General features: G+C 40.4%; 1 protein-coding gene across 3 annotated transcripts; it reads right to left on the reverse strand.

The window, feature by feature from the left end:
* Nucleotides 1-33052: 33052 nt before the first annotated feature.
* Nucleotides 33053-108555, reverse strand: PTN (pleiotrophin). 3 transcript variants are annotated; one of them, XM_033057931.2, is made up of 6 exons: nt 67251-67256; nt 61350-61352; nt 55571-55671; nt 53904-54077; nt 51945-52106; nt 33053-39641 (listed from the first exon to the last, which is right to left on the reverse strand). In XM_033057931.2, the coding sequence occupies exons 3-6, from the start codon at nt 55668-55670 to the stop codon at nt 39589-39591; spliced, it is 489 nt and encodes a 162-aa protein (XP_032913822.1). In that variant the 5' UTR covers nt 55671; nt 61350-61352; nt 67251-67256; the 3' UTR covers nt 33053-39588. The 3 variants fall into 3 exon arrangements, with proteins under 3 accessions (XP_032913822.1, XP_032913820.1, XP_032913821.1); XM_033057929.2 differs by lacking the exons at nt 61350-61352; nt 67251-67256 and adding an exon at nt 108273-108555; XM_033057930.2 differs by lacking the exons at nt 61350-61352; nt 67251-67256 and adding an exon at nt 107792-107873.
* Nucleotides 108556-129181: the final 20626 nt, after the last annotated feature.

Here is a 129181-nt window from a genome sequence, read left to right on the forward strand (position 1 = left end):
GTAAAAAGCGTACAGTGTGGCTGAAATAAATCACCTTCAGGGTCTCCTTGCATGGCATCTAAAATAAGTCAATTCCCCATCAACTGAGACAAGAATTTTTCTCAATGCAGAATCTAAGGATCAGTGGGTATCACTCCATCAGGATACAACAAGGATGACATTTCAGAAGCATCTCTGATTTGTTACCATCTTTCCTCACCAGTGCTGGAGCGCAGTTGTTTCAGGAAGGGATTTCCAAAGAGACAGAGGGACAGACAGCATTTAGGACACTGTGACACATCCCTCTGACTGTCCCATGCACTCTCAGTGTAATGACATGCCCTGACACCTTGTAAGAGATCACCATCGGGGAGTACAGCAATTGTACAATCAGGGAGTACAGCCAATTAGGAGAATTCATTAAATCAGAAATTTGAAGTCATTGCAGAGATTAATTCAAATCAGAAGAGTTCTAATTAAAGCTAGACTGATCTAGATGATGGTTAGCTAGATTTTTTTCTCTTTCTTACAGTTTCTTGTTTTATTTCCTCACTCCCTTAGTTAAAGTGGAATACAAATCACTGAAAAAGATGTTCGTTTAACAGACTCCTAAAAATATTATTTAGAATTTCTTGTTAATCCAAATTATTCACCTTTTTGGGGCAGAAAGTGGTGTAGGTGGGAGAGAAAAAAAGCATGTATATGTGTAGCCACTAATTTATCAATGCAGCAATTCAAAGATGGAAACACTGACTGTGAAATTTTGCTTTTATCCACAACATTGAAAATTTGAAAAACAAACAAAACAGAAATCCTGCAATCATTTCTTGAAAAAGTAAATTTTCCATTTCTCTAAGAAAGGCCATCTGAGGAGGCAAAAATAATGTAATGTGAATATGCCATGCTTTCTTTCCTAAGGAGAAATTATACCGAGGGAGACATTATATAAACCAGCATAACCATGAGTTTAGTCATAGCATTTTTCACTTTGAGATTTCAGAACATTGCCAGTATTTATTTTTCCATTGCATTTTTCCATGCACAAATAAATTCCTGACAGATATATATTCACCTTAAACAGCAACAGTTTAATTACTCTGGTCTTGAGAGACTATAAATCAACATTGACAAAGAAGTTATGCCTTCATTGCAAGCATTCCTCAAACAAAAGTACTACAAGCATTCAGGAGTTGTAGTCCAGGTAAAATTTTGAGTCATAGGAAAGAACAAAGGAATTTCATGGACCTATTTAATCTCCAACATGAAAAACCAATTTTTAGGCCATCCTGAGTGCATTTTGCAGTAACTTAAAAGCCAGAAACTTCTCTACAATCTACATAAATATTCATATATCAGCAAAGGTATTGTGGGGTTGGGGTTGCCCATTGCAGAGCCAAGAGCTGGACTCAGTGATCCTTGTAAGTCCCTTCCAACTCAGACTGATTCTATAAAAAAGGCTGTGTGCCTCTTTGCTTACAGGGCAGAGAAAATCTGGATTATGCCTCTTCTTCTCAAACTGTAGGACATGAGGGAGCAGGACCAACACTAAGGATTCTGCACTATTTCAATTTGTTGCTGCTGTCAGGAACAGAATTTGAAGCTGCTAAACACTGCACTTCCTTTCCTAGTCCTTGTTCTGCTTGCAGCCTCTCTCTAACTTCCTTCAACCATTGCTTTATCAGAGCAGTGAAACAAGCACTTACCCTGAAAAGCTGGAACAGCAGCAAAAAAGTATTCTCTCATCCTTTAAACAAGATGTATATGCTGTTGTTGTTTGTGGCTGTGACTGCCAGATGGAGCTGCTAAGGCTTCCAGCACAGTGAGCATCATGAGGTATTCATCACACAATACCACACCTAACAGACTGGGATAGCCCTTGCCTACAGATTTCTGCTTCTCTTATCCACTCCTCTAGCTTGCGTCTAAACATCTGCATGAAGAAATGAAGACCAACATTTCTATGCTTTTCCCCCAGTCATCAATAGAAATTCTTCAACAAAATGAGTGGCTGATTCTTCTGTAAGCAGTGACTCGCAGACACCTCCGTAAATAATCCCAGAGGGCCCCAGAGACAGACTAGTTTGGCCAACAGTACAATACAGATCACACAATTTTCAAGATTCATTTCTATCTGTTTGGACAAGCACGTTCTCTGTGGAAGAATGATAATTTTTAATGTCACAGTTTTCAAGAACGGAGAATCCATCACAATTCAGTAGAAATTCTTCCATGCCTAACTACATTCATAGCTTAAAATGTGCTTCACATTTTAGGAATTGTCTTTTGAAATGTCATTTGAAATCTTCAGGGAACTAGATGGCTTCAAGCTCAGAAAAAAAATCAAATATTCTTTTTGCAGAACAGAATATATTGCTTTCCTAGAATACTTTACTATTTTGGGTTTTTCAGTATTCCAATAATACAACACTCACACTGGCAGGTCTGTCTGACCTTCAGTGTGTTTGAGGTGTATTATAGAGGCCCACAGGGCTTTTGCTTTTCCCTTAGACTTCGTACCACGTGGAACTGAGAACAACATATGTATGCTGGTTAGCACTCTCCTGAAGGAACCTGGAGTGATAGGAATGTTTACCTCACAGACAGGATTCCTGTAAAAGATACTTTTTGTTTTTGCCATAAGGCACCTACACTTTTTTGACCCTACATTTGATGTCAAGATAGCATCTTGCTAAGGATGACACAAGCTCAGTGTAATTTTTCTTCACTAGAAGCTTAGACGCAGTCAAAGGAGAAGATGGTTTCAGAGAAGGCAAGATACAATTTAATTGTAAATATCTGTATGATTAATGTGAGATAAATTGGCTTATGACCTATGATTTAAAAAGAGCTGAGATTTCAGTTTCTAGTGTGGCCCTTGATCCTGCTGCATGGCACAGACACACACTTGTGGGCTCCTTATGTATATGATAAGTCAATGAAACGTGACAGCAGTTGTATCTATCCATTTCATAAGTATATTTGTATATCTTACACCACATAATCTGCACAAGTACACTAAATGCAGTCAATATCAATAATTTTGCAGGCTGAAAAATGGCAGTCAACAACTACTGCATGCACTTATCTATTTCAGATTTTTTAAAAGACAATTTTTTGTCATGTTTTATTTTCCATATTAAGGGGTTATTGCAGGTTATTTTTCTTCCAATTTAATGCTTACGTCTTTCAAAGCCCCTTTAAGGGAAGTTTTGGCATGTCAAAAAAAATGTGAAAAATGAAGTATTTTCAAAAATTTAAAATAAATAAAATATAGCTCACCTGAGGCAACACTAAGTAGCTTTAGCAAAACAATTTCACAAAACAGTCTTACCTCTCCAATGCCTCTTAATATTAAAAAATTGATCCATGACAGTGATTCCAGCCCAAGGGTATTGACAACACACTATTTCAAGCAATAGAACTAACTGATTGTTGCTGAGCTTTGGTTCAGCAAAGGATCTTGTGAGAAAGTATCTCCAGCTCAAGAGTAACTGAGTGCTGAAGATTTCTTGCCTTGGGAGCCCAGGCTACTAATGTCATGTAGGATCCAGAGCAATTCAATTAATTTTAGCAAAATGACAACTGAGGTTTCTCTAGACCTTTTCCTTCATCAGCACAAAGGCTGCAGACAAGATGCCGTCACTGTGTTGCTCTTCAAAGAAGAGAAAATATTGTTATTGCTAATGAAAAGAACTAAGAATTGTTTGGGAAACATTTGAAATAGGAACGTTTGCAAGTAGAATTCAGGGCAAATCAGACTGATTGTTTTTCTCTGCCACCTCCCACTGCCATTGACAGTTGTTAGTGACAATGAAATTATCCAGCAGATGCTGTATTGCTTTAAACCCTCAGACCTCCAATGCTATACCATGTACTTACAACATTTTAACATCACTGACATAATTTTTGTAGCTCTTCATGGCACAGTGCACATCCACATGCTCACAAGTCAGACAGAAATCCCACAGGTTTATTTGCCCACTGTTGTCCTTTACGCAGAGTGAAAATGAGCAAAGGGAAGTGGTGGCTGCAGGTGACCTCAAATAACCCCAGTTCAGTCCAAAACTTGTGCACTACAAGGATTCACCAAGGATCACGTTAAAGTCATGGTTCCAATGGAAAATACTATATATTCCTGACAATATTTCCAAGTGGACTTAATTAACATCTCAAGATGCTATCTGTGTTGAAACACAGCACTGCTCAAACCATGTCTTGTTTTCTGAACCATCCTCTTAAGCACTCCCATAGTCCTTAGGTATACTGTCAAAGCTCCTTGTACAGGTAAATATCACCAGAAGATCACCCCTAGAGAAGGAAGCTCTCCAAAGGATAAAACAGTCATGGCAGAACTCAAGACTCAAGTTTTAACTCAGTTTCTAAGAGACTGATTTTTTATTGTTCCCTTTTTTTATTTTTCTTCCCTAAATGAGTTCTTTTCATCATACCTCTTGCTAGTGTGGAACTTCCTTCTTTCCTTCCTTCCTTCCTTCCTTCCTTCCTTCCTTCCTTCCTTCCTTCCTTCCTTCCCTCCTTCCCTCCCTCCCTATCATAGCCACATTTGGTATTGATTCAGTCTGAGTGATTCTCTGATAATGTGGAACAAGGATATGACTTTGAAGGTATAAAAGGTCTATCACTATGCTCTATGGGCCACAGGTGCTAAAAGGCGCAAATGCCTGAGGCTGAGGCAGCTTACATGGAGCAAAAGACAATTCATAACAAATGATAGCCTCCTTCTAAGGATGAACACATTTAGTTTGGCTGGCTGTGAGTTTAAAAATAATTATAAATAAAAAATAAACTGACATACTGTACAGTCAAAATAGAAATTGAGTAGGGAACAAAACAGCACCATATTGCCTGCAATGCCAACACTTTCTGAATTGCCTTTAGATTACTTTTTACAAGCAAACACCTTTTTTTTTTTTTTTTCCATAGTGAAATTAGTTCTCTTTGGATGAAGTTTCTTGTCTTCCCTCACTACTTTTTGCTACTATTTCAACAGCATGGAAATACATTGCTACTATAAAGCCATCACAAAACTGGGCTGAAGAACCTGTGCCAAGAGGCTGATGAGGTATTTCCCTGTCCTGGGAGTGCTCTGCTGGAGCCAGGTATGCAGACAGGAGGAGCCAGAGCTGCTGACTGTTCTGGTGACTGGGTAGAGCTGGGACACACAGGCAGAACTGCTGACAGCAAGGGAATGTGGCTAGACCTCTGACTGGCAGAACAAGTGGACCAGCCTATGGCCTGTACAAGTTCTTGATCCAGCTCTGGTTTTAGCTGCATCATTCTCTTTTTTTTTTTCTGGTAAAGGATTTATCTTACTTTCTGTATAGACTAAATCAAAACCCAAAAGAGAGGAATGATCTTAAAGTGAACCCTCCTCTATTCCCTGAAACCAATATTTAATAAAACAAAAAAAAAGTTATGAATGCAAATCAAGCCACTGCTAAAAATCTGTATGGTTGCATGAATAGATATTATTTATATTGATTTTGCCAAAGTCTATATTAGAGCTTCTATATTGTCAAAAGCCACTTCATAAATTCCCTGTTGAACTTCCCTCTTGCCCTCAGAAGGGCTCCTTCATTAATACCAACTTCACAGTTTTCCTGCTATATTAATTTCTCCTTTTCTTTCTGTAACTATCTCGTAAAGGCTAACAGCAGCAAAACTGGGAAAGAGGATCCACATCTATAAATTGAATTTAGAAGTTGTTAGTCTCCTAGGCATGATCACTCCCTAACACAGAGTTCTTACATTTTACCTAAGCTTCAATTAACTGGACTTTCTTCTTCTGGTGCACATGGAAAATGGATTCTGACATATTTACTGCACAAGTAACTTCATCACTGAGGCTGGCTCCTCTTAGACCACACCTGTCAGTGTTAGTAGGAGTACCACAGCTGTCATTTATTGCTGGTGCAAATGAGTGATTTACTCCTTGGAGGAGTATTTTTTTCCCTACTGCTGCCTTTGGACATGGCAAGTGTTGGTATGGAATATTTCCCTAAATCTTCCAATCTCACCCTGCAAAGTTATCTTTGAAGTGGGGATTACTTTCCTGCTCCAGCTGGATAAGACACCAGAAATTAGACCAGAAATTCAGACATTTTGGGTCACCATGAAGAAGAACATACAACAAACCTCGTTAAAGCCTTAATGCCTCCTGAAATGCTGATACCTCAGAGATCAAAGACCCTACCAGGATATGGACTCATGGTTTCAAAGCAGTAGGATTTCCAGTTTGGAAACCCCCTGTTTGTCCGCAATTATTTGCTGCATGCATTCATTTTGTCCCTGCAGTGACTGAAGCCCTTCTGTATTTGCCAGACACTAACATCAACTCTAGCTCCCATTTGCTGTGGAAAGGTTGCTATCACTAATCCTACTAATAACAGCAACTTGCCAGGCCTCACCTGCTTAATGCACTTTCAAAATGCTCACAGCTACTGATTTCCTTCATTTTCTGTCAAAACTAAGGTCAAAAATAATCCCAGGAGACCCCATATTTGACCTTTTCAGAATTTTATGCTTGTCAGATTTTACTCCAGAAGATGAATTATCAATGCAAGCAGTGGGAGAGCAATAGCTTGATGTGTTCAAGGTCTCACACTGATTCAGATAAAGGGATATTTTCACGTCAGCACAAATCAGAAGCAGACAAGAGGATGATCTCATAGTGATGCTCGTGACAGACATACCAGCCCCTGTCCAAAATGAACCCATTACCATTAGCTTTACCCTGAATTCATTCTTCACTTTCCATGTGCAAGAGCAGTGAGGCACACAGTAAAGTAATGCTATCTCTATTGCCTCCCAATCCTCTACAATTAACTTTGCTTTTAAAAGACTCTTACAGGCTTTAATCCTTGCAGGGAAAGAATTGAGAATTGCAGGAAACCTATTTCCCCTCTGGGAAGGAGTGGGTCATAATTTCATTCTTTAACATTATAAATTACGGAGGGGTTTTCCTGGCTGGCTTTGAGTTTTTGTTGTTGTTTTGTTTTGTTTTAAATAACATCAATGTTATTAATTATAAAAATACCAAATACCTATTTCTATAATGAGGGAGTATTCTCAGTGGGAGATTATTCTGCTGCAGAAGAGAAATTACTTAGGAAATAACTATGCCTGGGTCAACTGACAGAAAGCAATTAGAGCTTTTCCCCAGCATGTAAGAAACAGGCAATAATATAAATTGAATCCTTGTACTTTTTGAAATAAACCAGTAAGATAATGCACAGAATACACACCTGTGATAACTTGTGTCAAATTAGTCAAATCCTGGGAAACAAAATTATAGCAAAGAAATACAGTAAAACTGAGGTAGGTACAACAATAGATTAGACAGCTAGACTGACAGCCCACTTATAAATAATGATGCAGATGTACTTACCACAGCATGTGAAAATATTTCATCTTTTGATCCCACCCTCAGATGTTACATATTCTTTCTACTCTGGGCATGTATATGCACAAGGGAATTGACACAGATATTTTATAAACAGTCTACACATGCAGTCCATATGATACAAGCATACCTGCAGTAGAAATAGAATATAATTTCCAAGAAGAGTTACATTCTGGGTCTAAAAAAAAGCTCATAGATACCCATAGGGAGAGGCTGTAGAGTGCTGAGAATCTTTTTAGAGTTCACAGACAGTCTGGAATCCATAAAGCATCTTTTCAGTGTATATTCATAGAGCTAGCCAAATAGTCAATGTAAATTGAGGCATTATTGCACCAGTTTTTTTGGAAGGCCAGTGGCACCTGCCCTGGAAAGTCAGAAGGTGAGTACATTATTTGATCCAGAAAAGGGGTCGGTCAAACCAGAATTCCTTTCCTTACCACAACCATTTTATGCCCATGCTCGACCAGAAAGAAAAAATGAGGGGAAAAAAGTAAAGGAAGTAAACACAGTATGACTCAGTTTGCTGCCACTGCAGTTTCATCTCAGCGTATCCTTTGTGGTTTGTAGCATTTGATTATGTTTCTAAGGCTTTGATGGTCATTTTTAAAGTAATAGTACACTTAAATTAAACTGTATAGTTCTACTGACTGATCTATGCTTTTTCTGTACTGTATATTTCCTGCAACGTTTTCAGGCCACAATAAAAATGCATTTTTTGTCACTAGTGGAAATAAGTGACGTTAAATATTGTCTGGAATGGGAGACCAGTGATTTTCAATTAGCATTAAATAGGAAACTGTTTAATATCAATTGTTATTAGATGGGCAAATTAGCATTAAATTAAAGCTAATAGCGTAGGCAAAGTTTTCCATTAATCAAGCCAATATTAAGAGTATTCAATCTTTTACAGTATCCACTATTCCGTTTCCTCAGCTGAAAGATGTTTCTTGATAAATTGACATTTATCCAGTTTATGCCCCTTCATCTACCAACTTCATCTGATCTCTATCATAAAAGTGGATAAGGCATTCTTGCAAATTTTGCTGTGCATTAATTCCATGGCTCCTACCAACTAATTGTCCTGGTTTTGAACTTCTTTTTTGAGCTTCACCTCACACGTAACATTAACTATTTTTTGCTGTATACCACAGGATGAAATCATCATGTTTGATGCTTCTCCAGTTTAGATGAGGGCCAGCTGCTGATACTAATGAAACAATACTGCATAGGGAAGAAACAAATGCAGAAAAATGCTTGATATTTTAAAAAAATTCTCAGAACATACTCCTCATTATAGGAGCTGGTAGCATCTAAAATGCAGGAATCATTTTTTAAAATGAGCAGTGAATGAATAAAAAAATGGTAATGTTAGGGTATTTATTTACTTTTTACCAGCTGAATAATAAATAGATGTTGAGTGGCATGGTGGGAGGGCACATGCCATGAGTTTTACTGAAACAGAAAACCTAGAAGGAATATATGTTTTGGATCATATCTGAAACCTACATGTTTGGAAAGAGATGAGAGGGTACCAGAAAAATCTGTACCTCTGAGATTCTGAAGCTCCTCTGAAAACTTGTTTGTTTGGTATGTTAGAATACAGCTTGAAATCTGAATTATTCGTAACCAAAAAAGCCATGGATTTTTTTTTAGTCACTTGGTGGGCCTAGAGTGAACAAGTCCTCTTGGAACTCTGACTCCCATCTCCTATCGTCAGAGAGATCATGCTCTTAAACTTCTTTTAGCAACTTTATCAAACTAACTTGAAAATTAGCATGGCAGTCTCACAAAAGAAGCAACTGTGTCTGGCTCCTTGAGTTAGGAAAACAGACATCTTCCCAGAAGGGCACCAGTGACATAGGTGGTGTAATAATGAAATCAAAGTATAAATATATTTACATTTTTAAAGAAACTTTTCCTTTTTCTCACCTGAAGATGAGGTGTTCCATAACCTAAAATGTATTTTTCAGTGAGTTTCTGAAAGCCTCAGCCTGAATGTTCTCACATAGGTGAGCTGGTTTACCTGCAATAAGAAGCAATTCTTGCCATCTAAGTGTATAAACATTTAGTCTTGCTGAATTGTCTCCAGAGAGAAAGCAGACCAGTATCATAGAGGAATTTTGTGCAAAACAGCTTGTCCTGTGTTTGTGAAGCAGCAGCATGTTAGAAAACTGGTGCGACAGTTTGATGGGTTTCCATGGAAACTGCTAGACTGGAATGCATGGGTGCACAAGCAGGCTTGCCAGGTGCCCCTCATTGGTTCAGAGGAAGGAAAAATTACATTTCCAGGGCAGCCATAGATTAGCTGAGCAAGTCTCTTTCCAAAGTGATGTACTTGCAAAAATAGATAAGCATCAACAGACTAAAATTTGTTTATGCTTTATACAGCAAACTGCATAATTTGATCTCCCTTTGAAAAGTGCCCAGGTTGCAGTTTCTCCCCATTGAGTGTTTTACACAAGAAGCTATGGTCTTCTGCTGCAGTGTAATTTTATGAAGAAAAAAATTAATAACAGCAGGTAGGATGAAGAAATTGAAATGGAAGAATTATTCTCTCAAAGAGAATCACACAAGCATTTTTGACACCGGTGAGATGCGTAATAGAATAAACCAAAAACAGGGTTTATTTGATAATCCTTTACATTCACTGCACTTGTCTGCTGGGCTATTTCTAAAAATCTAAATATGACTTGGCTGTCAGCTACTGCCAATCACTGTTGCTTTGATGAAATCAGTGTAATACCGAAAGCTTCTTTAAACTGGAGATATAGCAGAGTATTCTTCAATGGGCAGATATAGATAGAACCAGGGAAAAGGCTAATTGTACCTGGTGGCTCCTCTGTGTTCTCTCATTGGGAATCTGCTGGCTTTTTCATTTTCTCTCTGAGCACAACTTTTGACTAAGAAATGCAAATATCAGACTGTCAATGTCACACCAAGCAAAAATAAGGTGATAAACAGTTCAGGAGATAATGGCAAGAAGGCTTAGAGCTCCGAAAAATTATGTAGGAATATACTTTGGGATCCAACAGGTAAGAAGCCTTTCAGATACCTCTTTATAAAGATTAGCGACATCTGAATAAAATCTCACAGAAATCAATTTGCCAGTTTCAGCTGACAAGGAATTATTTTTATATACAGGGCAATTCTCAGGGGAGGAGAAAAATGGGCTGTATAGGAGACGTGTAAGAGGAATTATAGAGCTCTTGAAGGATCTGGCCTAAGTCCAAAGAACACAGTGCACACAGTAAAAACTCAGATGTTTTGCTGTTTTGCCTAGATCCATGAGTTTCTTGCACAGCTGGAAGGGAAAACATTGCCAGTACAAAAGATTCTTCTAGTACTCAGAGTTTCTGAGAAAAGCAACTTTTCAACAGACAGCCTTCAGGTATTGTGCTCTGGGAAACAGTTCTTGTGTGTCTACACACATGGAGGATGTAATTACATCCCTGGAGCTCGCTTCTCTGAAGGGAGTCTACACTCAGGGTGTTTACAAAAGGCAGCAAAGGCAACTCTGTAACTTGCTGAACGCAAAGAAACCTTACAACTACTTAGGCTTACTCCTGCAAAAGCCAGCGCTGCCTAGTAAGTCACCAAGATGGCCGTGAAGGCATCACTGAACAAAAGCTAAGGACTTTTATGAGTAGACTTCTGAGCTCTGTCATTGCCCAGAAGGGCTACCCCCACACAGATATTAGATAATGAGATCAGATTTTAGATCACTATAACCATCAATTGAAGCCTCCCCTATAATGAGCCAAACAATTTGGAACAATTTTTTTAATGGGTCAGTAAGCATATACATAAAATGGTGCTGTACCCTCCACAGCTAGAGTGAAGACTATTCAGCCACTTAGATTATTCATTACACTCAAATTCACATAACAATCATACACACAAATTCACAAACACATTACACTTAAATTCAGAGGTCTGAAGTACTACCTGTATTGGATTTACCTGTGGTTCCGATGTCTGAACCAGTGACTGTGCCCAACATAGTCACTGAAGGTCTAGGGCTTGTCCATTTGTCCACACACTGCTGTTTCAGTTATCCTGTGGCATCTTTCCTGACTCATTCATGTGCTGAACAGCACAGGGTTCCTTTGTGTCTTGTGTCATACCTGCCAGTGCAAAGGTGATACTTCAGGTACCTTAAAAGAATTTCTGCTGGTTAGATATTTATAAAAAAGCTAAATAAAACACCGATTCTCCTCTGATTAGTATGGATACTCATGCACCCAGCTCACACAAAGATCTCTCATATTCCTAGAGCAGGTTTCTACAATCTGGAGCTGAGTATCATCCTCACTTCCAGCCTCTCTTTCTAAACCATGCATAATCCTTATGGGTCTTTATCCTAGGCCACACACCAAATGGTATCTCCAGCATCAAGTATTCATGCTAAAACCAAGTAATTGTTCAAAGAAAAAATGTATTCCACACAGTAGTCTCCTAATTTTATATGTATATGGCTTTATACTAATTCAATGATACCTGTGTAAAAAGACCAGGAGCAGAGACATTAACAGCAATATTTAATGAAAGCCTCCACCCAAACTTTTTTTTTTAGTCCTTACTTGCTGTTTAAAGCACAATTTCTTTTCAGAACCCAGGGGTCTTTCATAAAGTGGGTTACCATAAAGAAGTGGGTAACTGCACCCACTTTAGATGTTGATCTCAGCCTTTCTGAAGGGTCCAGCTAGGACTCTTTCAGAGGGGCAGCTGCTGAGACCCACTACTCCTGTTGCCAATGGGCCACTTGTGTTTTGGGAGTAGAGGAGGCATGAATGAGTGTTATCACCACACAGAGGACAGCTGGCAGGTGTGCAAAGCCCCCTGTGACCCCACACATTGTCCAGTGGGCTGAAAACAGGACAATGTAATAGCTTCAGAAAAGGCACGAGTAAGTGTTCGGTAAACATGTCTGTTATAGCACATCATACTTTTCCCTTCTTTCGTTTGACTAAACCACAGCTTCAGGATAAAATTTTGTGACAAAAAGAACCTTGTAACAAATGTATTTGGTATAAAGGCTGAGTGAGCTGACTCTAGGATAATCTTGCATGTTCGAGCAATTTTTTCTTTCCGGCTTTTCTTGACACTAATTCTGTCTCTTGCTTCCTAAGATACATAAATGATATGGAAATTAAAGCATGAATGAAGATCAAACAAAAAGTCACAGTACTTGAATGCTGTAATTCTTACTTTCCTGGGTGAAGTAATTTGTATTAAATGCAAACTCAGTTACCCTAAACAAATGTCAGTGTTGAAAACTAAAGACACAATATTGAAGAACAAGATGCTGGCTAAAGGATTTGCAGGATATTTTTCAGGTAATAAGACATACACATTTTCCATATTTAGAAGACAAAGTTCAAATCAGGAAGCTGCAAGCTACAATATTTTTGAAAGGAAGCAAATACACAAGCTGCCAGCAGCAGCCCATAATTTCCCTTTTGATTACACGAATGTAATGTTCACTATAGTTCTTATCTCTCTACTAATAAAAAGTCTTTGCCATGTAGAGGATTCACTAACTTATCTGCTCTTAGCCACAAATGACATCCTGCAATCCTTTCAAACTTACCAGAAATAAGTGGTCATATAATGAGGTTTGAATATAGCAAGAGCTTGTTCTACACTTGGTATAGTATTTCTCTCTGTGGAATAAGAGTATCATAAAAGTACATGAAAATAAAAATTATGAAAACAAGCAGAGAAACATGAAACAAGTTTGGAAAAGGGCACTGAACTGGGCAGTGGGCATCTGAGTTTCAAGATATTTAAACTCACATAGCACACATTCTTACAAATGCACGTATTATCCAAATACTGCAGTCAAAGCAGAATGTCTCAATATATAGTGCCATTCCCTCAAGATTTGCACAGAGTTACTCAAAAAAGATCCTTAGAGAAGGTTTCCACAGGCCTGGAACATGCTTTGAATTTAGGTTCTACACTTTTCACTCATACTGAAACAAGATACTGTGAAAAAATAACTTTGGCCCTGTGACAGCAAAGTAATGAGTCCTATGAATAATGCATCAACCAGAGTGATAACATTCTTGGCTTTAGTGGAACAAGACAGGAATCTGGTGAAGAGCTAAAGCTAAAGCATTGGACTACTTGCAAGCTCTCTTTGCTTTTTAAAACGCTCCTCAGTTGTTTTGGGTGTATCTCACACGGAACAGCAAACACTCCCAGTGAAATACTTATCACTTCTGCAGATGTTGGGGATTTTTCCTACTGGGAAGAATTTGAGTCATAAGGTAGGAGCAGCTTGTATTTTCATGGAAGTTGCACTTGGAATGCAGATATGCTGTTTCGTGAACCAGTAACCTGAATAAGGGGCACAGATGTGCTCAATGTAAGATGTGCACTCAGTTTATCTGACCTAATTCTTCAGAGTCAGCCACAGCTGAGGTACCTCAGGAACAGAACAACCGCCACACTCGGAGCCAGCTAAGGACTTGCAAATCCTCTGATTCATGATAGAATCATGCACATACTTTTAAAGTTTAACCAAGCAACAAATAAATGCAGCGGTTTAAATCAAATTCTATACTTACATGTTGGCATGTCCTACAAGTCTTCCATAACTGAGGAAAAAGCCAGTAAGAAAAGTTGTTCTCATCAGGGACTCGTGCTCTGGTGCAGCTTTATAACACGTGTAGCATGAGTTGGGAAAATAGATTTCCCATTGTATGTGAAGACACAGCTCACTTCTCAGTAACACTTCATAACTGTAGGCTGTTCAATTAAAGCTTGACTGTAACAGGATTCCTTTAGATTGGCTCACTGCATCCCTCAAATTCATACAAGCATTGGAGTGCTGGGTGGAAAAGACCTCTGGATGCCTCTGCTCCTGTCCCACATAGGAGGCAGGGCTGCTGCCAGCACTAGATCACATCAGCTGTTGCTTTGCCTGGCTGAGTCCCAGGAACTTCCAAGGATAGTGAGTCCCTGACCACTCTGGGTAACCTGTTCCAGTGCTGCACCAGCCTCACAGGGAAGAAGTTTATCCTGATGTTCAACCTAAACTTGCCAAGCTGCAGCATGTGACTTTTCTCCCTTTTTATACCACTTGCCACTGTTGAGAAGAGTTTGTCTCAGGCAAGTTTATTTGGATTGGAACTTTGCTGCTCAGCATGTTAAGCATTCCCCCAGTTTAGTATCATCTGCAAATTTGCTAAGGGTATGTTCTGTCCCCAAAGTTGAGAAATTAATGTTAATACAAGCTACACGAATTAGTACTGATTAGATGTTGTTCTGTGGTGCTCCCATAGCTCATGTGAGAAAAATGAAACATCCCAGTCAGGATTTCTAGCTCTCAAGAAACATCCAAGTATGGAATGCCAGAGTCCCCAAAGCAGAAACATCTGCTGAAGAGTTCTTGCTTATTGCAGCACATGTACTCAGGATGAGTGCAAAATGAAGACAGAAAAAGACATGCTCAGAAAGAATTGGTGACAGCAGAACACTGAACTGGCTAATAAAATATGGCTGAGAACCAGCAGAGTGGACAGTATTTGCCATTTTCATTTCACTGAAAACAAAAGTTTGCAACATCTACAATTTTAGCCATAGGTTTCTACATACATGTGAGGAATCAGTTTTTCCCTAACAGGAGAATGCAGGTGAGTGACAGCTGATTATATCCTATTAGGGAAAATTTAGATTTCTAGGGACAAGGCTCAGTCTGCACTCAGATGAAAAAGAAAGCAAACTACCTCTTGTGCTGTGCACAGCCTAAAGTTTTCTTAGAGTAGTTTTCCTGGTTCATTCTTCTTTTCTCTAGAAAAGGTATCAAGCATGTTATTTTTGCTTATCACAGGGGATTGCATTTCATTAGATTAGAAGATATCTCCATTTTACTTGATCCTACTTTTCGCATATTTGTCCTGAGAACAAGAAAGCTTCAGCATGCAGTATCACATCATATCTTTGTTGCAGTTTGGCCATGGCAAAGGAAAGGAATATTTGAGATCTACAAGAGGGCAGTTCCTTTTGACAGAACTGAAAACTTTTGTGTTTCCAGAAACAAACTCATACAATTTTTTCTCCTGGAAGAGGGTATTAAAACTTAACAAACAGGTCTCTCAAGCCTGAATGAGAACTCGGTTTTTGGTTTTGACCAGGTTTGGATTTTTTTTAGGTAACACGTTGATCCTTGGAGAGTAAGCTTCTTCTGTGCCAAAGTCCATCAGAAGATACACTTACATGGCTTTAGTAGGAGGCTCCCATGCATCCCTTAACAACCTTGACTTGAAAATCAGCTTTCCTAACACTACATGTTAGCCTGTGACTCTGCAGGACCCCTGAGGAAGCGCTGCCTGCTCCTGTGGTGACACAGTACCAGATATTTCCCGAGGTCCACTCTGCACTTGCATGCTCAGAGCAGTGGCATAATCAGCCCTCCTTGCACTAATAAACAGTTAATCCACAGAAGTGGAAAAGCTACAGCCCTTGAGATTGTCTCTCTACTCAAAGTTTATTTCAGCTCACACATACTATTTTTATAAATCACCTGACAACAATTTGCAGGGAAGATAATTTTGTTTTATTTTTTACTTATTACTGGTTTAGTTGTTTACTGGAGACAAACTTGAAATCCTTTTTTGAAACATCTCCACTCAAGCTATGTTAAAAGGCTCGGTGATTCAGTGAGCACCTAGAGAGAGAAGAATCATGAAGTGATCACTGTAATTTAGCCTCTTATGTTAAAATTTGCCCTTCAATATAAACCCTTGACTACCCTTGAGCCCTCCACATCCTTCCCCCTACATATCAGAAATAGAACTACTAAAACATTTTACCACAAAGGGCAAACCCAGCGAGAAGTACCTCTCCTCAGGATGATGTTTGTCCTTGAAATTCTGAGCCAAGGAGAACCTGATAAATTCTCCTTTGGCACCAGGTATGCACTGATATTTACTTTCCCCATATGAGGTATCTTCACTCATTTTTCCTCCTCTCATTCCACAGGGTGGTGCTAAGCTGTGCAATCCTTCCTTGCAGTTAAGAGCATTGACTCAGATGGGAATTACACATGCAACTGAGAACTCACTATCAAAAGTAGCTGTGGCAAAGGGTTGGTTTAAATTTATTTTTGCTCTAGGCTCAGCTGGAAGAGCAGGGCACCTGAAGTACACAAGGAAGTCACTGACCTCCTCTGAGCCTCAGTAGCTGCTGTCAGAGCAGGCTTTGTGTGTTTTATTTGGCCTTTGCCATCAATTTGTACAAATTATTCCTGAGTTAAGCCTCTACAATACATTAACTCATAGATCCATTTCCTTGCAGGTGTGTGCTCAGCAGAGATTGGTCTATAAAAGCTGGCATCAGCCATTGTCAAATCAGAAATGAGAAATGTTATTAGTGACAATTGCTGTTCTTTTTTCAACTAGCTATGAATCAATGCTTTAGTCCTTGTTTATTGAGTTAGAGAATATTGACAAAATGATACCATTATAACCGAGGAATATTCTTTTCTTCTTTTTCTATTTTTATAATGACATTGCATGTACTGTTACTTTGTAACCTCACTTCCTCTGATTAAGACAACCTGCACTGAGGGGTATCTCACAGACTCAGAATTGAAGTAATGACAGCATCCTAATGCAATGGCCAGGCAGAAGAGGGAAATATCCCTTGCTCTGAGAAGCTGCAGGAAGAATTGGTTCTTCCACAATTTCAGCCCAGACACCAGCAGCTCCAGGAGCTCTGAGCTCCTGGCAAAAGAAAACCAGAGCTCAGGAGCTGGGGACAAGGCTAGGGAATGCAGAAGAAAGGGAAGATAGTGCTCACCTGGACACAAACTGGGGGAGAAGAAACTGTAGCTGGTGAAGAGCCACAACAAATTCCCCTGGTGGCTGCTCATTCAGCGACATGAAGGCTGGGTAAATATTTGCCAGAAAACTGTAAAAAATCTCTGGATCAAGATGGCTCCTCAGTGTTTTCCTGCTCCTGAGTGATCTGTTCTAACTTAGGAGAAGTTCCTACAGAACCTTCTGTTTAAGAAATAGAGCTTGACAGGTACTGAAAATAAACTTGGCTCCTATCTACCATCTAGAAAGGTACCAACTGAGAAAAAAGATAAAAGAAGATACGTTTTTCCAGCTGCACACTCAATTGTTGATGCAGATAGTGGAAGAAAGTCCCAGTATAATCATAGTGCATTTGTATCCCTGGGTATTCTGATGATTAAATGCTACTTATTACCTGCTTCCTTTGGCAAAATAAAAGGTGTCACAACCAGAGAGGCAAATAAGCTGAAATTTTGCTATTACAAAAGCAGATTGCTTTCTGCAGATCTCTCTTTTCATCATGTCTCTGCTTCCCACCTTGGTTGCATAACCCACATAACACTGTCTTTCATCCTAAATATGCCAACAGTTGTAATTGCACCCGGCAGGCAGCTGGAGAACTGCATAAGAAAGTAACAAATCTGGAATCCTTCTCCAAATCCCTTCAGCTAAGAATTGCCTAAGTTATACGAAAAGATAAAAGTAAGAAGGCACTGTCCTGATGCAATGAATGCCTGAATGACATCACCAGTGTAAAGAGGTCCAGTCCTGCTGCTGAGCACTGACTGACAAAACTTTCCAGCTACCAGGGGTTTGCATCTTGCGTTTTGCATCTTTGTAAAAAAGAGAAGGTGCATTTTCTTCACTCACACTGCAATGGGAGTTTTTAGACTCAGTAAAATACTTTTATCTTAGTAATAGAGCAGTCTCTTGTAGTGCCTGTTTACCAGGGAGATCCAGGCAGATGATGCAGAGGAGCAAGCCAACTGGAGCCATGGTATTAATAGTGGTGAAGAAAAGAACATTGTCGTGTATATCTATCTATCAATCAATACAGTTATGGACAGATGGCCTGCTTGTAGCACAGTAATCCTTCAATCCAGTTTCAGTCAGTAAAATAAGTCCTCTGCCTCAAAATAAAACACTCTAAATCATGACTCAAGGACCTCCTGTTTCTTTTCCAGGGGCAAGTCTCATTTCAAAAACAAGTTTTCACTCTTTTGGCTGTTTAAATCATCAGCTTTTCTTACAGTGAAATATGCAACAAACTATCATATATTTCTATGCCCACACTACTTTCCTGTTGAAGGCTCCCTCTGCTCCACTTTAGCTGCCTGCCCTGCCTCAGTTGCAAAGTGTCTGTGATAGCCCCTGCAGAATGCAGCAGCTTGCAGCAAAACCCTTACAGGAACAATTCCCCTGCTCCCTCCCACCATCATTCCCTCAGTGTCTGTGAAATCTCAGCAGTCAGAACTTGTCAGGCTGCACTAGAGCTTTGCATAGCTCAGTTTGAAAGAAGCCAGATGAGCTCAAAAAAAAAAAAAAAAGGGAAATTTTACCAGGTACTCTCTTTTTTGGCAAGTTGATGGCTTTTTATGCTAAAGATCAGAACGCAATGATTTTGTTTTTTAGAAAAAGGAAACAGTAATTAGAGCAAATGTATGGGGGGAGGTAATCACGTGGCAGCTGAGAGGCAGTGAATCACTGCTGGCATGTGTCATGACAGCATCTTTGGACTGTGCTAAAAGAAAAATCTCTGTGTACCCCCGAGTTGCCTGGTGATGGGTTGGGTACATTGGCCATTCTGAGACAGGGTAAAAGGCAGCTTGAATGTTTTTGGTTTGCTTTTAAATCTCATTGGCTTCCTAGCAAGTGCATTCACACTGTACACTTTTAAATATAGCCTTGGAAGGGCAAAATGTAAGGCCCACTGTGGCAGGCTTCCCTCCTAAACTGTCACAGCTCCAAGTTCCTCCATGCATTCAAATCCAATAAACCAGACCTGGAATTCCCTGCATTCCCTGCTCCATCTCTACAATGATTAATTAGAGCAGAAGCTTATGTGCTGTCCTCCCTTTTATTGTTCACACAGACTAGTATTTAGATTGTTGCTAATAGCTGTGGCTGCTGTTTCTCCAGCATCTTAGAAATCTTTGCAGCATTCAAAACCCATGTTGTCCTTTCTATACCTACTGCCAAATCCCTTTATTACTGCTTTTTTTGGCTGATACTGCACTGTAATTCAGTGACCTATTGCTAAGTGTATGCTCACACCTGCATGGACTATAACATCTCTCAGGTAACCTCTAAGACATTGTTCAAGTATCCAGAGCAGCCTTGATAGTACAAACAGAGTAAATTAATCCATGCAGTGGTGTAGCTGAAGAACTACATAATTCTTTGGCCAGGCTATAAGATATTATGATTAAAATTGTCTCAGGTATCCATATGATATTTTCAAAGTACAAAACAAATATAAACCTAGTTTACTGGGGAGCAGTACACACGCATATTCCCTCTTTCCCATGCACCTTGTTTAGAAATAAAACAAAAATTCAGTAAGATGTAAGAGATGAAAAGTTAAAAAAAAAAAATCAGAAACAAAAGATGCTAGTTCCTCAGCAAGTTGTGTCCATCTATAAAGAAAAATAAAGATTTCATGTAATGAAAAATATACAAGATTTAACTCCACACTAAAGTGGTTAATTTTCCTCTTTGCACCATTTTCCTTGTGCATTTTGGATTCATGGCTGGTGTGAGGATTATTTCAATCTCTTCATTTTGTGACTACCACTTCTTTAAATCCTCATCTGTGAGGCTGCACACAATTTCACCTCAGAAAGTTCCTCTGCTTAAAAGCACAGCCCTTGCCTGCTGCCACTCACAGCAGAGTGATGGCCCCGGGATGAAAAGCCATGGCCACACAATAGGGATCAGCCCAGCCCTGTCAAGCTGCAATACTCAGCCAGGCTGCTGCTACCAGGGCTCTGAAAGGGCTGGCTGGAGCTGGGACTAGAGGGATGTTCTGTCACCTGATAAAGCAAGTGGATGTGCAGCCTGTCCTTGTAATCTGTGATGCTGGATTTCCCATCTTTCACGGTTCAACCAATTTTTTTTGTTGCAGAGAATAGGGGGTGGAGAACAGGAGGGAAGAGCCTGGGAAAAAAAAGTTCTTTCATTCTTCTCTTTTATGGATAGTCTGGTTTAGTTTATTTCTTCTTGACTATAGGAAAGGATAAAATAGCCTGCTTTGAGACTTGTGTAAACATTATCAGTAGAAAAGGTTTTGTTTGCTCTACCCTTCATGATTGAAAGCTACAAGCTATTAAAATCAGCTGTCAGTTTTAGAAATGTTCTTGACTGTGCATCTTAAGTACAGCTGTGCCTAACAGTTGTCACTGTTCAAAAAACCAGGCACCAACAACAGCCTGGCCAAAGACTAACAGGAAGCAGCAAATAAAATACTGCTGATGTAACAGCACCCACCCTTTTTCTTCCCTCTTCTCTTCTTTGTTCCACCTGGACCTGGGCTCATTCCCATTCCCTGCCTGGTACCACTGAGTATCCCTTCCTCCTAAGAGATTCCCAGTTCCTCTCCGTACTGAGAACCTTGAGCCTCACTTTTAGTTGTCACTGTGTGCTCTTTCCCAGCAAGTGGGACCCTGACCTGCTTCATGCACAGTGTGTTTGCTTGACTGTGGATGTTGCAACCTCTGTTTCTGCCCCCATGTAAAAATTACAAGAACAGGGCATTAGATGCAGAAATAGAATTATTCCAGAATCATTCCACTGATAGAATATTTCTGAATCACCACTTTAATCCCAGAACATTTGCTATTTAACTAAAGCAAGTCTTTCTGGAGTCAGTTTGTGTAGATGTAAACCTTTCCTCTATCCTCAAACAGTTAGTGCACAAATGATTTTTTCTCAGTATCTGCTCTTTCAGTCACCCCACACTACCATGAAATAGAAAAGAAAAAGAAAATAAAATTCACCACATGAGGTAACTATGGTCAGATTATGGGCTGACTATTCCTAGGGGAAGTTGGATTAATGAAGAGACCCTGCTCCAGTTTCTTTTTTCTTTGCTGCCCTTCAGAGAAAACTTCCAAATCAGAAAGGGTTTTCTGGATGGCTTTCACTGCCTTGTTGCCAGGTTGGTAACTGATTTTACCCCCTCATTAGCTAATCCATTCCCAAATTAAATACAGACTGGATTCAACAGGCACATATACAGGAATGGGTAAAGTAGATGAGTGTAATGGAAGTGTAATTGGTTTTAATGTGTTGTAATGTCAGTAAATGCTCTGCATTAATTAGTGTCCCAGGGCAATCTGTCTGGTCTCCAACCTAACTGCTCACAGACAATGGAGCTTAGGAAGAAGTATATACAGAGAAAGCTTTTACATTATTCCCCTGGTATAAATTACAAATCGAACTAGATCGGGATGGAAAAGGGACACTGATTAAAGCATAATGCCTAGGATGATAATGGTTCCTTTTTTACATAGTCCATAAGCCCTCACTTGCTGAAGGTTTTATCAGCTCAATACAATGACTTGCAGCCCTGTTTTTCCCCCAACACACTCTCTCAATCTTGACTTGATATTCCTATAAAGATGGCAAGGGATATTACTGTGACAGATGTAAAAATGGCATTTAAGTCACCACATTACCCGACAGCAAGTACAGCAGGAAATTCCTGAGGATGGCCAAGTAGAAGAGCTCAGCCACTAGTGCTGCCAGATTAGGGAGGACCAGAAAGGATAACAGCAACCATGAAGTTGTCCCAGTTAAAAGTTGCCCCGAGCAGTGACCCTGCAAAACACTGCACTATGTGGCAGGGACCCTTTGGAAAATCAAAATAAAGGTCTGGTGCCTGCACAACAGGCACAGTCTGTCCGGCACCAAAACATCTTCTCTAGTCCACCTAGTAAGTTATCTGTTTGCAAAGGGAGGTAATCTCCAACAGCAGAGACAACTAAAAGCTGGAAATGTGTCTTAACAGCTACAACAGTAAGGGAGTATGAATTCATGGAGTTCACTTTGTCTTGAAAATTGCATGACAATGTAAAGTATGGGAATAATGAAAAACACCTCAATAATGATGTATTGAAGACAGAAATAAAGGAAGACCAAATAATTTCATTTTAAGCTAGTGATGTGTCTTTTGATCAAGTTCATTTGCATTACAGGCCAAGTGCATATTTTAAGCCATAACTGAAGAGAAGAACTTCAAATTATTACTATCCCCCTGAATTGCCTGGATTTTTTTCACTTTCCTGGAGAGCTTATCATCTCTTCAGCAATGTATGGATGCAGCAGTACAATTTTATTGTCTGCTCATGGGGTCACGGGACGTACCAACCCATCAGCAATGGCTGGTTTGCATTCAGAGTACACACCAGCACCTTATAAACGGGTTCAAACTTCAACTACACTACAGAAAAATAAAAGTAGAAAAGCACATTCCTTTAGCAGAAATACAACCTTCCCATTTATGTTTCAGAGTATGAAAAATAATTATCTGTGCAGGGGTATTCACCTGTTACTGAAATTTCCCAGCTTCAATAAAGAATTTTGTAACTGTTGAAAATGAGGGCATGATGGTTCACTTCCTCTGATTATCAGAAGAAATCGTAGTAGTTCAGTAGAAAATTAACCAAAAGTAAAAAGACATGAAGTCTCAGATAAAACTAAAAACTCTCTTTAAATGAAGTGTAAAACATCTTCCACTAACAGTAATCCAGATTATAAGTGGGTTCCCCCTGAATGCAAAGGTACCCTTTAGCTCTCTGGAAAGAACCCAAGAACCCAGCAGTGTGATTTGCTGACAAAAAAAAAAAAAAAAAAAAAAGTCAGAATAAATAGCTCATCTATGTCAATTTTTGAATCTGAAAATGTTATAATTTCTGCCAGCAAGGCAATTTTAATAGTTTCACAGGCACACTTAGAGACAGAGGTTTAGTTCATGCCATACTGCAAGGGCATAGCTGAAAAGCCACCAAGACGTCACACAACAAATCCCTTCAGGAAAATGCTTGCAATTGATATCCAGTAATGGAAGCACCCATGTAGAACAGCAAGTAGGAGCTGTCCAGGAACAACAGACTTATAGAAGAGTGGGACCAAAAGAAAAAAAAATGCTTGAGAATTATTTGCTCATTTAAAAAGTATTAGTGAAAATAGGATAAATATGACAGCTTGAAAACACTAATATAGGACTGGTACATGAAATTTCAAGGTTTGCTCGATTCTGTGACAGGGTTCCAGAGCAGGGGAAGGCAGAAAACATGAAAGGATGGCAGCAGCCCTCACCTTCACAGTGTGCAGCAGCAGGACACACCTCCAGACTCCCTGGGAATGCCTCTGAGTGCTGGTCCCTCGGGGCTCTCTGCTCTCTTTGCTCTCCTGGAGCTCTGTTCCACTGCACTCACTGACACCAGATTGCTGTGGCAGGGAGACAGAAGCAAACGTTGTTTAATAAAAGTTGCAATATGAGGCTCAATATCTTACAGTTAAACATTGGAAATATTACAAAAAACACGAGGCCAAACAAACAGGTAGGTGGTGAAGTCCAGCAAGCTCTGCATGCTGCCTTTACATGGCCGGAAAGTTCTGTGGTCTCATCCCTTTCTCTATTTTTTTGGTTATTGTCCCACAACACTTTTGGTTTATCCGCTCTCTTTTGCCTTGTTTTGCCTGTTGGGGCTGGTGCTGTAAGGCAGTTTTAGGGGTCAAGCATCAGCCCAGATTTAGGAGTTTTAAATACAGACAGTGACCCGTGGCATTAGGGGAAAGAAAAAACTCAGGGCAAGGAAGGCAACTTCTGAACTCCTAATTAATGTGTACTGCCAACTTAACAGTTACCTCTTGGAGATTTCTTAAATTAAAGACAGCAGTTTTGTACTTACCAGTCCAGAAAGTTTTGGGGTATTTTTCCTATTAATTTGTGCAACCACTATTTGAACCTGTTTAGATTCTTAACTATGATAGCAACCTGAATAGAAACAGTTCCATAACTTAAGTGTCAGTGAGTTTTTAACAGTGAACTCACAAAATGCACATATAAGCCATGTAAAAATATATTTAGATATAGGCTATATATTGAAATCTATATATGTATATTTAAAAAGTATGACTGGAATAAACATAGTGTAAAACAGTCCTCTCCAATACATTCTATACCTGGGACAGATAGAAAATGAACTCTGCAGGGCATCATTAACACAAACAGTGCACAAAGAAATAAAGCAGGATGAGAACATCAACTGTGTTTCTCTTCACTATCATGATTTACTAAAATATGAGTATTGGTCTAATACTGATATTCAACTGTGACGGACAAAAGACTCTAACAATTTAAAGTTAAAAGGGTGTGTTTATTCAGCACTGGGCAGCAGTGTGAGGTAATCCTCTAATACACACTGCAAAATTACAGGTGGTCACAAAGTCTATTTATTAACAAAAGGTTCAAACAAACACATGTTCATAATACCAGCCCCTCCCATCCCCTGCTTCCTATGGCAATTAGTTTGAATGGCTATTAAGCATGCGTAGTTGGCTTCTTGAATTAAGTCTGGGGTCGTTTTTGTGGGGAGGGGTCCTAAAAGGAGGAAGTAAGGCGAGTCTTCCTCACCCTGAACTCTCGACATTTTCTATCAATGACAATACAAATGGTTTTTGGGGCAACTTCAGTCTTTCAAAAAATGAGTTGCAATTGTTTGTGTTCTTTGGACTTACCTACTAGTTTCATCCTTTCCCATTGCAAGCACAGCTAAGCAAATATAAAATGACAGACAATCAATTATTTAAGTTTCAGATAACTATCTCAAGCCCAGTTTCTTCTAACTAAAATCCTAATTTCTTTAAGATTAGTGTTTCAATCCCACATCATTTCTTTACAGCCCACTCTTGGGGAGAAATGGAGATAAAAGCTGTCACAAATGCTGCCTGTAAACATGATGCCACTTGGAGAGTGTCCTACCCCTGGGATGCTGTAGTTGGGTAAAGAATATTAGGTCAAACCTAGGCATTTCCCACAGGACCAAGAGGGAAGATATCTATCTGAAGCAGGGTTAAGGGCTCTTCCAGACGAGTTTTTTTAAAAAAGCAGATAGAGATAACTCTCCCTTCGCTATGTTTCCTTTCAGTTGCATAGAAAAGAAGTCTAGATTTCTTTCTAATTATTTCCAACATTCAAGCAATTAAAAAAGGAGTATGGAAGGTTCTCATTAACAGAATTCATACATAGGAAGCTATGAGTTGAAAAGCCATCCCGTGACTGTTAAATACATGTTTTGGAGCCAGCCCTTCTAATGAGGTGCAGATTAGAAAGCAAGTAGCTTTAAGAGGCATAATGTGCTTTGACAGAGAGCAGAGAGCCTAAGCAGAGGTCTCTCACCAGAGAGGTGAGCTGAAGTCCCTAAGCTCTTGGCAAGATATGAGCATAGCATGTTCACATCTTGCTCGGTGTTTACAGTGATGAATTATGTTAAGCAAGAGAGTTTATTTTTGTTCCTCATTCCAAGCCAAAAGGCACCTGCAATCCATTCTCCTACCCTTTGAAATCTCTTGATGCAGAGCTGCTGACTGTTTTGAGCAGTAGTCTTCCTGATTTTGTGAGTGTTGTTTTGCAAGTCTACCTAGCAGACTATGAAAAAAACTTCTCTTCCCCTGGCAAGAAGCCAGGGTGTGCACTGCAAGCACGTAGGAAGAAAACTTATCCTGTCATCTCTCCAGGTTGCCAGACAAAACCTCCTCCAAACTATAAACAAAGCTTAAAAGTTCAGTTTACTTGTGGCTCATTTTCTTTATGCACTTCACTGTTAACCTGTTACCTTTATTATCCTGGTTTTTATTCATAATTTCTCATTTTCTCCTTTCCTCACATAGTTTAAGATGACTTTCTGGTGTAGATAGTGGCTATCCCTTTTTGTCACTAGGGCAGAATGACTGAAAATGGACAATCACATCCATGAATTTTCCAACTCTGTTCCCACAGCATGTCAAAGACTTTCTTCTGAATACAAAGTTGTGACTTGTAGGAATGTTAGGTTAGTGTTTCCTAAATTACATGCTGGTTGGCAATACAAAAAAAAAAATTAGATTCTTATATGTACAAAGTATCTCTGCATGTCTAAAGGCAGCTTCTTTTAGCTAAAAATCATTCTCACTTGACCTATCATTATCTGCCTGTGTAAAAAGTCACCCTTTCTTTTGATAAACCTCCTCTAAGTATTAAAAGCATAAGGCAAATCCAATATCCAACCCCTCTGCTCTAACTCATGGATGTGGCATTTCCAGACTCAATGGTTGGATTTGATGATATAAAAGGTCTTTTCTAACTTCAGTGATTCTGTGGTTGTCTGTGCTTAATTCTGCTTTTCTGAAGCTCTCTGGCACTGGTTGACCCTCTGGATCAATAGCACAGCCAGCCAGCTGCAGCCCCAGGCCTGTTCTCTCTGGCATTCACCCCACCCAGCTGGCACTGGCACAGAGAGCTAAATGTGTGATTTTGTCCTGGCAGAGGGTCCCACACGCCAAGCATTGGTCTGAGAGCTCCTGCCAGTGCAGCTGCTGATATGGGAGCAAGGGGAAGAGCATCAGGCTAGTGACAGCTCACCTGCCTCAGAGTGGAACTGGGGTGTGCAGAAGAGGGTCCTGTGGGTGCTGGGATAATTGTGTTTAAGTTTATGTAGCCCGTTTCGACTTTAAAAGGTGTCCGTATGAACTTTTCCCAGAGAAAAGTAAAGATACCTGTTTGAGCTCTCTCACGAGATGCTGATCGCCTTGTGGATGAAGCCTTAAATCTGTCAGCAGGAAAAGCAAGATAAGGAGTGACCCTTCAAAGCTATTCCCAAGCCATCCCCATTCTCACTCCACAGCCCCTTCCTGTGCTTGCTTGTTTGCAGGAATTACTGGCCTGCTGTTGAGAAATGCGGCTTTGCCCTGGTTCCCAGCATGGCCATGGAAAGGAGCGGGGCATCCACATCCACCAGCACATTCAGTCGGGCACAGGAGCTTCCCCTGGAACCTGCTGAGTGCCACAAAGGGCCCAGAGCTTGGCAGGGGACACAGGGTCGGCCTCCCTCCCTCCCTCAGCTGGGGTAAAGTGAACAAAAGCGGGGCCTTGGTCTTCTGTCTCAGTACTAATATCAGGACCAAGGAGGAGTCAGTGAGCTCTCCACTGTTCACCCCTCTCCCACTCTCTGGTCCCTCTCAGCTGGGCTTTGTGGGCAGTCCTAACATGTTCCAGGGCAGTTCTGCACTGGGACTTCAGATAAATTCACTCACTGCAATCCACTGTAATCGGGTCCCTGTATTCGGAGATAAGAAACTTTAGTTTTTAAATTCCTAAACACGTTTGAAGTGCTGGCCTCCAGTTTAGCATCTTGCAGCCTTATTGGAAGGGCAAACTACCAAGCAAAACTCCAGTCAGCCTCATACACCTCATTTCCCTAAGCTCCCTCAGCATTCAGCAAGGAAAGAGGCCCTTTCTGACGTCTTTCAGATTTGCTAAATTAGCCCTCTTGTCTGAATCACCTTCTGACTTGCCATGCTCCATTGACTACAGAGGGAGCTTAAAGACAGTCTTGAGACCAACCTCCGACCCCACAGTCTGGGGTGGTGGATGCACAGACAAACTGCATGAAAGCCTCTGAATCAAAGGTGTTAACTGAGAGTGTATCACTAAACTACAGCACAAAGCACATTAATGGCTGTTACAACATTGTTGTAATTGCTGCTCATAACAACAGCAAATAAAGTATATTTCTGGATTTAAGATTAGACTCTTTTTCATCACCCTTGATGAAATCTCCAGAGATCTGTAGCATAAATGCTACAAAGTAGGAAGGTGGCTGCCTTTTCCATTGCCTTTTTCTTACTATGCTGTACCAGTTTATTGCGACCCTTATGGGAAAGGCTGCAGGGCAGCCTGCACTGAAAGAAAATTGACTGGCCTTGTTTCCTCGCATGTGATCAGAAAGCAGTAGCTTATTTAGGGAGCTTTCCTGATAAGACGGCAAGTAGCACTTGTGATAACACAGACCCAGTTCAAATTCAGCTACTTACACAGCAGTCTTTGTCTGAGGGAGTGTATGTTTTCTCTCTGAGACACTCAGCTATACAGGGTGTGTGATGGACCCCTGTCAGCAAAGGAGGACAGCAGCAAAGACCAAACCTGGCACTTCATTCCCAGGTAAGGATAAATGGAGACCTGGTCTTGCCATCCCTTTTGGCACTGGGAAGTGTCCTGTTGAGTCAGTAGCACTGCATGCATAACACTCATGTAAATTGTTACAGGACTGTGATATTACATATTTTAGGATCTTTGAGCATTATATCATGAGCCACAACACATTTTTCCATGCTGAAAATACGCCAGTTCACATTTGGAATATATCCAAAAGCAAGTCCTGAATTCAACATAGATCTTTTTAGTATACCTTGTCAGATACACTAAATATATATATATATATAATGACCTATATATTTATATATGTCAGATATACTTAGCTTACCTTGCAACCAGTTCCAGCAACCACCCAGGCAAGCCTATATTTGGGACAGGATTTTTCAGTGCCCCAGTCTGTCTCCTTTCTTGTGTCTTTTTCTAATATACATACCCAATCTTTTGTTGTTTTGATCTTCATATCAGGGATTCTATTCCCGCTTTTCAAAATCACTTCTCCCCAGAATTTCTTCCCATATCTTTTAGCTCCACAGAAGTTTAAAGACTATTTACAGTAGTGATTTCATGCAATTGCAGACATCATGGACACATTTCTTCTCAGGTAATTACTTAAACCCTGAACTCTGGATCAGCACTGTGAGTCCTAAACCCAAGGAGAAAGTGGAAGAAAGGAAGAAAGCGAACAAACAAGTAAGAAATGGAAGGACAGAAAGGAGAAAATGACAACAGGGATAATATTGCCTCATGCTACTCTCTTTGGCTGCTAGCTCTGTAAATGCTTTGAGGAGAAATTGGAAGTAAGTTCACCCTTCCAGCTGGAGATTCCTGTTGCATCAAGCACATCCCCAGGTGTCGTTGGATACTGCTGGAAGCCAGGGAAGCAGTCTTGCATTTTTCTCAGGCTGCTCAAAGGAAAACATGGCAGAAAGAATTATAACTATGATTAAGCACCTGCTGGATGTGTGAGAGACGTGAGAGACACGATATTTTCATGAAAGCACGTTTACAAGGGGTGTTACTGTCCTTACACCAATGAAATTATGTCTGTCCTTAGCTCCACAAATTGGTCTATAAAAGCGGGTTTTTTTTAAATAAAGGGCTTTTTCTTCTCTTCTACATGAAGGAACTTTTTTGCTATATCATTTTCACTGCTCTCATAGCCCAAATACAACAATTGGCTGTTCCAGTGAGATTTGCTACTGGAGTGAACTGAGATCACCTTAGGCGATTGCTGACCGATGTGCAGCGCTGGGGTAAACCTGGAGTTGAAGTCTGCTGAGACTGGGACGGACCCACTGAGGCTTGTCAATGACTGGGTCTACGGTCCAAGCTAGGTTTTCCCAGCCAGAGCCATGCCAGGAGCAGACTGAGTTACACAGAGACCAGGGCTACAAGCCTGGGGCCAGAACCAGTGCTGGGAAATCAGCTGGACAAGAGCCATCTGGGAAAATTGTGGAACCCACCCCCCAACTACAGCGGGACAGGAAATCCACGGAAAATGTTGTCTGTTTCCTACCTTGTTAAGAGAGGTAATATGAGCAGTTAGCTCAGGAGCCTGTTAGCTCATTTCAGAGGGCAAACTCCTTTCTTTCTTTAGGAGAGAGAGCTCTCTTTAAAATGGCAGGCCAATGATCTAAAAGCAGGAGGCTGCGCTTTCACCATGTTGAAATGCATTGGTAAACTTAGACTGCACGGGGTTTTTTTCCAATCTGGGCATTTTCACTTTCCACCTCAGGGAGGGATTCCTCCTGCCTTTCTTGGCAAATACCTGTCTTTCAAACTAGATTTTGGTGCCCAGACATGAGGCCTGAGGGCATTGAGAGGAGGGTGAAAAAGGAATAACCATTCTTCACTTACCTAAGGTTTTGCGTTAGGTGGCACCATGTGGTCCAGCTAAACCTGGCTTGGGCTGCACGTGACCACAGATATATCTCTCCCATTTGCAAGCCCCTATTTGTATATGGTCCTGTCACTGAAATTACTGTAGCTATTATTTGGTTCATTTAGTGGGTTGATCAGGTGAGGAACTCATGGATTTTTAACTTCCTCTGGAAGACAGCCACATGGATCCAGAGCTATTGCATTCTAACTGGGTGCTTTTGAGGTTACTTCAATAATGGTACTTACTGTGAGGAAGTGACAGCAGGCGAAATTTTCTCCCAAACCATCACTTGGTTTTTTAAACCCCACCAGGTTTCAAGGAGATCAGATCCGCTCTAAATGATATCTGATCTAATGATATCATACAGCAGCTGGTGTTGCTGATAGGCCTGTTCTGTTTAGCATTCAGAGATAAGGGGGGATTGAGTTGGATAACAACTCTGATACCTACCCCAGGAAATAGGGAAACTGCCCCACAGGCCTGACCCTGCCCCACAGCCCACCTCAGAAAGGAACCACCCGGAGTGGGTGGGGGTTCTAGTGAAGGAGATAGGCCAGATGCTGGAGTACCTTTTCCCAGCTGGTGAGACACCCTCCCCCTGCCTTAAAGAGGGAGAGTCTGATGGTGCTGCAGTGGAACCCACAAACATTACATCTGTCCAGGTTCCAACTAAACTACAGGGGCACTCACAGCCAGCAGCAGTCGCCCCTGTGGAAATTAGAAAGTCTAATACAAAAACAAAGCACCTAGACAATAATGATAATAAAGGAGCGTCCTCACAACCAGCAGGGGAACCAGAGGTTGAGATCATCACTAAGTCCCTGTCATATGAAAGTCTCCGCAATCTGTGAAAAGACATTGTACGGTGGGGCCGTGAGGCTTTGACAACTTGGTTACTTCGGGTCTGGGACCTTATGGGTGCAGGTGTGCAACTGGATGGTACTGAGGCAAGGAATTTGGGACCTTTGACCCGGGACTCACGAGTAGATCAGGTATTCATAAGAGAGAGAGGCCCCCTTTCCCTTTGAGAGCGGATTTTAATGAGTGTGAGAGAGAGGTTTGTCAACAGAGAAAGAATGCAGGAGCACCACCACAGAATGCACTGGAAGACCCTTGAGGAAGGAATGCAACAGCTGAGAGAAGTGGCAGTACTGGAGGTACTCTTTGGGAGGGATGGACAGCATGACAATGACCCTGACAAGGTCAGGTGCACAGGGCAGTTGCTCTGGAATCTGGCAAACCTGGGGCCATCTCAATACACCACCTTTATTGCAACAATTAATGCTGACAACAGCCAAGAGACAGTGGGCTCTGTTGCTAACAAGCTCAGAAATTTTGAGAACATGATCAGCGGTCCAATGCAGGCTCATGTCTCTGCTGTGGTCAAGAACTTCAGCTGTAGTAGTGCACCTGATCAGCTCTGGTGTCCTTAAGTTCTCTGAGTGGCTTTTGCTGCTAGTAGACACTTACCTGCAGACATCTCACCCCACTCACCACTGGCAGTTCTCTTTCCCTCCAGACCCACCTAATGAACCACCATTCCCAAAAGTTTGGAGCACAAAGCTGTAGCAGAACTTTGGTCTCTTCTCCATTCATCTACTCCTTACATAACAAACAAAAAAAAAGAGGCCATGTAATGATAGACATCACCTCCTAAGGCCCTGTTCCAGGAAAGCAACCCAGCCAAAAAAGAATGGGTGTAAAAGCTCTGTTCCACGTTTACAGCTTAGTCAACCTCTGAGGACAGAAGTGGGAATGACGTGAGAAATCCAGAAATGTGTCTCGAGCATGATGGAGCTTAAGGAAGCTAACCTCAACTTGACACACTCCTCAAGCAGCTGACATTTACTGACAGGATCAGATCTCACATGGAAGTACAAGAACATCTTAAAACTCATTACTCCATAAGCTAAATTTGTAACTAAAAGCCAAGCAGCATATTTAAGAGGAATTAATATTTTTCTTTTGTAATTAAACAATAGTAATTAAGAGTACTCTGTCTTCTTTCCAAGGATCGCATTTAGGTTTCTGAGTCCTTTAGTGCTTTGAAGAATGTACTGTCAGTTTTCATACCTTACAATACTTCATTTTCTTCCAAACAATTTTAGAAGCCTATATCAATCTCCTCATCTTGAAAAATGTGAAGCATTTCCCTCTTTTGTCAGTGACTGATGGAATGCTTTTCATGGAGTAATTAATTAATTATGCTAAGATTTTAAGTAATAGTTGGACACAGAAAAAACCCAGAGAAATTGGAACATAACTTACTTGTTCTACTCTTGAGTCTTAATCACCGCTCACCAAACACATACCTGCACACACACACACGCACACATTAAAGTCACTGCTAAAGTAAGACAGCTGAGCATGACAGTGCTGGGAATAAGGGTTTACTACTGTTTACCTGATAGCACAATTTTTTAAAAAACCCATCTCTTCATCTGTAATCCATCATTGTGTCAACACCACACAGATTGAAATAACTCTGTACTGAAACAAGCTGCTTAAAAGAACTGAAAAGTTCCAGGAAATTGGGACAGACAGGCTTTAGTGGGCACAAAGCAAAGATATGTTTCCTGCGAGATTCACTTTCTGACAGACTTCTTTCTACAGATTAAAACTTTTTCTGAATTTACAAATCTGTTTGTGTGACAAGCAACACCTCCACCCGACAAAAATCATTGCAATAAAGAGATACCATTTTGTACTTAGAATTACTTTAAGAAACTCCAGAAACAGTTTCCACAACCAAATGAGGACACCACGTGTCTGTGTATTAGTTTATTTAATTCTTTATTGCCACTAAGAGCAAGTAAATTATGCTGATACAATTGGTAAACATATACATTAGCTAGAGCCCCCCAAAATCCCACAGAGCTAAGGGAAACATTAAGGGATGTTACAGGATTAATGCTTTCGTTCTACAATATGGATATATGGCTTTCATACAAGTTTTAAAAAATTGTAAAGGTAACACACTGCTAGCTTACAAAATCAATATACAAACTGGAAAAAAATAATGGAAAGAAACAGGAAAATAAACCCATAAGAAGATATATAGCACTGGTTTAATAGATATATACAGAATTAGAAATCCATTGAACATGATATTCAGGCTTTGTTATTTTGACTTTCATTTCTCCTTTCAATTTATCACTCAAACTACAAGAATTAATATGGTTTCTCTCTTATTTTTCCATCTTACTTTACCCATTTTCCTCACTTTTTATTGGCAGAGAAAAAGACTTTTCCTGCCTGTGTTTCTATGTTCACACTTAACTGAAGCAGTTTGTCCACTTTGAACAGAGCCCTTGTGTGTACTTGGTGTGACAAGAGAAAAGAATATCACTGTGATAGTAAGTCCTTTTGGCTATTACATTGGCATGTGTTTTGCATTTCCCTTGGACACAGTTATCCCTTAACTGAAGTGCTGGCAAGTGGGAAGAAATCTAGCTCCTCATTCTACTTGTGTCCCCTCAATCAAATAACAGCACAGGACAAAAAGTTCTTTCATTTCAACCACAGCCTGAAAATGTGGCAGCCCTGGTCGTGATTCACATTTAGAATTATGCATGCACCTTTCTAGAGTTTTGCTCTCCCATGTATGAATGAATATATAAATATGCAATATGCATGTGTGTGGATTTAGAGAGTTGCTGTGTCTGATGCTGACATCTGCATTAGGTGGATTCTAGCTCCAAGCTGCAGCCTGTCTCTGCTTCTGGCCACTTCAGCAACCACAACACACTCTAGGCTATCACAGCCACTTCCTTCAGCTGTAAAAGCCTAGATGAACTATGTAATTGCAATATGGGGAATGCAATGAATGATCTAATAAGAAAAGTTAAATAATGTCTTGTTGCCAGGTAGTTTGAACAGCAAAATAATTGAATTAAATTTGCCCTGGGTAAAACAGTCCTGCAGAGGCTACCCATTTTGCTAGCTCTCCATCACTGAATTCAGGGTTAACGGTTTTGTACAGTCTTTAACTTTCAATGACCTCTGAAATAGGAATACCTGTGAGCCTCTTTTTAGCTCAGCAATAAATCCACTCACTGGACATGTATTCAGTTTTCTTGCAGGTTTTGTTTGTTATCATGGATTTTTTAAGAATAGGATCAAATCTGTAGGTGCAGCTTTTACACACACCACTCACTCAAAGCTGAGTGGTTTAAAGGCTAGGAGATACTTACAGAGTTCCTTAGCCATTTGGGACTCCAAGACACTCAATTTTAAATGGCAAACTACAGAAAGGACTAAAGGCTTGTACAACCCCAGCAATGAGATAATACTAGTTGATACAGTTGAATTCTCATGTTTTCCCAGATTTTTGTTCAGTTCAGGGTGATGAGGCCACAAAATAGGTGGCCATTTGTAAAGAGTAGCAGAAGGGGTCATTAGGAAAATTATTGGATATCAGCATTGTTTTGTTTTGGTCCAAAAAACGAAGTTTGATGCTGCTATGAACGAGACCACCTACATCTTCTCCAAATGCGAACACCTATGGGTGGAATAGGCTCTCTTTATGCTCTACACCTGCTCAGGCAAGTCTTTCACTATACCTTAAACTCTATGCACCATTATAATTCAATGATAAAAAAAGACAGTGGTAAAGGATACAGCTTCTTGACACTACTTGTCTAATTAAGGTGATTTTCTGTTTTCTGTGGTTTTTTGCTCGAAGGCAGACACGGCTGCATCAATGTCTCTAATTTCTGAGATGATCATTTGATCATTTCTTTCCCCTGGGAAGCCATGACAAGGTCGAGTTATGAGGAAAGTTACACCAGCAATTCATCCTCCCAGCAAATTCAGTGACTCTCTTTGCTCGTTATCAGACTTACTTGTTCACTGTCATACAGTGATTAACAAGTTGCTACTGTGTCATTTAATTTCAGAAGGACACAGTTGGAGGAACTTGATGGGACTTCCTGGGGCTGTTTTAAAACAATCCAGGAAGAAGTGGAGAATATAATCTCAAGGAAAGATCAACAACATCCAGAGAAGTCTAACTGAGAAGTAGGGTGCCTTAACAGAATTGACAGAAAACCTACAAATGCTACCAAAATTATGGATAAGTGTGGGAAGGCAAGCAACATGGATAATTTGTCTCTGCAAAGGACAGAACTCAGTCTCAACTTCAGAGAAGTGCTGTCCTAGAGAATTAAAATTGATTGAATACAAGATACCTACCTCCACTGACATACAGCTTCCTCTTCTTTGTAAGATGTCAGAGACATGAAAGGCTGCTGTGTGATATCAAAATGGTGTCCACCTCACCAACACATTGCCTTAGAAAAGCGGTGAGTTTACATTGTTAATGCTGCTGCAGTACCTAGACTTGGAAAATTAGGTTGTTGTCTCATCCTCAACACTGACATTAGACTGTATGCTGTTGTCTCCTTTTGATTTTGCCTCCACTTGAACACTTTCTTTTGAGGCTGGAGTTCTCTGCAATGCTTTACATTTGATTAGTTTTCATTAAGGCACAAATAAGGGAAAGCATAAAAACAAATGTGCCAACCAGTAATTCCACCTTCCACACATAAGGAGCATGCAACAGAAATTTGTATAAAAATGCTTCTGACTTCCTCTCTCTCTGTTCTTGACCAACCCTGTAAAGCTGCCTGCTTATACATTTTATAATTGCTATTCTTTCTTTCTTCTAACATTTCTCCTTTGAAAAACAGTTCAGCCCAGAATGCCATTATGGAATTAGAATATGAAAATCAGTAAATTACAATTTAGTATCTACCTGCATGTACAACAAACATTTTCCCTTCCTGGAGCCTTGCCCAGTTTTGTTGCACTTAATAGGCTGTTAAATAGGCCAGGCTGACAAGCAATGACTCTCATTCACTATGGGAATTCCTGTCAGAAGACATGTCTAAGTCAGAAAATGTCCCAATCCTGAAATACTCTTTTAAATCAAGATACAGACAGGTCTAACTGAAAGGAGCATTGCCTCTGCTTAGAGAAAGGGAAGGGAGATATAACCAAATGTACTGAAATATATTCAAGTTTAAACTCATTGGAATCCAGAGTCTGGATACAGATTCATCCTTAGCTGATGTTAAGCAACTCACCCATCTCTTTTCCAAGAGATTTGAGTGCTCAGGAAAACATTGTCATTTGGGGGATTTTTATCACCTCCCCATACTCTGTTACAGTTGTAGCAAATGAAGATGTAAACCACTCCTCGAGTGGGACATTCATGAAACAAATCTCTGCCAGTTAAACTAGGTAAGCAACTCATCTATGCTAAGTCATTTTTCATTGTAATAGGATAGCACCAAGAGGGTAAACACGTTTTTCATCTGAGCTAGCTGCTCCCTCAGCACTGTCAGAAAAGCTTGCCCTCCCAAAGCAGGGAGGGTAGAAGATTAGAAAGCAAATAAGGAGAAGTTTCAGAATGACTGAAGTAGAAACTGATCAAGATGGGTGGGAAGAGGTTTTGTTCAGAATCTTGCCTTTTGCTTTCTTGATAATGTCACTAGCGACACAAGGGCTCCTTTTGGGTACCAGGAGCCTCCTTTCAGAGCTGACCCGACCGACCTATTCAATCTTCCTCTGTGTTCTGCCATAAATTACTTAATCACCTCCTGCATAGCTAGACATTCCACTGAATGTTTTCTTCTGCCTTATTGAAAATTTTCTTCATTTTAAGTTTATAAACTATTACTCCAATTACTGTCAACAATAAGATGCCAATATAGAAATGTTCTCCTATTTCACACCATTTGCTGAATTTTCTTCTGGTCCTAACATGATATTTTTTGTTTTGCTTCCTTGATTTCTGTAAAATATCTCCATGAAGGCCCTATGCCACCACGGGAACTTGACTGGCTTCCTTCAAAAATTATTAGGAATGTTCCTTTAACAAGCCAGATGGGCAGTTAAACAAAAGGATCATAAAGTGTCAGAGGAAACACAGGGGAATTTATTTTCTTTATACTTATGGAGGTGGAAAAAAGAAATCACATCTAAGGTTTGCTAAAGGACAATCAGAATGTTGATCTCAATATCATTCCCAATTCCTGCCAGCTCCCTATGAAACATGAACTAGATGAACCAGTGTGAGACAATGGTGCAACAGTGTTTGCACTCAAAGCTGAGCCACTTTAAGTGAACTGATGCAGCATTTAGACAGACAAACCTTTGGTGAGTGAAAAAAAGTTTCCTTCTCCCTTTGCTTTCAACCAGACCTACCAAACCATTAGTTTAAGTCTGAGGCACAAGCACAGGTAGACCTGATTAGACCATGAACAAACCAAATAGCACCCAGAATCACCTAAATATGAGCCTTTATGATTTTAGATTTGGTCATTGCACATCCACCGTGTGTGGGGGACATTTTTTACTCTACCACAGACTCAGGTATGTCTAACAACACAGTCAAAATAGCAAGGACATCAACACAGAGTGCAAAACACACCCAGGGAGTCTGGGAAATAATTGTGAAGTTAGTCCACCTTAAGCTATACGTAGCCTTGGCTAGCAGGCTTCAGGATTGTTTGGGAACAGGACTTGCCTCACCATGAGTCCAGATCAGCCTTTCCCTCCACGTGAGACAAAAGAGGGTAAGCTCTACAATTGTTACAATTTTGTTTGCATAGAAAAGGGAAGTGATGTTAGTATGAAAAAAAAGACTCTCTGCTTGCCTACAAGCTAATCCCAAGAGAGAAATGTGATTTACTCAGATGAACACAGCCTGCTGCAGCTTCACTGAAGGCAGTGGGTACCATGCAGGAGTGCAAAGGAGACTGTTCCTCTTGAGCAGCAGGCAAGCCTGCAGCCTACACAAACAGCAAATCTTGTTTCTTGCTGTTGAATTTTAACATTTAGAATTCTGAAACAATGATTCTGAACTTAATTTGGGTGCAGAAATCCCTCATGTGTTCCTTTAATAATTTTGGTCTGCTTGTTGTCAGCTTGTTAAACAATCGTTTACCTTGAGACAGACCAGCCATTTGTCAGATCTTTTTTCTGCTTTGTGACTTCTCTCAGGATTCAGAATCATTTAAATTAAGAAAACTGAACAAGCCGAAAAACAGCTGGTTGTAATTTTTTTTCCCTCTGCAGACTATATTTTCAAAAATCATAACTAATTTCATGTTGACTGAGCTTTTTCCAAGGTCTTTTTGCTTATATAAAAATGGAAGAAAGCAAAAGATACTGGTTTTATATTTCCCTTTTGTTTTACTAAAAGATAAACCAAAAATAATTTCATTCCTATTGGTTTTGGGTCCCACAAATTGCCCCTTTTTTGGTCAAAAATATGAACTACTTCTGGTGGTTTCCAAACGGATTTCTCCTTTTATTTCCCACCAGACATGCTATTTTTTAACCAGCTATAATTAAGATGAACAGGAATATTTCCACTGATACAAAAGGGAGCTGGGTCAGATAGAATCACAGCAATTTCAATTAGATCTTTTGTGAAAAGGATTTTCCCCCTTATGTCAAAATGAACAAATAAAATACAGCATTTTTCAGTTTTTATAGGTGAAATGGAGGACAATACCATCCACCAACACTGATATGCTGAAAAGTGGAAGGTTTTGTCATCATTCCACTTTGAAAAATAATTGCTAGAAAATAATGAAAAATTAGGAATCTTTTATGTGCAATTGTTGAAAGATTTTAGATTTACTGCCAACATTGAAAATATGATTAAATAAAGGAGTGTTACTGGTTTTTACCTGTAGATGGTGACATTTTGAAATGAACATTAAGTACACTGTCAAGAAAATCCCAGACTTGTAAATATTCAACAAAATGCCCCCATCCCTTCCTTAAACAAAAAAAAAAAATCATACAGTTATGCAGATGTAATTAGAAATTAAGAAACAGGCCTCAATTTTTCAGATTTAAGGTCCCAATCTTGAATATAAATGCATCCAGCCAGAGTGTTATGTTCACACAGGATACCACTGGCTTCAGCAGAGCTCCACACTGGCTCAGGTTCTGCTTGCATGGACTAACTATCAGATTGAGACCTGTAGCAAGACTTGAGGAAAAAAAAAATTTAAAAATTCTACATTGTTCAATATACAGTAGACATAATTTTCTAAATGAGTTTGGAGTTCTTAATTACAGACCTCTAAAAATTGTTGTTAGGGTTATACATTAAAAATACTAAAGTAATAAAAAAAAAATAAAAAATGTCTGTACTTGCTTTTTGTCTTCTATGGTACCATTAAGCTATAAATAATTTTAGGATAAAATGCCTAGGTATAAATGAAACTGTTAACTGATCATGTTTGCTGATGTCCCTTTCTCACACTGCCCAAGTTGATTCCTATTAATCCAGCATCTTCTCTTGCTTCTTGCCTTCCTTTTTCTTCTTCTTGGATTCTGTCAAGATATAACAAAAACAGTAAAAAATTAGTGTCCAGAAGGCACTGCAATAAATTTCTTTTAATACCCGTGGAAGTTCTCCTTTCTTTTTCTCTCCATGCACATACAAATTGTTCCCTCATTTTGAACAAAGAAAGGGAAAAGAGAAGGAAAAGAAGAGAAATAACAGGAAAGGCTGAGGCAGTAGAGAAGATGGAGTTGCATGTTCTCTTCAGAACCCTCCCTATCTGAGGGGCTGACCCTGTTTGGCATGCAAAGCATTGTCTCAGGAACTTGCTTGGAAAATAAGAAAACAGCAGGGATCTCCTGGAGAAACCGGGTCATGGCTCAGTGGAGAGCTGGAAGAAAGTGTCGCACACACTACCCACACATATACCCTTCCCCTGCTTCCTTTCTGTCTCATTGTGTGAGTCTTTGGCTTCCTCTGAATGTGTGAGTAGCTCCAGAGCATGGGGAGAAAGCTCTCATTTGTCCAGCTCCTCCACTGCCAGCCCTTCCCCCTTCCCTGGGACAGACACCTATGATATGCACTTGGGAGGCAATGGGAGCTTGGCCTGGGTCACTGGGGCACAGTGAGACCGATGGGATGAGCAAAGGACTAAGGAACACCTGCTTCTCTCATTAATTTGGGCTAAATAAGGGAATGATAGGAAGGCACAAGTGCAAATTTGTGAATTGTGCTACCACCTGCAGAAACTCTCACTGTACTCTAGGGTAGCGTGGTATTCAACAGGTAAAGGAAATTCACAGAGGGACCTTCAAAATTAAAACAAATTAAGAGGATTAGGTACTCCTGTGTCACATGTCAGCTTGTAATGGGGAAAATAACAGCTCTCACTGGGAATGTGAGTAAATCCTTATTGATACCAGCAGAAAACAGCACAACAGGCACCACAGAGGGATGGAAACAGAGCATCCTTCCTGGAGCCAGAACAGCAAGCAAGTAGACCCATGTTTGCCTTAACACAGATTTCATTAAACAAACCAATTAAAACTATCATAGAATCATAGAATATACTGAGTTAGAAGGGATCCAGAAGGATCACTGAGTCCAACTCCTGGCCCTGCAGAGGACCACCCAAAAAAATCATACCATGTTGCCTGAGAGGGCTGTCTATCCTAGCACTTCTTGAACTCTGCCAATCTTGCTGCCATGAACACCACCTCTGGTTAAATAACAAAAATCACCTTGAATAAAAGACAAGCATTTGGCCCTTAAGGTGGGACTGTTATTTGTGAGTATGATTCTTTTCCCTCTGACTAATTTACATAACAGCCACAGAATCACCAGTTGTGGAAAAAACAGCTTATTTCTATTAAAGCCAAGGCAACTACACCAGCATCTTTCAAGTATGGATAGGGCCAGGTACCTCCAGCAGAAGGCAAACTTAGGCTATCACATTTCTCAGATGGTTGTTTTTCCTCTTTCCTAGTCTCTTCTTTCAAACCAACATTTTTTCTTCACCTGTTATAATGGTTTCAAATAATCCTTTAGTCAAAACAAAATAAAATACTTGTTTAGTCGTGTAATCTCTAAAATCTCCTTCCCTTAAAACTTTGCTTAACTTTCAAAGGGATAATAATTTAAAAGAAGACCTATTTGTTTTCAGTTGAAAAATAACTGTCCCTCCTGCCTTTGCACGTGCCAGTGCTTGCGTGTGTGTCTGAATGTCTGTAGTCTGGAGCTATTCACAAACTCTGACACTATTTCTTAACCTGTCATTTGAAAAAGTAACCTTTCTTTGAATTAGTATCTAATTTGCTTTCAGCTACAGCTTCCCCTCCCCACAAATTTCCTGAATCCCCCCTCAACCTCTTTTACCCACATTCTCCACTTCCTCTAATTTTGCCTCTCTATAAGACTGACCCTCCTGGGTTCTGTATTGATTGCACTCTCCCTCACTCTTTTCATTCCCCACACAATGCACACATAAATTGGTGCATTGGCTGGGAAATCTCGAATTGGTGAACCAAAACCACTACACTAAATTGGTGTTTCTGCCCAGTTGAACTGAAACCCTGACATCCTGAAAGAAACAGTGGCATTTTATCAATCAGATCGGCACTGGAATCTGCAAAATTTATTTAGACCCAGCACAAGCAGCAAGGCACTATGCAGACTTCAACCAGATTTGCTAAGAGCAAAGGAGACATATAAATGCAGGCAGGCTGCTAACAGGACTCTGCTGAAGAGTTTGTGCAGCTCATGGTAGGAATGAGGTCAGCACCAGGAGAAGACTTTGGTCTGGAGTGATGTGAGTGCACCAGGTCCCCATCCTCACTTGACTTGAGGCAACCCACTGTTTATCCATTTGCACTTAATTCCTGTGGGTCCATATCTCTTCCTTTCCCAATTCTGCCCCTTTGTCTACCTTGTGGTAATTTACACATCATCCGAACTGCCAAACTCATCTACCTACTCTGCTTTGGGTCTCAGCAGAGTAAAACTGTCATGTACCAGATGGAATTCCTCCCTCATTAAAAGTACTCACACCACCACAGCTTTGTCTTTCAGACAGGTAATCTGGATTGATGCACAGCATACTTGCTCCATGAAATGACATGCATACATACAACTGTGGGAGTATTAAGAAATTTTTTTTTTTTTAAAGAGAAAACTGCTCAAATATTTCCCAGACCTTAGGCTGTTTTATAATTCTGACCACAGACACAAATACCCATGTGCTGACCCACAAAAATGTTGACACTTACATGCTTATGCACAAGTCTGTTCACAGCTACACTCCACCTGTTTTGGTTATGCTCAGGCTACAGATTATGGTATGCCCATGGCTAACAATGTATAAAGTCACTTTAAGATGCACTTTGCTCATGGTTTTTCCTTTCCCAACCTACTCTTTGCATTCGTTTCATTCAGGCTTTTATTGGCCTCACCTCTGTTGCCCATGGGCCAGGATTTCCTCTTTTATGACATGCTGTTGGGTCACAGCCACACTGGAAACAACACCATCCTGATCACCCTGCCAGTGCTGCCCTCCCCAGAGTGACCAGGCATGGCTGAAAGGGTCACAATGCTCAAAAGGCTGCTGAGTTGAGAGTACAATGCCAGTTATCTGCCAGCTCATCCGTCCCATACTTCAAACTTAAGCTGTAGCCATTTCCCAGTTAGGTTAGGGAAAGATCCCCCTAGTAGACAGTGTTCAACGGTCCCCTTCAGTTTCCTGTTCATACATGAAAATGACCAAAATTAAATTCAGGTTAGCACAGATGGGATGTTAAGACCTTTGGTTCAGCCAGTCCCTGCCAGGCATCTTAATGTATGTGATCATCAAATATTTATAGCAACCCACTAAGCAGAGCCCACTGAGACAGCCTTTATGATGGGGAAGCCACTCACCTGATTCCGTGTCTCACTGGCTCTGCAAAGCACCATGACCCCAGCAACACTCAGCACTGGGCCAGCGGGAAGGAGGAAAAGCTGCCCAGTGAGTGGGAACTACCCTGAGCAGAGCTCTGCCATTTGCAGGAGCTTTGGCTACAGCGGCTTCCTTCACCTCACCCACCCTATTGAGTTCAGTATTTCCACAGGCAGAGCCACAGAGCTGTGCACCAGCTGTCCTTTGCCTTCAGGGCATGTGTTTGCTGCAGACAAGTGCTACCAAAAATATAGAGAGACACTATGGTAAAACCACTTAACCAGATGAAACTCAGGTTCACACCATCCACTCCCACAGAATTTGAATCTGAATCTACTCACTGCTCTATTTGCTTTACATTTAAGTGGCCCAGTTTCGCCAGACACCAGCTGGCAGTGTCTTCATGAGCTATCTATGGTAGAATTCAGGGTCCTGAGAGGCAGGAGCAAAGCAAAAAGCAGGATGACAATCCTGGATTTCAGAAGAGCAGGTTTTGGTCAGTTCAGGGACCAGCTCAGCCAGGCTAAATGTCCTGGACCAGGGTGCATGCAAAGAGCAAATTCCAGATGCCCTGTAGTCCCTGCAGTGTGCAACAACCAAGCATCACACAGCAACTCTGCTTTCCCCTGGAACCAGTGCATTTCCAGAAAGATGATGAACAAACAGCCCTGCAGAAGCAAACTGTGTCAATGCACAGGCACTAGATTATTTAATCCTTCATCACCTGAATAAACCTACGAATTGTCACAAGACTTGGAATTATTCACAGGATTAAAAACTGGTCATGGGCTAGCACTGGACACTTTTTGTGGGCCCAAGATGACCAGTAACAAACATTCCAGTCAAGATCTTAGTGAGTAAACAAGTCAATTTGATCAGCAGAACTTTCTCTATGCAATTTGGAATTGCAGCAGTCCTCTTCAAACAGTCATCTTTATTCCAGAACCTCATGCTTACCATGCAAGCAACAAATGAAAGTAATTCAGTTCAACAGGAGGCACACACCATTTGAAGTCATTCCTAATATATAAGGCACAAAAGGGAGGTAATTACATTTTAATGAAAGCCAAGATTTTCATTTTCGTTTGTTGAAAAGAAGGTAACAATTCACTCATGGCACTGCTGAACTCCTGTGTAAAAAAAATCAAGCTGTGTCCCCAAAAGCAATATAGATCATTCAAAATAGTAAAAGCTGTGCTTTTGGTGGAAGGCTAGAGTAAAAAATTCCTCATCAGATGTTCAGGATACAATTTCCCCAGGGCCTAGCACTCAGTCTTACTAAGCTCAGAGGAAGGCATGTTTCAGCCTCTAAATTGGAGCAAATTTTCCAAAGCACTAGGTTGCTATGGTGGTAAAGGGTAATGGTGTCATGGGGTACAGGGATCTTCTGAATTTTGGGGATGAAATGCCAGTCCGTGTGGAATGGAAAAGTCTTAACTTTGGTATAATCAAGGATTTTATACCATAGCAAAAAAAAAAAAAAAAAAAAAACCTCACCTTGAAGAGTTTACATTTCTGTGTAGGAACAGAAATTGTATTATCTTGTGATTTCCATGACCGTAAAAACAAATACCTGGATTTCTGAAAATCCTTTAAACATAGTATTTCTTTTTCTTGTAGAGGAAGACAACTTTTCATCGCTATCTAAATCCTTGTCTTCCTTTTTTCCTGTACTATATACAGCACTTATGCATTCAAAATGGTGTAAGAAGGAAAAATTATATTACGATAGTAACTTTACTCCCTAATGAATTCTTCTGAAAAGCCTCTTTGAGAAACACAGTTTTACTGGATGGGGAAAAAAACAATAATCCACCAGCTGAACAGCAGCAGAGGGCACCTTTCCAATCAATCAATGACCCTGATGTAACTTTTACTTCATTGATAGATCTCAACTGATTACATCTTTATATTTTAGCCTGTGCTCCTTAGCAACATTCTCTAGTTATCTGTGTTCCTCAATTTCTTCACACCTGTGCTCACTTCTCCTCATCAGGTTTTGTTCTGCTTCTGACCTTGCTAAAGTTTTGTTTTGGATAGATCTTGATTTGTTCCCAGTTGAACACAAGACGGACTTGATTTAGACCTAAAGGCTACAGCTGCCCCATTTAAGTCAGAAAGTCATTCTGCAAAGTGTGTTAGGAATGGGGAACAGCCAGATTTATGCTTGTAACAAACACTAGCATATCTGACAAAGGAATGGAACCAAGTCACCACTCGCAGAAAATGTGTCAATAATTTTTCTTTCTCATTGGAATTGCAAGAAGAAATAAACATAACGGAGAAAGAATCCAATTTGTTCTAAAATGAGCCACAAAACTCTGAAATTATCTTAATCAGAAGTCATTTCTTAAACCTGACGTACCTGTAAGACCTTTAAACCCTCTCCTTTAACATCCTTACTTAAACTAGTCAGGAATTACAAGGAGCCTTTATTTAAGAGATAATTTGCTGAAACCAAGGATTTTCATCGGAAGTATTTCCTTTTGATGATTTTCTTCCTTCAAATATTTGGGAGAAAAAATTTCAATATTGCCTATGCACAGGCACTCAAAAGACCAGAAAGACAGTCAGTTTCTGACTTTGCTAGATGGCCTAATAGCCCAAAGGCAAAGAACATGAAAGTTTCATCTCACTTTCTTTACATTTATGTTAGCCCTTAAGATGTTAGATCTCAAGAGTAAGTATTCAGAAGATTACAATGGATAAACTTTTGAAACCAAGGCCGTTTTGCAACTGGAGCTTGCTATAGGGGTCTGGCTAACACTTTCAGTAGTTCACTTTGCTCTTCAGTTGGCATGAAACATCCCAGTGTTTTCTTTTCAAAAACACCCATAAAAGCTGCAGAACAACTAAAAATTGAAAAATATTTAGTTAAAAAAAGAATTCTTCTCTCCCTCTTCTACATGCATTGCCATCTCCCTGGAATTAGGGTTGTGTCAATCAGATTGATATTATGCTATGATCTAGCAAGGCATTCCAATTGTTTATCCAAACAATAAAATTTTTCAGAGGTACAAAAGCAATTTTAAGTGAAACTACAACACAAAGCCTCCGAGAAACACAAGGAATGAAAGCAGAAAAGCAGTCATTAAAAGACATCCAAACTTTATTAGTTATGGGCTGCGCTGGCAGCTTCTAAGCAGCTTGAGGCTGATCCACACTTTAAGCACCATTATGTTTTGTTTTCCTTATATAGCTTATTCTCATTCCCACTGAAACTGAGAAACATCATATTTCCTGTCATGGTAGCAAGGAGCCAAAAGACAGAGTCATGTCTCAGAGCCTAAAGTTTCCAGTGAGTTTTACTTCACCTTGAAACACAAGCCTTGTCCTCAGACTAGCCCTGGGCACTGGGAAACAAAACCAAGCATTTAGTGCCCAGTCTCACCCCTCTGGACCACTGTTTCTTCTCTTGGTTTTCACATTTCCCAGCACCATAAGGCATAAATTATTCATGGCAAAACTGCTTCTCACAATGTTTATGCAGCGCTTAGTACAATGGCACCCTTTTTCAGCTGGGGCCTCTGGGCACTCATGCAATACAAATAATCACGATGATAGAAACAATAATAATAGCCAGCTATGCTTTTCCTACTGGGCACACACTTCCAGTGCCCTGTCCCACATAGCTTAGATCACTGTGTCTCACTACAGGCTCCTGGTCAGTGCCAGGGGCCATTCTTCAGTAAACCTGCCTCACCCTTTAGAACAAGAGAGAAAACACCCAGTTTTGCCTTTCAGGCTTTTCTTGAACTATTACAGCTGTTCCCTAATATGAGAAAATCCCTCATTTTTATAACTAAATAGTTTGAGCATATTCTATTATTCTGCCTCCTGTAATACTAATTATTACACTAGCTGCATGCCTGCACGACTAATGAGTTACATGGAAGCTAGGGAATTCTAAAACCTACAGGGGGAGATACAGCATGACTGTGTAGCCAAAACAGAAGACACCAGCATATCTCAAACAAAAGAAAATTGCAGCCCTAACAAGTCATTTCCCCTCTCTCTGTGTCCCCTCCAGCTGCTTTGTGCTTTTGCACAAAGTTGAGGGAGGGCACTCCAGAAAAAGCAGCTTGCCAATGTTGCAAAATGAAGTGGTCCAATTTTATCAGGGCAGAACCCAGTCTGTCTGAGGAATTAATAGCTCAGGAGAGCAAGTCACTCATACACCACTGTCAGCTCCTTGCAACAACCAGCAGTCAAGCCATCTTGCCAAATCTGGTCAGTCTGTTCTGGTAGCACACTGCAAGTAACATGCTCTCCGTACAGGTAGGAATCTGCCACCAGAGTGCTCAAAAAGCACAGGTTGTTTTCTGTTACTGCCACCAAAGTAAAGACAGGGATATACCTGCTCATTAACACAAGTCCATCTCTACGATTTGACATGAAGCTTCCTAAGAAGATCCAAAGTAAAACGATGTTTAACACTGATGGGAGTCTACTGAGATTACCAACCTAAAACCAAAGACCCTGATTAAAGACTGCAGTTCAGACACTCACTTTGAAGTCAGTTGTCACATTCTGATAATCTTATTTGCATGATAAAAGGGAACAGCATCTTCTAGCTACGTGCCTGAACCTGCCATTGATACTTAGTCAATCTGGGAAATCATTTAGCCTTTCTGACTTTCAATTACTACTTTTCTTTTAATTAGACTTCCTGACTCCAAGGAGTGATGGCAGGATTAGCTAATCGCTGCCTATAAAAATATACAGATAAAAGAAACAAGGTAGAGCTGATTATTTATTCTTCACTCAACTCTGAAGTAAAACTCTTCGGATTGTATCAAATGATTAAAAATAGAGCGGAGTCTTTTCCTCCATGCAGTAGCATGCACACCATGCCAAACACAGGGAACTGTTCTGACACCTTACTATGCTCTCAAATGCTAAATCTTATCTAAATTATACAAGAGATTACACCAATTAACAACTTAGTTAGGTCTTGCCTTCATGTGAGAAATCTTTCCGAGCACTGCATGTTGGAGGATGTGATCTTTGGTTGGCACCCCAATTACTAAAGACAACAGCTGTGTGAGCAGTGTTAATGTTTGCCAACCTTAGCACGTATTTTTCCTGTGTGGCAAGGACTGAGCTGAGCCATGACAAAGTAATTCATAGATGTGATATACTGTAAATTGATTAAGAGTTGAGAAGCAAGATTTATTAAAAAGAACTAAATACAGCTAGGTGAAAAAGTTATCAGAAAGGAGCATAATTCAAATAAATGAAAGGTACATTGCAGAAAGGGCAGGCAAACTGCTTATTCTGTTTAATTTTATCTTAATCAGAAGAATAAATATCTGAAAGTACAACAGTTATGGGGAGAGAGAGAAAAAGAGTGAAAGTGATAGAAAGAGTGTAAGAAGAAATAAAGCCCATCAGGCAGCCCAGTTCAATGAAAATAAATTCCTCCTCTCTTAACAGTTAAAGCAAAATGTTTCCTGAATCCTGACAATACTCCATTCTACTGCTTTCTGGCTGGCTGGCACCTGAACAAGCATCAATCAAGTTTGGGTGGGTGTGAAGTGGGCCAGATGGAGGACGTCGGAAGCATTTTGTGCTCCTCAGCACAAGTTGCCCATTAGAGCAGCCACTCAACAGAAGTGCCTGAGTCTGTTGCATCTGTCAGGACAGTTTAGGGAGACCTTCAACATCACCAGCCTTACAGACACTGATTAGAATATGCAATTGTGTGTGCCAGAGGAGAGGTGCCTGCCTCCATTGGGATTTCGTGATAAAAATCATCCTTTCATCCTTTCCAGACTTTGTGAGAGGCTTTCTCATTACCTCATTTGTGTACTAAATACACAATAAACTGTGGTGCCTGGGACATCACTGTCACATTGCTGTCAATCTGTCTAAAGGAACAGTATTCAACAAGGAAATATGTTTTTCATCCTGTGTTATCTACACTTTAACCCAGCAGTCCAGTAGTGAGTATTCTTATTGTGGATAAATTCTTGTACAAAGAAATACTTAAGTCAGAATCTTTAAAAGACGGCAAGTCACAAAAAAGCAAAAGAATGTATATATAAAAGTGCCAATGATTGGAGAAGCTAAATAGGGGCTTTTACTGACCTCAGTTATAGTATGAAATCAAAAGGAAAACTGATGTAATGGAGAGGTTGCAAATATAATCTAACAGAATAAAAAATTTCACTTAATTGTAAAGGGGGTTAGTCAGTGAAATCACAAAAACGACACTATTTTTCAATACTGCTATTTTTCAATGCAATATTCTCAGTCAGTTTACATCTGCTTTTGGTACTCTCAGCCTCTTGCTGTCAGAGGCATGTTCATTGGTGCACTTCTGGAAGCAAAGACCACTCACAGAAAAACAGATTCCTGAACTGCTAAGCCCCTGGACTGACTGCTCTGCTGCCACAGCACCCAAATGGCAGAAACTTCCTGCCCTGCTTGGCCAGGCAATCCTAGCAGGAATGGACAGCCCTTGTTTGGCATTCACAGATCCAGCTCTATCAGTATCTATCACCGTCTTGAGGCACTGATGCAAAGTTAGGGGTGAAAATGGAGCCTATATAACTGTAGACCATATGAAGTGCTCAGGCCATAACCCAGTTCTTGTCATTTTCAAAGAAGGAAATTCATTCAGATTCTAGCTACAGATTGAATGCAGTTCAAATATTTTCTTTTATCTTAGATGTGGGTTTGGAGTTACCTCCAACCCATAATTTCCTTCACCTCAGGAAGAAAACAAATACCTTCATTCCAGTCAACTGTCAGCACTCTGATTTTTAACTCAGAAGTAAAGTTCAGTGGGGGAAAAACTTTCCACACAGTGCTAATCTGCTTGACCTAATTTCTTCCTGCAGTTGCTCCTCCTGGTGCCAGTACAGTGTCCAGTGCAGCTCCCGTGTAGATCATACCCACGGATCTGCAATATGGGCTTAGCTCCGAGCCCAGGCAGGCTGTGTGTGTGTGACTCCCATGCCTGCTGCTCCTGCTAATGCCAGCAGCAGATGAGCGAGCAGATGGTATGCAGGAAGATGTCGTGAGATTTCCAACGCAGATCAGGAGAGCAGAACTGCCCACAGTTATCATGATTAAAAATCTACGTTTGCACCTATTTCTCTTTTTGCATTCCTTCAAATCAAATAAAGTCAGGTTTCATAATTAAGTCAAACTCATAATTGGTTGCTGCAGTCAGTCCCAATCCAATTTTCAGTCTCAGCTATAACTCACTCCTAGATTCTAGAATCTAGGAGTTGACTTAAATCCAGCAATTTCTCAAGCTCTGCCTTTACAGCTATAACTTGAAAATGAGCCTGTAGCACCCAAGAGCACTGCTCTCACAAAACAATGCTCTGCTTTGTCCCCCTCTCCCCCTGTTCTGACAGCCATTGACAGAATATAGATTTATTAGACAGAGGAAGCAGGACAAGGCAGAGGCTCGAGGGACAGAGGCCTCCTGGCAGCACAATAGGAAGCCTCACTCAATAAACACCCAAAGGCTATTTAGGCATGGAAACTCAGTAAAAAAAAGAAAACAACAAAACCTCCCACCTACCAAAAAATCAAAATAGCCCAAGAAAAAGTCCTGCCCCCTCAACTGCACACATCTCAAAGCCCTTCCTGCATTCCCATCCAATCACTTCAATCTCTAAATGATGTTTATTGTTTCCAGCTCAAACAACTCAGGTGGTCTCTGAAGATCTAGTTGTAACTTTGCTGCTCCACAGTCTGTCACTGTCTGCACAGGTTCTAGACTTGTTTGATAACTCCATGGATGGTGTGCAAGGAAAATCAGTCGGATGGATGGATGGATGGATGGATGGATGGATGGATGGATGGATGGATGGATGGATGGATGGATGGACACACAAACACACAAAGTGCCTACAACTTCTCTGGTTGCTCAAGCTGAGCAGACCACCTCCAGGTACTCCTTCAACCAATGGTGCACCACAGCCCACAATTTGAAAACTGTTTGTCCCAGATGCACCTGGCACACCTAATCACATTTCCTTGCATTGTTATCCATGTATTCAGAGGCTGGAATGTGTCAAACCCTGCTGGTTTTAAGTAAACAAATGCCAGGGTAGCATAGCTTTTATAATCTACTTAAAACACATTACTTTTGTATCTCAAACAAGATCTTGGTTTTAACTCCCACTATAAATCATCCTATACACATAACACCTGCTACTCCAACAAAAGAGTGCATTAAAATGTTTTAATGATTAGAAAGAAAACAAGTTTTTCTAAGAGCCACCTGGAAAAACAAACGCAGGGCATATGTCTTTCCGTATACCAGGAATTATACTGTCAGTCTCACTTAAATAAACATATACATTCTGTACTATTCTTCCTGCTATGTTTGAGGAAAGAATAAACTGCCCCAAGGGTGCAAAATATTTTCATATTTCAGTGTGCACTGAAAAGAATATCCTTTCAATGCTACTTTTCCAGAAGGAAAGCAATCCTTTTTTCAACAAATCATTAAAGCAATCCTTTTTTCAACAAATCATTAAAGCAATCTTTTTTCCAATGAATCATTATTACCAAAAAACACCCAAATAAAGATGTCTTTATCAATGGATATTTTTTCATGTTTTTATTATTACCCCATTCCCATCAACAAGTGAGTTATGAAAAGAATCTTTACACCGGAAATCTAGTTGTGTAAGCAAACTTTTAACAGTACTGGTGGTCTAAAGTTAAAATTGGAGCTCTAATCTTCAGCTTACTTTTCAAGTGTGAGACAGCCTTGGCTATCCAGCTCAAGAATATTCCCTGCTTGAGCACTGACAGACAGGAGCAGTGCAGAGCTGAGGAAAGGCCATGAAAGTGCAACACCCTGTACAGCTGAGCTCCCACTGAAGCATACAGGGCAACACAAACCCTCTGATTCAAATGAACTATTGTGCAGCTTTCAGCAAATGGAATTTACCTTGAGGTTTGGGTTTGGTAAGCTTCCCACAGGGCTTTGAGATTGTGACAGTCTTCTGGCAGTCAGCGTTATGAAGGGCTCTCTTTAGGTTCCCAGTCCGAGTCTTCAAGGCTGTGTTCAAGTCACATTCTCCCCAGGCCTGGAACTGGTATTTGCACTCCGCTGCAGCAAGGAAAAAAAGGCAAAATTTAAAACACAATGACTGAGTGTGAAAACAAAAGTGTTGTGAGTCTAATAGGATATCACAGGCAGTTGGTGCTTACAGACAAAAAGTTGTGCAACCAACAAAAATAATCCCAAGGAAAGACTATTTGCAGTGGTAATTGTAGTCTCCTCACCTCCCCAGTGCTTTAAAATTTAATTCTCTTGCTTTTGCATGGACAGTGCATTTTTTGGCATATAAAGAGAAATACAGTCTGCTATGAATATGAACGAAAAAAAACCAAAAAAAACAGCAGTTTGAAATGTCATTTACAGTAATTTCACGATTATAAGCCCCAAGTTACAATACAGAGTGTGATAAAAGGTATCTGTTTTATCACCATCTGTTGAGGGTGGGGGCAGGGATCCTTATCTCTGTGGCAGATATTCTGTTAATGGGCCATCCATTGAAACCAGGCAGGGCATTGTTCTTTATCTTTTCACAACCCATCCTTCCTCCAGAGAGTCATTTTCTGCTAATGGCCATTGAGTCCCACTGTGGGACTGATAAAATTACTGCATCCCATTGGAAGTTGCTCCAGCCAGGGGGAAGAGCCCAACATTTCTTACCAAGATAAAAACAGAGGTTTTGGGACACTAAGGGAGCCCCTTTCTCCACTGGACTCCAGAGGAAAACTGGATTTCTCCACATCACCACTGGAGCTTGGGAGGGAAACTGCACCTTGTACAGGAGCACTGCTCCAACTGAGCCACATCTGTCACTGCAGGAGGATGCAGCCACCATTTAATGGGACTGCTACCAACACCCTGCCTGACGGGGTGTCAGGTTGTACTCTGACTTTGTCAGGGTTTGGAGTTTGTTTCTTTGTAGTACTGTATTTCTATTTTAATTTCCCTAGTAAAGAGCTGTTATTCCTAATTCCCATATTTTTGCCTGAAAACCCCTTGATTTCAAAATTATAATAATTTGGAGGGAGGAGGTTTACATTCTCCATTTCAAAGAGAAGCTCCTGCCTTTCTCAGCAGACACCTCTCCTCCAAACTAAAACAACAACTTTTCATTCTTTGTCTGTATATAAGCCGCACCTGATTATAAACCGCACTTTGGGTTCGGACCAAAATTTTAGTGAAAATGGTGCTGCTTATAATCGTGAAATTACTGTACATTCTATATAAGTTTGTTTCTCCATTTGTGTGATGCCAGACATTACCAAATAAAGCTTGAACAGAATGTATGTGTACCATAAACTTCTCAAGTGTGAAACTGCAGCCACTGATTGTGCAGGTAAGGTCACTAGGAAAAAAAGGTAGGTTTGCAAGAATAATCAGATTTGAGTTTTGGACAGACATTTTGTCTAGGACAGATCTGACAGATCTTCCTGAAATGGTATGTACAAACCTTCTGAACTGAATGATAAAAATGCAATACACTGGTTTTCACTCACTGCTGTCATTGCACACACAGGCAGCCAGCCCCCCACACTCCACACCACGCATTCTAAAGCCTGTGATAACCATTGCAGAGGTTCACAGCTGTGAACCTGCACTACTGCCCTCTGTAGGGATGAGCACCAAAGGGCAGATTTCAGGAAGGCAGCATTTATGACCAGTAGGTTACAGGGTCTCTATGCAGAGGAGGTCTGTGGAAGCTGCCTTCTGACACCTTGCGTGTTCTAGCTCTGATGAACCTGAAATACAGGTCTAATGCCTTCACCAGAACTAAGCAGAAAACACAGGCTTCCTGCTCCATACTCAAAATAAAAACCAAAGTAAATCCCTTAAGAGAGCGATGCTGACCTCCAAATTGCTTCTTCCAGTTGCAGGGAATCTTACACTTCTGGGTCTTGGTGGTTTGTTTGCACTCAGCTCCAGTGCGAGTGCCCTCCCGTGTCCCCAGACCGCAGTCACCATTGGTGGGCACGCAGACACTCCACTGCCATTCCCCACAGTCAGACTTCTTCACCTTTTTCTCTGGATGAAGACAACAAGTGGTCAGTACACAGAACCTACAGAGAAATTGGTTAAACTTAAAATCACAGCACAAGGAAGGGTGCATAAGAAAGACATTGGTAACATGACTGCCTTAAAAGCAAAAGGTCTGACATCCTCTTCACAATACTACAGAGACTGGTCAGTCCCTTTGAGTCCAAAGCAGGGTGATCATACAGAGACTGGTCAGTCCCTTTGAGTCCAAAGCAGGGTGATCATTCAAACTCAGTCCCACTGCCAGGTTTACAATTCCATCTGGATATTCTCAAGTGAATTCTCATCTTCAGAAATCTACAAACCCATAGGGATCACTGACCAAAACATGCAGGAGGGCTCTCCCTCAGAAAGGACACTCCTTTGTTTCCAGTAGCTAATGGTATGCAAATATTGTCAGTTCCAGCTGAAGCACTATACACTAAACAATGAGACATGTATGTGCTAGCATTATCAGAGGATTTGAGCACCTCCAGGAAACAACCGTGGGATGCAAACTTTTGATCTGCTATACCATGTCACATTTAATATCAGAATATGAACAAAACTTCAAAGACAAAGGAGCTACATGGAGAAGTGTACTTGAAGTGCTGTTAATTCAGGAGGGTTTGTTGCTCAGGGAAAAAAGTAAGGCTCATGATTTTATTAGATCCTTAAACCTAAGTTTTATTAAAACAGACAATAATGTTATCATACCCAAGGATTCACAAAAATAATTACTTAGGCCCCTAAAACATCACAAGTAACTATAAATATACTTATATTAATTATTTTTCTCCTAGGTCTTGCATGTTTATGCTAGCATTTTCTCACATTTCCACAAAGCCAAAACATTTCCTTTTTTTTTTACTGGTAACACTAATTCGACAGACTTGCGGTTCATATCTGGTGTATAAATTGCTTGAAAACAATAAGACCTCATGAAAACCACCAAAAAAATATGTTCCTTAAAAAATGTCAAAACTGAATTTGACAGATATGAGTTTTCCACTCGGGACCGGTTTCTCCTATAATGAGGTCTGAGTTCATCACTGGCAGAAAGCAAGTACTGGATGTCTGGCTGTCTGTGCAACAGTGCATTAGCACAATTCTTTGTCAGAGGATTTCCACATCACATGGCATCAGTGTAGCACTGTCATTTATAACACTGAACAAGTGACATAACTGCTCTTTCATCACTCCTGTTTGGCTCCCCCTAAGTCAAGCACTAAACTATTCACGGAGCACGTTTTAAGCTGCTTTGCAATAGTCACTATGTGATAAACCAAGGACTCCAGTCTCTGGGGCTGTCAAGCTGCCACTTGACAGGGAAACCCCTTTCTGTTTCCCTATTTAACACAGAACAACACGACACAGCCAAAAATCCTGACATCAAAAGGTTAACAAGTAACCTGATTTCATAACAAAACCAGAAGTATTTGACATTCTCACACACATGCAATCTATCTTGGGGATTAACTCTGGATTAGACTGGACCTTACCTGGTTTCTCTTTCTTGCCAGCCTCAGTGGTACTCACAGCTGCCAGAAGGAAAATGAGTGCCAGGAGGGCAGCTGTGAACATTCGACGTTGCTGTTGCATTCTGCAGATCAATGACAGAGACAGAAAAAAATGCTCAGTGAGACTGTAAAAAGTGGGACTTCAACTAGAGCATTTTTGGGAAGCTCTGCTTCAAAACCACAAGACACAAGCAGGTCAAACATAATTAGCTATTGCCAGGATGCGCAATTATCTCCACTCTGGAGAGAATACAGAGATTTTTTTTAACTATTTTCTAGCCTGTGTACCAAATCTACATCGCTGATGCTACTGGAGGAGTTTTGTCATGGGAAGTTCTGTAACTATTGCTTGTCTTCTAGAAACCTGCTGGAGAACCAAGGATCCTGACAGGTTGGAACTCCCCTCTTCTGACCTCTGGCTGTGTAAAAATAAACAAAACATACACTTCATTTTTCAGTTTACCAATTCATATGAATACTGTCCACCTTGCAAGGGTTGAAGTTCTTGTTAGGCTTAGTTGGTATCTGAAAAGAGCTTCTTTCACAAAAACTTATATTGGTGATATGTGATGCATTATCCTAACTGTCACTGCCACGTTGCTACATACTTCTTCCTTCCCTTCCAATTAGTGTCTCTTTATAATATAAATTAATTGTTTGAATTGTAATATAATAGAAATGTTTTAAATGCAAAGTAGGCACAGTGCTAGGACTTGTACACACTCCTGGAGGCTATCCACATCATATTAATGAACCCAAAAATCTGGATTTGGGAAGCAAATACTCAAATACTAAAAGGTATTACAGTGATTTCACGAATACAAGCCGCATTGAGTATAAGCCGCATCTCTGGGTGTTGGCAAATATTTCGTTCTTTGTCCATAGATAAGCCGCACCTGAGTATAAGCCGCTCTGTCATTCGCAGTGAGGATCCGCGTGCAACAAAGTTGCCAAATAGTAACGGAACCGCAGCAGGGCGGGGTTTAGTGGCTCAGTTAAGGCTGTGCAGGCTCAGCCCGCTAGGGGCTGCTGACGGGGCCAGGTGGCTCAGCTCGGTGGTGCCGCTCAGGGTTGGCCGCCGCCTCTGGGGTCACTCGCCCCAGCCCCGCTCCTGGCGCGGCGGCGGCGGGCGAGCGCAGAGAGCCCCCTGCTCCTGTCACGGCGGCGGAGAGCGGGGGTGGAGCCCCCCGCCTCCTCCCCAAGCTGTGGGGATGTCAGCACAGAGCCCCCTGCCTCTCCTCTGCCTGAAGTAGGGAACTCCCCTGCCTCCCTCCCTCCCCCAACGCTGCCAGTGCTGAGCCTGCCCCACCCACCGCGCAACACAGTATCCAATTTGTAACAATCGCAAAATCCTGGGTTTTACTGGCAGGCATTCGGTTCAGCACCCTGGCTGGCACTTCTGGGGTTGTAAATGTCAGAAAATTATTCACATATTAGCCGCTCCTGAATATTGGCCGCATTTCCGGTTTGAGAGCAAAATCTAAGTCAAAATGGTGTGTTTTGTATTCGTGAAATTACTGTAAATACATTTGCTTGGGATTGAAGCATTAGTCACTAACCAGTCACCAAAAGTCACTCTGAGTTCTCTCTTTTCCATTTCTATAATTTGCATTGTCTCATTTTGGCACTGTTAGTCGGAACACAGGACCTTCAATACATATGTAAAAAATCAGCAACCTCCCCCTTTTTCCTAGCCTCTCCAGTAGCAGTCAAGTACCAAGACAGTGGACTAGAGATTGCTTGGATGAAAGGAAGGTTTCTCCAATTTTTTGTTTTGCTTTCCTTTTTCCTCAAACCAGGACCCAAGGACAGTGAAACAGTGCCACTAAGATGGTCTTTAAAACCCAGCTAGACTGATATTTGCAGAGAGTTTAATGGCAGCCTGATCTCATTTGCTGAGCACAGCAACCATGGAGGAGGAATATTTCTCAACATGAACAAAGAACAAAATGTATTTGAAATTTAATTTGGCACTCCTCAGTATTCTCTGCTGGCAACCTCTTGCTCAAATGCAACATAATTATAACTGACATGGAAAACAGGAGAGGAATCCCAAACATGGGCACTTTTAAGTATCTGTCTTTAATTTCATTCTAGAAGTCAGATGAGACATCTTAATAGGTGTGTTGAAATAAAGTTCATTTGAAGACTGCAAGAGCCCTGGCATTCAAATGTCTGAAAGAGCTGTCATTAGCACCAGTTTCATTTACTTGAAAGGAGAGTATCATGTGCCATGAAGAAGAAGAAAGGACCACCATTGTTTCCAGCAAACTCAAACCAGCCCAGAGTAGAGCACATGAAGTGCCAGAGGGCTTGGGTTTGTTTTTCCCTTTCTTCTGCTACATGTTTCCACTCAGAGGCTCTCATGTTTCACAGAAAATTATTCAAATAAATAAAATTGATAAATAAATACATTGAACAAGCAATTAAAAATGGGATATGCAACCTGCCTTTTAGCTCAGTTTACTTCAAATTGCTTTTCCATAATCAAATGAGCATCTCTTTTATGAGGAAAGGTTGAGAGAATTGCATTTGTGCAGCCTGAAAAAGAGAAGGCTTGGGGTGACCTAATTGCAGCCTTCCGGTGACTGAAGGGAGCTCCTGAGAAAGATGAAGAGAGACTTTTTATAAGACCATGTAATGACAGAACAAAGAGGAATTATAGTAATTTCACTATTATAAACCGCACCTGATTATAAGCCGCACTTCCGGGTTCGGACCAAAATTTTAGTCAAAACGGTGCAGCTTATAATCGTGAAATTACTGTAATTCGATTTTAGAGTAGGGTAGATAAGATATTAAGAAAAAATTCTTTACTGTGACTGTGGTGAGACAGTGGAACAGGTTACCCAAGGATGTTGCCTCATCCCTCAGTGTCCAAGGCTAGGCTGGATGGAGTGGTGAGCAACTGGTCTAGCAAAAAAGTGTCCCTGCCCATGGCAGGGCATTGGCATTAAATGATCCTCAAGGTCTCTTCCAATACAAACCATATGTGATTCAAACACAGTTGTCATACTGAGTAAAAATCAATCTCCACACTCAGTCCCTTGTCCGCTTCCTTTCGGGGAGCTTCCCCACCACTAACACTGCACATCCCCTAACACGCCCTTTTCACTATAAATTGTCTTCTCACTTCATCTCTTTCAATCAGCTTTTCAGAATCCTCTGTTGATGGGAGACAGTTAATTGATTTCATGGAAGAACACAGAGTAGGATGTTACAGTTGTTTTAGTTGTTTCTGTCGTTGCATTGGTTGGGCCGGGGGGTGGTGGGGTCACACATATTCCAGAGGCTCCCCAGTCACTGGGAGTCATGGATAACTGTTACTAGGGAAGCTGCCTCATATTAAATTGAAAGGGATTCAAATTTAAATGACTGACCTTCTCTTCAGTAAAACAGATGGGGAAAATAGTTAGGCTTTGGAGTCTGAAACATTCCAGAAGCCCTATAAACAAAACCACACAGAGCCTTAATATAGCATGCTTTCCTAAGACTCAAGATTCTCCTACAGCCCAAACACTTGCCAAATGTCTAGTGCAAACACTGAACCTGCAGAGACACGGGTATTTCGTCCCTGCAGAGACACAGGCTGCTTCCTGAAGTGCTTTTCCTATACCTACAAGTGAAAAACCATGTTGCACAAATAGAGACCTTGCCTCACACCACACCAACACTTCAAATATAACGTAACCAGTATGACCACAGAAAACCATTTAACTGTTTTGCACACAATAAACAGACAAGGTGGATGCTCTCACAAAATTACAAACAGCCCATATGTAGTATTCACAAAATAGTAGGTATTTTTTTCAAAAGGCCAGAAATGCCATCTACCAGCAAGTATATGAGTCCAATCTTCAGTTTTTCTTGGGAATATTTTAGTTGGCTGTTAAAAGATAGATTAAGACAAAAAACTCACCAGACCAGACTTCTTTCTGCGAACAATATATTCTACTGAAAATAACTCTGTCTTTTTTGGTTTACTTTTTCAAAATTCAAAGGTGACAGTCTGTCTTTTTATTAGATTCTTTGATTTAAAGAACAGCCAGAACTGCTAATACCAATGAAATAAAAAGTGTTACACTGCATACAGAGTGGACTCCTCCAGGATATTTTGATTTTTGTAATGACCCTTATGGCTACACCAACCGCAACAGGTAAATTGTGTGCCATGAGAGGAAAGCATCTCTAAAATCCTGGATGACTGCCTTTAAACAGAGCAAGGAGGCAGCATTTAAACAAATTACGGGTATTTTCAACCATGGAAAGACAAAGATAAAAGTGAAAGAAAGAAAAGAGATTTTTGAGGATTGGGCTGCTACAGGAAACTTCAGAAGAGAGAAAAGGTAAAGAGAGAGAAAGAGTTTAGAACAGTTTAAATGGGAATTGGGACAACATGAGGAAAAGAGAGTGAGTAATCACAAAAAGGGCACCAAAGCAGGAATGAGAGAAAAGTGGTTAATGATGGTTGAACACTAAAACAGAGAGTGTTAAAAAAAGCATGAAGTGCATAATGAAGGGAGAATTGAAGATCAGTTGAGATACACCATAGCAAGTGGCTTCTTGCAGCAAGAATAAGGCATAGGAATTACTCCAGTGTTACAGTTGATTTCACAGTCAATCTGTGCTTGAGAGTAAAAAATGAAAGGAAAATTAAAAATGGCAGACAGAATGAATGACTTCATCAACCATCCATCCATGGTTTCAATTACATGTTGAGCCTCAGAAAGAGAATCAGGCAGAAATCAATCCATGGCTGCAGTTTAAGGGACCTTTTGAGCAGAGCTTGAGCCTCCCACTCTAAATCTCACACTACCTCCAACCCAATCCATTTTACAGTCCCACTCAAGTAGGCAGCCCAAGGCAGCACAGGTATTTCTACGCTGTTCCTCCTAGACCTCTGGATCTCTGTTAGTGCAAGTCAAGCTTGCCAGAGTGACTCTATCTGCACTCACACAGTTAACTCACACCCAGGCACTCCTAAATCTGAACAAGTCTTTCCCAAACACAAGCTTTCAGAACAAAGCAGGCAGTTTTGGATGAAGCTCTATTGGTGAGCACGTGTTTATTTTTCCTGGCCTCATGGAAGTTGGCATATGCAACACATCCCAGGATCACATATGCCCTTTACAGGTGGCTTTTTTTGCTGTTAATAACTTCTATGCACAAGACCTTCCCTTCATCTGTTCTTTTCAAAGCAACTGGCAAGGTCCCAGTTACAGAAGCAAGTATTTCATTATTAGTCCATATGAGTGCAACCTAGACTCTGAGCTATCAGGTCTTCTCACGTTATTGTAACAACCTGCCCAGATCCTCCAGCTGTTCCATCTCAATGTGCCAAACACTAGCTGTGTTGATGATGCTGTTAAGCTGCATGTAAAGCAATAATGAAGGTGTTGCCATTGGTAATGATGGGCCACAGGCTTTGTAGTGTGTTTGCCAGGGCTCTGCACTGAGACTTGTTGAGGTTTGCCCTTTCTGAGAATTCCTTGGCCTGTCCACAGCTTTGCCATACTTGCTTTAGCTGCAACAGCATTTTTTCTAATTGACTAACCAGCTGCGGCTGATTTGATTTACTTTTCTTTGTCACTGTATGGAGCCATACAGGTTTTATGACTCTATTATGATAATATCTTATGAAGAAGGGCAGGGCTATTATGTTAGCAAAGGCCTTGAGAAGTGGAGAGACAGGATACAGTGCAGAGGAGAACAGACATGGAAGATATGAGATGAGGCACCAGCTTGACAGAGACACAAACACTTGCTATAAACAACTGTTTCACAGTCAGATAAAGAAGCTCAGACATGGACCTGGATAAAACTGGATACAGGGGTAAGAAAGAGAAAACAGAAATAGTTTCCAATATACCTAGAATGTGTAATCTCTAGGAAGTTTGGATATAACAAAACTGCAGACCAAAAAAGAGAGAGAAAGGCATGAAAGCTTCTAGCAAACATTAAAAAAAACCCAAACCAAAACCAGGCCAGTGTAACCATCCCCACCACCCACACAATGAAATCACCGACCTGAGGGCTAAGAAGAGCTGGGGAAGGGTCAGCATAACATCAGGAAAAGTATTTGAATCTGAGTGTATGTGTAACAATTTTAACTGTGGTGGTGGTGGCATTGTTGTTAACATTATTATAACACATGCATAGATATAATCTTTTTCTGCAATAATTACATGCACACTAATATCAATCCTTGGATTAGACCATTAAGATTTAAATTATACTAGAAATAAATCTTTGGCCTAATATAACTATATTTGAAAAAAAAGGCGTAGTTCCTCTTCTGCAGTGAACAATATTTTGAGCTATGGCTCCCAGCTTCACACACTATTATTTTCATCCCATGGTCATAAATAAAAATACATTCCAGGTGCAGATTTGCAGATTTAAGAAGTTCCTTCAATCCATTATTTTTCTTCAAAACACTGCTCATTTTGAGTCCTCTTTAAGCTCCCTGTCCATATTAGAACCAACTTTTGCATTAATCCTTCATTTTTCCTGCTTGAATGAATAATTTCTCATCAAGTCCCACAACAAATACTTTAATAAATTACAGTTTGATTAGTACCAGATTAGTCACATCTACAAAATCAGTTTTTAAATAAGCTAGATCAGAACATCAGTCTCCTTTCAGTAAACACATGCTGTGTTTAATGAAACTTAATATTTAATTCCACTTCTTAAATTATTCTCTTATTCAAAATGTGCTCTACTTTGCAGTCCATCAAGGGCAGATTAATATGCCTACAGCTACCTGGATCTACTTCTTTCCCTCTTCTTAAATGTTTTTTTTTTCTAAACTCCAGTTGTACAACTGCAGGAAATAAAATTTGGTCCATGGTTTAATGGTCTTAATCAGTCTGGAATATCACATGCTATTTTTACAGTGGTCAGAGATGGAAACACAAACTTTCTCTGTGGAAGAGAAATTAAGAGCAGTTGGCTCTTGGGAGTTTTACTTCAGAAACACTTGAAGAATCTTTTGCTTCTCCAGGTCTTTATCTCATTCACCCCCTGGTGCTTGGCCCTATGTCCTACCTTATCTCCCATTCAGATCTGAGGCAAATGCTAACGTGCTTCTGGAGCCAGACCTTTATGAGCCATAATCTTCCAGCTCTAATGTGTTCCCTCTTCCTTCACACACATATACATTTCCTTTTTTGGCTTTATTTGCACTACTAGGGAAATAAAATTTAAAAGCTAGATTTGCTCTTCATTTCCCTTGCAAGATTTATGCCAGCTTAGTTTTGTGAGTCTCAGCAGTCTTCCACTTCTGGACTTTTAGGACATTACTTTATAGGATGATCACTACCATTTTTTTAAAATTTCTACAAGCTCATAATAGCACTTCAGCGGCTGTTAGATATGGATATATATATAGATAGATATAGATGATATAGATATGCAGCTTTTTTCCCTCTTTTTCCTGAGGAAACAATTTTCATTTTTTCTACTATAGTAATACAAATAAATTTGAATCAGTCCTTCATTAAAAATCTTGCACCAGTGCAACACAATTCACCAGTTTGCTTAATTTCACATAAGTCAACTTTTAAAATTTAAAATTTAGATGAATGTTCATACTCCTATAAAACAAAGCAAAACAGCCTGCTAACACTAGATACAAATGATTATTTTTAGGGATAAACTTTAAGATGAGATACAAGGTCATACTGAATTTAATTCTAACGTATTTCAACTTTTTTATACTCCTGCAGTAGGTAGTGAAGAAATCACATCAACAATGCTTAACCCCTAATATTCTTAGTGTAATTTACCTTCTAAGTTAAGTTTTGAAAGATGAACCCTTCTGTAATGAAATATATCTTTCTATTTTACCCATGCATAATAACACCAGGGCTTCTAACTAAAGTTATCCACATCTAACTTTGGGATGACACAAAGCTAGCAGATGTTTTTCCATATTCCTCCAAGGTAAGATTCGCACGTTTCAAAACTGTTTTATTCATCCCAGAATCACAGAATGTGCTGAGTTGGAACAGACTCATCAGAATCATCGATTCCACCTCCTGGCCCTGCACTGGAGACCCCAGGAACAGCACCACATGCCTGAGAGCATTGTACAAACACAGGCTTGGTGCTGGTACCACTTCCCTGGAGAACCTGTTCAGTGCTCAACCACCTTCTAGAGGAAAAACTTCTTCCTGATTACCCAGCCTAAACCTCTTCCAACCAACTTCAGGCTCTTTTGACTATTTCTGTCCCTGATCATGAGAGTGAAGAGAAGTGGTACGTGCCCCTCCGCTTCTCCTCATTGAAGACCACATCGAGATCTCCCCTCAGTTTCTTCTCCGGGTTGAACAAAACAAGTATAACAATAGCTTTTATTTATTCATCTATTGCATATTGTTCATTTCCAGCTATATTTCCAGTTGTGGTTTCTTTATTTTCTGAACCTTTTCTGGGCCTTCAAGTTCCATTACCATCTTTACAGAGTGTGTGGGGGCTAACTCCACAATTTTCATTTTCAAGTACTGCACCTCTGTCCAGCTTCTCCAATTAATTTCCCAGGCCTGTTAGGATGGATGAAAGTTTGACAAGAAAGTCTCACAGATATGTATGCATAGCAGGAAGTTCTTTGAATGTAGAATCTGAAGAAGGGACAGAAATGAAGGCAAGTTTTGATATAGAAGAAAAGAATTGCTGAGCCAGTCTTACTGGATAACTGGATAAGAAGGCAAAACTAACTATGTTAGTTAGGAGTTTTTATGCCTCAGAGCAAAGGATAAACCCACCTCAAGCAGATGTTTTTACCATGCAAAAGGATTCCACAGTCAAACAAGACTGCCGATGTTGCAAGTAGAAAAAAGATCTCCGAATTTACCACTGCAAGAAAACTGAAAAACAACTTCTAGCTTAAACTGTAACAAACTATTTGTGATTGGAAAATAGTAACACGAATATGATAATTTTAGTAGTTATGGGAGGCTATAGGTAATAGTAAAGGTATTGATTAGTTATTATGTATTAAGATGCTCAGCAAAGAAAATTATATAGTACATTGTAACCATAACTAGAGACAGCTTCAGACAAGCCTACACTTACGGCTGACGGGTGTAGACTAGGCTCTTTCACTCACGACCCATGAATTCCTGTATCTTTAAAACAGCGTTTTAAAGAGCCATCTGAAGTTCCTCATCTCTACAGCTCTTACAGCCACCCACACCTGATATTTCTCTCTATTCTCACCCAAATGTGTTTCAGGTTCCAACTTCTCTTCAACTGCTTTCCATTCTGACTATTATGGTTTGCAATCTAATTTAGTTCTTTGTCTTGTCTACCCTGCCACTGTAGTGTCATTCCTTTATACGATGCAAAATCTTTATTCATCATACTTTTCCTTTCCTGAATACAAAAAGTAGACATAGACATCACATGCATTTCTCTGTATACTTTCTCAAGGGTAAAGCTCACCAAAATCTTCTCAGAGCACAGAATCTCGAGTCTCCATCATTTTATCCCACATTCAAAGAAATGCTGTGTTCATTTAAAACTATTACTACAGCCTTAGTGGTCTAAACCCAAGACTGAGACAAGATGTAAAGAAACAAAGAACATTTAATTATAATAACTGACTATTCAGTCAAATGGGGTCTCTCTGGCTGAAAAACCACATCTTAATCTCATTTATAACAATAGCAATCTCTCAGAATGATTTTGTTAAAGAAAACCTCCTAGGATAGTGTTGAAACACTGAGTTTTACTTCTTTGAGCAAATTAATTAATGAAATTATATTTTATGCTTGAGTGGGTAAGGGTGACTGGGTTGGTCAGTGTATCAAAAACTTCCCCACATTAATTCAGACACCTGCAGCCACTGCCAAAAGAAAAACCTATGTACTCATTTTTCATGCTTCTGTGACCTTTCTGAGAGGTCCTGGTTTCCTCTTGACCCATAATAATGAAATTTTGGCAGCTCCATCACTAACACCAAACACTGGATGCCAGTACTCTAGACCTGTGTGCTAACAAGACAGTTCAAAGCCATACAGGAAACTGAAAACAAGTTCCGTGCATTTAATCCCTGGAGCAGAACCAACATCCCAAAAACAACCTCCAGGTCCCCATTTTGAAACATACAACCCATTGCAGCTGACTGGTCGTTCTACCTGGCAAAATGATAAGAGGATCAGGGATTTTCAACTAGCAGCCACTTTTCAGCTTTTCTTTTTTCCTTCCTCTGCCTTGCTTCCATTTGGGGGTAGAGAGAGGGACCACCACACATGGAAGCAGCTCCAGCAATGCTCTCCCTCTACGCAGGAGGGGAAAAACTGGCAAGCAGCAGCTGGCAGGGAAGAGGCAATCACTTCAAGGTGAGCCAGTACTGAAAGGAGTTGGGTAAGCAGCAATTTATTGTGCACTATAGTGGTAAATTTGAAAAACATAAAATTGTGTATAACTATATGTTTGTGGCTACAGATCAGCCCAGGGTGAAGTGAGAAAGCCCTAGAAGGATGAAATTATATTTGGCAAATTTTATTTTTTTAAACTAGCATTTACACTCTGCTACAGCACAGGACACCATAAGAAAAAGAGAGAATTAAACAGTTAGCTAAAAAGTAAAAAAATCATAGCATGACCCTTCTGACAAGCCCAATTCAAACACTTAATTTCAAAAACTGCAGCCCAGGGACAACCTTTTTCAACATGTAGGCAATTCTATGTTCTCTTTTCAACATGGACATTATTAAGGGCCAGAAAAATGAGCAATGAGGTCAGCAAACAATGCCAATGCCATAAAAAGTAGGGAACCAAGAGTTACACGCCTGAAGAAAATTAATAACATGCAAAAAAAAACAAACAAAGAAAAAACAAGGACCTATTAACACATCTCATCCAGCTTGGTTCAAGTAAATAAACTAATTAGCTCAGTTGTAGCTAACAGTTCCCCCAGTCTTTGATATTTGCTTAGCTGATTGCATGTTTGTTCCTCACATGAGGCTAAGGCAAATATATATATTGTGGATATTTTATGTTTCTAGTTCCCCAGACACAAATGAATAGTTCAAGTCGATAACAGATACCTCTAAGTACATAAATTCTACCTTTAAATGTTATGCATAATTTAGACTGGTGTAAGTCTCAAGAAAATGGAAAATAAATACGGATGGAACATTTCTTTCATTTTTCCAAAATGTTCCATGGGAGAACATTGGTTTCCACAGGACAATAAATCTTTGAAAGCAGTCTTATGAGTTAGAAGAAATTTATGCATGTTTTTGTAAGCTCACTACTATACAACTGCATCCCCTTCCATTAAAAAAAAATTACACAAGTTATACAGAAGATCCTATTGCTTCTCACAGGCAGACTCTACAGACAGTTCTGCAGCATAATATCCAAACTAGAAATCTGAACCTCCATTTGAACTTCTCATTAACCAACTCTCTCTCTCATATCTATGTGCAATTCCTTTATTGCAAGTTTTTAGGCAAAATTTTGCCAAACCAGACCACTATAATCTTTTATCTGATCAAAGAAGAATGAATCAGTTATAAAAGGTATAATTTTCAGGTCAAAATTTATCATTCATGCAGTATGGTTGTGAACCAGACATAATGGTAGTAAATAGTTCCTTCCTCAAAGTAAAAGTGTAGTAACTGGAAACATAGTGCTAAACAAACACAACGGGCAGCATTGATGGTTAAAAGGCCAAATAATTAAAAATCTGGAGTGAAAATGGTCAAAACTTTCAAGGGGATTAAAAATGCTATTCTTCTCTCTTTCCACAGCTGGAACATGAAATTTTTAAAAACTGATTTCATATTACAGAAAGCCTAGGGAATACATCTAATATTTCTAAACAGTAATAATTGAGAAGGAGAAAATACCCAACCAAAAACCTAGCAACAACAAAAAAACCCCATTCAGTATTATAAACCGATGTTAAGAAACCAGCTATGCCTATAAGGGATGAGAAAACATGCCGTGTTTTCAAAAAAACTATTACTTTTCTTTAATGTAAAAGGGATGGTTGCTATTTTTTCTGTTGTTCCCCAGTGAGATAATTTTCTTAGCCCTAGACTGCAAAAATTGTCTTAGAAATGGGATTTTTGAAATGAACATTGCTGTTCAAATCAGTTTCCTCTCATTCCCCAAGCTCTTATTTTGTTGCTCTCTACAACACACATTTCTTTCCTCTCTTTCGCCCTTTGTGGGTCTGAGCAAGTCTGGGCTCTGAACTGATAACTAATGCAGTTCTGCAACTGCCTCTTCTATTGACCTTCTCCAGCTGAGAGCTGGAGAAAGAAAACAAAAACCCAAACCAACTCCTATTTTCAGTTCATTCACCTATATTTCCAGATCTTAACTGAAAAAGACATTTTAAGCCACTTGTTGCTGCAATTTTTTCCCCTCCTTGCTCTTCCCACAACAATCACAGATGCTGTCTCAGTATCAACAAAATCACAGTGGGCTTTGACTTTCATTTCTCCAGGACTAAAGAATAGATATTCCTATCTCTCTCTGTTCCCTTTCAACTTTGCCCCCGCCACGATGCAAAAGATATAATTACTTGATGACAGCAGAGGGAAAACAGGCTTTTAGTAGTTATTCTTTCTACCTCTTTCACACCTCAAATTACCTGTGGTTTTGCTTTACCTAATGATCTTCTGGTTGCCTGAGACTGTAAAAACACAAATAATTTTTTCATGGTTTTTCAAAATCTCTGATAAATGACCTGATCCCAACTACTCCACTACCATGACACTCCAAGACCAGAAAAAGGCAAATGAATACCATTACAGAGAGCCTTCTGATATAAAGAATATTGCTAACACCTAATGTGTTTTCATCTACCAGAGATTAATTTGGATACCTTCTGAAAAATGTTAGAGTAAGGAGCGGTGTATTCCCACCCACTTGCTGAACAGAATGCAGAAAAGTCTCTCGTTTTCCCATCTATCAAGGAGAAAGTTTTCTTTACTCATATAAATCCATTTATTGAACCAGAGCAAGCTTATGAAGCCCCAATTTCCTGCCCATTGCAGTTGCAGCAATGTCCTATGGGTATCACAGTCAGGAAGTTAAAAAAACAAAGGAGCAATCAAGGAGTAATTTTTTGTAACTGGGTCCAGAGCCAAATATTATTATTAATACTAATTATTACTAATACTGTTAGGACACAAACTGTGTGCAGATATACTTTGATGTCACCACAGCCCCAGTGGTCACACCACCATGGTGAATGAATCATGGTGTGAGAGCTGTTTAAGCTGTGACATGATTTGCATAATGAACAGCTGTACTGTACATGCCAAACAGATGCCTCCACTGCATTTTCATTTTCATTTTATCCCTCTGCCCCAATAAAGACATTTTCAGCTCAATGGCAGTAGGCAAATCACAGCATCTGTCACTATCTTCACTCCTACATCTACAGAACAGGGATGATAGCACTCGCCTCCCTTAAAAGAGCACTGAGAAATCCATAATAAAAATGATTATGTGAAGAGGGGATAATTTATTAGCCAACATCAGCTGCAGTTTGCTCTATTTTCCTGCATCCCATGCCTGGTTCCAGGTTTTGAGCAGGGTAGCCAGACTCCCTCAAGCAGAGGAGAGCAGCAGGAACACTGAAACTCCCATTGGCTCAGCATGTTGATAAAGGAAAGCTGCCAGACTCAGCAGAACCCCCTTATCTTTGATAAGTACCTTTCCTCAGAGGTAAACAAATTTTGGCAAATATTTGAGTTTTGATTTGCCTGACATGGCTGCCAGGTTGCAGAATTTTTACTGTTGGGTTTTTTTTAACTTCAAATCAGACTCTGGGAAGTATTCCATACTCATAAAGAAAATAACCCATTTTATTTATTTTATTAATTATGACTCTGTCTCCTTTGCTGTTTTTCCCTTCAGATGACATTCCACAATATGCAGTACTGTCAGAAAACTATCTAACCTGAAAGCACAGAGCCTCTCACCAATGCCCTCTATTAACCTTTCCAAGGGACTCCATCTATAATTTTTTTTTTTTTTCAGATAAATTGTCTCTGCTTCAAGTGGCAAACATCAGGGCATTGGGATATCTATGCAAAAATGAATTAGGAAAAAATTAAATAAACTGAAAAAAAGGCTATGTGAAATGAAATCTGTGTTTCAGCCTTGTTGTGACACAGGGCTAGAATGTGTTTTTAATCCTTCTCTTTCAAAAACAGTGAGAAGAGAGCAGCAGTGTGACATGTTATCTCATCTTTGCCAGTCAGCAAATAGCATCTCCAAGGCACATATGCCCTCCAGTGTGACACCAGTCAGCAAGGAAAGCCAAGAGCCCAGACCTCCTGTTCTGCAACTGATTTATAGAAACACAGAATAGTTTAAGTTGTAAAATACCTTTAAGATCATCAACTTCAACCATCAACCTAGACTGCCAAGACCACCATTAACCCATGTCTCTCATCTTCACGTTACAGGGACGGTGACTCTATCACTTCCCTGGGCAGTCTGTTCCAGAGCTTGAAAGCGCCTTCAGTGAAGAAATATTTCATAATATTCAATCAAAACCTCTCCAGGTGCAATTATTTTAAAAATGTATGTGACAGAGAGCACTTTAGGAAAACATCCTAGACAGAAAATCTGGCTTTCAAGTATGTCCGAGAAGACAGAGATGTCCCTGTCCAGTCTCTTACCTTATTCCAATAAGTTTCATTTTTCTATACAAGATAAAAAATGTCAAATGAAACTCTATCATTTCAAATGATGGAGGATGAAGTTCTACAGCATGCAACACACCTAAGGTGAGACTTCAGTGCAGCCTTTTTGGCTTTTGGACAGTTGAGCTGTTTTGTTATTTTCCATGAAAAGATTTCCATCTTGGAAGTCAATACAGACTTGCGGTAAAATTTTGGTAGCTACAGAGTAAGGCTGCAGGCTGCATTACTATTGAAAGGACACTGCCTCAGCTACATTCCAGCCAAGCAACAGGTCAAAATACTTTCAATTCTTTAAAAGTCTGTTTTCATCTATCCAAGTAGGGTGGGAATGTGTCCTCATGACTGATTAGTCTTCTCTGTTTTCATGTTTATCTGTTAGAAAGTTGTGGAAAAATTAAGAAGGAAAAATTCTTGTCATTTAATATCCCTGCTCTAAACTGAGGGTCACCATTTCACTCTGTCCCTTCAATTATCCTTCCAAGTCTCACATTCTCCAGTCACAGATAATGCTCCCTTCTTCTTTGTCCCTTTATCCTTGTACACACATTTTTAAAGAGAATGTCCTTATCAGTTCTTCTACACCTTATGGATGCTGCAGGTTGCAAAGTTCTCTCTAGAGAGCTAATAAAGACTAATAAAACAATTCTTTTTAAACAAATAAAATAAAAGTCCTGTCTGTATACTGGAAGGTAGCATTCATCAAACCACTAGAAAGTGAGGGCTCCTAAGGGAAGTTATGTTCTTCCAAAACCAGACACATATTCTAGTCCATCTATGACACTAAGAATAATTTCTAGCATTGGGAGAGCATAAAACACCACCACAAGGAGAAAAATTGGAAGTTATTTATGCTAATAAATCTTCTTTGATGGGAAGATCATACACAACAACAATGAGAAAACTGAAATTTCATTGAGCAATGCTAATGCAAAATTTGCAATGCAAAGGTGAAACTCTTTTTAAAATGTGGGCAGGCAAATAAATACACATTTTACAATGTTCCCATTGTCTTCATTTTGCATCTCCCACAGATCTCGGTATTCAATGTGCAAGTAGGAGCCAGAAAATCCCAGGGAGACAACTGCAGATTTTGGCAGCTAACAGGGGGAGAAACAGACCCATTGTTACCCTGAGACTCCAAACAGGAGAACTAGATACTCAAAAAAGAAAGAGAAAAGCATTAAATAATGACATTTAGGACCACTATATTTGGTGGAGAGAGTTAATAGCAAGCTGAGAATAACAAAATGACCCAAGAACTGCTTTGCAGTTTACTCAATATTCACATAAATAAAAATGTAATGGGTCACATGTTGAAAGCTTTGTACAGAGTTGTCTTTCCAAACCATAATGGCTAAAGAGATATTTTAGTTAGCTTTTGGGTTGGTTTTTTTGGGTTTGGTTTTTTTTTGGTTTTTTTTGGGTTTTTTTTGGTTGCTTGGGTTTTTTTGTTTGGTTGGTGTTTTTTCACTAATGATATAGTATATCATCACAGTATTACAAAATCATCCAGGAGATAGCAGAAAGATAAGATTGCATTTAGGAAGGAAGAAGTTGGCATTTTTAACCTCCAAAGGGAGGCAATAGCCTAGAGGATGTTGGAATATTGCTGGAAGGAATGTTTCATTCAAATTGGGTTCTTATTAACATATAAATAAGGTAATTTTTAAAAGTTGCATCTATGCCACATATCCAAATGGAGTAATAACTACAAATAAAAAAAAGGAAAAAATGCAGTCTGAGAACAGCTCAGATTTTTTGATGATCTACTGATTGATTTTTTCCCAGATAATATAATTTTCACATCTTTCCAAACTAGACTGGTTTTCAGCAACCAGGCTCTTAATGAAGCTCTTTGAGCCTCTGGCACTTCGAAAAATCAGTCACACAAACTTAGTGCTAATTTGCTAGCAGAAAATAAAAGAAAGAAAAATCATTTATGGTTATGCTTACTTAAAAACAAAATTTTAAATCTTGGGATATCTCTCTTCTATAATTGATAGCTTATGTTTTGATTACTGTTTCCTGCTCCTCAAAATAGCCCTAGCTACAGCTCAGATTTTTCAGGAAGGCACCTCAATCACCCATACAGAGAACTTGTTATATAGTACAGATATTTCTGATAGCCTCCAAGACAGTTTCCTGGAAGGTGAGATTATTATGCCCTAGGGAATACTGAAGTATTTTATACCATGTGCTTAGCTCGTACAGCAGAAATGGGAAACTACCACTATAAAGTGCCTCATAGGACAATATTTATGGCATTCAGATATGCCAGTTTTGGGCTGAAAAGTAAAATCTTTCCCAGCACAACAGAGAGGTAATGTGAATCAGGACTCCTGCACTAAATATCATATTCAAAAGACTGCTAGAAAAGGGCAAGGCAGTACAATAGAGAGCAACCTCTCTTCTTCCTTATGTGAACAGCAGTTATTCCATAAACTTTTAAACTTAACCTGCAGTTATGTGTAGCTACACTGTGTAACTGCATTTCTCAGTGAATAAAATACTGTCAAGTGTTATTCAACAGAATTTTCTTGAGAATGTATCTCCCAGCAGAGTTGCAGAACAGTCCTGTTTGTCATGAGTGAAAGAAACTGCTTGTAAGCACTTCAACAATCATAAAGGCAGGATTTTTAGAAAAAAGTTTCCAATTTTTCTGCTGTCTGCACGATGCATGCAGGGATACTTGAGAGATTCAAGTAATAATACTCCACAGCCAAATCCATGTTTTTCTGACCATGTTCCTAAAGTTGAAACCCAGGTGATCTCTAGAGCCTCCTGATGAATGGAGCTCTAGGGATCACGCAGTTTACACCATTTGGGATGTACATTTTTTCCCTTCTTCATGCAAACTACCACTTCTCTTCATCCCAGTCTTCTGCACTGCTAATACGTGCAGAAATTCAGTACTGTATTTTCCCATATGAAGAACTTGGCAAGGAAAGACAGCGTGCTCTTGGCAGAAGTTTATCCTGGGATTATGCCAATAAACAATCATTTTCTGGTTGCCACAAGCATCCCATTATTTTGGTTTAGCTATTCAGTCCACTCCAGTTCAGCTCTGTTAGTGCTTCCTTAATAAACCCTTATTATCAGGGGCTTAGGCCTCAGTCGTTTGAATTCATGCTCAGCCGGGACTTGGTATTCAGAGACCCAGTCTGAATGTCCTTAAAAAAATATATAATTAAAACCCTTGCTTGGCCACAGAGCAGAGACATTGAAATTTTGCTGGCTGCAAGCTATATTTGCACTCTTAAAGACTTGAGAAAAGCTGGATATTGAGACTTGTTTTATAAACAGCACTTGGAGGCTTTAGCTCTCACTGAAATGCCGTGGCAGTCTTTTTGCCTTCACCCTTTTTTTACATCTACAGCCTGTTGTTTACTATACAGTTTAATCTCTTTTTCTCATCCATTTTTAATACCTGTCCTTGGGGCTAGAGTAGGTGGGGACAGACAGGACCGTGAAAGCACCCAAAAGCACCTTGGAGCTCCCAGTGGAGTAGGTACAGATTGGGGACAGCACCTGAGACAGCTCCTCCTCCTGGGACACGACTTGGCTGCTCCACGGGCTTGGTGCCTACTGAGGAGGTAGCTTGAGACACTCATCTGTACAGCATGGGATTTACAGCTCTGATCCAGGAACCCTCTGTCCTCCTAGAAAGCAGCAGGGAGTCTCTATCACTCAGGACACCACACACACACAGAATTTGTGAAGAGACTGGCTCCAAACTTTGAATTTTAGGTCATCTTCATTTCTGCACAGATCAATTAAGAGAAACAGTTTGCCTGGAGATTAGTTACAACTCCCAGACTGTAAGGTTTGTCACTGAAAAACTCTCTACCACCACCCTCATAAATGGTCAATCACAGTGCTTTGCTGGTCCCAGGCTGGATGTCTCTGTATGGTGCATGTCCAGGACAGGAGTAGCAGCATGAATCCCTCTGACAAAGAAGGGTGGCATTTTTCTCCAGTAAGTTTTCTTTTCACAAGTTGGATCCTCCAAGACACAATATTTAATGCAAAAAGGTGCATCACTTATGGTTCAAATTCATAAGGCATTGCACTGTGTTCCTTCTCTTCCAATATATCCTCCCTCAATATCTTACCATCCTTACCACACTAGAGTTAAGCACCAGTGAAACAAATCCTCATCCCCTCCATCCTCTCCTCTCCTTTGCTCTCTGCAATTATAATCAAACATGCAAATCATAGAAAATGGATTCTCTGCCCTGCATCCTAATAAGAGTGGCTAGTCCCCTAGAACAAACTGGCTTTCACGACGTGGAATTCACTGATGACTTGTTTTGAAGTTAGGAACAGGAAAAAAATACAAAGTGTGCTAAAAACATACACATTTTGAACATCTGGAGTGAAATCCTTCTCCATTTGGTTCTTCAAGCCTCTCTGCAGGTTACTCAAAAGAACTGTCTAACCTGGGAGGATAGGAAAAGTACACAAGGTTTCTCAAAGAGTTGTTTTACTCAAGACAGAATCCCTTGTGAACACTTTTTCTTTCTGTTCCCACAAATTTAACTGAAACTCTTTACTGCTACTGCTGACTGAAGAATTTGGAGACCAGCATGGCAAAAGCAGCTTTCCAGGGACTATAATACTACTGTGAGCTGCCATAGTGGTAATAAAGATGAGTTAGTGTGTGACTGAAAGACCAATTTCATGGGCTTCTCTCTGGGCCCAGAGACCCTTGCCAGAGCAAAGAGCTCCCAAAGGTTCTGGATTCTTCAGTTGGAGCAGAATTACACACACGAGAATCCTGAGACAACAGGAGTGCCATCCACCTCAAATGAAATCAGTGACATATAAACCTCTGAAATTGAAGCTGTCTAGAAATGCACCAGACCTTGTAAGCTTTCCACTGCTTTTTATACTCTTCATGAGGGATTAGAGAGCTGAATATATTTGTAACTCCAAATGGTACTTCCCATTGATCCTTTGTTTCTAATTTCTTCCCAGAGGTTTAATAAGCAGAAAAGTGTCACAGTATGTATGTTTTTTACAGTTTCTGTAAAAAAGTAATTCGGTTTCAATGAGTCTCTCAAAAACAGTCTAGTCTAACTACTGAGTTTTGTCATTTTTAATTTTTGTGAATTTGGAAGGAATACCGATGGAGGTAAAAAGCCTTGATAAAATTGCAATAGCTGAAGTTAATGGGCTGGTACTGAGGAGGTGTGAGGAAATGAAAGAAGAAAAGGTGAGGGATGTTAACCCTTGACAGCTTTAGTGAAAATTATGACAAGTCTTTACTGGCTTATTTCTGCACAGCTTAAACCTGCAATGTAATCAGTCCATTCTTATACTGTCAACATACCTACCTCCAATGGGAGCAATTGTTCCAGAAACACCTGAGGATTGTTTTGCAAAATCCCAACCACATGGGTTAAATGCACGATTTCTCATTAGGGAAGATAACTCAAGGGTCTTCGAGGCAGACTCATTTGCAGTATTTATATAGGTTCAATACAGCATTGCCCTCTGCTGGATTTTAAGCTGTCTACTCATGCAAAGTCGCCTCTGCCTGAGCTAGAGAGGATGATTTTTAAACAACCACTGTACTAATTACAGTATAAGGGAATATCCTGACACCAAATAAGAAATGAAATAGTGAATGAATGCTTAATCCTGAGCCTTTTTTTTCCCCCCACAGGACTAACTCTGCTTCAGACAAGGGGCAGTGTTGATTTACTCAGCCCTTCCCCAGTGCAGCAACAGTCACAGAATATTGTGCATCCCCCAGAGCCCAAATACTGAAGAGTGACTTGCACACCAATACACAACATCTAAACAAGCCAAAAGTGATTGTAGGTGAACTCTGGCTAAATTGTGGTACCTACAAGAATGGTCAGTCACACATGACTGTCACATCCAACTGGCTGTACAGCATTCCTGCTATATACAACTTCCACAACTTCTTTCTGGGCATCTCCTGATGAAAACTCAAGGGATATTTCCAGTCTTTTCATAGTTGTGAAGGATGAATGTAACAAGAATGAGGAATCCTGCTTTTGACTAGGATAATTTCTTCCTAGTAGTTGGTACAGTGCTGCATTTTGGGTTTAGTATGCAAATAATGTTGATGACACACTGATGTTCTGCTTGTTAGTAAGTAGTGTTTATACTAAGTCAAGGACTTTTCAGCTTCTCACTCCTGCCAGCCAGCAGGCTGGAGGTGCACAGGAAGTTGTGAGGGGACACAAACAGGACAGCTGATCCCAGCTGACTGAAGAGATATCCCATACCACAGAATATCATGCTCAGTACATAAAATTGGGAGACACTGACCAGGAGGACCTATCCCTGCTTTGGGACCTCTGATGGGCTGGGCATCAGTCAGTGGGTGGTGACCTATTGCTTTGTGCATCATTTGGGGTTTATTTCTTTGTTTTATTTCTCTCTTTTGTGCTGTCTCCCTTTTCATCACAGTTGTTATTGTTGTTATAAGCATTATATTCTGTTTCAGTTGTTAGACTGTTTTTATCTCAATCCATAGGTCTTACCTTCTTTCCAACTCGAGAAAAAGGTGAGCTATTGGCTGCATGGTATTTAATTGCCAGCGGGGGTTAAACCATGACAAAGAGCAAACTGGATGCAGCACTATGCTATAAAGCAAATATTTTTGTCCATTCCTGCTTTTCATCATCTGTCATTTGCTGGTTATTCCCTTTCTGATTGACTTCTTGGTATAACCAACCAAATGCACACAAATATACAGGTATATATACACCTATATATGTGAATACTTATTTGAACAGAGCTGCCTGCAACAGGTTAATTATACTCATATGACCTAAATAAAGACAAAAAATCCCATTTCTGTATTTCTTCAGCGATTATTCTTGCTGATCATGTAAAAGACACAGCAGGGCCTTTTGCATCCTGTAGCTTGATGCTGTACAAAAATGGGACCCCATCCAGAGAATCAGGACATCTGCTAATTCAGACTAATATACCAGAAGCTGAGAGTTAGCAAAATACTGTTTCATATAAAGAAATGCGAAAAAAAAGCTCTTTTCCATTTATACTAATTTCCAGAGTCTACCCTAGCACTTCTCTCAGTGTTCCTTTACTTTGTTTCTTCAAACTTTGCTTTTCCCACCATTCTTTCCCCTTTTCATTCTGCCTTCTTCTCTCCCTCCAATCTCAGTTTACCATTTTACTTATTTTCCCTCTTCCACCAAAAACACATGCAGTATATTCTCTTTGGAATACCTAGTCTGCAAAAGTAGCTTCTTCTATCCCCAGTTTTCTTAGGATTCCAACTCTTACGTCACTAGTGGCTGTGGGAGAAACCCACATGGGTTTCTTCATGGGTGGTATTGTTAATAGCGATAACAACAACAATAAAAACCTCCTTTTCTAAAGACACTTTCTTGCTTCGTTGCTTTATGAGAATATCTGTACTCTAAACAGCCCCCTTTAGCCTGCTTCTCCCTGCAAGGTATTCAGAGCTCTCTGTGGGAGGCTTCTTCCTAAAAATAAATGCCCTTATTTGTTTCTCTTATCTTACAGCTAATTAAATATTGCCACCATAACATTTCACCTTTTCATTGTGCTGGATTTCCAAAGTATCAGACTGCACTTTGCCCTTTTCCTGTTTCTTTTTTTCTCCCTGTACTGGCAAGCCAAGAGCAATGGCTGGGGTTTAACTAAAAAATGTTCAACCCCAGCCACATGAAAACAAAAAACAAAGCCTATATTGTTTGATCTCTAGAAAGAAGTTAGCACCACAGGTCAAGGTTTGATAATCTAGTGATTTCAGCTTACAAACTGTGCAAAGTAGAAAACTTAACACTAATTAAAGGTCTGCAGTATTACATATGAAGGTATTCTGACATGAAATTGCTAAGAATGTACTGAAGGAGTGGCAGATGGAAGAACTATATACATAGCAAAAAAGAAAGATAAGGTTCATTATCTAGAAATCAGTTCTTAAATACAAAATCTACCTAGATGCCCAAACAGACTTTTATGGACCAGGAAGACATTAAAGAACACAATTCACAGCATCAGGCTAATTTTGGGGGTTTTTTTCATTATCTCTCCTTGTTCAAATGAGCAGGCAAAATAATCCAATAATGGTTTACAGTCACCTTGAAACAATGACTGGACAACATGCTAAACCATAAAATCATTCTTGTAATGATGGGAGACACCTAAACATGCAACAATTCCAAAACAGTACCAGTTATCAACTGTTTTGGAACTGTCAGTGGTCACTACAGCCAGTGATGCAGAAGATCACTCCAGTTTCAGACTGAGGGAATAAATCACAATGCAAATATTTCAGCAAAGTGATCCAAGGTGCAAGGCAATGTATATGAAATTCTCAATGTGTCACACTCAGGTTCATTCCCTACTTTACATTCTAAAGCACAACCATTCAAATGAAAAGAAAAAACAAACAAACAAATAATGAAAATCCTAACACATTGCTGCCTAAAATAGAAGTTACAAAGACAAACTTTACTTAAGACTGTTCTTGATCTTTGGGCACACTGTACTTCATAATTAATTGCATTTTTGATTAATTGATTAAATTCACTTCTTTTTTCCCCACAACAGTAGCTATTCATGTTTTATGCTGGAAAACGCTTGGTGATGACAATATATCAAAATGCAAAAAATCTCCATGTGACCGCTTCCCTGTCCTGAACAACCATGGGTGAAAAAAGATTTTTGCCTGGCTTTAGATGGCCACAGATAGAATAGTGGCAGTATATCCCTGATACTTTTCATAGCAATATCAGAAAATCAATTTAGGGAAACTATCAAATGGCTAATATTTTCTCTCTCAGCGCGTGGGTGTCCCAAAAGGTCTTAGCACATTCCAGAGCAATATGCAGAGTCCCTGGAGGACAGGACTGGAGTGGGAAGACTCTGGCAACATGTAGCCTCCTTTTTAGTTAAATGTTGCCAATAGGGAAAGGGGGAAAAAATAGTGTGTTCTCTTTATAATTATACCATATAATTGCATTTGGAAATTATAGCCAACAAGAAGGTAGAAAAAGTCCAGTGGAGTTTTCAAAATATCTTGCCTAAAAGAAACAGTGTATTTAAGCTTTCCTGAGACTGACTTTTAGTCCCTATCAGAGAAAATCTCTGAGGGTTGAACAACTGCAATAAGGCATGAGTGAAGTAGCACAGTCCAAGCAGAAACAGAAAGACTTACATTCAATTCCGACTTCGTGGCACCGTGACTCTTGATAAAATTTGGAGAATGAAAGAGCAATGCTGACAGAAGAGCAAGGAACAACCTTCCACTGTCAAAACTTTCTGAAAATTATGCTATTTGTTATTGTTCATCACATGCCAAGAGAAAGCACAGCCAAAAACTGATTTACAAACAAAGCCTGAAGTACTGAAAAATTTCATGCATTCATCCTCCCTTCTCACCTCAGTTTCTACAAAAATAAAAATAATAATGATCATTTTTAAAAAAAAATCAAGCCAAAAAAAACCCAAAATGACACAGAACACTGAAAGAGGAAAAGTTGAGGAAAGATGGTGAAGCATTACCCTGTCTTAAATTCATTAATATTTACATCTTCATGTGTGACAGAAAGGAGGAAGAACAGCTTAGGATCCAAGGATCATAACACTGGCTTTCTTGTGTATGGATTCAGGGAGGGAAGAGGGAACGTTCCTGCAAGTAATTAGCCTTAACTGCTAATCACATCAGCCAAAAGTGATAAGAAAATTAGTCTGATGCTCTTCCTAGATTCCCAGAGCAGCACTGCTCGTTGCTGTGGTGCTCTGATGCAGAGCAACCTGGAATACATCCTCACTACCACACAGCCCAGGACTGGCCATAACCACAGTCTGCCCTTAAAGCAGATGAAATAAAGGCAGTGCTGCTTCTACCACTGCCCTGCTCTACTCCTAGGAATATGTTTCCTTATGGATCAGGGCAGACAGCCAGCTTCTGATTCACTTCATTGATCTGCCCTCCTACTACAACAGCACAAACTAAAGAAGAGCAGAAATAATTTGCCTGATCTTTTCAGAGTCAACATTTGCCCAGTTTGCAGTTTTCCAGAGAAAAAGAAAAGTTGTGATTCAGTCACAATGAATGCAGTGAGAAGTGGCCAAGGACTTGGATTTACATTTGACTGTATCCCTTGTCTACTAATTCTTCTAAATATATATTTAAAAAGCAAATATACTGTATCCCTGCATTTTCACATGACTTGTTACCTGAGGTCTTATTCATTCCTGAAGGTAGAGAGTAAAGTCCTAGCACAGATACTGCATATACACCTTATGAAAAACACTTTCCAAAAGCTGACAGAGATGGCACAACAGCTATAGGTTAGATACACTGAGCACAAACATCAGTCCCAACTCTATCACTCAAGGAAAAGGCTCTGAACCCTTTCAGGGTAGAGGACTGTGTCACAGATGGCAAAGGCTTACAACAGATGGAACAAGAAAGGACTTGGAAGAAAATGACAATCAGGAATGGGATGGGCCAGGAGATACAGGGACAAGCAGGCTGTGAATTGAGGAGGAAGGCTGATACAGAAAATCTCTGAATATGAAGCTCAGCCCAGCCAGCAGGGATGAGGACACTAGAATTAAGGTAGCAGCCCGCATGAGAGCACGTGACAGCAGGTAACTAGTTTGCGTGCCCTGAAACTCAGCAAAAATATTGGTGAAAAAATAAATCCTTCTGAAGATTGTCTTCTCAAGCCAAGCTGATGACAGCTTAATTATGCTGAAACCTAGTAAGGGTTAGACTTTTAAAAAGCACCCTGTAAGATTTCAAAGGATGGAAATATAAAATTTAATAACTGCTACTACTAAACCTTACAGAATTTAAGTGAAAAGCAATTACCCATAGATGTCAGACTTTCAACTGCTAGACAACTGGAGTAATTTAATTCCTCCACATATAAACATTTACATAATCCAGAGGCTGTCAGGGGATTTAATGATGGGAGATCTATGTCAGAAGAGTGGGATTTCCAGCATCTATTTCCAGATCTGTGATCCAGGCCACCCTATTTCCTCTCACTCCACTTCTCTCCCTGCTACATCATAGGCTTGTTGTAAGCAGCTTTCTGCCAGAAGAAGGTTGGATGATTAAGGTAACTACCTCACAAGGCTCAAGGATTACATCTTCATCTTCACTGACCCAGAAATAACCTCAGAAATAAAAAGCAGGGCTCTTAGTGAAAAAGCCTGGAGACTGGGGGCAGGAATGAACAAAAAACATCCCAGGAGTTCAAGCCATTTTAGGGGCCAGTTGACAGCAGACCATTCCAAGGCACTCCTACCAGTTTTCCTAGCAGCAATTCATCCTCATGAACTTCAGAAGAGCTGTATTTAAACAGTTCATGTGATCAGGACCTCTTCACACCACCCAGACTACACAAATCATCAAACCATTCCTCTGCATATATTGGAGGTTTGGGCTTCCCTCCAAAGCAAAGACAATTCTCATTTAGATGGTTTCCTACCAGATTTAGCCCCTAGCTACTTCAGCCTCCTGGCTCCACGACCAGACAACACACACAGGATGCCTAGAAAATGTTGCAGTCTAAACATTAATTTGATATAAACCACAGTAGAAGACAAATTTCCCTGAAGCTCCAGGTTGTCTTCCACAGCAGTTAGGTCTCTTTGAAGGAGCAAGAACATTGCTCCTTCAGACACAAAACTTTATCAGAATGTCAGTGTCTGCACATGACTGAGACAACAGCTGAAGTGGCAGGATTGCTACCCTTAGTTCTTAGAAACAAAAAGCTTAGTTTAGTACCACTTTTTCCCTTCTAAGATAACACATAGTGAATGCCCTTCTCTCCACCTCATCCATGCTAACAGGTTTTACAGTCAACAGCCAGCCAGCTAGGGAGGCAAAAGCCCTGTGATTTAATGTTTTGCTCTTCAGCAAGACACACCTCTAAATGGAAGGTGTGGTTATTACAGCTTCCAATATGCCGTATTCCTGCATTTTGATTCTCAAAATGGCTTGACAGGGAATAAAACTGTGTGTGCTTTACCCAGTCAATCCTACTACAGCTTCTGCAAGGAAGTGTACTCTCACTCCTCAGATAACACACAATTAAGTCAGCTTTCTCACAGCACTAGCTTTTCAAGGCAGAGCCAACATTAACAAGTAGGTTTCTTACAGAGAGAGGAAGAATGTATTCCAAGCAGATACGAAAACACAAAGGAATTTAATAAAACTGAGCAAGGCAACAGCCTTGAGGGTGAAACTATGAGACTGTCACATGAAGGAAAGTGTACCTGGAAAAGGAGTATCAAAGATAGCAGAATAGATTGTCTGCAGCAAATCAAATCTCTGTGCTTTCTGCCCATTGTCTTAGTTTTTGTTTGCTTTGGGTGAGTGGAATAGAGGAATAACAGAACCTAAAGTCCTGCTGGAGCAGATTTGTTCCAAACAAGCATCTCACCAACAAAAGCGGATTAAAACAGGAGACAAATCTCTTAAGAGGAAAAGGAGAATAGCCCCAGTTCACCAGCCAGTATACTTGGTACAAGTGCTGCTCCTGAGGCAGCTCACAGGACCCTTGCTCTGAGATAATGCTGCATCAAACTCACTATCCTGCAGATACTGGGAGACCTCCCATCAAATATCACAACCACAAATTTGATAGCAACTCCCCTCCCATTCATGTGCTGCCAAACAGAGTCTGAGCATGCTAAAGTAGGCCAATATCCTCCTTATTTACAAGGAAACTTCACTCTCAGTCCCTGCACTGGCTCCTTCTACCTCTCCTATAAAAAGACCTCCTATGCCTTATTCTTCATTCACTTTGTCTCAGGCGTGTTTCTGGGGTCCTCTCAGCCTGAGTTTGCATATCTCTGAACCAGTGGTTGCTGTTGCAGTTTTCATCCTTTCTTTCCCTGCCTGGTTTAGCTGCCTTTATTAGCTGCAGTATTTCTCCAAAGTTAGAGCTCCTTCTCTCAACAGTCTCTCCTTTAGCATGGGATAATGAATATTACAGCTGATTGTCTCCCTAATTAGAGGAATTTTAACATCTCTAGAGTTACCTTTGACTGATAAGACTCTCATTCATTCAGTAATGTAAGCCTCCCTTCTGCCTTTACTTGTCAGTTTAGAGCATTTCTGACAAATAAAGCTATTCCTTCCCTATCTTCCCTAGCCCAAAACAAACTAACAAAAATGCACATGTAGTAATTATATACAGCCTTAATTCTTACTTTTACTCCATTGAAAAGATGCAGGGTTTGTGCAAATTAGCCTGAAAAATCCATTGTTCCTTTTGCTACAAGTCCTTCATTATTTCTTTTTAAACAAGTGAAGAAATTCCTAAGATTAAAAAATAATATGTTACATTACTAGACCAATTACTGGCTGCTATTGTCTTAGATATCACATGTCAGTAAAAAAACTCCATGAAAATACAGATTGGAAAATAAAAAAGAATCACTAAGATCATTATTTTACAAGATTCCAGTATTCATTTTTGTATATGAAGGAAAGTATAATAATAAAACCAACAACAGCAAGAGTCTGTCACAACTGACTTTCAGCAAAGAAACCTAACTTCAGAATCCTTGTCTACCTTTAACAGATTAAGTGGTTAATTACAGGGTCACAGGGAAGCTCAGGGATGCTAGTGAGTAGCAAGATAAGTAGAAAAACTATAATTACAAGAAAAACCTTTCTAAGAAGTGGCAAGTGCCCTGAATGAGAGGGAACTAAGTCTTTCCAGACATCCCAACCTGACCTGGATGCTGAAGGCTTCATATCATGTCTGATTCAGAGTACAGCAAGACTTTTATAAACTTTGGTAGCTGATCGTACAGTACAGTTTTTGACAGCAGCACACTCAGGAATGGCAAGAACAGTATTGCTCAGTCTAGGATCTAGACAGATTTAGCAAGCTGAGAAACATAATGCTGGGGCAAGGTTTCCAAGCACGTTCCTGAAGGAGTTTAGCGCCAAACTTTGCATTTTCATTTATTACGGAAAACTCAAGAAATCAAGCATGACAATTTTTTTTTCCACTCCACAATTAGCAGGCTTTCCTGCTAATTCATATTAGGCTCAGGTCATCATACAAGAAGAAATGGAAACCTTGCAGGTGAGGGATAACAAGTTCTGAAACTCAATGGTATCAGAAGCGAGATCCAACACTCGGATATCAACAGAAAATTCTTCTTAGAACCCCTGTGTCATCAGGTCACAGAAATTAAAAAAGAGGAACCTTAGCACAGACTTGATTACCACTATGAGGAGACCCCTGATTCATAGGGGATGTGGATTCAGAATGTAACACACACTGCATAAGGTCCTGGTGTCTCCTTCAAATTCCTCCCCTGTATAAACAACCTTCAGACAAAAAAACATCTGCAAATGTCAAAATTCAGCCACTTTTACATTGGTTTCGGATTTTTGTTGTTTCGTGTTGCCTTTTTTTCTTTTTTTAATATAGGGAATGGTGAGTTTCCTAAAACTCGTGTGTTTAAAACACGTTAATTTTGGATGTTTGGAAACAGCTTGATACACACTTTGATACTTCACATGCTGTCTTCTGTGACACAGACTGTCACTCAAGGACTGTTTGTGTGATGCCAAGAAAACATCCCTCATCTTTGTGAGCAAGTCCTCCTCCTGGAACTTCTTTGAAAGAAATTAAAAAATAATCGAGTGAAATGCCAGAGTTGCTGGGATTCTTATCTAAACTCAATTTCCCCCTCCTACTTCTCAGAGGAGAAGGTCTGTTTACTTAATCAGAAGATTACATTTGTTGATGAAAGGATGAAGGGAATCCTCCCTAGCTCACACACCCCATCCACATGCAGATTTTGGAGCATGGCCTCACTGAAGCACAGTGTATGGCAACACAAATTAACTACTCCTATATTAAGTCACCAGATGTAATCCTGACAGCAGCTCCAAGCTCTTGGTTCCCTCCTCCTCCTCTGATCTCTCTCCTTTCTCCTGCCTCCCTCACTCTTTGCTTTGACGGCTTTGACAGCCAAATTCTTAGAGAGTTACTCCAGGTTAAAATGTGTCACCTTTAATGGAATTCAAAGCTTTAATTCAGAAAGTGGCCACTCTTGACCTCTGGCCCCACTGCCACCCACTCTGCCACCCCCCTCCTTTCTCCATCACCATGGAAATGAATAGCTGAGCGAAAAAATGGGAGCAGGCAAAGTCTAAAGCTTTTCACAGAGCCCCCAAAAGAAAATGAATGAAACTCATTCATCACTGAGCAAGGGACCCAGAGAGCAAGCCAGAGGCAGAGCAAGCAAGGGAGAGAGACGGTCTGAGAGAGAAAAGGTTACTTCATGCAGGAAGTTATGCGATTTGAAAAAGAAAAGCACGGGAGGTGCGAGGGAACATAGTTCACTTGCAAAAACTACAGATTCTACCAAGAAAGATGTTGGTTTTGGGAGCAGGGCTGGTTTCCTCAGCCCCTTTTCCAGGACAGAATTTCTTAGGAAAGGATTACCAGGAAAAGGATAGAAATTTCAGGGGAGAAGGGAGAAATGCCTTAAACCTCAGTGAAAGTCTGAAGGATGGACCACTCATGGAAAGCAAAAAATATAATTAGAATCAAAGCTGTTTAAAGCTGGTTTTGGGGTTTAGATTCCATTCAGTAAATCATCTACTTTAGAGAGATATATTTTTCTCCCATGCATACACCTGCCTTTCCTCCCCATCACCTCCATTGGTTTGTCTCCATATGTGATATCAATCAAATACCAAAGCAATTTTTAGCACTAGGGAGTAAAGCACTCTAGAAGCAATAGCTTAATTCACTCAGACACAGCACCAGTTTTCTGGTGCTTTCCTTCAATTCTCCCCATTTCTTGCAACCTCACTGCAATTGCAAAGAGCTCCTTTCCAGAGCATCTGAATCAGGTACACAGTAAAATAAGAATAATTAAAAACACAGCCAAATGACACCACATATCCCAGCGTCAGATGAAGGAAAATGTGCTACTGCATGCTGTTTTACAGAGCTGAGGGAGCTTGATGATGCCAGTGACAGAAAGAAAGGGAGAAGGACAGAAGTGAAAATCTGAAAGGCAGCAGCTCCAAAGAGCTTAATTTGCCTGCACCACTTGAAAAAGAGATAAGCAAGACAGGAGGAAGGCAACAAGCTGTGACAAGTGATCCCCTAAACCCAGAATCTTTTGCAAAGGTATTAGGTAAAAGTGTCATAGATTATACTAGGATGTTTATATAATTTATGACTTCCCAGAATAACCAGTCAAAATTCATCTCAAGCATACCAAAAATTAGGCAGAAGCCAGCAGGACCCTTGAGGATGGTTATGGGAGAAAAGCTGTAAGTAGATCTCAGTAAGAGGCAAATTCTTACCTAAGACTGCCTACCTGCCTTATCCCAACAGAGAAATAGTAATGCATTCTCCTTTTCAGTGAAGGCTGGTCCAAAGCTTACCCATTTAGCACGACTCAGAAGAGAGCCTACCTAGGGATTAAGTGATAACTCCAGGAGATAGCTGCCCCTTGCAGAGCCTTTGCCATTCTGAACCGTGAGATTCTTTTTCCTTCTTCCGAAAGCTAATCAGGCATGATTCTCTTTCATTCCTCCAGTCCTTTTGCCACAACTTAATTCCTTTTTTTTTTAGCATTCGAGTGAAAAGGCATCACCCAAGAGGCAGGAATCATTGAACTTTACTCAGTGTTAACTCAGTGAACTGGATGCCATACTTCCTAGGAATGACGTTAGCACCTCTGCTGGCCGGTGAGCTCAGACCCAGAGCTCATACTTAAGCTTCAGCTTTTGGTTAATCTGCATTACCCTCCATGGCGGCTCATACCCTGCCCTAGCCTGAGCTACCCTGAGCTTTTCTCAGGGAGGGAAATTCAGGGACACAAGCAGAAACACTCACTCCAGTGAATATACAATATACAGCCTGGGAATCACAGTAAGGGGGAGCCAGTATATTCACAAAGCTTTTTGAATAAAGAAAAACAGAATTGCCAAGTTGTATACAAATTAACTGAAACTAAAGCTGGCATTCTCCACTGCTTCGAAATCTCTCTCCCACAGCTATGAAAACACATAAAAAATGGAAGTGGGCACAGGTACCACTCCTTTTCACCTGCAGAATACCTACTATTGACATGGTGTTTTTACCTTCAACCCCTGTTCTTGGAGTGTCAATCCCTCCAAGCATACAAAGGCTTGCTAATACCTCAGGTATTTATTATTAAAGCTAGTGAAGCACATCTCAATACAGAGGGATGCCAGCACTGAGGGTACAATGCAGAATTGCTTCTACCCTTCTGTACCTTGTCCTTCATGAGAAGCAGCTCTGCTAACCATGGAAAAGCTACAAGCAATGCTACAGACTCGGCTAAGGAGTAGGGAGGGAGCATTATAAAACAGTTGAGGAGGAAAGGAAGGAGACCAAGAAACCCAGCAGTGATGCTCCCACATCCTCACACCTTGCCCCATTCTTCCCCAGACCTCTGACCCACAGACTTCTTCCTCTCTCCCCACCTCCATGTAGCTTTGCCTATTCAAAGCTTGCTTGCAAAGGGAAAGAGATCACTTAAGAAAGGTTTTGCTAGTTCTTAAAAAAATACTGTTTATTCAGGGCATGGCAAAAGTTAATAGGATGATGCTATTCCACACAGACAGAGCAAACACACAGCTCTGGCATAACTTGTGTTACTGTTAAGAACATATCAGTAGTATTTTAGTGAGGAGTTACCCTCTAAACGGGTAACTATCTTCTCTCTGGTGATCCCAGGCTAAAGCTTTGAATTGTCTTGAATGAAGATGTCTCTGGTTGATCCATGCTTAATTCCTTCTGTAGGGCAGTTCAGGTCAGGTCTGTGCTGCACATCTGTTTAACATAAACAGACAGATTTTGGAAGCAGCAAATTGTGCCACAAATGGCTCCATAGAGGTGGGAAGCCTCATTTGGTCTTCAAAGAAACATCCTACAGTAAATTCAAAAACTTCAGTGCTCCAAACATGAAGGACACCTGCATGTCATTAAGTACTTACTGCTGAGCACACAGCTTTCTGGGTCACCATCTGTTCATCAAGAACACCAGCTCCAGGCTGCCTTTCCCCGATTGTGTGCTCCAGGCTTTGAACTCTCAGCCTTGGCAGCTCACAATTACTCAAAAGTTAGCATGGATGGTTCTTCTGCGTCAGCAACACAAATCAAAGCACAGTGTCCCACGAGAGAACAATTCAACCATGAACAATTCCGTAAAGTCTGTTTAAGGATTATAGGAGCTCATCAGAATAGCTCATAATGTATATGCCTCTGTTTGTGGTATCCACTGCTGCCCTTCTAATCTCATCAAGCTGCCTGCTTACCTGCAGTTATCTGACTCTGGTAACACTTATTGTGTGTGTTGTTTAAACAAAAGTCCTCTCTTGGGCTAGAAAGTTTGCTACCTAGGCAACTGCTCACAGAAGAAAGTTCAAAATTAAATCCCTTGGCCTAAAGAACACAACTTGTTGAATACACTTTTTGTAGCAACAGGAGGAGTTACCTGCATAAAGCTTGAGAGTAAGCATCTCGTGAGCTCTAGGAATCCAGAATTATTCTCCTGCCCCTCCACACAACCCAGGTTAGCCCAATCCTGGCACTTCTATCCAAAGTTTTCAGCCTAAAGTTTCAGCCTTTTAAAGCTGAATCACCAGATGGTTCCACTATATCAACACAATCATTGAAACAGGCAAAATTAAAGGTAATGGGTCCTAATGGGTAATGGGTCCTAACGCTCACTGGGGAGAATGAGTCTTGTGTAAAACAAAGCAGGACAAAGAGAACAGAGGCTGCTCTAATATCTGTTGAACTGATGTAGTCTATAACCACCTTTCACACCCTCAGCTTACCACTTCTGCTTTCTTGTCCCCTCTCCTCCCCACCCAAGTCGTATTGCACAGTTTAAGGACTAACACAGTTCCATATTCTCAGAGAGGCACAAACAAATTTTCCCATTTGGGAAAATCCTGCTTGGTATTTGATGTTTCAGAATCTTCTTAAATAAAGCCAGCAATTTATTATAGCTATAGCCAGTGCTCAAATTGAACTAGAGTTCAAAGCTGCTAAGCTTCTTCGTTCTTCTCAATGAGAGGAAAATCTCCCTTGATTCTGGAAACAGAGCTGGCTTATCCACATGACCAGAAAACATGTGGGGCTCCCATGAGCAAAGGAAGCCTATAATGCTGACACATCCTCCCCTGCACCTAAATACAATCCACCTATCTCAAAAATGCATGTTTTTCTTCATTCAGATTCACCTTTTCTAAGAGGCTTCATATAGGTGAGACTGGAAGAGAGGAAAATAATACTTGGATGGAGATCTGTTGTGCATAAGGACCTGGGTTTCAGGAGTAAGGGCTGTAGCCTGCCTATCTGCTGTCAAAAAAATATGTCTTGATTGGAAAGGAAAGCGCGCACTTAGCTAGCATTCCAAAAAAGCCAAGGTAAGCAGGAGAAAAAACAGAAATAAAACAGAAAAAACTACCAAGAACCAATACATGCTTAGAAAGGAAAGAGTAAGCAACTCTCTGCTTGGCTAGTAAATGACCTCCCAACACAACCCTTTTAGTTTCTATGATGCATGTTTTTCATGTTCCCTCTGCTTTTCACATGATGTTTGACTCCATCTCTCTAGGTTTACAGGAGCCAAGTTACAAATTGATATGGTAAAAGGCAAGACAAGAGGTGTGACTTGCAACAGCCTTTGTAGGAAGCAAATTGGCACCTAAATTACAGTATTTGCATATTACAGTTAAAAAGAGAACTCAATTACTTGCTAAAGCAGGACACATTTGCTATCTTTTAAAACACAAGTTCTGTTTCCCTGACCTGCTACATTTCACCTCTGAGAAGCTGAGAAAAACTCTTCTGTCAAGACAAAATGGATGTCCTTATGCAAAAGCCCCAAGTTAGCTCCTTGTACCAATTTTCTGGTATCCACATCTCCACATTTGCCATTTACACTTTGGAAGATGAGGGATCCACTGCCTTCTAAGAAAAGCCTTTGTGAAATTATCATCCTGCCTCCCACCATCAACACTGTAATATAGAAAATTAGTTTGTAATTGAATTCTTCTTATCATAGTTAGAGAGGCCTTCAGTGCTTGCAATTTTTCTTCCCTATGAGATATTTATAATGTGGTTATCTGTTCTTCTTGAGTTTGTCAGACAGACCAAGTTCTTTAAGCTGCAGAGCAAGCCTTCTCCAGGCACTAGTTTGCTGGGGAGTTTTTTCTTTCCTTTATTTTTCTATCTTTTGAAAATGTTTACACCAGCACAGGATGCCTTATATTGTTATCTCCATCATCATCCTGGCCTGTCCCTCTCAGGCATATGCTTAAGATTTGGTTTTAGGCTTTTCTCCACAGCACTACATACAGAGCTCATCTGCCAATTCCTGCCTCCTATGACCCCCTAAAATCCTTTTTAATCACTGCTTTCCAGATACTTCCACTATGTCAGTTTCATTCATATATATGGAGACAGGAAGGGCTAAAACATCTGTGATAAATGATGCTGTGCTAAGCCTCTTGCATCATTAGTTTCAGGATTGAAACACAACAGAGAAGAAGTCACCCAACCCTGAGACACAGACACAAAAAGGAACAGGTAGAAAGAGGCTCCCTGCCTTTTCCTGACATCTTTCTCTCTTTCCAGAAAGGTAGAAAGAGGTCCTCAGCAGCCTCAGACTGTCAATTACTCCAATGCTCAGTTAGCAATGACTTTTGCAATATTTAACATTTTCCTTATAGACTAAAGTCTGACTCTTCATTAACTTTTAAAAGAAAAAAAAATAAAGTATGTATTCTGCATTCAACTTTAAAGAAAATACTTGAAAGTATGACCATTGGGTTACATTGAAATAATAAAAACCTACGCAGAATGCCAGAACAAAGAATCCCACATTGTTTTGGATTTTCTTCATCTTGCAATTTTTAGGCAAATTTCCTGACAAGAAAGGGGGAGGAATGGGGCTGTCAGTACTGTATTCAATGAGTATAATTACACTGAATTAGTGCTAAGAGAGGGAAAAATACTATTCCACAGAGTTAATATAAAGTGGGCTTTCATGTACATACAAACCCACAAGGAGCAAGCTACTGCCTGCTGAGACCTATTTGAGAGCCAAGGGATTGATCAGACTGGGCCAGCCTTGCCTGAGAGAAAAGCTGCAGTTGTGAATTACTGTAAAGCAGCATTCACATGATTGATGGGTTTACCCCCCCACCACATTTGTTTCAAAGATCCATTTTGTCGTCTGTGGCAACGGTGTGAATCAGCCACACTCACAATGGCTGGCTGGATTTTGCAAGACCGATCCAAGGTCCTGGAGTTCGACGAAGCTTTTATTTTATGCGGCCGTGTGACTGGAAAATGGGAAAGGGATGCTATTTAACACCCAAGCTGCTGAGGAGCACCAGAACATCAACCTCCTCAAAGAGTCTGCAAACTTTCTGCCATCACACCAGCCAGCTCATGCCTGGGGAAGGAGCTCTGCTTCTGATTTCCCTTGCACCCACTTGTCCTTATATTTCAGGGACCATAAGGTGGATTTATTTCATCTCTTGTCTTCTTAACCCAATATGTTTTCAGCAATAGGGTTTTTTTCCTCCATTTTTCCTGTGAAGAGCAAGAGAAAATCTGAACTCTGTATCCAGTAAAAGATCCAGAGACTCCACACAATTTGGGCATACTTTTGGGTTTCGATCAAAATTTTAGTCACGAGGGTGTGCCTTATAGTTGTGAAATTACTGTAGTTAGGATAGCAAAGAGAGTGGGAGAGAGCAATCATGCATGGACCCAGATCAGGACAGCTTTTTTAAATGTCCCAAAATCTTTTGGGAATGGACAGTATGACACAAGGAGCTGGAATTTTATGAAAACCCAATCACAGTCCTGACTGTCCCACAGTATCCCAGGAACTGATTTTTCAGCCAGGACTAAATAAATGTGTCTACTGCAAACTGCTCTGGACTCCTCTCAATTCTCTGGAAGGTACTACATACATGGATAACATTCTGTTTTCCTTTATATGGTAGATACATTGCATAAAAGAGAGGAAAAGAAACCCTCAGAAAAAAAACCCCAAATAATAGCAATAAATACTATTAACTACACCAAGTTTGCTGCACACAAGCAACATGACATCTTCCTACATGCAGCTCTGCCAAAGCATTTCACACTGCATCATTTCATTTCTCTTGCCCTGGTCTTCCATAGAAACATATCATCCTACAGCACTTCCTCTGTATTCACAGTCCTATTCTAGCCACAAGGATGGAAAAAAAAAGAAAAAAAACATTGCTACTGCAGTCCTTGGTGTCCCTGCACTCAGCTATTTATTAATCACTACCTGCAGCATGCACTTCTCACTGTGTGGGAGCCACACCATTCCAACAGCTGTCCCAAGCCTGGCCCTGGAAAGAGGGTCTAAGAGCACAACAATCCAGCTCATTTCCCAATCAATGTTAGGCCTGGGAGCTTCCCAGCATGTCCCCTCCAGGTTCGTCATAGCATGTCAAAGTCCTCTCCTCAGGCTTAGAGCACTCTGCAATCAATCCTCTTTGGTCTTTTCTTGGAGACCATCTTCAAGCTGCCTTTACAGCTATGTTCCAGGAATCACAAAATCAAATGTTTTGAGAGGTCTTTGCCTCTTCAGGAGCCTCCTCAGCTCCAAACCAGCCCAGCTTCCAAAGAGGCAGATGCTGAACGTTGCACCAAATGGGGTCAAGCACATTTTAGCCACTATGCACAACTCTCACTTGGAAATTCTCACACCAAAACTTGTCATAACTGAAAGCACACAGTAACTAGGTTAGTCCCTGTGCACCAAACCAGCCATAGAGACCACAGTTAGAGCTCAGTTGTCCTGGAGTGACTGGGGTAAAAGATGAACACTCAGCATTCTTGGCAGCAAATAGAAACTGCTCCCAGACAGCCTCCTGCTACCATACATTTCCAAATTTTCTATGTGCACATTTCATAAACCTCAAAGGCCATTGTGTTCCATTTTACAGTGAAAAACTCTCAATTGCAGACAAACTGATTTATCCCGACTTCTCCTGATCTTGTTGTGATTTGCCCGTTATAAACACATCCTGTGTGCTCCACAGAGAGGGAGGAGAGGGGGATCCATGTAAAGTCTCTCTGGGACCTCACAGAGCTGCTGGAAGCCAGCAAAGCCAACCATAGGACAATGTCATGGATGCTGCGTGAGCTGTGGTGAACACCAGAGGAGCAGAGAGCACACGACTGTTGTGTTAACAGGGCCACCAAACCAATCCCAGCAGACCAAGCTGAAGGCTCACTCCAGCCCCACAGGCTGGCAGTTTCTACCTGTCATAAGACAAAAAAATTCCCACTGAACTCTGGTCAGCACATTTAAATTCTTCCCTCCCCCACAAATCCCCTAACCACGCAGCTCAGTGCAGTGGCATTAGCAGCTGGATGTCAAACACAGGTGTGCTATTAAGAAAGGTCAATTTTTTTCATTTCCAAAGCCTTTGCACAGTGGAGCTCCATTCAAACCAGGCATACTTCTCCTCAGCTTCCACCTAAACAATGATTGACTTTAAATAAAACCTTCTTGTCACCCCTGAATTTGCCACACTCAGAGGCATGGTAGGCAAAGCTCCACCTTTAGAAGCAGGAGGTTATCTGCAGCCTCTGCTGGCTTATGTCACTCCTGGTGCTGTGTGTGTCACAGCAAAACCTGTAACACATTGAGTGACTCACATGATGACAAGGAACACTAAGCCCTTGTGCCCATGCACAGCACCCTCCATAAAAGCCACTTGAGCTCACCAGGATTAGGAATGAGCTCTTTCTTAAGTCCAGCCCGATCCAGTTAACAGGCTTATATGGAAATGCTGAGAGACTGGGCTGATAAGTGGCAGTGCACCTAACTTGCACACACCAGTTTGCTAAAAGGGAAGAACATGTCAGTGCTGCCTAGCTCAGGCTCACAGTTGCCTCTTTCCTCTACATTTATTCCTTTACACATGCTTTTCTCTAAAGATACGAATTTAAAATTGTTTGGGTGACCTTTGTGATTACTAATCACTGTTATAAATCTTGTTCCAGTAGCACAAGGAAAGAAAACCAACTATTAAAAGACAAGCCCATTTCATACTTCCTGATCATAGCCTTCCCTTCCTGCTCTTGGCATATGTTTGCATAAGTTGATTTTCTTCTGCTAAAAAGATGCTGGCATGCATCAAAACAAAAAAAAAATGCACAGAGATGTTTTGAGACTGCTTGTTGTGACATCAGCTAATGATAAAACACTACTGGTCCATCTCTCTCATTCCATCTGTGCACAGGAATGCAACCTGGGGAAAGGGTTGCCCATGACCCTCTGCTGAGGAGTAAGAACAGCCCTGCCCTCCCCACCACTGCTGAGCATAAGGATAATTCCAAAATAAAGGCTGAAACAAAAGCTTCCTCTCTTTCAAAAAAAGAGTTGCTTTGGGATTCTGCACTTAAACTAACACTAAAGTACTGACTACCTCAACTTACTAAGACTTGGTCTTCCATAATAGGAACCGACAGGGGAAAAAGGAGGGGAGAATAAACATCAATTTTTCAAATAATATAAATAATTCCAGGAGTTAAATAAGAGACATTTTAAAAGTATAAGTGGTACTATGAGAAGTTAATACTAAAATAATTTTGTGTGAGATGCATGGAGACTAAGTCAGCATCAGATAAGCTGAACACAGTCAGACATAAGGGAAAAAGGGTGGTTTGCACAGGATATTTCACTTCTGACAACATATTTGTTTTCAAATAGTTATGCATTTACCACAGCTGAAAAGCATCAGGGCAACAAATTAGATGTACATGGATGCAATTTGTTCACATTTCTAATATCACAAACAGCTTCCTGGAGCACAGTTTGCCCAGGTGCTCATTAAAAACAAAACAAAACACCCAACAAGGCAGGAGCACAAAAATTGTTATTATAAAGCCACCCTAAATCACAATGAGCCTATATACATATATACATTTACTTCTACATATGTATTTAATTTCTTTGGTGGACCTTCAGATACTTTGGATCAGGCTTTTAGTTAAAATGCTTAGAGGGATTTCTTCTAAAAGGCAAAAACATACAATATTGCACACATAGCAGCTAAGGTAGAAGAAGTCGTCAGAAGGACGACTCACACTTTCCTGGCAGGGAGGTACAGTAGGTGAGAGCTTCCAACTAGAAATTTTGGGATGACAATATACAAGCCTCCAATTCAGACCAGGGCTCATCGATGTGAAATAGTTGGTGATCAAATTATGATATTACCATTTTCTATAAGGGTGAAAGTGTGATAATTTTTATCAATGATTTCTTGTCAGTGTAACCAACTCACATGGTGGCAATTAGTTTGAAGATTGTAGGAGAAAAATCTACAATGAGTAAGTCCCAAACAATGAAAAATAATTGATTAAGGGATTAGGGCTGCTTCTAGACTTATTTCCAAAATGAGTAACAGCTCAGATATATTTCCATAGGATGTAAACACAGATCTCTCACAGTCATTTGAAATCTTCACACCACAGTTACCACCTGATTTTGGGAGTGTGACTGAGGTCATTATCAGTGCTAAGAGAACTAGGTTCTAAAAATTACAGAATCTGGGAGTCACTTCTTTCTGTTCCCTAAGACCTGTCCTTTCAAAAAAAATGCTAAGAACAAGCACAGATATTCTGAAATGATGCCAAAGTGCAATCACTGATGATACTTCTGGTCACTCAGGGAAAAAAAAAACAAAAGAAAACAAAATTACTTCGCAAATGTTGTTTAAGAATTTATTCACTCACAGAATATCTTTAAGAGAAAGAAAATGGAAATGCAGCCCAAGTGAAACTAATAGAAGAGAACAACTTTGGCAGGTGAGATGTAAAATGGAGATTAAGAGGTCCAAGAGCTAGGCCAAAGAACAAGGAAGCAAATGCATAGTGACAAGTAATAAGGCATTCCTTAAGCACATGGGAGACTGGAACCCCAGAAGAGCTGGTGGGGTCTGCAGACTCTCCTGATGCAAAGTCAGTGAGGGCAGAGAGAGATTGCACAGCAGTTAAATGGCTCTCCTGCTCCAGTTTTCAGGGAAGGGAGATGCATGCCCTTAGGTTATACAAGTAAAGAACTGGAGGTAGAACTGCCAGACAGAGTTAGAGGAAATAAAATAAAGCAAATGAAAAAAAAGAAACTACTTTGAGAAATTTGATTGCATTAACTGCATTTCCAGAGCTGAAAAAAGTCAGTTCAAGTGTAAACCAGCTGAAACAGGAACCCCACAAACTAGCACAGTCTAGAAAAGCACATTTTTCGCAATGATAAATCATAACCTACAAACGACAACTCACTAACCTATGAAAAGGCTTTAAAAACATATCCTGGCAGTTTTTCACTAGATGCAAATTGTTCAGATTTTCAAAGACTATGTTAGGAGAGCTTTGTAATCTTGGGACCAGACAAAAGGTCCTGTCACTCTTTCAATATTGGCCAAGGAACAGAAACTCTGAGGATAAGAATAACAATTTTTTCGTACAAAAGGGAGATGTTTTAGCAGCTGAAGTCCTGCCTAGGATCATCATTGTAGAAGGTATTTGTGAAGCATCTGGAAGAAAGAAAGGAAAACAAGGCCACAAAACATGCTGCCCATATAGTGGGGTGTTAACCAAGAGTATGGGGGTCTTTGTCCTCACAACTACTCAGGCAACTGGATAACAAAAATACCAGATAACATTCACCATAGATATATTAAAGTCTAATGGGAAAAAAAAAAAAAACCAGTAACAAACAAAGAAAAAAATAAATTTATCTGCTTCCATACCACTATACAGTAATGACTGCTGGAATAACTTAAAGACACCAAAAAATTTCTGGAGACAGATGATGTCACATCCCTGTGTTTAGCAAAAGAGTCATTTCAGAGTAGACAAAACTTTAGAACAGCACTTCTAAAATTGTAAGCTGTAATATGAAAAAAATTTGACTGTGAAAATTAAAATTATAAAATGCCGAGTTAAATTTCAGCCAAATGCAATTGCTAGAATAAGGGCATGAATTGTGAGCACACTTAGAATTAAAGAAACTGAAATATTCTATTGATTTAAACCTAGGCAAGGAGCTGTAAAAGCCTACTAAAAATGAGAAATATGAGAGAATGTGTAATATTTATGAAAGGTGACCTACTGCACTATTTAAATAAAGGAAAGATTAAAGCAAAGCCAGGCTGAGGTTATGAAAATAAGGACATTATAGACACATGAATTCAAGATTAAGATTCAGGAAACCTCAGCTATTCAAAGTAATGAAAATACATCTTCAAAACCAAAAGAGATTGCTTGTGGCTTATCTGCATGGGGAAAACCCCTTTCAGGCCTGTCCACATTTAAAGCTAAGGAAGATGAATGCTATCTGCAAAGAGTTTTAAGGAATCCACATAAGCCTGGTTTTACAGACATCAACCCATGCTCTTCCATCCACTTTCACATCTTTTACAATTGGACAGAAGATAGTGGCCCATGCCTTGGGAAAAGCTAGGTCTAATTCACAGGCTGACCCAGTTGCTGCTACAGAAGCATTTTCTGCCTTCGATGGTTTAGCTCTGCAAGGCAGCAAAGCTGGAACCATCCAGGAATCTGAGCAAGGAAACCAGAGTTCACCTGGGATCAGCAGCTGTAGCTTGGAGGTTCTGCTACTCCAAAAAGTATTCAGGCCTAGAACATATTTTTTAAAACCTGAAGGAATAGTAGACAGATATAAATGAGATTTAGAAAATGTCTCTTTCATTTCATATCAATCCCACTTTGCATTAGGCAGTGAAAACCAAGCTTATTCTCTGCTAAGAGCACTGATCAAAGGTTAAAATGTTTTTTGTGGTAGAAGTTGTGATTATATGGGGAGAATAAAAAGAAAGAAAAAGTCAAAACTGCATGAAAAGTACATGCACAAGTTTTGGGGGAAAAACGAAATAAAACTTTTATTTTTGTTCTATTTTACAATAATAGTAGTAATAATTGTAAATAACAATTACAAATTATTTCAACTGTTCACAATTATTTTGTAAGTAGACAATTTTATTATAATTTATAATTATAACAACTCTTTAAAATGTTTGCCAAAACTACACTTAGATTCTAATTCTCAAAGGTATGCTTTGAAGAAAATTGTAAATGGACCAGGAAAGGATAAACTTGATAAAATGCTCCTTGTTGCCCACTGCTGTATTCCATAGCAATTATTTCTGACAGATCATGAGAATAAAAATTCCTGAATGAAGAGCACGGGTTGGATATGACAGGGCACCATGAAGAGCTGGCTGTAGCCTAAATACGAGATAGACACATTGGCTAAGTTCTTGTTTCCATTCTCTCAATGCTCAATAAGTCCTGGAAGTGTTCGGATGCAAACTAAAATTCCACTGACCTGGAATCATGGATTCAGTAACTCCAAAAATTCCATTTCGATAAGCCTCAGATGAAATATTTCAACCTCAATTTTTCTAGACTTAAGACAGATAATTTACACTTCACAGACATCTGCTTTGAGTTTTTTGTTTGTTGCAGTTTAAATAAGATAAGAAATTCCCACCCACAATTACGTGAGAAATCTCAGTTGGTAAAATCCCAAATGGAATCAGAGACTTATTCACATGCTGGAAGTGTCAACGCATAAAAATGTGAACTTGTCATTTACAGTATATGTTGCACAATTGGCAAGTCTAAAGTTATCTAACACATTTTTGCAATGCATCTCTAAATTTTTTAAAGTTTCTCTGAGCAGAGACTTGCTTTTGGTGTGTGTGTAAAACATGATGTCAGGGCAAAGTCTCTACACATCTCTCTTTTCCTCTCTAAAAGCACACACCTGCCATACCCATTCATCCTATGGCTGTGGTTAGCACAGGAAAGAGGGGCTCTTATTTAAAGCACTTTCAGACATAGCCATAAATAATTCAATCTAAAATATAGTACATAGCAATTAAATGAACAAAGTAGATGCTGTAAGATGCCACTTTTATTTTTTTTTTAAGTCCTTTTCTTGTGTGGCATTATTCAACCTACAGCTATTCTCAAAAACTCTCACCCTTTGGGAAAAACAGTAAGAAGGTGCTGTATTTGGGCACAGAGGAGCAGCCAAAGAAAGACCAGGACCATGTAGGACACCGAAGTAAGAAGAGGTGCTTGTATATGTTAACTCAGTTGCAAAATACTGGAAGTGCCTATAAATATTTTTCAGCTCTTTCAAAATAACTTTTTTGGATCAATATTATGAGTAAGAACAGGAAGCTCCCACACTTCTCCTCCCATTCCCCATCCCCTTTTGAACTTTGGAATTTTTTTCTATCATGAAAACCTGGCCAATTTTGCAGGTAGTTACAGACAGAGAGAGAAAATTCTCCCCTGTCTCCTGCATTTCTGATTTCAGCCAACTTTACAAAACATTTCAGATGTTAAGCCCAGAATATTTCTCCCTTCAGAGACAAAACCAGGGGTTGATCCCAGTGGGGAGATGGCAGCCTCCACCACTCATCAGGATAAACTCAGAACCTTCACAGCACCAGCTTGTCATTCAGGGACAGGTTTGGCCAGGGGTTATGCACAGCCCAGACTCTCTGCCTTGGAAGGGTATGGTCATTAACATGGACTAACAGAAGCAGTTTACATCGGAAAGGGGAGGAGATACCCAGCTCATCAATAGCTTGACTGTACAAAAAAAAAAAAAAACCAAAATCATACGAGAGCAGCTCATGCTTAAACAGGTGTCCAGAAATGTACCAAGTGAAGTTGTCAAATGCCCTACAGTAAATACATTGCTATAAAACTTATCACAAGAGCTTTCATCCCCACCCCACTCACAAAGGGTATGGGCCTTATAAGTGAAGTTTTCACAATCAAGCAAAGATTTCACACGCACTTTTACATTCACTTTGTCTAAGTAAATCCCGCTGTTCTCAGTGAGGTGACTCAGAGCCCATAAAGGTGCTCCAACAACATATGAGACAAGCAAAGATTATAGCTCAAACTAGAAGCAATGGAAAGAAGAGAGTGGCACCTCTTACAACACATACATCTTTAATCCCAATAACCACTCTACATTAATGAGTCCAAAATATAAACTAAAATCATTTAATGACAGGCTCTTGAGCTAAAAAAAACATAAAGGGAGTGGGTCTTGCCTTTTCTTCTTTACCACCCTATAAATACAGTTTCCAATGGTATTTGCAAGCACAACAAAGACTAGATTCAATGCAGATACCCCTACTTAGGCAGCCCATAATCACTGCAGCTCCTTGCAAATCCTCTGCTGGTAGATGGTCTATTTGGGATTAGTACTAGAAGTAAAATGAGAGCAGCCTCCAGGCTCCTCTGAACTCTGCAGAACCCTAGTCAAATTGGCCAGAGGATCATCATACCATAACTGGCTGCCACATGGGCTTCTGATTTGGTTTGTGGGGGGTTTTGGTTTTGTTTGGGGTTTTATTTATTTTTGTCCTTCTGCTGCATAAATAAGCCTGGAAGAGGAGGAGGCCCAGAGCATGGAACAAGTATGTTAATGCCGTATCATACCAACTGCCATGCCAACAGCAATGACACACACGCCTGCTCACACACTCCTGCCAAATAATCACTTAAGCAAACATCAACTACAGAGATTAGCAAAAGCATCTGACAACGCGCAAATCGGACAAGAAGCATGGGCTGAAGGGACAGCTTAGCAAAGTGAGGATTTAGTAAGTGAAATTACATGAAGTTCCTGAATCAAAGCTTGCAGCATTTTTGGAAGACTGCTGAAAATCCTATCTGTTGGCTAGTAGATTTTTTCCATCCTCCCGTCCCTACTGCGTATCAGCTGCAGCCAGACAGGCTTCTAATAAAAGCAAGTGACTCTTGTACAAAGAAAAACAGCTTTCTGGCCTCTGGGAAGGCAGCAATCCAAGCAAACAACCAGGCACTCAGGTGGCACAAGCTATTGGGAAGCAACAACGGCATCTCAGGGGTTTTTCAGCACCAAAAAGCAAGCTAAATCCCTACAGTATAAGATTGGTTTTCCAGGTGAAACCATCCTAGGCAGAAAAAGTGTAGCATTTGGGCTATGAGAGTAGGAAAAGGATATAGCAACAAAGTTCCTTCTTGCAGAAGAGTAGCAAAAAACCCTTTATTTAAAGAAACACTACACTTTTACAGACCAGTCCATGGAACTAAGGATAGATACAATCTCATTGGTGCAAGGAAGGTAACACCCCTTGTAAACATGCTTTCATGAAAAATTCACATCTCTCACGCATTTAGCAGGTGCTTAATTATTGTTATAATTCTTTCTCTCGTGTTTTCCTTGAGTAGTCTGAGCAACTGCTTCCCTGGCTTCCAGCAGTATCCAATGACAAAAAAGAATTTCAAATTATTTTTGTTTAATGTGATGGAGTGGGGAGGCTACTTTTAAACATGTAATTTTTATTGTTTGAACTACAGAAACAAAGAGTTTTTAGATCAGATTTAAGGCAGAGTATCAGAACAATCTTATCTCTAATTTACTAAAAGGCTTCAGTCCAAAGGTGCTTTCAATGAAATTTTGCTGAAAGAAGCACAAGAGTCACAACCATTTAGCGGCATTATAGCACATTCCTGTCTTATTTTGAAGAATTTGTTGCCCAAAAAAAGGAGGGGGTACTCTTTCTAAATCTTAGACTGAATTATATATTCCTTATTCTGATTAAGCTCTTGCTGCAGCATCAACTTTGCCTGAATAATGTTTGGAGGATGTGTGCCTGGTTAAATATTAATCTCTTCTAGACAGGAAGAATATGATTTCTAGTGAGCTGAAAAAGAACTAAATACTGAAATGGAAGAAGCTTGGTTGCCTGAAAGCAAGCTGTGACTTTGCAGCCCCATTGCACAGACATCAGAACTGTTGTCTTTCTACCAAGGCTATTTCCAAATCTCTTTCTATCTTACTTTTGAAGAAAACAAAACTTTCTTAAGAGATCCATTCCTTGCTATCTGACAAAGTGCCTAAATGAGTATTAGAGAAATGTTAAAATGGGTGTTTTAAGACAACGTCACTCTTCCCACTGTTGCTTACATGCCACAAACCTGCTAAAAAAAAATTTAAAAAGAACAACTAAAATAGTTGTCTTTAAAAACAAAGTTTTTGATACAACAAATACCCTTACACAATGTATTAAGCACATTTTGGATAATCCTATCACAGAAGAAAAGATGCTACAGACTGTGAGCCTTCTGTTGTTGGCTACAGATGGGTGCATATATTTGCACTGCTACTAAGGCTCCCTTGCACTTCAAGATACATGATGTGTGAGGAGTAGAGCTAAAAAAATAAATACATACATAAATGAATCTGTTGTTCCAGTGATCCACTAGAAACAAGGAAGCCTTAAATGCAAGAGTCATATCATCTTTAGCTGCTTTTGAAACTAATGCCACTGTTTGCATGGCTCTGAGGACAAAAACAACAAAAAAAAAAAAAAAAAAAAAAGAACAATACAAGTTTTGTGCCTGATATCCACTGGAACTGAACCTGAGAAATTAACTCAGTTATTTCTGTGCAGGGACACTTTGGCTTCCACAGATACATCTATATTTACTGTTTGTGTCAATGCACAAGGAATTCCTGTGTACCCATGGAGTCAAATTATCTGTTTTTTTGCCTTTTTAGTCTTTAGGGACAGAAAAGGCAGCAGGTAGCTGCAATCAGCAAAGTCAGATGATGAAGATGACTGCAAAGTTGCCTCTGTGCCTTCATGAACTGAGAAGATCAAGACCAACTTTGCACCCAAGCCTGAGAAACAGCTTACCTCCACCTCATAGTCCTGTGCCTGTCTCCACCCAGTTGGACCAGCCCCCCGAAATATCTCAGCATCAGCCCACATGTGTAGATGAGGCTTTGAAAAGAAAATAAAAGCCCATCCTGCCTCATCTTTCCTCCCAATCCCTCTCTCTGGTTTTACTCCTGGAAGCAGATATTTTGTACAGATAGGGAATTCCTCCAAAAACACTCTTTGAAGACGGCAAAAATTCTGTTTCAATAATGTGGTTAGCTACCTGTAGACCAGTGTCAAAATCAGGATTTAGGCTGGGGCAGTAGAGATTTTCTCCTTTCTTTTCCCTCCCCACAGCCATTTGATGATTGTTTCATCCACAAGTAAATAGGGGATATTTACAAGGTCCAAGCTATGCTGAAACTGTGTAGAAACTAATGAGGAAGATTTTTATAATGCACTTGTGAAACATCTAATGAGCTCTGAAATAGTGCTGGCAGGCCTCAAAGGAGAAAGGCCCAGTTTAAAACTGAACTTTGCAGTTTACTAAATGGCAGTGTGCTGGAACCCCAAGCACTATTTACTTTCAAAGACCATATTTATCAGAAAACACCCAGCTTCCTTAACGCCATTCTGCTCTAAAAGCCTTTACCCCTCTGTTGCAGCTGCCATGCAATCAGCGGTACTTGCAAAAAAATGTGCTCCTAAGGCCCAAAATAACACATTAATATATTTTTCTTAATGCAATGGAATTGGATTTTGCCTCAGATATAGTTAGCTCAGCTCCTCACCTCCAGAGGTCATCCCCATTGAAACCAGAATGTGCCATTCTGGGAGGGCTAGGAAGGCCTTTTGGAGTGGAGGAATGGTGAGGGTGAAAATCCCCCAGCTTTATCAGGAATACACCTTGCTCTTTATTACATTCCCATTCCCCCTTCTCATCTCCCATCAAATTGCCTACAGCTGTGTTCTCTCAATCTTCAGCCTGAAGGATGTGCAAAAGCAATCTGCAAGACAACTACAGTTTTTGAAAAGTCACTCCCATGCATGTAGACAAGGCAAGAAACAAAAAATAAGAAAATCGTCACAGCGCCACTGCAGAAGTTAGAGCCAGATATTTTAAATGGCACAGTGATTCTGCTCCATGGAATAAAAGAAGGTGAGATATATTGGCCAAGAGAATATCTAGTCAGCTGCCGACCCTTTCTACCATGGTAAGGTGAAAAAAACTGAACTGCTTTAATACCAGCACCTGCAACAGGTCCTTTTAAGTCTTCAAGGTCCTTACTTGTCACTAGGAAAAATCAGTAGGAGCCTGAAAAGTATTGATGAACTCAGCACCACAAGATCAGTTCTGGCAACTCAGAACATGAAAAATATTAAGAAACAAATTCTGAGTGCCAGTTCTTATTTAATGGGTTTGATCAAGCCCATGTTAAAGGTAGTGGGATTTAAAAGTTTCTTCAGTGGATGACCACTTTGTTCAATCTAAAATCCACAGTTTGCAGAGCATATTTAAATTTAAAAATATTAAATATGGTCTTTAGTGCCTAATACTGCTGACATGAATAACAAGTAGTCAGTGCCCTGAAATTTAGTGATACACAGAAGATGTGCCTTTTCTCATCTGGCTTCACTGCTGCTGTATCAGTCCACTGAGACACCGCCACACCATTTCTTACACAATGACTCTGCTCTGTGGGTTACTGTAGTAAAATAAAAACATCCACATTACAGAAGACATTGCTGGCTCCTCTAATGCCATTTTTCCACAGTGCTTCTGCTGAACAAACTGATGTCAGACAACTGACTCAAATTTCCCCAAACACCCCTCAAATACACATTGAACACTTGACAATGCCCACTTTTCTATTTTCCTCTCCAGGACTCCATTGGAGAGGACTCTTTGTGCATTCAGAGCAGCACAATGAAGAATGATTTCCAAAGCATTAACTTGGAGCCATTGAAACTTGGATGTTTTCAAAATGACTCTATTGTGCTCAAAGGATTCTAGACTACCCCAGCTACTCTAGAAGAGAGTCTTTTTCCCCTTTCTCAAAACATCCATCCCTTGAGCCATCCCTGGAGTGCATTGTTGGGGCTGATTCCTTAGTGCAGTAAGTTCTATCAGTCAAAGCTCAACAGATACAAATAATATCAGGATATGGATATAAATTAGTGTGACAGACCCTAAATAGTTTTGATGGGTTTAGTAAGTATATATAGCAACACAGAATGCTATTCCTGCTGTCAGACATCAATATGTAGACAGGAGATTGGGGGCACCATGGAAACTCAGCGACATAAGAGTGGTATTAATTGGATAGAAAATGAGGCTGCAATTTAAGCTTAAGGCTGCCAGCGATGCCAAGAATGGAGAATGACCTCCAGCAGTGAATTTTCAGCATAAGCTCCCTGTGAACAAGCCAGTCCAAGAAGGATAAATCAGGGACAAGCTCACCAGGGATATGGCTCAAGCGAGTGTCAGCTACCCTGAGCAGATGAGAATCACTCTATGTGTGCACGCGTCACAGTGACCTAGTTCGCTCAAAGACAGCATTTTGTATGGTTTATTAGGGAGCCTTGGAACAAAGAGATTTCCTCAATTAAAGCCCTGAAATGTATCCTCTAAATGAAAATGCTTTTGATACACTGATCAGCAAGAGGTTGTAAATATTGAAGCAAAGCATACATTGTTAAAGAGCAATTCCCACAGAAAAAGCCACAGTTGGGAATGTAGGTAATGAGGGGGCCTGAAGCAGAGCAGAAGCAATTAGACATTCCAGCTCCATCCCTAATGCCCTAGTCTTACACTAAAATACTTGTTATACCATAACACTAGATAAATTTTATTTTCCTTGACAAAACAACCCAACATGCACTAACACACGCAGAAAGAAAAAAAATAGCATGAGTTACATGAGTGCATTTTCAAAGCTCCTGTAAATAATTATTTTTAATTGTTATCTAAGGACTCAGGAACAACCATTCCCAGAATGATCAAGAAGAAATAGAGGATATGTCAGGGAAGTACCTTGCTGAAGCCATGACTGCTGGAAGTTCACTAAGTAATAATATTCACATTCGTGGCAGAAAGATTAATCTACACAAAACATCCATCAGTAGAGCTGTGTCAGGAATAAGATAAGCCTCCAAAGTGTCCCCAGTGTCAGGCATATGGAATAGCAGCACTATGTTTTGTAATCCTATAGTAAGACAAACCTTCTGCTGGCAAGGATGCATCAGCCACAGACTGCATCTCAAATAACTGGGGATAGACATCTGGATAATTGAAAAAAGCCTGTTTTTCTTAGGCTGCTTTTCACTATAAATGAATATTTACCATTTTTAAAAGAAAGATTTGTTGCTGGTTTCTCTTTTTCCCCACCCAAGAGCTTGCTTGGGAGTAAAGTCTGTGAGTTTCTGACCTTCAGTTTCACCCAAAGCTTCATACATAAAAAACACTGAAGAGTTTAGCTTAGCCTGGAGACGGGAGTATATTAGATCACCACTTTCATTCTCTTTAGCAAAAATCGCTAAATTATGCAGCAGGAATTGGTTTTGCTGCTTTTTGGGGTCAGTTATGGGGGTTGGAGTTGTTTTTGTTTTAGTCTAATGAGGTACACTCTCCACACAAATCTAAATTTTCTTTCCTACTGCAAATTAACAAATTTTGTCACAAATACACTGGTTCCTTTTCCCCTTCAAACTATTTCTCGTAATCAAAAGTTCAGATCTCTTTTTTTTTTTTTTTTTAATTCTTATTCCTTTGCAGGGAGGAAGCCAAAATAAATGAAACAAAACAAACACACAGAAACATTAAATTTGTTTTGTAATCAGCTCAAGAACACTGCTCAGAACACCTAAAAACTCAAGTAATTTTTGTAGAAACTTTTACTTTCCTTCTTTCTTTTTCTCTCCGTCCCTTCGCTCCTTCTCCCTAACACAGTCAGTTACACGCACATTTTTATTTCTTGTTCAAAATCTGAGCTTTGCTAAATCTCAAAAAATCAGTGCCTGAAGGGAAGACAAGGAAAGAACACAACTCAAGAGCTGATGAGCCACAGGTAAAATGTTCCTCTACCATAACACAAGTCATTGCAAGCAAACAGGATCTAGTTGAAGTACCACTATCCATACCTGCAGGGCTATCTCACAGAGGAAGACCTGTCACAAACATTTCCTCGGTGCTCCCAAGAACCAACCAGTCTCACAGGTGTGTATCCTAGAAGCCAGCTCCCGAGGGTACCACTTAGTTAAAAGTGCAGTAGATACTCATCACCAAGGCAAAGCCATGGCAGCATGGAAGAGAGGTGCAAATGGAAGATATGAAAGGGGCATATAAGCTCCCCCAGAATGAACTCTATCTTTCCGCTATGAAAAGTTGTACTTTTATACAGGAGGGAAGAAAGGAAGGTAAGGAGTTAGAAGCACCGAGGTTGGAGACAGTGAAACATTTACAGAATAATATAAGTTTCAACAAAGAGGAAACTGTTTCCACCATTGTTAACTCAGATTTTCCCCACCCTGTCCCTGCCGACGAAGAAGATACAAACTAGCAACGGCAGTTTTAGACAGATCTATCAGCTCTTGCTACATTTAGCTGCTTTACCAGAAGTAAACAAGGGATAAGAAGGCTAAATCCCAAGACAAACATCAGCCGAAGCTCTCAGTCTGAAGGCACAATCTAAACTCCCGGGTCTCAGCGGGGCCGCTCCCGGCACGGGGTACCTGGGACGCGCAGGGGGTTTGCCGCTCCGCTGCCCTTTTGTCCTCTGGAAGCTGACCTGTCCGGACACTGCTGCTCCCTTCCCGCCAGGTCACGTGGCAGCCACTGCCACCCTGTCCCTGTCACCCTGCGCTGGCATTTAAGCGCTCCCGGGCACCGGAGCCCCGCGGCAAAGCGCGGCACCGCTCCTGCTCCTGGGCTCTCCCAGAGCTCAGCCATCCCCGCCTTCCCCTCGGCCAGGTGTCTCCGGGGACTCAGGTGTCCCCTCAGGTGCACCCCTGTCCCAGCCAGCCCCACGGCCCCTCTGGCCGGCCACCCTCCGCGGAGTCCTGCTGGGACAAGTGTCCCGGAGCCACGGCAGGGACAAGGGGAAGCGCTTCCCACTCTTCCCACTCTGAAGCCACCATCCCTCGGGCAGAGCCCAGAAGAACCCGCTGGGTACCACCCCGCTGGGGACAGACCCCGCCGCTGCCTCGAACTTACTTGGGGCAGCACAGAGCTCTTGTCCCGCAGCTGGAAGGGGCGAGCCGCGCTGGTCCGCGATGAGCCGCGGCTGGTCCTGCCCCTGCGCTTCCCCGGGAAGGGCTGCCGGCCGCCGCCTCACGCCCAGCTCTCTCTCTCTCTCTCTCCCGCTGGAGCCTTCTCGCCGAGATTTTTATACTGGAGGCAGGGATCCACGCTTTGACTCGGCGGAGCCCGGGCTGCGGCGAGGCGGCGAGAGGAGGGAAGGCAGGCGGGCGCCGGGGCAGAGCGAGCGGCCGCGCTGCCCCCTCGTGTGATGCGGAGGGGGCGCGCCCGCCGGGCGGGTCAGCAGCGGGACAGCCTCGCCCCGGGGCTGGGCTGGGCTGGGCTGGGCTGGGCGGGACGGGGCCGGGCCTCTCCGCTCCGCTCCTCCGATCCCCGGGGCTCGGCTTTGCGCACCCGGCAGAGCCCGGTGGGGAGCTGCTGCAGCGCGGTTCGCCCGGCAGTCCCTACCCTTGTTAGCCCCGGCAGCTTGCCCTCCTCTTCATCCCCCAGGCAGAGAGAGGCACCGCGCCCTACAGCCCGGCCGGAGCGGGGCTTCAGCTGCCTTTGCAGGTACAAATGTCCACCGCAGCTTCAGCCCTTGGCTGTCAGAGCCTGGAGAGCTCTAACTTCGGCCTCGCCGACTTCCAGCTTGTCGTTTTGACCACGGGAGTGACAGGCTGGAAATACTGCTAGGGAGTGGGAAAAAGAGAAAATAAAGAAATAAAAAATTAAAAACCCACAGCCAACCCCTTCTTCTTCCCCAGCACCCCGCCCCCAGCATTTGATTTCGACTTGGCCTAAAAGTGCTATGAGAACAACTTTTGCCATGCCATTTCGACACTTTTGGTCATAGCGGTTGCTGGAATTGTATCAGGGCTCTCATTTAGGAGCAGGCTTTTCCAACTTTTAGGTTCATTATATTCACTGAATAAGAGTGCACAGCTTAATTTAAAACTAAGTGGACTTGTTCCAAAATCCAGGCAATTCCTGTGTAATTCCCTCTCCCCAGAGCAAGTATCTACCTTCTCTTGAAAGACTGGGCCCTTTCACTGCTTAGGTCTCTGGTGGGTTTGCAGCTTGCAGCTCCTGCTCCAGGTTTGCACAGAAATCCAGTTCAGATTCGCCTCCTGTTTCCAGGAGAATGAGCTAAAAAAGTAATTTGTCTGGCGTGGTACGCATTGCATCATCTAACACCTACCATCTGTGACAATGAAATGCACTGTACAGCCAGTCCCAGCGCGGGCAATTGCACTCACCTGGAGTCCTTCTTAGTAAAGTAAACTAACCCTTTCCATCCACACCTTGGCATCTTCTTTTCATCACATAGTTATGTGTTCAGTCCTGGCACAGCTGCTCAGGATTTGCACCACCATCAGTTTTAATGACAGTGATGTAATTTAAAACAACAATTTTGATTTGCGGTGTAAAGTGATGGCTTGAGATGGAGAGAATATCCTTTCTAGCAGCTGGGTGAGTGGAAAGGAGCATCAAGGAGCATTTCAGAGCATGCAAGGCTGAATGAATGCTTGGTAGTGAGCTTGTACCTTCCTAAGGGCTTCTCACTGAAATTCTGGCAGCATGGTGCTAAGCACAATAAACATCGAGAGAAAGAAGCTTTCCATCAAAAAACACCTGGTAGTGGTTGACACTTTGCAGATCCAAGGAATTCTCCATACAACCACTATAGCGCATTTCAGATGATCAGTCCTTTCTGAGTAACAAAGTAAGAAAGAGAACAATGGCTCTAAGTTCAACTTGATCAAAACCAAAAGAAATTGCATCAGAATGGGCCAAGAGATTTCCTACCATTCTGACAGAAATCCGAGTCTTAGCCAAAACACTGCAAGCTTAGCATTTTCATAGAACAATGGAAACTTTGTAGAAAGCAACTGCATTTCACAAAGATGCCCATGCTAATAGAAGCCTCATTTGGCCTCTAAATTTGGAAGCAATGTCAAGGGTTAATCTTCAACCAAATTTGCTCCTGGATTTTTTCCACACCTAGTTTTTCATGGCTCGAACATTATTTTCCTGAAACTGGGTTTACATACACAGAAACTAGTTTTGTGGGTTATTTGACTCAGAATCTCCAAAATAAAACACCTGACAAGGTTAGCAGAGCTTCTCAGGGGACAGATCATTGTTCGAAGCACCTATGACTGAAAAAGGGAGTCTCTCAGTTTTTGATTGCCAAAAAAGTAAATGTATTTTAAAGTTCATATTATTTGTTTCAATGGCACCTTGAGGCTTAACTGAAGTTTCCATTGCAATAAGCACTGTACAAATGCAGGAATAACATTCTTTCCTCCAAATTGCTCACTGTGTTGGATACATTCGATATTAATGGAGCATAATATTTGAATTTCTTGACTGAACTTTTGCTGTTGAGATAGAACCTGTTAGGACAGAGAAGATGATGAGACAGTCTTGAGAGGACAAATGTAACTTCTTTTGCCAAGGAAAGGTCACCAACTATACATTAAGCACAGCTTCAAAGGTGCTTGTGGCACTGGTTCCCAGTGAGAAATAGCAATACAGCATGGAGAAAAGGGATGGATGGAAGATGAGGTATGACCATTTGGTTTGGCAAGGATGTTTTCCTTAATGAAAGGATACTAAGGTTGGAGAAGTTTATCTACAGATCTTCTCTGCTGTTTTGACTCTCCTGAGTTTTTTTTCCTCAGGTAATGATATATTTGCTACATGATCTCTGGAATTGCAGAATAGTCAACATTTCTTGTGACATATAGGAAAATCCCTACTGAAAAAATAATTTTCAACTATTACTTCTCTACTGTGAACATAAAAGTAACAGAGAAAAGAGACTTGGGACACTTCTCTTTAAAATCCTTAGCATTTGTTTACAGCTGCTGGTTCCACTCTGATCAAAAAAAACAGTGGTGAGGAATGGACTGGCAGCTGCAGAAGCCCCATTTCTGTTTTCATGTATCGTCTTTGCTGCCTGAAGCAAAAATGCACAACCTAGTGAGTGAGACAGGTCTGAAATATTTCTTAAAAAGGAAAAGTGAAGGTTAGAGCCAAAACAAGCTGTAAAAGGACCTTTGATTGATGTCACCTGTAAATGGTCTTATAAAAACCCAAAAGTATTAGATCCTGATTAGAACCCCAATTCAATCAATAAAAATTTACGACAATTTTGTGGAAAAAAGCTCCCAGCTTTGGATACACTTTTTTACCAGAATACAGAAAGCACCCCATAATAAATTCCCTTTAATTAGATGGCTTTTCCCCTTTGAAAAAAAAAACAAAGAAAACATAAACACCATAAATTTTTTTCTTTGAAGCTGGGGGTTTTGCTACTCTTAGGTAATCATTTCACAACCCATCTGAAGAAGAGAGCTGAAGTTTCTAACAGCAGTTTGCACTTTTTTTTCAAAAGATGGTCTTGAAATTGTGACTCTAAAGTTCAGAGAGCAAGTCAGAGGACAAGGTTTTATGCAATTTTCTCTCAAGAAGAGATTCCCTGGTTTTGGTCCCTGCTGAGTAGGTTAGAACGTCAGCTGGAGTTGAGCTTGCCTTGTTTGTTTCAGCTCCACTGTAAATATCAATTTCTTTCCCAACCCTCCTCAGCCCTCAACAACAGCAGCTCCAGGAAAATGTAATGTGATTCCAGGAAAGCAGAGAGGAGAGCTCCACAACTATTTAAAGGTTTTTTTCACCTTTTTCTCCATTGTTGCTCCTGAGCTATTGAGCTGCCAAACCCTGGCAACCAAGTGCCCTGCATCCCAACTCCCACGTTCAGATCAGATTTCCATTAGTGATACTGAATTATTTAGTGGATGCATTGAAGACTGAAGTCAACAACTCCTGAGCTGTGTACCCTCTCACTCTATCTTTCATTTCAAGCCTGCACACTAACATCACAGAGACTATCAATCTTATAATTGGAGTAGAAAAATCCATTGAGTTCAGAAATAATAGTTTGTCCTCGCTCTCTAGTATTAAAGTAATCCAGCATATAAAAAAATCAGTTTTCCCAGACACGTGTGGAAGATGGTGAGAGCATGAACCCAGAAGAGTTATTCTTTCATACACATATGCTAAAAACTTTAGATATTTGAAAACAAAGTCAGTGGCCCAGAACTTGATCTTAAGTTCCAGTCACCAAACCATGAATACATGTTGTAACTTTACACATTTGGCTGACTCTATTTTCTACAAGGAGATTAAAGCTCTTCTCAAAATTATTCATGTGGATACATCTGCATGTTGCAGTTTGAAATCCACAAATATAATGTGACACAGCAGGCCTTTCCAGATCCCTAGAATTTAAAAGGCTGCTCTTCATATGTTGGCTTCTCTCACTACTTATTACTTTTGTTCATGCTGGCAATCCTGGGCATGGAAGTCCTACATAGCAAGGTTTTGAAGCCTACTGCATTAAAAATAAAATACCTTAGCTATGATGAAAAAAAAAATTGCTTTCAGTTCATGATCACTTTTTTTTCCATAAACAAACATGGTCATTTCATTCTAGTCTTTCAGTTTAGGAAGAAGTTTAAACCAACAGAAAATGGCATTTTATTATGAAGGCTGAGTAACAGCTACTGCTTCTGTTCTGCTTTCTGGGGGTTTGTCACTATGCATCATAAAATCAAAGCAAAATGCAGAAATAAGATGTTTTTTCTTTGAAAAAGAACCAATGAAATCAACATTTTTAATTGAATTCAAACTTATGGCAGAAAATTACTGTACAATTAGAATGTAAATTTCCCTTTCAACTTCTCACAGGAAGAACCTGATTTGTTAATACCTATTTTTTCACAAGGCACTATGCCCATGTGCCTAAGTATTCTATGAAAGGACTGGCTTTACAAGCAGAGAAGATAGCATTTATAATCCCACCAAATCAGTCCTTGATGCTTCATTAAGGCAATCAGCTGGTATCAGACTCAGTACTAAATAGCTTTGCCCTAGGCACTGGACTGAGATGGACAATTTTACTCTTTGCCAAGCTAGCAATAAGAGATTAGAAGCTCTAACTCTATAGTTGGCAAGTGATTAGAAAATTAGAAGGATTCTGATCTTTTCCCTATGAGCTAAATCATGACACACAACATTTCCCCGTTAAAACTACAGTAACAACATTTTGAAATACATAATTACTAACTTTCAATACAATTGTGACTATGTAATTAAAAAATATTTCTTACTGTATCCCCTTCAGGATGAATTTGTAGTATTTTGGGGTGCAACCCTTTGCACCCACAACGTGATGCAACCAGCACAACTCAGCTGAACATATGAACAAAGAAATTCCACTTACCAAAATGTTCTCATGCCTTCTGATCTGTTTGTCAACTTGCAGAGTTCACCTGTGTGATTATAATGATGCTAAACTTCACATTTAAAGATAAATATAAGTGGTTTGAACAAGTTTTTCTTATGCACAATCAAATTATGAGTTCTCTTTCTGAGTCACTGCAGAACAGGCAGCTGAATCCTTGATTACCAATCTGAGTGAAATCACTGCAATAGAAGTAATACTGAGAAAATAATATTGACAAATAATTATCAAGCATATTAAGAAATACCATTACTGAGAGTTCTTTGTAGCTGTTTTTCCCAAGACTCTGCTGGCTTAGTTCACAGTTGAGCTCATCAGCTTTCAGTGGTTACAGTGCAAGCTTGCACATGCTAACAGAGAGGTTTTTCTTTGCTTTAGTTAGTAACAGTCACTGTAGTAAAGGCAAGCGTGCACTGAGACTGACAGCTGTGGAAGTGACAGCAATTCATCCATTAAGCAGGACATAATAAAATTCAGGCCCTAAAATGGTTGCTTCAGAGGATGATAGGGTTGCAAAGTACTTTAGGAGCTAGCTAAATAGATACATATTTTCACAAGAGAATAAAATAAAAAAGTGAAATTTTATCAAGGTTATGTGGTACTCATTCCCAGCTACCATTTCTTTAGAAACAACTGTAGCAAATGGGAAATTTTGGTGATATCCCATGCAGAGATAATGAGAAACCTACATAAAGGTCTGTTGTTAAAAACATAATAACTGGAGGAAGAACAGCTATAACCTGCACATGTGTAATACCTCATTAGTTAATGTAAAGGTCAGGATTTTTTTGCCCATAAGAACAAAATTAGGTACATCTGTTCTTAACTTACTGGCAATTTCTTGCTTGAGACTTGAGCCAGTTGCATGGCCCTCATAAAGCACAATACATCTTTGATGGAAACTCCTGTGGGATGCTGCTGGCTTCAACGTCAGCTTGATCTAGGTTTTCATGCTCAGGAGTTTAACAAAACCTGGCATCATCATTCACAGGCCTAGACCTGGACTGGCTGTTATTAAAAGAAATGTGCACATTAAAACCTTTTAACATCCACATTAAAAATTTCATTCTGATGTCAAATTATGGGGATTACTGTGGGCGCTTCTTGCTAAATGATGTGAGTTTTTTCCCCAAAAGACCTGGTTTCCAGCATTATGTGATTGCATTAGACATGCAGTTTGCAATAGTAAAAAGTGCAAACATGGGGGAGAAAGCCCTGATTCTTTCATTTATGCTTTACAGGAAAATCTCAGAATATAAATGTTAAAACATTGCTAAAAAATCCAGAGTTAATAAAAATTCTCAGAACATGTGTCAAACTGTGTATCATAAACTTCTATATTATGATATATAATACATATAAATGTTTAACATTTGGAGCCTTTCTCACAAGATTTGGTGGGAGTTTTTTCACATTTTTAATTTTTGGAACCATCGGTATAGTGACAAACACTCGAGAAAATAGCCACACATGTTGTTCTTTTGGATATTTCCTCTGGTTATATCCAGGGAGTAGAACACATGGGAAGGTATCTTCCCATGCAGAATAATTTCTGACAACACTTTAAAAATCCCAATTTTGACAAATTTGACATTTTGACAAAACCACTACACCTATTGCTTGTAATAATTTTGCCTTTACCATTCATTTCTAAATGAAAATATAGAGGTTTTAAAAGGAGTTAGGTCTGAGCAAAGATATTTGGTTTTGCCAGGGTAACCTTGCACAGTTCACAGCTCTTTTGGTCATTAGTCTTCTTATTTCTACCAAGAAGTGGATAGGAACAGGGTCTCATCCTGTTTTCCAAGATCCCTCAGGTACTTTAGGCCTTTTGAAAATACCACTTTTTTCAGTTGTATTTATGAAATGTTTATAACAGAGGAATGCAATCTTATCTAAGGTTCTTTTTGTCCTAATTTTAGTATTAATGCTAATTAATTACTACATTATATTATTGATTAAATAATATTCAGAACCTAAGAGGATATATGTACTTGTACTTCAGTAGCGATGTTTTTGCTTTTTCAATTTGCTTTTCAACACTATGTGAGATTGTTCAGAATTGTTTTTACCTCCCCAGGCTAATATTTTTCTAATTATTCTACCTAAGTGTTAAGATACTGCAAAATAGACCTTCTCAAACTGCTGAGTTCTGTCTCTCTCTTCAGCATTCATCCCTCTCGCTTTAAATAACCTGCATCCTTCTCTGTCTAAATGATGCTAATATAAGATCTGATTAGGACAGCATAAATTATGCACATCTAGAAATTGCAAGGAGTTGAAAGTAGCAACACCACCAGATTTGTCTTAGGAACTACACTTAACTGCCTAAAGGCAATATAATATTTAATGGAATGTTCCAAATTTTTTAAAAAAATCCCATGTTTCTGGTACAATTTGCCTATCTACATTTCCTTTATCATATCTTTTCAGGAGGTAGAAAGCATGAGTCTTTAACAAGGAGTTCATATGAGTCTGTGAACCTGTATCACTGTTGCCTGAATTCTTTCTTTAGTGACATGTTTTATATTTTGATTAATTTTTTCCTTTTTTTCTGTTTTTCTGTGTGTGTGACATCTGTTTTGTTTCAGCTGTCTGGGATAGGAAATGAAGAGCACTTTCCTAGCTGTGTTGCCTGTCTTTACTCTTGCCTCTATGGGTACCATTTATTTTCCAGACGAAATATTGTTTTGGAATGTTGTAAAATGATACTCACTTTATGTTTCAAATTATTCCTACAGTGTTGGTCAAAAAAATGAAAAACACCTAATTTTGAAGCATAGGCATAGGACCAGGTCACAAATGTAATTCAATGCTCTTTATGTAGTGTTTTTCCCCTGGTTGTTCTGATGATGAAAGAAGTGCTAGGAATCCGAGAACTTGTTTAGCAAGTGTGTTTTTGTGGCTTTGTTTATTCATGAAATTGAAAAGTGAAGAGGGGTGAAATCCTTGCAAACCTGATCCGGACAGGAAAAAGTCATTCTTCATAGAATCCTGGTTTATTAACAGGGATACCCTTTTTATTAAATCCTAGGTGAACACCCACAGCTGGATTCCCCTGCTGCCCCAACCTAGCTAAGAAACAGATTCATCCTGTAAGGAATGCCCAGATCCCACTGCAGACACACTACATCTAGGCTCTCCTCACTTGGAGCTGATTCTCACCTGTGATTTTCCCCAATAACATGATAAGACAGCTGTGTGACTGAAACTGAAATACTATCCAGTACTTGGCTGCAAGAATTGTTCTAGGAAGGGAATCCAAGGCAAATTTTGCTCAGCTTACTGTTATTAAAGTGAGAAAAACAAACCCAAAACAAAGCAGATCAGGTAAATTAATTGGAATTTACACCTTCTCAGGCTGCAATAACAATGTGTTTATAAAACTTCAGGATTGCAATTCCTGCGACATCAAGGTATCGCCCGAGATGTCTTAAAACCATTACTGATTCAAACTTCCCTCTGATTACAACCATTCAAAATTCAAATCCCACCCACTAAGATTATTGAACAGAATTTGAGAGAAGCCAACAATATTGTTCTAACATTCAGGTGCTTTTTTATGTGGGATGGTTGAGAAGAGGAAGAATGTTAGACTTGGAATCTCTTCAAAATGCAGTCCATTTTTTACAGGCTGTCTAAAAAATGAAGATAAATTAAAGAAAATGGAAAGTGATTTCCTGTTACCCTTGTGCAGAATTACTTGACCAACACTGCTAAAATTCTGGCATTCATAGCTGTAAAAGTCATTAACCAAATGACCTCCAGCTTGAAGAGGTCTTGTTTCACACATCTCATCAATACTTGAGACATGGGGCAAGACTGAAATGCTGGTTTTGACTCTCATTGTTGTGCCAAATTTTTCACTATGAACTCTTAAAAGCCTTTGTGTAATTAACATATGAAGGAGATTAAATTAGTCACTTTTGGTCAAGGTTTGGGGGGGTTTTTGTGTAGTTTTTTGTGTTGCTTTTTTTTTCTTTAATTAATATTTCAGAGCAACACGTAAGAACAGGTATAATTGTTTCAAAAAGGTTAAGTTTGAAAGATTGAGGCAAATGAAAAAAGAAGGCTTGGAACAGTAGTTCTGCCTTAAGGATAATTAGTTTTCTTCATTTTTTATTTAAAAACTTTAGCACAGAGACAGGAACTGGCCCCTCTGCTGCTGGAGCTTCAGCCCATGCATTTTGCCCTCTCCCATCCGTGACAAACCATGTTGGCACTGGTTGCTCTTTGTCTTGTGGCTGCACCAGCCCTCACCTGATTCCCTTTCTTCATGGTTATTGAAGAAAATGATGACAAGAAGAAGACTGAAAGACAGTGGTCATCGATACAGCTGGCTGACTTGTATCTACATCCCGACACCTCAGTGGGAACCTCCACCTCACACCCTTGTGGCTGTAAGATGAGGAGTCACCTACCTGCTCGTCTGGAAATTCTGTGTGCTCCTTCCAGTCAAACACACTGCTCCTCCACGGTCCTGTTAGGGTGTGAACACAGCTGTACCCTGGCACAGATAATTTTTAAACTGTTACATTCAGCACACACTGAGATGAAAACATTTTGTTGCTGTCGTTGTTGGCCAGTATAGTGGTGTTTAAACCTGTGGAGTAAGCAGCTCTCTCTTTTTCTACTGACTAGCAGAGAACACAAGTCTTAGACCAGGCCCTGTAGTGCTTTTTACTGCTACATTCACATTAAGACAGACAGAAGAAAAATTAAACAAAAGAGAAAACATTACCATATCTACTGTTTTAGGGGATCAGAATCAGAAATGTGACAGGGCTGCAGGCTGTCCCCTCCTTCTCCTCCCAGTTTCCATTTAAAGACCCAACACATTCAAGAAGAACAAATCTGTTTCCTATTTTCTGCACAATAGGGATGCAACTTTTAGCTTCAGGGAGAAGAAAACCCCAAAAACAAACAAAACAAGCACAACAACTGAAAGAAAAGTGCATAAGTTCATGGAAATACCTTCAGCATAATACTGCAGAAACTAGAAAATTCAATAGGAGACACACAGTGCAATAGAATTTGCCAGATGTGAGCTTAACTTAGTGGGAGTCAGAGGACTTGCAGGTCTAATTTTTACACCCAGCAGTGATTTCCTGGGTGATTTTGACTAAAGGAGCCTCTCTTTAGCTGTCTGTGGTGTGTTCAGCTCCTGATTCTGAAAATCATACACATTTTGTGTTTCCACATGTCAATTCATATTCTCTGTTTCTTATAGCAAGTACTTTTTCCTTCTACTTTTATAAAAATCCAAGGAAGGCCTTGGTGAGACTTAAATAATAGTCCTAAACTCAAGGGTCCACCCCTGATAACCCTATCCCAACCTTGAAGTTACCCTGGTTTGAGTGTGAGACTGGGTCAGATGTCCCCATAAACATAAATTAGTTTACATTTATATTATACATTTTATATATATGTATAGGTTATATAATGTACACAAATCTGTAATCTAGTAAGGAAGCATAACAAAGAGCTGCAAAAAAATCTCATATTGGTTAGGAAAAAAGGGCAGCAGAAACAGGAAGGTTCAATATGCCTGGGCAGGACCAAAGTTCAGTCTGAGACAACTAGAGCTGGGCATCACAGTGTGGAAATGGAAGGTTAATTTCTCACATCAGAAAGTTTTGTTTCCTCAAGACATAGGTAGTAAGAAAGAATCTAAAGTTGAGAAAATAACTTTGGCCAATGACAATGAAGTTGCTGAATTATCCACCATTCCCAAGTCCTTGGATCCAAGACCTTCATAGAACCACAGAATCATTTAGTTTGGAAAAGACTTTAAGATCAAGTCCAACCATTAAGCAAATACTGTCAAGTTCACCACTAAACCATGTCACTAAACACCACACCTACACAGTTTTTAAATGGCTCCAGTGGCACCAACTCAACCACATCCCAGGACAACCTGCTCCAGCGCTTGTCAACCCTTTTGATGAAGAGACTTTTCTTAATATCCAAGGTAAACCTCACCTGGCTCAACTAAACGCCATTCCCTAGGTACCATCTCTTGATTTAAGGCAATTGTAGAGAACAATAAGGTCTCCCATTAGCCTCCTTTTCCCCAGGCTGGACAACCTCAACTCCTACAGCTGCTCCTCTTAACACCCTTGCTCCAGAACCTTTGCCTTACACATACCTATGGCCATTTTTCCATATGCCTTTTTTATTGGATGACTGAGTTGAGACATTGAAAAAGGCTGCCATTTAGAAGGAGCTGCAAATCTATATTCTGGAAAGATTAATCTCAGTATTTGTTACTAATAATAACTTAAGAAAAAAAAGAAAATAATCAGATCCTGTATTACTGGATAGTCGAAATTAGAATACAGGAAAATACAGAAACTTAAAAAAAAAGGAATCTTAAATGAGCAGGTCAGAAAGTATCGGCATTCTAAATCAAACAGTGCCTCATAATCCTAATTATCCCTTATTCTCTTTTCCCCACATAAGCACAAAGGTGCTTCACTTCTGGCAACAGACTGGACCTCTTTCATTATTAAAGGGTGAAGAAAAGCCATAGATGATGCCCAGAGCACTGCAGTACTGACCTAGCTCTCCCATTAGGAGGTCACTTAGCGATGGGCACTGCAAGTAAAAAATCAGCTTGACTGCAAATCCAGTATAAGAATTTCAGGGTGACTTATTGTTGTATTAGAGAAAACCTCAAGCTACAAAAAAAGCTTTAAGTGACTACAAAGACTAACAAGAACTTCTAACAGCAGTGTTTCATGGAGAAACTGCTGGTTATCCAGTGACCCCTCTACTGTACAATCATCTCATTGAACTGGACACCACTGTTCAAATCTGCCCTTTCACTATATATTTCATAAAAGGCAGAAGGAAGGAGCAAGGAAAAAGAGGGAATAGACAGAATAATAACCCCTTATATTTATATGGAGTCTTGCATCCCATTAGGACGTACCTCAGGGCTGACAGCGAGACCCAAATACTCCTGGAGCTAAGAATGGACTGAGAAAGACCAGAGCTTATTAGAATATCATCAGCTCTGTCACCAAAGAAATCTGTGAGGTATATACATGCATTAACAAAAAGACATAGGTAATCATACCCTGTTTTAAGAAAACACAGTCCTCAGCCTGATGGCTGACTGTATCAGGAGCAAAACCTCCAAAATCTAGACACCAAACAGTAGTGTGAACCACCTACTCAAGGTCACTCGGGTTGGATGAGCTCTGGGATCCAAAATACAGTAATTTCACGATTATAAGCCGCACCATTTTGACTAAAATTTTGGTCCGAACCCAAAGTGCGGCTTATAATCGGGTGCGGCTTATATATGGACAAAGAACAAAAAGTTGCTGTTTTAGTTTGGAGGACAGGTGTCTGCTGTGAAAGGCAGGAAATTCTCTTTGAAATGGAGAATGTAAACCCCCTCTCTCCAAATTATTATAATTTGGAAATCAAGGGGCTCTCAGGTAAAGATATGGGAATTAGGAATAACAGTTCTTTTCTAGCGAAATTAAAATAGAAATACAGCACTACAAAGAAACAAACCCTGACAAAGTCAGAGTACAACCTGACACCCCGTCAGGCAGGGTGTTGGTCGCAGTCCCATTAAATGGTGGCTGCATCCTCCTGCAGTGACAGGTGTGATTCAGTTGCAGCAGTGCTCCTGTAGAAGGTGCAGTTTCCCTCCAGAAGTCCAGTGGTGATGTGGAGAAATCCGGTTTTCCACTGGAGTCCAGTGGAGAAAGGGGCTACCTTAGTGTCCCAAAGCCTCTGTTTTGATCTTGGTAAGAAATGTTGGGCTCTTCCCCCTGGCTGGAGCAACTTTCAATGGGATGCAGTAATTTTATCAGTCACGCAGTGGGACTCAATGGGCCATTAGCAGAAAATGACTGGCTGGAGGAAGGATGGGTTTTGAAAAGATAAAGAACAATGCCCTGCCTGGTTTCAATGGATGGCCCATTAGCAGATTATCTGCCATTGAGATAAGGATCGTTGTCCCCACCCTCAACAGATGGTGATAGAACAGATACCTTTTATCACACTCTGTATTGTAACATGCGGCTTATAATCAGGTGCGGCTTATATATGGACAAAAAAACAAAAAGTTGCTGAAACCCAGAAGTGCGGCTTATAATCAGTGCGGCTTATAATCGTGAAATTACTGTACTTAGAACTACATTTTTAATCTTATTCTTTCCTTTTTAAGTTACTTCTTCATTCCCTTATCACCCTTAAAAAAGCCAACCACCAACAACAAAGATAAATTCCTACTATTCTGTGCCCTCCATGTTTAGTGGAGAGTAACAGAACTTCCTCTTGAGCAGGTCTACACCCATCCTTTGGTGAGATGCCTCCTCTTCCCTCTAATTTTAGTAGAAGGATTCGTTCAAAAGCTGAAACTTCTGTGGCTTCCTGTCAAGGCATTACGTGCTTTGGAGGCAAATGTTTTTCTGACAGTCAGTCCTACTGATTTTTGTTAGTTCCCTGATAACAAACTGTTTATAGGAATTAACCAGACAGTGCTTCATTCTCCTGGCTTCCTACCATCTACAGGTTGTCCATCTGAATTAACACTCAGCAGCCAACTCCTGTTTCTTATCCATGGGAAACAAACCCTTCATTATTCTGGGTCTTGGAAATCACAGCTCACCTTTAATAGCCCAGAACTGCGTGCCGTACTGAACGAGAGCAGCAGAATCCATGCGCTTGACCCACTAATACTTTAACTCCACACTCACGTAACAACAGTTCCTGACAAGCACACGCTCACACATCCCTGGTGCCAATTAAGATTGTGGATAGATGAGGCAGGAGCAGAGAGGGTGCTTCTCTGAAGGTTTTCTTGTGCTCCTGTGAACTAATACAGCTGTAAATACAATTCTCATGTAGTAATATCAAGCCTTGAATGTGATTGAACACTTTGAAATTATGGGACTGCTTCCAATATTTACCTATTTTTAGACTTAACAACCTTGGCAACATGTCTTACAAGCACCACTACCTAGTTTAAAAGGTGCCTTGTTAGGGAGAACCACATTTTAACTGCAGGGAAATACTGAAATCACTTGGCTGCAGTGAAGCTGCAGGGGTTTGGGGGGCAGGGGGGGAAAGGTTTCAGAGCAAATGATGCCTGTCAGGACTGGGTTTTTCCCTCCCAATAATGGGGTTTTTTGTTTTCATTTTAGTTACATTCCTACTAGGAAAGCCTTAGCATTTTAGAGAAACATTATCACCTTTCATATGTAAAGAAAGGTTGCATGAAAAAGGGAATTCCTCACTGAAGTATATTAGACTATGAGATAGCTATTTTAATATATATGTGTGTGTGCATAAATAGTTATGAATTTCACCAGCTCTATTAAAGAATTTTATAGGGAAAGTTGGCAAGAAACAGCCCTGTGTCAGAAACAGTTAACAGAACTGAAAGGCTGAGTAACAAAGGCAAATTACAATGGACGAGAAATGAGCAGTTGGACTCTCTTCAGAACTACACACACATGTAAGGCCACACACATTAGAATTGGGGTGCAAACCCAGTAGGATGCAAAGCTGTTTTCTCATGTTTTCAGATGCACCACTGAGTAGCTCTGCCTCGCAGGTGGTGGAACACCTCCAGAGGTTGCTGTGGGGGCAGCCCCGAGCACATCAAAAAACACCTCTTCACCACAGACACTTCCAGGGAGCAGCTGGCAGCCATTTGGTGCAGCTGGTGGCTTGAAGGACCCCGGAGGAGTCAGTGCTTTGTACCACAGCGCTTGTGGATGTCAAAGCAGTGCTTTGTAGCTGTTCCTTGCTGTGCAGGGTAACTCATGACTAGGCTCCATCCTCGTCCAGCCCCAGCCAGTCCTGCACAGGCAGAACAGTCCGTCTTTTTAGCACTATTCTTATTATTAATAATAATAATCCCAGGCTGAGACAGCAGGAAAAGGGAGCTTAAGACATCCTTTAAAAGATGACAAGCACACAGCTGGCTGCTGGCAACAGCAGTGAGCATCAAAGGGCTTGGAGTGGAGGAGGGAGACAGAAACATGTGTGAGGGAGGTGTTTTGGGGGCAGGCACTGTCCCGGAGAGACAGGACAAAGGAAACACCACAAAATGATTCAGAAATACAGTTTCAGGGTGGGAGAGCAGAGGCAGGAGAGCTGCTAGGAAATATCGAGGTTACAAAACTTTTGTGTCAGAAATGGCACAGAAACTCTTGAGTGAGGCAGGGAGGAGAGCTACTGAAGACATGAAAGTAAGCAATGGCCATGAAATTCTCAAAAATTCTTCCATCAGACCCATCTGGGCAGAAACAAGCAGAGTTTCATGATATGCTCATGGGTTAGTCCTGAGATAATATGGAGGTGAAGCAGGGAATGCACTGGAGGAACTCTTCTGAGATGCACGGATAAGATCCTGAGGTGACCTACATGCCTACATTACAGACCTGCTAACGTCTGCTGGATCTCTTCTGCATACCCTGAATGCTGTGCTGACAATCTGAGATTACTAAGGGACTGAGAAGATATTCCTGGAAATATTAAAGGTATAATTACCCTTCTTCTTTACCATGAGCTTAAAGGTGATTTATCCAGGGGCTTAACACTCCCTTCTCTACACTATCATACACACACATGCAGAATTTTGGCCCCTGGATCCATTTCCTCCACTCCCCCTGACTCTTCACAACTTCCAAGCCACACTGTTCTTTCCACTCTGCCAGAAGCAACAACCCAGCTCGTGCTGGCAAATAACACAAAGAAACTCAGCCCAGCCAAGGCATGTGCTTCTTCACTTTTTATTCTGTACATTTCCACACAAGTCACAATACACAAAAAGTGTCCAAAAGGAACAGTAACCAGCTCTTTCACTGCATACATATTACTTCCTTCCCCCAGTTTTAAATCATCTTAGTTGCAACACAGTGATCAAGATACTTTGTATAAATAGGAAATGCAAGAAAATCATGGAAGAAAATACTTTCTTATTTTGTTACAAAAAGCCCCTCATCCTTCTTGTGTTTCCCCTCACTGATGACTACCTGTGCCTTGATTCTCTGTTAGAGGTATATCCTCCTTTCATGGGTACTGCTGCGTGCCTCAGGTTCCTTTTGCCATCTGTCAGCCTCAAGATGTTCCAGTGCATTATGTATGGGGTCAGATAGCATAAAAGAGCCCTTTGAGATGTTGTTACAACTCCTGCAACAGATGTGGGTTCAGATAATAGGATATGTACTAATACTGGAACTCTGGATGCCCACAAAATGTTGGTTAAAAATGCACATTTGCTGTTTGAATTTACTGCTCTGTTCAGGGGGCCAAACACATTTTGGAATGGTCCAGGTTCTGACCTCAGCCACGTCTTGGTTCACTGGGAGTGAAGCTGATGCAGAGGAGATCAGAATCTGTCCATTGCCCTTTCTCCACCACCTCCAGGGAGCACCCCTCTACATATATATACATATATATATATAGCCTGATGGAACCTTTCCATCAAGAGTCTGTTCATCACCATCCCACTCCTTCCTAGCCTTGATAACTCCTTCCTCGCCCTCTTCATTTCTGCAGGAGAACCTTCCAGTTCCTTAAATCTTTGATAACCCTTGTCCTTGTTCTTTACCAATATTCATCTCCCATTTGCCAGGTGGCCAGAGGGGATGTTAGTGTGAAAGGCCAGAGAATCTGTTCTCTCAAATGTTTCTCTCCATTCCCCAAAAAGCCTTTCACATCAACAAACCAAAGTGGTGATTTCAGGACTCTTGGGCAATATTCTGCCATACCAGCATAATAGCAGAGAGGTGACAGAAATAATTATTTCTGAGATGGGCACTCCCAAAGGAAACATTCTGTGTTCAATGACAATGGAATAAAGGTGCTCTAAAATTCAGCAAAATACTCTTCTCTGAAGAGAGATAAACCACCTGAATGCTTTCATTGACTTGAAATATTACCTGAGTTACAACTTTTAATACAAGATAGCTCAAACATGGAAATCAAGCATGAAAAGTGCAAAATAGCTCATTAGAAAATTGTCATTTGCCATCCCTCTTTACTATCTCTGTTTCAACCAGTTAAACTAAAAAGCATGGGACAGGGCTCCTCTCACTGTCTCTCAAGAAATGGCTCCAGAAGAAGCAGGATTCTATAGACTAGTAACATTACAAGGCACACTAAAAATAAAAATAACCCACACCAAACAAACCTCCCCCCCAAAAAAAAACCAAACAAAAAAACCAAAAAACAACAACAAAAAAAATCAAAACCCAAGTAATTCAAAAATAATTAATGTACAGTATATTTTGGGCTTGTAACACAAAGCACCTTATCTGTCTGTGTATGGGGAGGTGATATTATCCCCATTTTACAGATAAGAAAACTGAGGCACAGTAAGGCTAAATTATTTACCCAGAAGGACTCAATGGAAGTGGCAGGAATACAGCTCAAACATTTGATTTGCTACTTTTGGCCCTGTCTCCTCAACCCCAGTACCTCCAGAAAGAATGCTGATAAATTCTGAAAGCAAACACTTCCCCTATCCTGTGACACAACAGACTTGTTCACTATCATAAGACAGAAACATGCCATTAAACCAAGTTATTATATTTTGCATAATCTTCTTTGTTTTGCAGCAGAACAGCAGGTCAGGTCTTGCTGGAAATAAGTCCTCACTGAGCTAGCTCTGAGAGTCTCATGAACCAAGGTCAGGCTTTACACACGTTGCATTTCATTAGCACAAAACTGTAGCTTGAGGAGAGTTTGTGTCCATAGGAAAAACATGTTTTCTCCCATACCACTCTAGTTTTTCCCAGTGTAAGGCTGCAAAACCATAGCTGTTCTAAAAGCTGTGCAGAAGCACAGCAGCAATAGCAGTGGCACAAAGGCAGGCCTGTAGCAAAATATTCTTCTCACTGACTCAGAGAGGACACTGAAACCTCCACGGACTGCCAGAAGGTTTGTGTGGGAGCTGCAGAACACAAGTCCTCAGCTTTATCATTGGCTAGACTTACAAAAATCTTTCAAAAGCCTCCTGCTTCCAAAAAGCTGTCTGCATCCAAAATGACTGGCACAGGGTTTGCAACACAAAATAAGACGGGCAGAAGAAAAATAACTTTCATTTCCCACTGTGAAAGCACGTTTCACCTTGAGGAGATTTCTACAGAGAAATGTGAGCAGTCATATTCCATTCCATATTCCATCCCCAGTGCACTGCACCCTGGTGGGTGACTGGCCAAGACTGGAAGCTTCCAAGCCCATTTTGAAAAGGATTTTAACTCTTGATTATTTTGTTTTCCATCAGAGTTACAGGACACAGAGCACATGTAACACATGGTGTGAGAACAGCCAGATGGCACCCATTACAAAGGGCATTCTCAGGATGATTGCTCTGGGAAGACACAGGCAGAAATCCCTGTCCTGAGACACCAGGAAGAGAATCACAAGAGCTTGGATGAACCCTTAAGAAAGGAAGCCAGCTCCTATAGGCTTGCTAATGTCCGTATGTACTTTACACTCTACCTGGCACTAGTGGGGTGTTGGGATTAGGTACCTTCAAAGAGTTGTTACTTTTGCCAGCAAGGTGAGAGATTGATCTTTCTGCACATAAAGCATCCCCTGCTTCCCCTTTCCCAGATCTGTGAGGTGCAACAGCAAGCCAGGGAGAGACAAAGCTCCCAGGAGCTGCTTAGTGCTTTGAAGGCTCAGCCACTTCTTTTCTCCCAAAGCTGTTGTGTGATCAAAGGAGGCAGATGGAAGAGAATCACTCTGCAGTGACATGTAAACAGAACAAAAAATCCTGATAAGCCCCTGCCATCTCCCTGTGATTTCTGTGACATACATGCTGAGCAGAAAACTGTACAGTAGCAAAGCCAGCCATTTTGCATGAGACACCATCACACACACTCGCTTGCCAGTTGGAAGTGGCTTCTTGCAAGCATAAGCACAGAGCAATACAATTGCATTTGCCCAGGTGAAAATTATTAACAGGAAAAGGGAAGAAACATGAGAGTAGACTCCAAAAAAATATATACATAAGAATTTTCATTTTGATATTAAAACTATGTCTGGAAAGGTTGAAATTGAACCCTCAGGTATGAAAAACACACCAACTCATTCCTCGTACAGACAGTATCAGCATTCCCTGCCCATGTCTGTACATGGTCAGAGGAGATCCCACCATCTGTGACTGGTCAAGCAGAAGTGTCCCAAGGGTAAGCACATGAGCAGGGCCAGTCAAAAAACAAAGGTAGTATGAGCTAAGGAAAGAAGAGGTGATGAACGATTAACAACTTCCGTACAGCAACTCCAAAAGGGAGGGGAATTTAAGGAAAAGCAAAGAGCACTGAAGAATATTTTAAATGAAATTTAAATAACATTAGGTTCTATTCCCTTCCTGTCATTAGCTGCCAGCAAGATCATTTTTTTCCTTAGCTTTGACATGAATGTACTTCTCCCCTCTGCCATTCAAATAAGTTATTACAACAGTAGAAAGACCACAGGAAAAAACCACAACTACACCCATCTTCTATTAAAACAGACACATCAACAGACTTCCCATTCATCAACAGACTTCCCATTCTTATGAAGTGGAAAAAAATGGTTTTGGAAAAGGGCTGAAGCAGGGGACAGGAGAAGAAAGACAGTTATTCATTTTGTGACCTATAGCAAACAGTTTTTTGATGTGGCATTGTCTCCATTCATTTGGAAGGAAAACTTCCAGCCTGGCTAAGGGGCAAGGAGGGGTGTCCTTGCACACCTTAGGGCTCATGTTTCACTTCACAAAGCCTCAAGCTTTGGAAACAGAAGGGTGTCCTCCTCCAGACTGTCTGGTGATGTCTATAGTGGTAGGAATGCCTCTTCATCTGGGTGATGTAATTATTGGACACAGTGATCACCCACATCAATATTACAATTAGATATATCCAATTATGATACAGAATTACTCATTACAGTGTTATACAAGAAGTGGCATTGCAACTCCCTGTCTAGAAAAGAGCAATGCATGTGGAAGCCATTCTGTAGAATTCCCCGTTCTCAGGGCCCAGCTTAACCTTGCTTTTCTAATGTTGTCATCTTTCATTTTTTATGTGAATGTCACACAGGAAAATCAGCCCTAGAAAAGTGGGACTGCTCATTAAAGCTGAATTAGCCAAGTAGAAATCACCAAGTAGAAATCATCATCAGGCTCAAGAGCTTCTTGAGCTTCTTTTCCAACACCTACAAACCTGATTTGTGCAGTTCCTAGGCAGGACTTGGATTCTGTAGGAACAGAGATTACCTCCTACCTTTTCTTCATCACAGCTTGAGGAAAAGAATGGAAATTGATGGCCACTAAGGTAGCTGGAATCAGAAGGCCGTTTTTCCGATTAAAATGAAGTGCAACACAAAGAAATGAATTGAATGTGGTTCATGCACTAGGAGTTAGGTAATTGCAGCAGCACTTTAGATTGCCACAGTGTGCACTTCACTGAGTTCTGGGTTTCACATCAAGCAGCCCCCCAGACAGGGACTAATTGAAGAGCCAGGTGTGGTACTTCAGCAGAAGGATGCTGGCAAGAGATGAGGCAATTACTCATGTAGCATTATATTGCTCAAAGAAATAGTGCTTTATTTCTTG

Source organism: Catharus ustulatus, chromosome 4 (genome assembly GCF_009819885.2).
Source record: "Catharus ustulatus isolate bCatUst1 chromosome 4, bCatUst1.pri.v2, whole genome shotgun sequence".
NCBI lineage: Eukaryota > Metazoa > Chordata > Aves > Passeriformes > Turdidae > Catharus > Catharus ustulatus.

Coding starts and splice junctions, on each gene's coding strand:
- PTN (XM_033057929.2), bottom strand. CDS start 55,670: ATGCAACAGCAACGTCGAATGTTCACAGCTGCCCTCCTGGCACTCATT. Junction 52,107..53,903: donor CTGGAAGAAGCAATTTGGAG/GTCAGCATCGCT, acceptor TCCTTGCTGCAG/CGGAGTGCAAATACCAGTTC. Junction 39,642..51,944: donor TACCAAACCCAAACCTCAAG/GTAAATTCCATT, acceptor ATATCTTGACAG/AATCCAAGAAGAAGAAAAAG.